This window comes from Dromiciops gliroides, chromosome 5 (genome assembly GCF_019393635.1).
Source record: "Dromiciops gliroides isolate mDroGli1 chromosome 5, mDroGli1.pri, whole genome shotgun sequence".
Lineage (NCBI taxonomy): Eukaryota > Metazoa > Chordata > Mammalia > Microbiotheria > Microbiotheriidae > Dromiciops > Dromiciops gliroides.
The window spans coordinates 233,643,246-233,787,424 of record NC_057865.1 but is presented as its reverse complement, the minus strand read 5'-3'; the positions used below and the strand labels follow the sequence as shown (position 1 = coordinate 233,787,424).

General features: G+C 37.8%; 1 protein-coding gene and 1 pseudogene across 1 annotated transcript; one reads left to right on the top strand and one right to left on the bottom strand.

Annotated features, from left to right (window-relative positions):
• Positions 1 to 81,821: 81,821 nt before the first annotated feature.
• LOC122729493 lies at positions 81,822 to 82,202 on the bottom strand (annotated as a pseudogene).
• Positions 82,203 to 97,791: 15,589 nt separating this feature from the next.
• On the top strand, positions 97,792 to 111,195 carry AVPR1A (arginine vasopressin receptor 1A). The gene is made up of 2 exons (XM_043965155.1): positions 97,792 to 98,954; positions 104,429 to 111,195. Exons 1-2 carry the CDS (start codon positions 97,979 to 97,981, stop codon positions 104,716 to 104,718), a joined length of 1,266 nt encoding a protein of 421 aa, XP_043821090.1. The 5' UTR covers positions 97,792 to 97,978; the 3' UTR covers positions 104,719 to 111,195.
• Positions 111,196 to 144,179: the final 32,984 nt, after the last annotated feature.

The following is a 144,179-nucleotide window of genomic DNA, read 5'->3' as shown; positions in this document are numbered from 1 at the left end:
CAGCTAGTAAATAGCTGAGGCCAGTTTTGATCTTAGGTATTCCTGACTGCAAGCCTGGAACTTTATTCACTGCACTGCCTAGCTGCCCTAAAATAAATATTAGCACTTAATAGAACAGGGATGATTAACTCAGAGTACCTTGTCTCAGGGTTCCCTTCTCAGCAAAGGTACATCAACCAAACATGAAATAGACTTGCTACAGTGTAAAGCATTGCTTGACAAACTACTCCAGTAACTACAGGTCTAAATACATGTATGATATAGTGCATATACATGTAATTGCGGTTCATACTTATCCACAGAACACTGCCAAATATGATTAAAAATCAAAGGAAATAACATCAGTAGGCATACATAATAACAAAGCATGCATAAACATCAGTGTATATTCAAATTATATAAACAACAAAACTATATATAGATAATAAGCATCTATATTACATGTATGATATTACAACAGAAGCAAAGAAACATATAATTCAAATAAATAATTTAATGTTTTTGTTATTATTTGTCCTTTGCTCTCAAAAAGAACCATGATATGGAGGTGATGTCATGACTTGCACTGAATTGGATTTAAGTGAAGGAGGGCTGTGCAAAGTCACCAGCCTCACTCTCTCCTCCAGAGCCATCTGAGTCCAGTGATAAGATATACATCAGGATCACTAGAGGTGGTCCTGGATGTTTGAGGCAATTGGGGTTAAGTGACTTTCCCAGGGTGACACTACTAGTAAGTGTCAAGTGTCTGAGGTCACATTTGAATCCATGTCCTTCTGACTCCAGGGGCAGTGCTCTATCCACTGTGCCACCCAGCTGCCCCCCAATAATTTAATAATTTAAAAAAAAAAACTTTCACTCCCATTGCTATCAACTTAATTCAGGCCATCACCCCATCTTGTGTAGATTATTGCAATAGTTTCTTAATTGATCTCCCAATTGGAAATTGAAGGGATGTCCATCAATTGGGGAATGGCTGAACAAGTTGTGGTATATGAATGTAATGGAATTCTATTGTGCTGTAAGAAACGATGAGCAGGTGGAGTTCAGAGAAACCTGGGAGGACTTGCATGAACTGATGATGAGTGAGATGAGCGGAACCAGAAGAACATTATACACAGTATCATCAACATTATGTGTTGATCAACTGTGATAGATTAGATTCTTCTCACCAATACAACAGTACAAGAAAGTTCCAAAGGACTCATGATGGAAAAGGCTCTCCAAATCCTGGGGGGGAAAAAGGAACTATGGGATATGGATGCTGATCGGACCATACTATTTCTTTTGTTTTTGATGCTGTTGGTTTTCTAATTTCAGGTTTTTCCTTTGTGCTCTGATCCTTCTCATATAACATGACTAATGCAGAAATATGTTTAATGTTATTATGTATATTTAACCTATATCAGATTGCCTTCTGTCTAGGGAAGGGTGAGAGGGAGGGGAGGGAGGGAGAAAAATTTGAAATTTGAAATCTTATATAAACAAATCTTGAAAATTATTTCTACATTTACTGGAAAATAATAAAATACTTTTATTTAAATTAAAAAAAAAGAATTGATCTCCCAACTTCAAGTCCCTTACCATGCCAGTTCATCTTTCACACTGCTGCCAAAGTAATAATAACAAAATCTATCAGTTTAATATTTGAAAAGCTTTTATAGATGTGGAAACTGAGGGAGACAAAGGTTGAGTGACTTGCCCAAGGTCAGACTGCTAATAAGTGTCTTAGGCTAGATTTGAACTCAGCTCTTCCTGACTCATGTTCTGTCCATGTGACGAAAGAGAGTGGCTTCATATGGCTTTTAGGTTCAAATATCTATTCCTCTATTTAGCTTTTAAAACCCTATACAGTGTGGCTACAAACAATCTTTCCACCCTCTTTGGATATTACTTCCCCTCCCACATTCTGTAATCTAGTCAAACTTGCCTTGTTCTTCACGTACAACACTCTTTCCCTCCTTGCTTAAGCCTCAGAGAATTCCTCACTTCCTTTAAGCTTGCAGTTCAGGTATCATCTTCTGCATTGCTCCTTTCCCTCAAATAGTAGTACTCTCTCTTCCAAACTACTTTATATTTAACTACTTTGTATACATCTATATTTATTCACTTTATATTTATGGAGCATATCTTTTATACGTATTTGTTGTCTCGCCCACTATATTGATAGTGAGAAAGGATTGTTTCATGCCTTATACTTGCATTCCCAGTGCCTACACAGTGTCATAGTAGGCACTTGTTGATTGATTGAAACATTAACATGAAAATAATAAAACTAATATAATTGTAATAAGCAGCTATAATCACAAACATTGATGAGCATGTGCAATTAAATGCAAGGGAAACATTACATAAGTAAATACCAGTCAATAACCACTTTTCTAGTTTCCTCTGTAATAACAACCCTAAGTCTGGTCATTGGTTGTATGGATTTAGCTCTGAGCTAATTGATGGATCCACCTTGCCACATGCATCTCTGAAAAATTTCACTCTCTTCCTTGCTATCTTCCAACAGGAAACCAGAGACAATGGAATGATCATAGTACTCTAAACCTGAACTTAAGGAAAGCCCATCCATGCTAGAGAGCACTGTTACTTCATTATGTGTGTATGCTGTGGGAGGTGCGGGGGGGAGGAGGGGGGTACTCTTCTCTAGGTAGGTAGGAAAGGTATTTCTCATGGATTTAGTCCTCTCTGTCTGACTTACATGATGGGTAGAATATACCCCCCCCCATCTCTCTCTGTGTCTCTGTGTCTCCCTGTCTCTGTCTCCATCTCTGTCTGTCTCTCTCTCTGTCTTTCTGTCTCTGTCTCTCTGTCTGTCTCTTTCTATCTCGCTGTCTCTCTGTCTCCCCCTCCCTCCCTTTCTCTCTTTCTCTGTCTCCTTTTTCCTTCCTCCCTTTCTCTGTATCTCTCTTTGTTTCTGCCTCTTTCTCTTTGGTTTTGACACATTAGTCACATCCTAACAAAAAACTACAACCTTCCCCAACACACATGCTACTTTCCCATTAAAAAAAAAAAAAGTTAGGCCAGACTACCTAATAGAGTGATTGGCGCTAATGGAACCTGCCTCTTTCCAATTTTTATGGTTTACCTTTTGCTAAGAGAAAGGCAGGATGTGTGCTTTTGCTGTAATAATTTAGAACAAAGTTTTCTGCTGGGTTGGAACTGAGTTTTGTTCCACTAAAAATGTTTTTATTATGCCAGGACAGAGAAAGTTTCTTCTGTATTGTTACTTATCTTTTTTTCTTTCCTACATTATAGATGATGAAGAAAGAGTATTATTGTCAAGTCAAGTCAACAAGCATTTATTAAGTGCCTACTATGTGTCAGACACTGCTAAGCACTGGGGATACAAAGAAAGGCAAAAAACAGTCCCTGTTCTGATAAGATTCAGTCTAGAGAAGTAGACAACTATGTGCAAATAAGATGTAGGCAGGATACATTGGAGTTAAACAGAATTAAAGCACTGGCATTAAGGGATATCAATTTTCCATTGTCTTTCTTTCCTTTCTAGTTTTTCTATTCTGTATGTCTTATTATATTTTCTCTAGGTGGTTCTGCAGTTCCTGTGGCTGGGATACCTTTTTTTTTTCCTCTGGGGCTTTACCTGGACTTTTACAGTCACTATTTTCTTTGATATTTATCCCCTCTTGAACCAAAGTAATTTCCTCATGGTGGTCAGTTTTCCTTGGTTTGTTCACATAGGCTGGGAAGGAGGTGGGACATGATATGCTTAGCTCAAGTTTCACAAATGAATGGTGAGAGCCAAGTCTATCAAGTATAGTGGGCCAGTCTGTGTCTCTTATTTTTTTAAATTCATTTTATTTTTTAATTTATGGCATAAAACAAGCATTTCCATAACATAGTATAATAAAAAAGACATTTGCCCATAAAAGTGCCAATATATTATGTACAACTTGCTATTCCTTTAAAAAAAAATTATATCTATCATGTAAATTTTTTCCTATTTCTTTCTTCTCTCCCCTCCCCCAATTCTAGAGATGGCTACCATTAAACACAAATATATATACACACATATGTGTGTGTGTGTGTGTGTGTGTGTGTGTGTGTATGTGAGGCTCCAGTACTTCTCCCTTTGATAGGCGATGCCCAAAGTCCTTCCCTTCTGGTGCTAGGCTAAGGAATTGTTGTTGATTGTCTTTTGTTTTTGAAGAGGAGCAATGACGTCAGGGGTGATATCTCTTCCAGGCTCAGAAGTTACTCCTGTGTGGGGCTCCAACCACAGGTTTCAGAGATGGGCTTAGAGTGCATTTTTCCTAGGGTAATTTTTCAGAGCAGCCCAGGTATCTTACACTGAAGGACTGAAGACAACATGGAGAACCTGGCACAATCCAGAGTTAAAGTGTAGGAAGGTGTGATTGATTCCTTATTTCTGCTCCCCATACCATAATTGTTCAATATATTTCCACAACAATCCTGGTATTCCTTCCTTTCCTTCCACTCACACAATTTGCATCTTAGTTCAAGCCCTCCTTATCTCTTCCTTAGACTTTATATTCATAGCTTCCAAATAACCTTTCCCCATTTCTCTACTCTCTAAGCCATAGATCTGACCATATCAATCCTGTGCTCAAAAATCTTTATTAACTCCTTGTTATCTCTAGGATAAGCTACAGACTCCATAGAATGGCACACAATATGGATCCAACCAACCTTTCTAGCCTTATTTTGCATTACTTCCCTTCACATGTGCTATGTTTCAGTGAGCCCTGAACCTGACATTCTCATTCTCCTGTCTTTGGCTTGCTGCCCACCTCAATCTTTTAAAATCTCTAGCTTCCTTAAGGACTTAGTTTAGGTTTCTTCTCCTATTCAAAGTCTTTCCTCATTTTCCTGTTATTGGTCTTCTGTCCTTACTAAAATTGCCCTATACTTATTGCACTCACACATATGTCCCCAAAGTCTTAGTGCACATTTAGGCTTTATTGCTAGATTTTGTTTGTTTGTTTGTTTTTGTTTTTGTTTTTTTGGGGAGGCAATTACGGTTAAGTGACTTGCCCAGGGTCACACAGCTAGTAAGTGTTAAGTGTCTGAGGCCTAATTTGAACTCAGGTCCTCCTGAATCCAGGGCCAGTGCTCTATCCACTACGCCACCTAGCTGCCCCTAATGCTAGATTTTAAGAAGCTTAATATCACAAGCTTAAGCTGACAGTAAGTATGCATATTCTTTTGTAAGTAAGAATCACAATGGTTCTAAAAGTCATGGGGTGCAGAGCACCCCAGAAGTTCTCTGGGGCACATCAAGGAACCTTCTCCTTGAGACACTAAACCAGAGGACAGATAACGCCTAGAGAGATAAGCTGAACCAAATCGGACTGAGCTAGCTTGGGATTCCTACCCTTCATTCTGGTCTCCCTTACCCTGGGGAGATAAATTTGGGTGTGGCTGTGGCCTTTGTGTTCTGAAGAGGGACCTACCCTCTCACCCAATTCCTCTAGTCACTACCAGTGGGGGATGGTCCTCTACTCCTCACCCAATTCCCCCAGCTACCACCAGTGGGGGATGGTCCTCTCTCACTAAAGAAACTTTCCACAGTCAAATGGTCACCCCTCCCCCATCAGTCTTCTATAAAAGTACCTGCCAGTCTCCCGTTGGAGGAGATTTCGTACCTCTTGAGCCATGTTCTTTATGCCAATCTCCCCATGAAAGTCCAAGGATTTCTTTCATGGTTTCCCTCCCCCCACCCTTCCCTCCCTTGCTCCTAAATAAACTACCACCTTCTTCTAACTAAGTTTTGTGTGCAAGAGGTTGTAATTCTTTAAAGAGGAATTCCCAAGAACCCCAACTCCCACCAACCCGTATCCCCATTTCCCTCCATTACATAACTAAGAGTTAGTTTTATGAACAAGCCAATAAAATAGATAAATCCTTGGTTAATATGGTTTTTTTTTAAAGAGAAAAGAAAACCAAGTCACTAGGATCAAAAATGAAATGCTGAATATACCACTAATGAAGATGAAAGCATAGCAATTATGAGGAGTAATTTTGCCCAATTATATGCCAATAAATTTAACAAATTAAGTGAAATGAAAGACTACCAGCAAAAATATAAATTGCCCAGATTAAAAGAAGAGAAAATAGCATATCTAAATAAACCTTTAGAAAAAGAAATCGAACAGGCCATAAAAGGGATTACTAAGATCCTAAAGATACTTTTATAAGTGGAATTACAAGTGAATTCTATCAAACATTTAAGGATCAACTAATTCCAATATTACATAAATGATTTGGAATAATAGGCAAAGAAAGATTCCTACCAAACTCCTTTTATGAAAAAAATATGGTGCTGAAGAGCACCATAAACCTAAAACGGGAAAAGCAAAAACAGACAAAGAAAAATATAGAGCAACTTGACAATGAAGATTGATGCAAAAACCCTAAACAAAATACTAGCTAAAAGACTACAAAAATATAACACAAAGATTATACATTGTGACCAAATGGGATTTATTCCAGGAATGCAGGGATGGTTTAACATAAGGAAAACTATTAACATAATTGATCATATCAATAAAAGAAGTAATAAAAAACAATGTGATTATATCAATAGATGCAGAAGAAACTTTTGACAAAATGCAATACTCATTCCTATTTAAAACACTTGAAAGAATAGGTATAAATGGATCTTTACTTAAAATGATAAGAAGCACCTACCTAAAACCATTAGCAATCACTATCTGTAATAGGATAAGCTAGAATCTTCCTAGGACTGAAACAAGGATGCCTATTATCACCAATACTATTCAATATTGTACTAGAAATGATACTAATAACAGTAAGAAATGAAAAAAAATTGAAGGTATCAGAATGGGCAATGAGCCAATAAAACTATCTCTTTTTGTAAATAATATGATGGTATCCTTGGAAAATCCAGAGATTCAACGAGAGAGTTAATTGAAACAATTAATACTTTTAGCAAAGCAGCAGGATATAAAATAAACCCACATAAATCATGAGCATTTCTATATATCATCAGCAAAATCCTGCAAGAAGAGATAGTAAGAGATAATTTATTTAAAATAACTGTAGACAATATGAAATACCTTGGACTTGCCAAAACAAACCCAGGAACTACATGAACATAATTGTAAAATACTTTTTGTACAGATAGATTTGCATAATTGTTCATGGGTAGGCAGAGCCAATACGGTAGAGGTGATAGTTCTCCCTGGACTAATCTACTTGTTCAATGCAATGCCAATTAAATGGCCAATGATACGTTTTATTGAGCTAGGAAAAATAATGACAGAATTCATTTTAAAGGACAATAGGTCAAAAATAATTAAGGAATTAATGAAGGAAAATGTGCAGGAAGGAGGTTTGGTAGTGCCAAATCTTAATCTATCTTGTATGGCAGTGGTTATCAAAATAGTCTGATACTAGCTAAGAGGTAAAGAGGAGAATTAGTGGAACAGAATGGCCATACAAAACATAGTAATAAATGATTATAGCAACTGAGTGTTTGCCAATGTAAAGTTTTAAGCTTTGGGAATAAGAATTCACTATTTGGTAGGGATTGTTGTGAAAACTAGAGGGCAGTCTGGCAGAAACTAGGTATAGACCAATATCTTATACCACTTATCAAGATGAAGTCAAAATAAATATGACCTATACATAAAGGGAGATACTATAAGTAAATTAGAAGAACATGGAACATATTACTTATCAGATTTATGGATAGGAGAAGAATTTAGGAATAAATAAGAAGTGGACAGCATTATGAGATATAAAATGGATAATTTTGATTACACTACATTAAACAGGGTTGTCCCAATAAAACCAATGTAGCCAAGATTAAAAAGAAAGGAGAAAATTAGGGAAAATATTTTATAGACAGTTACTCATATCTCAAATATATAGACAACTTTGTCAAATTTATAAGAATTTGGGTCATTTGCCAATTAACAAATGGTCAAAGGACATGAACAGGCAATTTTTGGAGGAAGAAATTAAAGCTATATATAATAATATTTAAAATCCTCTAAATCATTATTGATTAAAGAAATGCAAATTAAAAGAACTTTGAGATACTATCTCATACCTATCAAATTGACCAAAATGATAGAAGGGGAAAATAACAAATGTTTGAAAGGATGTAGAAAAATTGGGACACTAATACACTGTTGGTGGAACTGTGAACTCATCCAACCATTTTGTAGAGCAATCAGGGATTAAGTTCAAATAGTTATGAAACTGTGTATACCCGTTGATACAGCAATACTACTTTTAGGTCTGTTTCCCAAGGTGATCAGGGAAAAAGGAAAAGAACCTATATTTCTAAAATATTTATGGAAACCTTCTTTGTGATGGGAAAGAACTGGAAATTGAGGGGATGACCATTAATTGGGGAATGGCTGAATAAGTTGTGGTACATGACTGTGATGGAATACTACTGTGGCATAGGAAATGATGAGCATGTTGATTTTAGGGAAACATGAAAAGAGTTTAATGAAGTAATGAAGAATGAAATGAGCAGAACCAAGAGAACATTTTACACACGGCAACATTGTTCAAAGAATAAATGTGAATGACTAAGCTATTCTGAATTATATGAATCTTCTAATCAACTTCAAAAGACTTATGAAGGAAGATGCTATCCACGTCCAGAGAAAGAACTGACATATAGAAAATGTATTGCATAGTTTCAGATATATAAATGTATGTGTAAGAGAGAAATATTGGCTTTCGCTAGCTCAGAGTTCAAAGGGAAGGAGGGATATAGTTTGGAACCCAAATGTAACCAAAAAAATCATTATTATTATTAACACTTTTTTTGGGGGGGGGTGAGGCAATTGGGGTTAAGTGACTTGTCCAGGGTCACACAACTAGTACATGTCAAGTGTCTGAGGCTGGATTTGAACTCAGGTCCTCCTGAATCCAGGGCCAGTGCTTTATCCACTGCGCCACCTAGCTGCCCCTAGTAAAACATTTTTTTTAAAGAATCAGAATAGTAGTCACATTGTAAACTGTACCTACATAGGGCATCAGCCTCATGAAGATAGCAAGCTTTAAGGTAGATGGTGAGCGATGATGATGAGCATTGCTTGAGAACAATGTTGACATGTCCCACCGCAGCATCTGCAAAATTATGAAAGCTTCTGAGGACAAAGCAATGTCTATTTGAAGACCTCCCAGTTATATGAAACTTACTATAGAGATTTCAGGGGGGGGAAATCCCCTTGGCTTAAATGAGTGTTTTCTTGTCTTGAACTTACTCTCTTATTCTCAGCAAAAGAACTCATTGTGTTGACTATTTTTTCATTTATTCTAAACTGTAGAATTCTAATCTCTGTTTCCTGTTTGTGTATATTGATGAGTTTGCCTGCTATTGATATATTTGTGTTGGTATTTCTGTGGAACCTGCATTTGGTAGAAAGGCAATATGATGGTGGGTATAAGTTTGGATCGATCATCCCCTCTTATGAGCAACTAGGGAAGTTTTTGTATAGACCCTAGGCTGGCAATACTTGGGGGTGGGGGGGACGATATTCTAGTCATGTACCCCTCCCAGAGTTTGGAGAAAATAGCACCCTTCTCCTTTTATACTCAAAGAAGGAATTATAGTCTCCTTTATAGAGGTATAGGCCAAATACTTGAGATATCTGTTCATAACCCTTTAAAGTTCTATTTTAGATAACCAATATGTACATGCTTACCTTATATGGGTACATACAATCTTATGTTTACATTCAGTCATCATCTCTCTATCTACAAATTCTACCCATTGCACCTAGTTCTACCATCAGGTCTTGCCACCCCCACAAAAAAGAGCCTAACACCACTTTTTTCTTGTTTTTGTTTTTGCAGGCAATGGGAGTTAAGTGACTTGCCCAGGGTCCCACAGCTAGTAAGGGTCAAGTGTCTGAGGCAGGATTTGAACTCAGGTCCTTCTGAATCCAGGGCCGGTGCTTTAACCACTGCGCCATCTAGCTGCCCCCTAACACCACTTTTTACAAGACAACTCTTCAAATACTTGAAAATAGATGTCATATTCCTTGATCCTCTTCCTATCTCCACATCTTGTCTTTTCTAGGCTAAATATCCCTAGTTCCTTCAACCACTTTTAATACAGCATGATTTTGAGTCCTATCAGTCTCTTTTGAACATCCTCCTTCTCAATGTCTTTCCTAAAATATGATATGCAAAAGAGGACACAATAATATGGAAGTGGTCTGACCAGGGCACAGTGATGATGGTGGTGGTGGTGATGATGATGACCAAGATGAAGAAGAAGATAATAGGAGTTTAGTTATTTGATGGAGAGATATCATAAATGGGCTTAGAGTCATATTCAAATTCTGGATTCAAACCCCACATTTAAAACATATTGGCAAGGGGCAACTAGGTGGCACAGTGGATAGAGCACCGGCCCTGGAGTCAGGATTACCTGAGTTCAAATCTGACCCCAGACACTTAACATTTACTAGCTGTGTGACCCTGGGCAAGTCACTTAACCCCAGTTGCCTCACTAAAAACAAACAAACAAAACATATTGGCAGGGGCAGCTGGTGGCATAGTGAATAAAGCACCGGCCCTGGATTCAGGAAGACCTGAGTTCAAATCCAGCCTCAGACACTTGACACTTACTAGCTGTGTGACCCTGGGCAAGTCACTTAACCCCCCATTGCCCCGCAAAAAACAAAAACAAAAGCAAAAACCAACCATATTGTTTTTGTGACCCTGAGCAAATGACTTAACCTCTCAGTAACTTGAGCGACTCTCTAAGACTATAAATTGTCCCCAGAGTTTCCAGTTTATTTTGGAGGGGAAGTTTCCTTATACTAATGATATTAATGATGTGAACCACAAGAAAAAGAGCAACAACTGACATTTACGGTATGTAAAGGTTTCAAGGTGACATATACATCATCTCTTTTGATCTCAAAACCATGTGAGATAAGAACAATAGATATTATTTTAAACCCATTTTTACAGATGAGGAGACCAAGGCTGAAAGAGTTCAATTTATTTGCCCAGGACTGCGGAGATAGAGTTCTACAGTACTACGGTTCTATTAATATAGCCTTAAAATCACATCAAATTTTTTTTTTAGCTGCCATGATGTTATTTCTTGGACCTACTTTGTCAAACTCTGATTTGTTGGAGTCTGACATGAAGGGCTATGACAAATCCCTAATGTATTTTTCTGTTTATTGTATTTTAAAATCAAGTTCAGTACAACCGGTGGTTGCTTTGACATTCTATGATAAGTCGGTAGTGTCTCTATTGCTATTACTTACATATTTTGACTCATGCTAATATTTGGTTATTATGACTATGGACTGACTTTCTTTAGATTGATGAATTCTTGCTATGCTCAGTGCTCTTTATTCATATTGTGATACTGTGAGCCTGAAATTCTGTTAAACATGTTCATTCTCAGTCAGTGCTATCAGTGCTTGAACTCCAAATCTCCCTCCAGTCATTTGATATAAAAAGACTTTTTCACCTTGTGTAGTTATTTTTTAAGGAAAAATTCTGAAAGGTCCTTAAGCCTCAGTAGTTTGATTCAAGGATCACTGAATTGTCATTTTAATGTTAATGTGAAAAATTAATATTAATATGAATTTAATGTTATATACTATTTTAATGCATCTATGTTATTGGGTCTGACATGTCAAGAATTTGACAACTATATAGGCCCCTTTAAAAACAACAATAATCCATTGCAGAATGTGGGTGTATTGGTTATGGAGAAATGATTTGCCTAGTTTACTACTCTTGGCTTTAGGCCCATCATCCTTAGACCTTGTTGGGTTGTCTAGTCATATTTTCCCAGCAACTGAACTGATGGGATTTTTTTTCCAGTATCATTTGAAATGACATCTCTATCCTTACTAGCCCTCAACTCCAGCCAAATGAAGGGCAAAGGGCCAATTATTTTCTTGGTTGAAATCGAGTAAAAAAAAACCAAAACAAAGAAATTGAGCAGAAACAGCTTTTTTGTATTTCTAGTTTCAGTTCCACAAGGAGGATATATCTAGATAGATAGATAGATAGATAGATAGATACATACATACATACATACATACATACATACATACACACACACACACATATATATACATATGTACACATAAATATTAATATATATATTTCACATTTTTTTCACAAAACATTGTTAGACTCAGATGCTGACTCACTGGTTCTTTCAATTCAACAAACATTTATTGAGCACTTAATTAATATGAATAAAGTGTTGTAATAGGTGTTGGAAATACAAAGACAAAAACTAAATAATCCTGGCTCTCAATAAATTAACATTCTTAGGTGTGGGGTCAGTAGAAAAGCATGAATATAAATTAAGTTAAACATGGAAAATTGAGGACTGAGAGCTCTAACCACTGTGGGGAACAGGAAGGACTTCGAAGAGGAAGGGGCATCTGAGATGTCTTAAAGAAAGACAAGAATCCTAAGGGATAGAGATGAGGAAGGGTGCATTCCAAGCATGGGGAGTGGCTTATGAGAATGCAAAGAGGCTGAATAACAAACTTGGAGAACAGGTAGTAGCCAAGTTTTAGAAAGAAATAGAACTCCTGAAGATGTATAATATAAAAGGTAACAATTAATAATGAGAACTACAAAATTTACTGAGAACTAATTCCCCACCCAGTCTTCTTTTTCCAGACAAATGAATTGCCTGGGGCTAACCAATCTTTGTCAATTCCAGGTCTCAGTTTACCTGAGGCAATGCCCATTCAGTGATTAAGTCTAAGTAAGAAAGGAGGAAAAGAAAGGCCAGTTTTACCTAGTCAAAAGGAAATACATAGATAAAAGGGAGTAGGGGGAAGCCCTCTGGGTTTCTGGCCAAAAGAGATTCATTCAGTTGCTATTTAGGTGCACTCGGCCACCAAGAGGCCAAACAATATCAAAATGACTCCTGGGCTGGGACCTATTTTTGGCCAATAAATGAGGTCCAGAGTTATTTAGGTTTAAAGAGTGGTCCTTAGAAGACGTCTTGCAGGTAAAGGTATCTAGCAGATAGTTGATGCTGCCAGACTTACATAGAGGAGAGGGATTAAGGCTGAATATATATTCAAATCTTTGGAAGATGATAAAGGGCTAGCATGTATACAGAACTTTATAAATATTATCCTCGCAATAACCCTGGGAGATAGATTCTATTATTTTCTCAGTTTTACAGAGGAGTAAACTGAGGCAAGCAGGGTTAAGTGACTTGCCTAGGGCCACACAGCTAGTAAACAACTGAGGCTAGATTTGAACTCAGGTCTTCTTGCCTTAGAATATAGAGAAAGAAAAGAAAGGCCAAGTCAGAACCCTAAGGAACATCCTTCCTGCTTTTCAAGAAAAAGCATTCATGGGGGTAGGATGCTTTATGAACTGTGTCACTGAAACTAAGGAGGAAAATGTGTCCAAGAGTGGTGTGGATGGTCAACAGTACAAGAAGGTGTGAAGAGGTCGAGGAAGATGACTGAAAAATGATTTAACAGTTTTGACAATGGATTTAGAATTTAAGAGATTGAAGGCAGCTTTGCAGAGAAGAGTCTGGGTAAGGGGTTGAGTCAAGTTAGATTGCAAGTGTTTAATAAGTGAGTAAATAATCAGAGGCAAAATTTCATTTTAGGGTTAGGAGGTGGAATATAGCATGCATGATAGCTTAAGGAGAGGTCAGTTTCCAGTGAAGATTTCTTTTTTTTTTTTAAGTGAGGCAATTTGGGTTAAGTGACTTGCCCAGGGTCACACAGCTAGTAAGTGTTAAGTGTCTGAGGCTGGACCTAAACTCAGGTACTCCTGACTCCAGGGCCGGTGCTCCATCTACTGCGCCACCCAGCTGCCCCGTGAAGATTTCTTTAAGGCCAAATGTCCTAACTATGTTTGTATACATCAGGAAAGAGCAAAGATAAGGAAAAGATTGGAGGCAGGAACAGAGTCCTAGACAGGCAAGAGTGGAGACAAAGAAAGAGACAGATAGAAATAAAGACATAGACATGAAGAGAAAGAGAAGGAATGATCTATGGGACAAATTCTTGGGGAGAAATAAAAGGAATTTGGGCTCAAGAGGACAAGTACAGGGCTTAGTTTAGCAAGTCAAAGGACCATCCCTTCCTCAGAGACAAAGGTCAAAGGGAAAAAGGATAGATCAAGATGGAATGGAGTTCTGAGATGTGAATTAGGGAAGAAGAGAGAGGTCATAATAGATGGCCTGAATTTTCTCAATAAAGAAAGGGTTGAAGAAATCTTCTGAAAGAGAGCAAGTGGTGGGAGGCATAGGGGGAATTGAAGATAGAAATTCATGGAATAGCTCTTGGAGAGAGAAAGAAAGTGAAAAAGAGGGGGAAAGAGAAGGATAAAGAGGGAGGGGAAGAGAAGGGAGAGAGAATGACAGGGAGAGAGACAGAGACAGTGATAGAGAGACAGAAAGACAGACAGAGAAAGAGAGACAGAGAGAGACAGAGAGAGAGAGGGAAGGAGAAGGAGAGGAAAAGGGAGAGGGAGAGAGAACCACAGAAGAATCAAAATGTTGCTGCGAGGCAATGCAGGCCCAGTTGTGATCAAATAATATTAATTTATTTGTGACTTCCAGTGTTTTTGAGCTATATTAAGTGGAGAAGATGAATGGTAGGGATGATTCAGGGTTAAGGGTTATTGGCTTATTATTTGCAGGAGAACAAGGGGGCAAGAGAGTCAAGGAGTTAAGGACAGTATGTAATTTAACTAGCTCTAACTATAAAGTCAAGACTGAAGAGAGGAAAATGAGGTCAGAGCAGGGGAGGTGGACTTAAAGAAAAAGGAGGAGTGGAGGGACTGAAAGATTTTTTCAGGATAAAGAATAGACTTGGGAAGAGAGACAGACAGAAAGACAATTAAAGGGAGAAACACAAAAAGACACAAACACACACACACACACACACAGAGACAGAGATGGAGAGAGAGAGACAAGACAGAGACACAGAGACAGAGAGGGAGAGAGATATGGAATGACAGAATACTGTGATCAGAGAAGAGAACCTTAGAGTTCAGAATCATCATGGGGCCTATAGGTTATGGTTAGATCTAAGGCATGGCTGCCTTCTCCAGGCAAGTCAGATAGAATGAAGCTATAGGTCACAGAATCATATATTTAGAGTTGGAATAGAACCTTAGGGACCATTTAGCCCAGGACCCTTATCCCCATGGGAGACATAGAGATGGGGAAATTGAGGCCCAGATAGCTTAGCTTATTTGCCCTTGTAGGTCATACAAAGAGAGATGGGATTTGAACTCAGGTCATCTCAACTCCAAATCCACAATTCTTTCCACTGTCCTTTGTTGCTCAGGAGTTCAGGAGCCTGATGAACAAGGTCAAGGTGTACATGGGAACAGTAACATGAAGTTGAAATCCACAATTATGAAGGCATGGATTAGGTTAGAGATAAAGAATAGGCCAAATAATGAACTTCTTGAAAAGAGTAGAAAGACCAAACATAATGTAAAGCAATAATTATCTAAACCATTTATTACTGGTCAAAAAAGAAATACTGGTCAATGAAAACTAGGAAAGATTAGGAAAGCAAAAATATGAAAGATCATTATAAAATATAGAGGGGAATTGAAGCAAATACCTTGCACAGTTATAGCTAGAGGAGAATTCTTAACAAAACTGCATAATTTTGAATTAAATAAAATTCAAGCTTACAGCCTCTATCAAGTCATGGGTCTCAATTTCCTCATTGAGCCCTGAGCCTGCACCAGAGGGCAACAGATGGGGAGGGGATTTCCTCCTGGCAACTCAACAGGACACACACTTGAAATTCATCCAGCAAGGTTTGGAGATACAGAGAAGAGCATCACCACTGTAGGAAACAATTTCAAGGTGTGTAATCTCTAGGAGCAGAGGAGAGTGACTATGGATTCAAGTGAGATCCTTATCTGGCAATCAAGAATTGAGCCAGGGAGAGGACCAGATGGTTGGTGAGGAGTGGGAGGGAAGCCCATCTGAGTGACTCTCAGAAGAGATGCTGCATCTAATTAGAAACAGTATGAGAATGTCACAAGAAGAAACAGATACCAAACTCCATAAACCTTGCCCACACTTACATTTGTACTTCTAAATTTATACCCACTCTCCTGGTACATAGTAGACATAATAAATATTGGTCATTCAATTGAATTAAATCTGTTCAACCTTCCCAATAGTCCAGTATGGTAAATGAATAGAAACTATAACCAAGAGGTAATAATGTTACCTATTTTTAGAACTAACCAGTGTAGATACACTCACACTCCATGGCAGATCTACTTCACAGAATAGTCCTTCATTTTAGGCCTAAGCAATCAACTAGCATTGCCTGTGGGGAGAGCACCCGGCCTGGAATAAAGACAAGAGTTCAAATCTAGCCTTTGACACTTATTAGGGGGCAGCTAGGTAGCACAGTGGATAAAGCACCGGCCCTGGATTCAGGAGAACCTGAGTTCAAATCCGGCCTCAGACACTTACTAGCTGTGTGACCTTGGGCAAGTCACTTAACCCCCATTGCCCCGCCAAAAAAAACCAAAAACAAACAAACAAAAAAGGACACTTATTAGCTGTGAAACTTGGGCAAGCCATTTAACTTCTGTCTACCTCAGTTTCCTCATCTGTAAAATGTGGGTAATAAATAATGACACCTACTTTTTCAAAATTGTTGTAAAGGTCAAATGAGATCATTGTAAAGCGCTTAGCACAGGGTCTAATACAAAGTAGCCTGTATATAAATGTTTATTATTATTATTATTATTCCCACCAATGGTGGAAACATCTGGAATTACCAGTCACTCCAATCTTGGAATTCAATCAATTGAAAGAGATTGATCATTTTAACAAATAGTTTAAAAAACAAAATCAAACACAAAATCCCTCTGTAATGCTTTTGCATCTAAGCACGTATACATAAAATGAGACACACCCTGGATCCAGATAAATCCAGATTTATCCCTTAGGTCTTGCCAACAGTCTTTTTGTTTTTTTGGTGAGGCAGTTGGGGTTAAGTGACTTGCCCAGGGTCACACAGCTAGTAAGTGTTAAGTGTCTGAGGCTGGATTTGAACTCAGGTACTCCTGAATCCAGGGCCGGTGCTTTATCCACTGCACCATCTAGCTGCCCCAAGTCTTTTTTTTTTTAAGTCATCAAAGTTCTCTGTTTCACGTAAAGATTATCTTCCTTCTCAGTTCTCTTCTCTGTAAGGATAATCATTAGTATACCACTTCAAACAAGAACTTTGAGAATCTAGTTCAAAGTTCCACAAAACATTGACTAACAATTTTGAGAGGCAATCATAGAAGAGCAGATAGAGTGTCATATTTAGAATCAGGAAGATTTGGATTCAGATCTCACCTCTAAAACTCGAGTGACCATGGGCAAGCCTCAGTTTTCTGTAGTACCTGCTTCCTGGGGTTGTTGTGAGTATCAGATGAGATAATGAAGGTAAAACACATCACAAACTTAAAGGACTATGTGAATATTAGCTATTATTATAATTCATGGATTTATTTATTTGTACATTATATTTATCATGCTACGTTTTCAATAAAGATGTACTCATTTTGTTTACTTTGAGCATGTCCCTTAATGTTAATCCTCTATTTCAGATATGTTTAAGAAATTAACAAACAGGAAAAGAAAACAAGCTTCCTGCTAACAATGAATATACATTACATATAACACAGAAAGAAAACAGGTTTTCTAGTACAGTCTCTCACTATCGGTAGGGAGTCCCCTAGACACTTTCTCCAATAGGCCTTAAGTACATCATTAGGGATCACTTTTTAGTCACCTGAGACTATTTTCCAATTTCTCTTCCGTGTTTCACACTCCAAACAAATTACTGGATCTGATTGTAAATAAAAACCCTAAATAGTATAAATCCTTATATTAATTGTTATCTCTTGTTTCTTTTCTCTTATCAGAAACTTAAACCCTCCTTTGATAGGAATAATCCTTGGTAAACATTATGATTTAAGATCTGTTATTGCTTGCAGTCATGTAAACTTGTGACACTGCCCACTTCAAACTTTTAATTTTGTTTTCATGAGAGGCAGAATAGTGTCATGGAAATAACCCTGGATTAAGAAACCTGGAATTAAATCTTGGTGCTGATACTTTCTGACTGTGCAACTGAAGCCATCATTTAACTTCTCTGAGACTCAGATTCCTCATGTGCAAGATTCTTTGGAGGGGGAAGCAATCTGTAAACCTTAAGGAGAGATAAATGTGAGATTTTCTAATGTATCATTTTATCTTCTACCTTTGATAATGATCCTTACACAGCAATGAACCTTTAAATACTCTAAAACAAAGGTTTCAAACTCAAATGGAAATAAGAGGCACTAAACCATAAATAAGGATCCCTGATGGGCACAAACTGACTTAGAAAACCACATGTTAACATTATCTATGTTCTATTTTATTTTTATTTAGTAAGTATTTCCCAATTATAGTTTAAAATGCTTCAGGCTTTTGTTATTCTGGTACATTAAAATCCTCTAATTACAAAATACTTTCAGTGACATGCAATCTGCAAAAATAACATTCTTTCCCCTGCACAGAAGTTATTTTCTGTGGTCTCATTCCTTAGTGTCAAAGCCTCTCCTAAAAGTCCCTAGATCTCCATTTTACTACCAAGTAGATCTAGTTAGGACCCTCCCAGCAAAGAAAAAGAAAGAAGTACATTTCATTTAATTTTTTTTTAAATTTGGTGATAAAATCGAGTGATTAACAAACTTGTGACATACTATGTACATATAAAATGCATACAACTATATTCATATTTAAATGTTATTGTTAAATCATTTGTTAAATGGATAGTCTGATTCATAGAACTTTGAGTGAATTTCCCAAGGTTGTACATAGAATTTGAGGATACTGATTTCTTCCCTGGGTGTTTATAGTTAAAAGATAGAAAGATCAAGGTTTCTTCCTAGCCATAAACCTAGACAAGAGAAAATTTTATCTGTTGGGGGATAGGGTAGGAACAGGACTTACCAGTGACTCTGTTGCCACTAATCTTCCCCCCACCCCCAGCCCCCCATCTTACTATCTTAGGTCAGTTCCTTAGTTTCTTCTTACTACCCACAGATAGAGAACAATAGCTCCCTCTAAACCAGGGTTCCCCACTCTCACAGGATACACATATAAGACACTGCTTCTTAGAGAGTGTGACTAATCCATTATGGACCTGTTCAATTCATTTTCTTAATATTAAATTACATTTATTTGAGTTAAGGAAATCTATTTTTTCCTCATTTCTACTTTTCTCCCTTCTTCCCATGCAACTGGAAAACAGAAAAAGAAAGAAAAAGAAAACCCTTGTAATAAATATGTATAATCAAGCAAAACAAATTCCTGCTTTGGCCATGTTTAAAAACATATGGAGTATTCTATACCCTAAATATATCACCTCTCTGTGAGGAGGTGGGTAATATGCTTCAATAGCAATCCTTTGCAACTGTGATTGTATTGTCCATTTTCAAGACCGGGAACAGGAATGGATTGATTGAGCACATCCTGGCACACTCTTATGGCCCTTGGGCTTCTTAATCCAAGGCCTAGAATATAAATCAAGGATCCAGGGATCTCCAACTGATGTTATTAAGCTATAGAGTCTTTCCTGTATGACCACCAAGGTCATCTAGAGCCTGAACTTTGGTCCTGAAAGCAGGATAGATTAAGAAACCATAAAAATTCTAAAATCACTAAACCACTACTCATAAAACATGCCACCAACCTTGAAAGAGCTCCAAATTTCAATTTATACTCCAGACAAATCAGATAAAGTCTAACTACCCAGAGAAAAAAGAAAAACAAAGAGAACTCACAGGGGCAGCTGTATACTCAAATCTAGTTACTTGGATATACCTCATTTTAACAATCCAAGGTTAGAACATTTCTATGAATGTGGAAGAGAAACAACCTAGGCCTTCATCATAGAAAAATGCTATTAATATCCATTAAGCCAACATAAGATTTGTAATGTGGCAAGCCATTAGGAAACCCTAATTAACATTCAAAGAATTAGCAGGAAATCTATTTATGCTCTGGGGAAAGGTAATGCATACTTGTGACAAATGTCTTTTTTCGGATTACAGAACAAAATAATGGCTTTTTCATAGATGTTCATTTTTGAAATCATCCTATTGGCTCTAGTGGATCTTCTCTGCTTTTATTTTCCTTTTATAAACCAGATTCAGCTGAGTTGTGATGTCATTTTTTTTTTTTTAGTGAGGCAATTGGGGTTAAGTGACTTGCCCAGGGTCACACAGCTAGTAAGTGTCTGAGGCCGGATTTGAACTCAGGTACTCCTGACTCCAGGGCCAGTGCTCTATCCACTGGGCCACCTAGCTGCCCTGATGTCATTTTTGCTATGCAAATAAATCACTGCTTGGTGATGGAATGCCAAATATGCTTCAGAGAGGAGAGGGTACCAAGACAGTACTATGTTGTTCCACAAATATTGATGTTAGGCTAAGAAAAAGATAAGTAGGCAATCTCCAGTCCCAGTCATTTATTCAATTCATCAAAAAGATGCTGTGGAGAAAAAGAAAAAATATAAGTCTCTGACCTCAAGGAGTTTGCGTCCTAAGGAGACATCTAACATGGACACGTAACATGTACACACATAAGATGGAGACCTTGTCTTGCTAGCCTATGAACTTTGCAATAAGGAACAAGCACACACCACCCCCAGTGATTTGCTATTGGGACCTCACATATTTTCTCTTACCAGGTTCAAAGGCAGTTTAGTGTTTTTACTCTGAAATAGTCTCAGAAACTGTCAAAATTACAAAAACTCTCTTTTATTGGTTCAGTCCTAATCCCATCATAAATTAACAAAAATCTCTCCTCTCCCCTCCTCTCCCCTCCTCTTCTCTCCTCTCCTAGGCTAGGTATAGATTGCAATCTGAAACCCTGGATATAGAAGCATAGACAAAATCACTATTTAATGGCCATGTGATTTGTTAGCAGTATCAAGAAACAAATAGAAGTAAATCACTTTTTTTCACAAAGTATAGAAGAAATACTATACTGGAATTTACAGCCAATTGCCTGTGTGCTCTGGGAAATAAGAGTCACTGATTAGAATTGTGACTGTTGTCATTATTGTTTAGTCATTTTCAGTCATGTCCTACTCTTCGTGACTCCATTTGCAGTTTTCTTGGCAAGGATACTGGAGTGGTTTGCCATTTCCTTCTCCAGCTCATTTTATTTTGCTTTTTTGAGTTGTTTTTTTTGTGGGGCAGTGGGGGTTAAATGACTTGCCCAGGGTCACATAGCTAGTAAGTGTCTGAGACCAGATTTGAGGTCAGGTCCTCCTGTATCCAGGGCTAGTGTTTTATCTACTATGCCCCCTAGCTGCCCCCAACTGCTAGCATAGCTTTTGTTTTGGGCTGATCTCACTCTTCTGCTACACATCTATCAGCTCTCCTCTGACTCCAGTCTGCATGCTCATCTATTTGCTTCTTACTTTCACCTCTGGAATCCTCTAGCTCTCTTTCACAAACAACTCTCTGAATAACATTTACTGACAGTTCGACCTAGAGATTCTCTATCCTTCAGGGAAATATAACACAGTAAAAGAAACAAAACAAAATAACAAGAACAACAAGAACAAAAACAGTAGCTCTGGTCTTCGAATCTCATTTTCGATACTACCTATGTGACCTTATGTAAATCATCTTAATTTCCTGGTTCTCAGTTGCTTTATCTGCAAAATAAAGGGGTTGGATAAGATGACCTCAGAGAAGTCTTCCAGTTCCAGACCTATGATTTAAAAAAAAAAAGTCTGCTCCCATTAAAGGCGTAGCATCAGTATCTAAAATCTTGGAGATCTTAGGTCTCTACAAAAATAAACACAAAATAATTTCTTTTGGTGGGGCAATTGGGGTTAAGTGACTTGCCCAAGGTCATACAGCTAGTAACTGTCAAGTGTCTGAGACCTGATTTGAAGTCAGGTCCTTCTGAATCCAGGGCTGGTGCTTTATCCACTGTGCCACCCAGCTGCTGCCAAAATAATTTAAAGATGGAGAGGTTGCCCCAAACTGAAATGATCAACAGAGGTCTCTTGTAGGAAGTGGCACCTAAGTTTTGCTTTCAAAGAGAAAAGGCATTCACCAGGGTGACACTGGGCAGTCCAAACAATCTCCTTGTATCTAGCCTCTCTCATCTCTGATCCATTTTCCAAAGAACTACCAAACTGATTTTCCTAAAGTAAAGATCTGAACTTATCCCTCACCTGTTCAAGAAGTTTTAGTGGCTTCCTATTTCTCAGGGATAATACAGAAATGCCTCTGTCTGCCTTCATAATCAGGCTCAGACCTATATTTCTGGGCTGATTCCATATTCCTCCCTTTCTGACCCTGAGTGTTTTAGACAAACTAACTCACTTGCTTTTCCCTTACATGATATTCCACTTCCTATTTCTGGGTCTTTACATAGATTGTACCACAGGCTGGAAATTTTCTCTCTACTCATTCTCTCTACTTAGAACCTCTTACTTCTTGCTGGGTTGACATCAAATGCCACCACCTACAAGAGGCTCTTCCTGATTCTCTCAGTTATAACTATTCCCCAACCCTTGAAATGACTTCCTCTTTATGTTGCATGTTTTATATTTCCTTATACATGTATGTTATTCCCATCTATCCTCCTAGTAGAATGGCGGCTCCTTCAGAGTAGAATCTGCTTTAGTTTTGTATCCCTTGTCAACCTGAAAATTAAAGAAACAATCAATAAGAAATAAGCTCTTTAATTGGGGCAGAGGAGCTATAATTCAGAGTTCAGCAAAGCGAGAATGCTAGGAATACCCAAAGATGGGGACTAAGGACAGGGTTTATATGGGGTACCAGAACAAAGGGAACTATGAGACTACCCTTGAGTTAAGTATAGAGGCTACTTAACTCTAAATAGAAACTACTTAACGTAAATGGACCCTTTTATATAATAACCTAAAGTCCAGGGAGTAAGGTGGGGAATCTTTGGGAGGGGATAGTTTATTTGGGGGAGATCCATAAGACAATCAAAAGTCTGGTAAGGAACAGTCAGTTCTCAGTAAATTTTGGTTATCACCCTAATAACCCTATCATAGTGCTGATAGCATAGCAAAGACTTTAACATTTTTTATTGAATGAAAATTCACTTATTCATATTTAATATGCCAATCAGATAACAAATATTCACTGTGTCCTTATGTACTTTCCATTTGCACAAACTAAAACTGTGGTAAGCTAAAGAACTCCATGAAGTCTCCTCAACAGAGTCCAGATTGGTCTAACAAATCCCATAGGAAAAAGAAAGTCAATGAAAAAATGGCTATTGCTCAGACTAGATCAGTTTTCCATTGCATTAGCCCATTCATAAATGCATCTTATTGTATCTATCAATGGCCTATATCAAGAGGTCCTATAGATGTACCAGAAGCTGGATTAAAGAGAAACAGGAGATTAGACTTCTTTCATTTGTGAAACCGCATGGTATTTTCAATGATTCCAAATTATTTACTGCTACAAAAGTCAGCATCTTTAACACCAAGAGTCCCTCTGTAATGCCATATTTGAATCCTGGGACATGATGATCTTAGGAAAATCACAATTATAAGTAAGCCTCAAAGGTAATAGGTGCAAGAAGGTCAAGGCCTATAAGGAATGATTTTCATTTGAGAATTGGCATTAAGAACATCAAGGACATCTGTGACTATGTAGTGGGACCCCAAGAAACCTAAAGATTCCAACCTCCAAGGAATCCTTAAACTTTTCCAAAGGAAAACCAGCTTTGCCTCCCACCTTAGGAAAAAGGTGCTGCCTGGAGCAGATAAGCAATACTAAGGTCTACAAGATGATAGGCAAGCTATGGATGGGTGCTGCATTTCTTACTGATGCTCCATTATTCAAAAATTCCCTCCCACTTGTTTGGCTCTTCCCAGTTTTGCATTTCCCTCCCAGTGGCTTTGTAATTCCCTCCCCTTTCCTTGTTTTATAAACATACAAAAAGACCAGGTTTTCTTTTAGCCAGGGAGAAAGTTTTCCATAGGGATTCTGTCTCCCAGCCATATATTCCTCTCTCTTAATAAATCTCTTTTTATTTTACAAGATTCGCTATAAGCCTCCAATTCTTTGGGTGTTCTAGCCCCCCAGGCCCATCCAGGTCACAAGTCCCCCCAGCAACTGGAAAAGACTAGTGAAGAATGAGGCACAACAGATAGACACCCCTAATATATCAAAAGAACCTAAGAAGGGTCTCTGGCATGTTCAGAAAATCCTCTGTGGAAGAGTTAAAGAAAAACATGGACAAGTTGTGCAGGAGAAGACATAAAATGACTGAGCTCTGCGTTGATGGAAACAAGATCTACACCAATGAGATAACCAATCTAACTAATTAGCTAAATATTATGAGCAAGATATCATATTAGGAAATATAGATGACATAAAGAAATCTGTCACTATCCTGGAACTGATCTCCAGGAAATAATCATCTAGTTGCAGAGATTAAATGGACACAGTAAAAAGTAATAATACAAGGGTATATATGAAACGCAGCATGGCATAGGAGGATACGGGGCTGGCCATAGTTTAAGTCTAGTCCCTAATGCATACTGGCTGAGTAAGCCATGGAAAGATCACTTAACTTAACCTCTCTGTTCCACAGGCAATTCCTTAGAACTATTCATGGCAGAAGAAAGGCCAATTTGTGTTGGAAGAGTAAGTTCCTCCTAGCAAAGTCAAAGCTTACAAAATGTGATGGAAATAGAGTTAATAATATAGGAAAATAAGTGTTTAAAGAGTTCAAAGTAAAACTAGACATAGACCAACATCTTACACTGTACACCAAAGTCAAAATGGGTACAAGAACTAGACATAAAGGGTGATATCATAGGCAAATTAGAAAAGGAAGGCATAGTTTATTTGTCAGATCTATGGAGAGGGGAAAAAATTATGACCAAAGATGAGATAGAGAACATTATGAAATGCAGAGTGCATCATTTTGACTACATTAAATTAAAAAGGTTTTGCACAAACAAAACCAATGCAAACAAAATTATAAGGAAAGCAGAAAGCTGGGAAGCAATTTTGACAGACAGTGTTTCAGATAAAGGCCTCATATCTAAAATACATAGAGAACTGAATCAAACATATAAGAATACAAGTCATTCCCCAATTGAGAAATGGTCAAAGGATATGAACAGGCAGTTTTCAGATGAAGAAATTAAAGTTATCTATAACCATATGAAAAAATGTCCTTAATCACTACTGATTAGAGAAATGTAAATTAAAACTACTCTGGGGTAGCACTTCATACCTATCCAATTATCTAATATGACAAAAAAGGAAAATGATAAATGTTGGAAAAGATGTGGAAAAAGTGGAACACTAATGCACTGTTGGTGGAGCTGTGAATTGATCCAACCATTCTGGAGAGTAATTTGGAACCATGCCCAAAAGGCTTTAAAGCTATAAATACCCTTGTCAACCTGGAAATTAATGAAACAATCAATATAGGAGACTTAAGGTCTGTAATCTGGGCAGAGAAGCTATAACTCAGAGTAGGGCAAAGCAGATTGCTAGGAATACCCAAAGATGGGGACTGAGGACAGGGTTTATATGGGGTAACAGAACAGAGGGAACTATGAAACTGCTCTTGGGAAAAATAAGTTTCTCACAGATAGAAAATACGTAATGTAAATGAACCATTTTACATAATAACCTAACATCCAGGAAGTAAGCTTGGGAATCTTTGGGAGGGGATAGTTTGTTTGGGAGATCTATAAAACAATCAAGAGTCTGGAATTGACAAACAGTGGTCAGCCCCAGGAGATTCATTGGCCTGGGAATGGGGAATAGGTGAGCTCTCAGTAAATTGTGGTTATCACCTCTGACCTAGCAATACCACTACTAGGTCTGTATCCCAAAGAGATCATAAAAAAGGGGAAAGGACCCACAAGTACAAAAATATTTATAGCTACTCTTTTGTGGTAACAAAGAATTGGAAATTGAGGGGTGCCCATCAATTGGAGAATGGCTAAACAAGTTGTGGTATATGAATGCAATGTAATACTATTGTGCTGTAAGAAACTATAAGCAGATGGATTTCAGAAAAACCTGGAAAGATGTATATGAATTGATGCTGAGTGAAATGACCAGAACCAAGAGAACATTGTAAACAGTATCAACAACATTTCATGATGATTAACTGTAACAGACTTAACTCTTCTCAGCAATACAATGAACAATGCCAAAAGACTAATGGAATATGTTCTCCACATTCAGAAAAAGAACTATGGAGTCCGAATGCAGATTGAAGCATACTATTTTCACTTTTGTTGTTGCCTTTTTTGTTATTTTTCTTGTTTATTCTTTCTTGTGTTTTTTTTCTTTTGTTCTGATTCTTCTCTTACAACATGACAAATGTGGAAATATGTTTATCATGATTGTAATGTATAACCTATATCAGACTACTTGCTGACCTTGGGAGGGGGGAGGGAATGGGAAGGTGAGAGAAAAATTTGGAACTCAAAAAAATATATTTACATGTAATTGGAAAAAAATTTTAAATAAAATAAAATTCAAAACAAAAAAAGAGTTCAGAATGTCTCTCCATGAACAGGGAAGTTTTGAAAGAGTGTGAGTCAAAGAAAGGTAGGGGAAGGAATGGGGGAAAGCATTCCAAATGGAAGTAGAAGCATGAGTTAATGAAAGGCATTGTGGACAGTGAATAGATCTTCCTGGTCAATATCACAGAACTATAGAATTTCAGAGTGGCAAGGTATATCTCAGTAGCCACTGAGCTGAACCCACAATGCTGTTGTTTGTCCTTCATTCTGGAAGAGGACCATGACATCATGAATTGTACTGAATTGAATTTCAGTGAGGGAGGGCTGTGCAAGGTCACTGGCCTTCAGAGCCACCCAGGTCCAGTGGCAAGAGATATATCAGGATGACTGGAGATGGCCTCAGAAGTTTTAAGGCAATTGGGGATAAGTGACTTGCCCAGGGTCACCAGCTGGTGTCTGAGGTGAGATTTGAACTAAAGTCCTCCCAACTTCAGAGTTAGTGCTCTATCCACTGTGCTACCTAGCTGACCCTCACTTATCCAACCAGTGGTCATCTACTTTCTGCTTGAAAACTTCCAATGTTGGGAAACTTACTAACCCTTAAGGCAATGCATTCTACTTTTGGAGAGCTCTAATTTTTAGGAAATTTTTTCCTGACACCAGGTGATGTGGGGATAGATTTAATTGATCAAATTGATCATAAAGCATCCCAAAGAATTACAAGACTCAGTGACTCAGTTCCTAAGTTTTATTAAAAGACTGCATGGGGGCAGCTAGATGGCTCAGTGGATAAAGCACTGGCCTTGGATTCAGGAGTACCTGAGTTCAAATCCAGCCTCAGACACTAAACACTTACTAACTGTGTGACCCTGGGCAAGTCACTTAACCCCAATTGCCTCACCAAAAAAAAAAAAAAAAAAAAAAAAGACTGCATGGCCACAAAGAGAACACCCAAAGGAGAAAGGTGTCTTGAATAAGGAGATGAAAATGGTTATATTTATAGTGAGAAAATATAGGTTATTTTCTCATTATCCTAATCTCTGCCTTCTGGGAGGTTCATACCCTATTTTGGAATTCTTGGGGTGCTAAGACATCTCCAAATGTAGGTATCTTTCTCACTAGGGGTGTGTTTTGGGGGTTTTAATGTCATAAAGTGAACTTAAGTGTTATGGGCCCAGAGCACCCCAGAAATTATCTGGGGTACATCAAAGAACCTTCTCTTTGAGAAACTAAAGGACAGACACACCTAAAGAGATAAGTAGAACCAGATCAGACTGAGCTAGCTCTGGGACCCCCACCCTTCATTCCAGTCTCCTCCACCCCTGGGGAAATAAGATTAAGTGTGGCTGCTGCCTTTGTGGAGGAGAGAGATGGCTTGAGAGATCTACAGCCACCCCTCACCCAACTCCCCCAGCCACCACCAGTGGGGGTTGGTCCTCCCTCATTAAGGGAACTTTCCATAGTCAGGTATCACCCCCATCAGTCCTCTATAAAAGTATCTGCCTGTCTCCTGCTTGAGGAGATTGGTATCTCAGAGCCACGCTGTGTGCCATGCCTTTCTCCCCATGAGAAGTCCAAGGAGTTCTCTCTTGGTTTCCCTTCCCCTGCCCCTAAACAAACTATTATCTTATTCTATTGCTTTTGTGTGCAAGAGGGTGTAATTCTTTAGAGAGGAATTTCTAAGGACTCCAAACCCCTAACTCCTATCCTGAACCCCATAGCCTATTTTCCCCGTGTCATTAAAGACACATTTGGTCTTTCTATGCACGTTCATAAAACATGTTTAAACTTGTCAGACCCCAAAGGTCTCTCTGTTTTGGATATTTCTTTATTTTAAGATCTAGTTTCTATGTACAATTTCTCTTTCCTGTCATCTAGGAATATTAATGGCTATTAATGGTTTATGGTCCCTGGATATGGTTCCTTAGGCTTCTCTTGATAGTGTTTGTCGATAAGGACTAGAACCCTCTGGTTGATAAGAACTCAGGTCTTAGTTTTTCTTTTTACCCTTCTGGCCACCTCCATCACAGACCAACAAACACAGTTGACTAAGAACTGACTGAAGCTGACTTGGTCTCTGTTCCCAGGCCAATGAATTGCCTTGGGGCTGACCAGACAATGTCACTTCCAGCCTCTGATTATTTTGTAAATCTCACAAACTCTCTGCTCCTGAGATTCCCAAGCTTTCTTTAAGGACTTTTGCTTGTTATACAAAACAACTTACCTGGTGAAACTGAGGTGTCTAATCCCTCCCACCTGCAGCTTAGTCATTTTAGCTGCTTTAGTACCTTATATAAACCCAGTTCCCAGCCCCTTCCTTGGGTACTCCAGTCCTTGCTGTTGTGTTACCCTAAGCTGCAATTGACTTACCCTGAATAAAAACTTCAATTTGGCTATATCAGCTGTTTTCATTTAAATTCAAGTCGACAAGGCTTAAATTCCCTTATTTCAACTCCCACTCATTGCTCCTATTTCTTCCGTCTACAATCCTGGGTTCAACTAGAAGAGGCAGGTCCCTGGTGTAGAATATTCCCTTCCTTCCCAAAATGTGCCCCTTCATACCACTGTCACAGACAGGTAATGGACTGGCTTGATTATTAGTCCTTGTGCAATTCACATATTTTTATGTTCTCATGGAAGTATAAATTAAAAAATAATCACTGAACCATGACAGAGTTTTGGAAAGTTTAAACAGAAGCAGAGTCAGAGTAGTTTACATGAAAACAAAACAATTCTGATCTTACCCATGACTTCTAAGAAAGAGTCTGTGTTTATGAAGGCTCCAAGCACCTAAGAAAAACCAGCTGCTTGACTTAAACTCACATCTATGAATGCAGAAGTCTGCATTCCCTTATAACTTTTCCAGCCTAATTCTCCTCTCTGACATATCCTCCAGGATTTCTATACTTGTATAATGAGGGCAGCTAGGTGATGCAGTGGATAGAGCACTCACACTGGAATGAGGAGAACCTGAGTTCAAATCTCACCTCAGAGACTTATTAGCTGTGTGATCTTGGGCAAGTCACTTAACACCAAATTGCCTTAAACATCTAGAGTCATCTCCAGTCATACTGATATATATCTTGCCACTGGACCCATATGGCTTCTTCAGGAGAGAGTGAGGTTGGTGACCTCTTGCACGGCCCTCCCTCCCTTAAATCCAATTCACTGCAAGTTATGATATCATCCTGATGTCATTGTCCTCTTTGAGAATGAAGGACAAACAACAATTATATAATGTCATCTATGCTTGAATAATAGCATTGAATAAAAACGTTTTACCCCAAACTCCTAGATTACTATTATAAACTCCTTGAAGCCAGGGATTATGTCTTTTTAATCATCATATTTTTTTCCCAAGGCCTAGAATAAAGCTTTATACATAGTTAGTATTTGATGTTTGTTAAAAGAATAAACGACAAAATGAATGAATGAACCAAAATCAGTACCATCCGGTTAAAGGTGAAGGAATCATTTGATGAGCTAGGAGATTAAAAAGTTTGCTTTTTTCATAAAATGTTACTACTGAAATGAATACACTCCTATTCTGTGCCTCTCTGAAAGTTAACCTATTTTGAGATCCCACAGCATTATACTTGAATTCTATTGCCTAATTCTGTAGTTTTCCGTTGCACCTAAGACCATACTAAGCAGTCTAGAAATGCATAGGAAGAACTTTTCATTTATTTCATGGGATGGAGTGGAATTGGAGGAAGATCTGATATCAAAATTCCTTGTCAAAATCTAGACTTCAAAAATTCATCAAATTCCAAGAAACTTGGTATGAACATAAGGAACCTTTAAGTGTTTATCTAAACTAAATATGTAATAATAAATCCTAGGATTTGTCCCTCATTACAGGATAAGAAAAATGTAATGATTATGTGAAAATGGGTACTTTGATTTCTTGAGACCTTCAATTATCCAGGTAACCAGAACAACTGTGTGTGGACTGGCTTCATTGGCCAACCCAACCAACAATCCTTTGCATGACTGAGAGAAAACTTAGCAGGGCATGAAGGGAATCCGTAACTTTGAAGCCAATCAAAGACTTCTCTGACTGCAGGATATACAACTATGGATATGGACCTTATCTTCAGAGATTCCCTAACTTTGCAACAATCCTTTTATTTATTTTTTTTAAAGATCTTCTTATCAAGACATATCTTAATAAGGTCTTGAATGAACTGCTTACCATCGAGGATGCCTTCTGATGTGTGTATAAAAGGCCATATCCTTGACTCCTGGAATTCCCCCCTTTTCCTCCCCTTGGGAAGGGGACCCATTGATATTCCTTTCTAAGCCCACCTTTCCCTCCAAATTCCTTACTTGCCTTTGTTTAAACTATATATAACCCCCTGTAATCTATTACCTAGCATTCTATTAGGCAATAGGCTGAATAGTACCCATAATCACGTTAGATTTTCTTTCCTGCTTAATAAAACCTTTCTTTTCATTTTTATAGGCATTCTCTTTCTTTGCTTTATTTCCCTTTTAGAAAGAAGAGGTTTGGGGCAGCTAGGTAGCACAGTGGATAGAGCACCGGCCCTGGAGTCAGGAGGACCTCAGTTCAAATCTGGCCTCAGAAGCTTGACACTTACTAGCTGTGTGACCCTGGGCAAGTCACTTAACCCCAATTGCCTCACCAAAAAAAAAAAAAAAAAAAATTTAAAAAAAAAAAAAAAGGAAGAGGTTTAAAATCTCAAGAACTGACCTTTGTGTTCTTTGGAGAACTGGCCTTTGCATTCTCCAGTCTTCCCCTTGTGATGAAATAATGAGATTTAGCAGATACTCAAAGACCCACCTGGAGATTAATCTAGACTGATTGAATCAAGTGAGAGTGATTAACTGCTGAATAGCCTACTTCAAGTTAATTGGATTGTAATCACACTTTGAGAACACCTTCAGAACCAATGGATTTGGATGATGCCAACCATTCAGCTTGAAGCAGTGTGTAAGGACCACCTCTGTTCCAGACCTATAAAAAGCTTCCACAATCAGTTTGCTGGAGAGAGTTCATGATTGAAGCAGGCTTGTGGCAGAGGACTTGAGGAAGAACCAGACCAGGCTGGAACTCTAGGCTAAATAGGCTTTTTTCTTAACTTGCTGAACTCCATGGGAATATCTCTATGCTTTAATAAATGTTTAATGCCCAAGGACTGGTGCTAAAGCTTCTAATTTAAGGCGACCACAATTTAGATTTTAAACATCACACCCTTTGGAGAAGAGAGATGTAAATTCCATTAAGAGAGTGTTTGCCTTGGTTTACAGTTAAACTCATTATTGACTAAGAATGATTAAAATCCAAAATGCTGGGGGAAAGGGACCCACATGTACAAAAATATTTATAGCTGCTCTTTACGTGGTGGCAAAGAATTGGAAGTTGAGGGGGTGCCCATCAATTGGGGAATGGCTGGACAAGTTGTGGTATATGAATACAATGGAATACTATTGTGCTATAAGAAACGATGAGCAGGAGGAGTTCAGAGAAACCTGGAGGGTCTTGTGTGGGCTGATGATGAGTGAGATGAGCAGAACTAGAAGAACATTGTACACAGTAACATCAACATTGAGTGTTGATCTACTGTGATGGACTATATTCTTCTCACGAATGCAATGGCACAGAAGAGTTCCAGGGAACTCATGATGGAAGAGGATCTCCAAATCCAGGAAAAAAAAAAAAGAACTGCGGAGTATAGATACTAAATGAACCATACTATTTCTTTTGGTTTTGATGCTGTTGTGTTTTTTCTATTTTGAGGTTTTCCATCATTGCTCTGATTTTTTTTCTCTTATAACATGACTAATGCAGAAATAGGATTAATGTTATTATGTGTGTGTGTGTGTATATATATATATATATATATATATAACCTATATCAGATTACCTGCTGTCTAGGGGAGGGGGGAGGGAGGGGAGGGAGGGGAGGGAGGGAGAAATATCTGAAATTGTAAAGCTTGTATAAACAAAGGTTGAGAACTATCTTTACATGTAATGGAAAAAAAATAAAATAATTAAAAAAAATCCAAAATGCTAGGCATCACCGTTGGTAGAGTTGTCATTCATTCTTTCTTTCTTTCTTTTTGTAAGAAAATTGTCTTTTCCTGTATATTTGAAGGTTTATAATATTTTTTTTAAAAGATTTTGTCAAATTCAAAAGATAGTTTCTCAGTGTTGATGGGACAATGATGATGACAGAGAAAAGATGCAGAAGTTTAACTTTTCTTTTGCTTCTCTTTTCTCTGCCTAATTAAATGTCCTTTGGACTGAAAGGGACTAAAGTCAACAGCCAGCTTTTAAAGGGTTTGTATGGATGATTTAATCCTTTTTTATTTCCAGTTGATTTCAAAAATGTCTTCTAAACATTAACCTCAACTGAATGTTATAGAATGTTATTGTGCTCAATACCCATGATGTAAAACTCAAATAGGAAAGAGAGCTGCTAAACCCTACATATAGATTTCTGCTTGGCTGCATATTGACTTAGAAAACCACCTGTTAATATTGTTTCTGTTTTATTGTATTTTTATTTATTTTGTAGAATACTTCCCAATTACATTTTAATCTGGGTACTGGAATATGTTAGGAACCACATGTAATCCAAAGGCTGCATGTTTGACATTTCTCCTCTATACCGTGATGTATGAGACAAAGTCAGCAAAACATGGGGAGATGTACATTAACTGATGCAGAGTGAAGTGAACAGAACCAAGAGAGAAATTTTGCAGTGAGTAATATGGCAGGATAAAACCGCATCACAAATCAGTGTAGACACCCCTTAGCCTTCTTTATTCTTTTATATATTTAATCTTATCATCTTGAACTTTAAGGCAATTCAGTGCCAGGTTTATTTCCTCATTAACTAATAGAATTTCAGCATGTCTTTCCACTAATCAACAAAGCTCAGAGCTTTATTAATAAAATATTGGGGATCAGAGTCCTTATCTTATTACTTATTTAAGAAACTAGAGAATTCTCCTTTCCTAATAGTATGTGTGTGTGTGTATATATATATAGTGTGTATATATATATATATATATATATATATATATATATATATATATATATATATATATAGTAATCTAGGCCTTTCCTTCTCTCTTTACCAAATTCTTATTCTCCTTAATAAATGCCTAAAAGTCTAACTCTTGCTAAAGCTTATAATTTATTAGCCACCACTCATTAGATTTTAGACAGTCTAGCTAGAATTTTAGCCCTTAACAATATAACATTATTATATATTACATCCCCTAATCTCCTAGAAATAAAAAATTAAAGTTACTGAAATGTATAATTTATTTAAAATGAAATAAATAATAAAAAGATATAGGTGATTATTTGTAATATTTTCACTGTGAGAATGATCACAATCAGAGTCACCTCAAACTTTCATTGTAACTGCAAATTATTTTTCTTCACTTCTGAGGACACAGTCACACTCCATTGAGTACATTTAGGATAATAAATGAAGTAACTTCTCAAGAATATTCTTTGTTCTCTTTACAAAATAATAGTTTCATAAAGAAAGAAAGCCTCTTCATCTTATTTCTCTGCTTCTCAATCAGTATCTCTCAAGCCATGAGTAGTGTCATAGGACCAATATCTGTCAAGGTCATTCCTCCTACACCCTTCACCCCCTCCAAAAACCAAATAAACAAAAAATCAGACATTTCCCTAAAAGATGACAAACCTATCCCCAAGACCTGGTTGGTCCCTGCCTCCCTTGACATAGCTTCTTAGTCACCTAAAGGCAACAAAAGTCCCACTCTGATGGAATTAGGGGGCCCTTCCAATTTGGTTGATCTCTGAAAGTTGCCAGAGTCACCATACTCTATCCTCTTGATAAAACACATTTCCATATGGAGACAAGGGGGCCCTGTCTGTAGAAGGGTACCACTGTATTGTTGCATAACCTCACTGCTGGGATTAAGTCAACCTCCTTTTGTTAATAGTCAATAACTTATGAGTGCCTCACCGGATATCAAACCTGACCTAACCAAATACCAGCATCAGAATCACCCTGAAAACCTGGAAGAATAAGCTTTTCAGAGATGACTGTTCATAGTACATAAATTGTTTCTTCAAGAATCTATATGTAGTCTCTATGAGAGAGGTTATTGAATCTAGTCTTTTATTTCTCCCCATGGCCAAAAAAACTTCAGTACTTGAAAATTAATTTTGGGCTATATCACACCCACATTAATATTACATTTAATATACAAACTACATACTTTAAGGAGAGGAAATTAAAATATCACCAGTAGTATTAATAATTATTAAATATAATAAAATATAAAACAGTAACAATGCTAGCTAAGTGGCATAATCACAATAATAATAGCTAACATTTATATAGTGTTCTTAAGGTTTGCAAAGCTCCTTAAAAATATTCCATTTTATCCTCACAACATCATGAGAGGTAGGTGCTATTCATTATCTCCATCTTATTGATGAGGAAACTAAGTCAGATGAGGGGTTGAGTGACTTGCCCAGGGTCATAGAACTAGGAAGTATCAGAGGCTAGATTTGAATTCAGGTCTTCCTAACTATATCCAGCACTCTTACCATTGTGCCCCCTTGCTTCTTCTAAGTGGGGACAGAGTGTTTATTGGACTTGGAGTTAGGAAGATGTCAGTTCAAAACCCATCTCAGATACTTATTAAACATGTGATCCTGAGCAAGTCAATTAATCTTTCTGTATCTCAATCTCCCATCAAACAGGATTGTAATTGATGGCTTATAAAGTCCCTTCTAGCTCTAAATCTAAGATGTAATAATAATAATAATAAATGTTTATATGTGTGTGTGTAAACACTACATTTATAATTTAATTTTTTTTTGTGGGGCAATGAGGGTTAAGTGACTTGCCCAGGGTCACACAGCCAGTAAGTGTAAAGTGTCTGAGGCTGGATTTGAACTCAGGTCCTCCTGAATCCAGGGCCAGTGCTCTATCCACTGTGCCACCTAGCTGCCCCCTTCAACACTACATTTATATATCAAAAAATACAATAGCAGTGACTATAATTCATTAATAGCAAATATGGACGGCCACATGAGTAACAACTTCTGTTTCTACTGTGGCACCATCTTCATCTAGTCAGAGGTTGAATAGTTCTGATTGTTTTGTAACCTTTCAGCTTTTATATATACTCAAATGTAAGGTTTAAAAATTGTCTTCTTGGGGGCAGCTAGATGGCACAGTGGATAGAGCACCAGCCCTGGATTCAGGAGTACCTGAGTTCAAATCCAGTCTCAGACACTTGACACTTATTAGCTGTGTGACCCTGGGCAAGTCACTTAACCCTCATTGCCCTGCAAAAAACAAAAAAAAACAAAAAACAAAAAAAATTGTCTTTTTTTTTTTTAAACTAGAAGTCTATAAATGAAGGTTGTGAAAGTAAAGGTACTGCCCCTTTGTTGAATCCTTCATCATTTTCTTCAACTGGACTCCTCCTCAGTCTTAGCCAAGTTTGGTGGGTTTCTTCGGCACATAGCATCTTCCTCACTAGAATCATCCTTTTCTGACTATTTCTTAACTCAGTCCAGTTATAGTGAAGACAGATAGATAGATGATAGAGATAGAAAAGATATGCATAATCTCCTTTCCTTAATATCTTCTTTAATAATTGTTCACCATTTGTTTTCTCTTATACACACACATATATGCATATATATGTATACATATATGCCTTATGTATAGACATATTTGATCTTTACAATTCTATGAGATAAATGCTATTATTATCCCCATTGTACAGATGAGAATACTGATGCTAGTAAAGGTTAAGTGACTTACCCAGGGTCACATAGCTAGTAAATATTCAAGGTGGGATTTTAATTCAGGCCTTCCTGATTCTAAGTCCTAGACTCTATACCTTGAGCTACCTAGCTGTCTTTGAATGTGAGTAGCTATATCCTTTTAGACTCCAAAGTCAAAGTCAATAGGTTGATATGGTTCATGCACAAACATCAGTAAATGAGGTATAAAACCTATGGCATTATTTCAGATGGAGTTGCATGTGTGAATTAAAAATGCCACATGTTAACTCTTAGAATTTCTACTCAAACTTCAGTGTTCCCAACATGTCACTGATGTTGGATTGAAAGACTCACATTATGGGTCACCTTTAGAGTAGCAATGTCTGGTTCTGGATTTCTTAATACTTGCCAAAGTTAACATTTCTTTCTATAATCTATTTGTTTTCAAAAGTCTCTCCTGGGGGGCAGCTAGGTGGCACAGTGAATAAAACACTGGCCCTGGATTCAGGAGGACCTGAGTTCAAATCTAGCCTCAGATACTTGACACTTACTAGCTGTGTGACCCTGGGCAAGTCATTTAATCCTCATTGCCCCACCAAAAAAACCAAAAACAAACAAACAAACAAGTCTCTCCCTTGGTCAGAATGAATCTTGGCAGGGTAATGATATATTGAAAAGTAATTTTCCCACAATCATTAAGCAACTGTGGGAAGTTTTTGCTTACCTATGCATACCTTGTGAAATGATCAGTCACTACTAAGATATGACTCCTGTCTTTGTCATCTCCTTCCAAGTCAGAGCACAGAAGTTTCAAAGGTTTGCTAGTGATTAAATCCTCCCTGTATTCTGTATGAGTTGGCAGTACTTTTCTTTGCAGACAACCAGAACAAGTCTCACATTTTTTCATGACATCTATAATCATTTCAGGACAGTAAAACCAGTTCCTTAGTAGTGCCAGAATCTTTTCTTGATCCATTTTTCCAAAGTTATCATGTAGAGATTTTAAAGCCATAATACTGCATGCTGTGGGTAGCACCAACTGCTTTTTTTTGTGTGTGTGGGGGGGGGCAATGGGGATTAAGTGACTTGCCCAAGGTCACACAGCTAGTAAGTGTCAAGTGTCTGAGGACAGATTTGAACTCAGGTACTCCTGAATCCAGGGCTGGTGCTCTATCCACTTCACCACCTAGCTACCCCCACCAACTGCTTTCTAATACCATATGTGACAATCCTGTCCATTATTATTATTTTTATTTTTAGAGAGTTTAAGTGACTTGACCAAAGTCACACAGCTACTAAGTGTCTGAGGTCATATTTGAACTCAGCTTCTCCTGACTCCAGAGCTGGTGCTCTATCCACTGCACCACCTAGCTGCCCCAATCCTGTCCAATATTGCCATCAACTCTTTCCTCCCATCATCCACATAGCATGGGGGTAAGAAGAAATGGTTTAATGAGACAAGGATCACATAAGCCACTGGCATGCTCTCAAGTGAATCTACTATCCCAAACAGCAGTCTAAGGCACATTTTCAATTTTCATAACCACTTGTGTACAGAGGAAAAGGAATCCAGATGGGACAGGACCATAAGCCACTGATGATAAGGCTTTGACAATGGTTTGGGGGATCTGGAATGACCTCCATCCTTGACCTCTTTTTATTGTTTTGGTCCTATATAGACCTCAACTTTGGTGGCAACAAAGCTGTATTCTTTTTATGACTGCAACCAAGGTGTATAGGATGGTCTATTCAAGAATTAAAAATGGAAAGTCATTTTGCTGTTGGTTTACAGGTAAATTTTTTGTGTGTATCCTTTTTTATGATCCCTATTCCCTTGTGTCATTATCATTCCAGGTAGAATCGTTTTGTTCATATTTCCCTCTTTCAAGAGGGTCGTCTCCAGAGAATATTTTAAAATCAGCAGATATTTTAGTTGGGACTTGGAGAAAGCCAGGGAGGGCAGAAGATGGAAATGAGGTGGCAAAGCATTTAAGACACAGAGGACAGCCAGTGAAAATGCCTGGATCAGGAAATGGAGCATATTGTTTGAGGGACAGAAAAGAGACCAGGGTCACCGGATTGGGGGCAGAGATGGAGATAAGGTTAGTCATTCATCCCTTGTTCTCGAAGAAGACCAAGGACATCTGGAGGTTGATGTCTAGAATTTCAAGTGACTTGGATCTAAGTGAAACAGAGCTGTGCAAAGCCATCAGCCTCACTTTCTCCTCCACAGTCATCAGAGTCCAGTCATAAGACATATATCACGATGACAGGTGATGGCCCCAGATGCAGTGGGAGATAAAGTGTAATAAGACTTGAAAGGCAAGTGGGAGTCAAGTTGTGAAAGATTTTGGATATCAAGCTTAGGATTCTGTATTGATCCTGGTTGTGATAGAGGCCCACTGGGGTTTACTAAATAGAAAGGTAATGTCAGAATGGTTTTTTAGGAAGATTAATTTGACAGATGAATGAAGGATGAGTCTATCTAACTTTGGTCTTGCTCCTAAAATGATATTTTACCATCTGGTGCAGGGGACCAAGCTTAGACCTTGCTCAGCTGAGGGCTATAGCTTGATGCACTCTCCTTGTTTATTGGTCCTCTATTTCATTAAGGCTACTTTATTCTTGACCAACTCCTTGGAAGGGTATGTGTAAGTCATTTCTCAGATATTTTTCCTATTACTGAGGCATTTGATATATTTGAAAGCTGCAACAAATAGAGAGATTCACAGAATGCTTAGTGGTTTTCCTAATCCTAACCTAAATAGGAATTACCTTGCAATTCTCAAATTCTTTGACCTTTCTTTGGAATAATCAAACGATGTTTTTACTTTTAATCTCTAGATTCACTCCTAAAATTAGTAGTCCCCTATGAATCACAATACTCATTAAGCATATCAATATATATTTTTTAAAGTGTGATATTATTAAAATTATTCTCAGAAAATCAATAGATTTAGGTAAAATATGCAATCTATACAGTAACAAATAATGAATAGTTACATGCCATAAAACAGAAATTGAACTGTTACTTTAGGATTCTATAGCCTACCACAAAGGTACAGTATCACTGTAGTTTCTATGAAAACAGTTATTGGAGCTGATGTTATGATACAATATGGTAAAGAGAAAAAAAAAATTTAAAAGACTTAGGCGCTCCGATTAGTACAATCACCCATCAGGATATCAGAAGACTGATAATCAAGTACAGTTCCCAATTCACTGCAGAAAGAAAATGGAATAGAAGTACTAAATAAAACACACATTTTTGGATAAAGCAAAGGGCGAATTTCTTTAATTTGACTATGCTTATTGGTAACAAAGGAAAGTTTTTATTTGGGGATGAAAGTGAGAGAGTTGAGCAGGCAGTGGGCAAGAAAGAGATGTAAAAAGAAGAGAAAAAAGTGAATATTGATTTTTTGAAAATTGCACAAAATAGAGGAGAAGGAAATTCAGAAGGGACACAAGCAAGCAGAGTAGTTTTGTTACTATTGTGTTCAATTTAATATACGGGCAGTTAGATGGCACAGTGAATAGAGCACTGGGTCTGGAGTCAAGAAGAACTGAGTTTGAATCCAACCAGTGTGACCCTAGGAATACTAGCTGTGTGACCTTGGGCAAGACACTTAACTTCTATTTACCTCAGTTTCCTTATCTGTAAAATGAGCTGCAAAAGGAAATGGCAAACCACTCTGGTATCTTTGCCAAGAAAATACCAAATGGGGTCACAACTGAAAAATGACTGAAATATGAAAATTCCTTTCTAAGACAACCACCCTTAATCCATTTTCTCTTACCTTAGAGACATTCTTACCCTTTTATCAAGGTTCCTAAAAGAAAGCTTTTGAGAAGGGGAAGAACATTTAGTGAATAGTACTCATCCCTAGAAGTACTGATAAGCCCTGCCCTCTTACATTCAGATTTATCAAGAGAGGGTTTTAGACTGGAGAAGTATTTATTTAGTGATATTTACTTTAAGAAAAGGAGGTCTCAGGCAGCTAGGTGGTACAGTGGATAAAGCACTGGCCCTGGATTCAGGAGGACCTGAATTCAAATCTGGCCTCAGACACTTGACAAGTACTAGCTGTGTGACCCTGGGTAAGTCACTTAACCCTCATTGCCCTACAAAAAAAAAAAAAGAAAAGGAGGTCTTGAGACCTTTTTTTTTTAAATTTATAATTTACTTCTATATTTGTACAGGGTGTTCCAAAAAGTCTTAATCACTAAATCTTCAACTAATTGACTTTTGGGATACCCTGTATATTGAAATGCCTATGTTTGATGATATTTTAAAGTTCATAATAAAAAATTGTAAGAATAAAAAGAATTTATGCCCAGTTAAATCATAACATATTTAAAGCACCTGCAAATATCAATAAACTTGGACAGAACAGATATTTTCGTGATCCACATGAGTGAGATACCTCTAATCTTGTCCTAGTCATTTGAGTCTTCCATAAGCAGAATTTTAAAATAGTTTTTCCTGCCACATTCTTCCCCTCCCTTCTCCACTTAATAGTCATTCTACTACGGGTGGAGCCAAAATGGCAGAGAGGAAACAGCAAGCTGCCTGAGCTCTCCTTCTGTTCCCTCAAAAAGAACATTAAATCAAGCCTCTGGACAGATTCTAAAACTACAGAACCTGCAAAGAGACAGAGAGGCACAGTCTTCCAACCAGAGATAATTTAGAAGACTTCAGGAAAAGGTCGGTCTGACTCGGGCAAAAGGGAGGCAAAAGGGAGGCCCAGCGCAGGGCAGCAGCCCAGCACCGAGGGGGTTGGGCAAGTCAGCAGGCACTGTGGGCCACAGCTGAACAACTGAGGCCCCTGGAACCTGGCTCAAAAATTGGGTGGCCAAGAAGGACAGTGGAAAAACCTACCTGCATCAGCCGAGAGGGCAAGTTGCCAGCTGTAGGGCCACGAACTGGATAGGCGCTACCAGGCACACTGACGTAGTGTGCTTAGACAGGAAGTACAGGGGGGCGAACTGCACACACTATAAAGGCCTCAGAGCAAAAAGCCGGTCACACAGCACCTATACCCCTGCACAAGAAGCCCAAAACAGGGACCCTGGTGCCCCCAGAGCAGATGTCAACTTAAAAAATAAATAAATAAGCTGCAATAATGAGTAAGAAGCAAAAAAGAGCCCTCTCCATTGAGAGCTTCTGTATCAATAGGGAAGAAGCCAACGCAAACTCAGATGAGGACAATACCCTCAAATTGCCTACATGTGAAGCCTCACGAGGGAAGGTGAATTGGTCTCAAGAACAAAAAGCCTTCCTGGGAGAGCTCAAAAAGGATTTTAAAAATCAATTGAGAGAGGTAGAAGAAAAAATGGGGAGAGAAATGAAAGCAAAACAAGAAAACTATGAAAAAAGAATCAGCAGCTTGGAAAAGGAAGCACAAAGATTGCCTGCAGAAAACAATTCCTTAAAAAATTCATCTGGCCAAATGGAAAAAAAAAGTGTATAATTTCACTGAAGAAAACAATGCCTTAAAAAATTCATTTGGCCAAATGGAAAAAAAGGTGTATAATCTCATCGAAGAAAACAATGCCTTAAAAAATTCATCTGGCCAAATGGAAAAAAAGGTGCATAATCTCACTGAAGAAAACAATGCCTTAAAAATTAAAATTGGACAGTTGGAAGATAAGGAATCCATGAGATACCAGGAATCAGTCAAGCAGAATCAAAAGAATGAAAAAATAGAAGAAAATGTGAAATACCTCATTGGAAAGACAACTGATCTGGAAAACAGATCCAGGAGAGACAATTTGAGAATCATTGGACTGCCTGAAAGCCATGACCAGAAAAAGAATCTAGACACCATATTCCAGGAAATTATTAAGGAGAACTGTCCTGATATCATGGAATCAGAGGATAAAATCATCATTGAAAGAATCCACCGATCACCTTCTGAAAGAGACCCCAAAAGGAAAACTCCAAGGAATATTGTAGCCAAATTCCAGAATTATCAGGTGAAGGAGAAAATACTCCAAGCAGCCAGAAAGAAGCAATTTAAATATCATGGAACCACAGTCAGGATTGCTCAGGACCTGGCAGCTTCAACATTAAAGGACCGCAAGGCTTGGAATATGATATTCCAGAAGGCAAAGGAGCTTGGACTGCAGCCAAGAATCTATTACCCAGCAAAAATGTGCATTTTCTTTCAGGGGAAAAGATGGACATTTAATGACATTGGGGACTTTCAATCTTTCCTGGTGAAAAGACCAGAACTGAATAGAAAATTTGATCTCAACATACAAGACTCAAGAGAAATTTTAAAAAGTAAACAGAGGGGGAAAAAAAGGTTACTCAATTAGGTTAAACTGTTTATATCCCTACACAGGAAGATAATACTCATAACTCTTAAGACCTGTAAATGTATTTGAGCAGAGAGCAGGACTTTACACAGAGGGTATAAATATAAATTGTCTTTGATGTGATGATACAAAGAAAATTAACGGGTTAAAAAGGGAGTCTATGGGGAGGAGAGGAAAGGGGAGGTAAAATGGGATGAATTATATCATATGAAGAGGTGAAAAAAAAACCTATTACAATAGAGGGAAAGAGAGGAGGGGTGAACATTGTTTCAACCCTACTCTCATTAGATTTGATTCAAAGAGGGAATAACATATATGTTCATTGGGATAAAGAAATTTAGCTCATTCTTTAGGGAAGCAAAAGGGGAAGGGAAAGGGGGGGACTGATAGAAGGGAGGACAAAAGCAAGGGAGAAAAGGGTAAAGAAAAGAGGGGGTGATAAAAAGGGAGGGCAGATTGGGGGAGGCAGGGGTAAGAAGTAAAACATCGGTGAGGAGGAATAGGGTAAAAGATGGGGGGAAAAGTACAAAGGAGGTAAATAGAATGGAGGGGAATAGACAGTCAGTAATAACAACTGTGAATGTGAATGGGATGAACTCTGCTATGAAATGGAAGCAAATTGCAGAGTGGATTAAAAACCAGAATCCTACAATATGCTGTTTACAAGAAACACATTTGAAGCAGAGAGATACACACAGAGTAAAGGTAAAAGGCTGGAGCAGAATATATTATGCTTCAGCTAAAGTCAAAAAAGCAGGGGTAGCAATCCTTATCTCAGACAAAGCACAGGCAAAAATAGATCTCATTAAAAGAGATAAGGAAGGAAATTATATCTTGCTCAAAGGTACTATAGATAATGAAGTAATATCAATATTAAATATGTATGTGCCAAGTGGTATAGCATCCAAATTCTTAGAGGAGAAGTTAAATGAGTTATAAGAGGAATTAGACAATAATACTATACTAGTGGGGGATCTGAATCTCCCCCTCTTAGAATTAGATAAATCTAGCCAAAAAATAAATAAGGAAGAAGTGAAAGAGGTGAATAGATTACTAGAAAAGTTAGACATGATAGATGTCTGGAGAAAATTGAATGGGAATAGAAGGGAATATACCTTTTTCTCAGCAGTACATGGCACATTTTCAAAAATTGACCATGTGCTAGGGCACAAAAACATCATAGTCAAATGTAGAAAAGCAGAAATAGTAAATGCATCCTTCTCAGATCATGATGCAATAAAAATTACATGTAAGAAAGAGCCAGGAAAAAGTAGAATGAAAATCAATTGGAAACTAAATAATTTCATTCTAAAGAATGAATGGGCCAAACAACAAATCATAGAAACAATCAATAACTTTATCCAAGAGAATGACAATAATGAGACGACATACCAACATCTATGGGATGCAGCCAAAGCACTGCTTAGGGGGAAATTTATAGCTCTAAATGCTTACATGAATAAAAAAGAGAAAGAGATTAATGAATTGGGCATGCAACTTAAAAAGCTAGAAAAAGAACAAATTAGAAATCCCCAATTAGATACTAAACTAGAGATCCTGAAAATTAAAGGAGAAATTAATAAGATTGAAAGCAAAAAAACTATAGAATTAATCAATAAAATCAAGAGCTGGTTTTATGAAAAAACCAATAAAATAGATAAAATATTCATTAATTTGATTAAAAAAAAAGAAAGAAGAAAACCAAATTACCAGTATCAAAAATGAAAAGGGTGATGTTCCCACCAACGAAGTGGAAATTAAATCAATAATTAGGAATTATTTTGCCCAACTGTATGCCAATAAATTTGACAATCTAAATGAAATGGATGAATATTTACAAAAATACAAACTGCCCAGGTTAACTGAGGAGGAAATAAAATCCTTAAATAAACCCATATTAGAAAAAGAAATTGAACAAGTCATTAATGAACTCCCTAAGAAAAAATCCCCAGGGCCAAATGGGTTTACGGGTGAATTTTACCAAACATTTAAAGAACAGTTAATTCCAATATTATGCAAATTATCTGGAAAAATAGGTTAAGAAGGAGTTCTGCCAAATTCCTTTTATGACACAAATATGGTGGTGATACCAAAACCAGGCAAAGCAAAAACAGAGAAAGAAAATTATAGACCAATTTCCCTAATGAATATTGATGCTAAAATCTTAAATAAGATATTAGCAAGGAGATTACAGCAAGTGATTGTCAGGATAATACACTATGACCAGGTGGGATTTATACCAGGAATGCAAGGCTGGTTCAACATTAGGAAAACTATTAACATAATTAACCACATCAATAAGAAAACCAATCAAAATCATATGATTATCTCAAAAGATGCAGAGAAAGCTTTTGACAAAATACAGCACTCATTCCTAATAAAAACACTAGAGAGTTTAGGAATAGGTGGAGCTTTCCTTAAAATAATAAACAATATCTACCTAATACCATCAGCAAGTATTATATGCATTGGAGATAAATTAGAGGCCTTCCCAATAAGATCAGGGGTGAAACAGGGATGTCCATTATCACCCCTATTATTTAATATTGTACTAGAAATGTTAGCTTTAGCAATCAGAGAAGAGAAAGGAATTAAAGGAATTAGAATAGGCAAGGAGGAAACAAAACTATCACTCTTTGCAGATGATATGATGGTATACTTAAAGAATCCTAGAGAATCAACTCAAAAATTACTTGAAACAATTAACAGAAAAGAAAAGTGGTTATGAAATTTACTTTTCCTTCCAGGGAGGAAGTTGCATAGATAAATGGACTTTTCTGGAAAAGAGTACAAACAAATTCATGGTCCTGGCCCGACAGTATATATGAAGCAAAAGCCAAAGCAACTTTTCATCCATTAAAAAGGAAAATTCCAACCCTCACTGTACACCCCCAAATAATCATGTAGCAACTAGGCCACACAAATAAAGTCAGAGTGACATTTACATATTGCAGAGGGGAACTTTGATCTAACAAGACTGTTACATCTGACAGTGTGTTCAAAATTCCACACTCTCTTGTCCTCCATCTCTCTAACAAGAAGAGGGGATGTTTGCTTGATCTATTCTCCACAACTAAAACAGTTCATTGTAATTCACCTAAGTCTAGTTACTTTTGAGGATTTACATTTGCATTATTGAAATCATTATGTATATTGTTTTCTTGGATCAGCTTTCTCTAATCTGTGTGCAAGTCTTCCCATGTTTCTCTGAATTCCTCATAGTTATCATTTCTTCTGAAAGAATAATATTCCATTATATTCATATAGTATAATTGGTTTGGTTATTCCTCATTCAATGACCACTAGCTTTGTTTTTCTCTCTATTTATCATTAATTTCCTTGGGGTAACGCCCAGGAATAAGGTTACTAGATCAGAGGATATTATTGTTTATTTTGCAAAATTCATAATTGTTTTCCAGAACAATATGACTGATTTTCAGGTCTACCAAAAATATATTAGTGTTCCTACTTGAAACAGCCTTCCAGTTTTGACTGCTTTGATGTTGTTAATCATCTTTGTCAGCTAGGGAAAATAATTGCAACTCTTGAGGGACATTCACTTTTTGACTTTTCCATTACATCTCAATTAAAGAATAGCAGAGGGAAAAGGATTTCTCTCTCTTCCCTGAACTCCCTATGTCCTACCCCTCATTGGCAGTGGATTCTTACAGCAGAGCACTTCACCCCATTGAAAGCACAGTGACCAGCAGAGTACAGGTGTAGCACTAAATAGTAGAGAGGAGTAAGCCCGGGACACAGAGAATGATAACATGCCTAGAAGAGCTGTTGTGTCCAGGGGAAGCAATTGGTGAGGAAACCATGAAAAAAAGCCATGGAAGCCCTACACTGCTGGAGATGTAAGTTGTCTTTGTCACATGTGGTCCCTGTGGATATGCTTCTTGGCTGGGTATGTATGTATGTGTAATGGGAGGAATGGGGTACGGGTTTGGGTTAGGGGTTGGGGTTCTTAGGAATTCCTCTTTAAAGAATTACACCCTCTTGCACACAAAAGTAGTTAGAATAAGATGGTAGTTTATTTAGGAGTAAGGGAAGGGAAGGTGGGGGGGAGGGAAACCATGACTGATAGGGGTGGACCATCTGCCTGTGAAAAGTTCCTTTCCTGAGGGAGGACCATCCCCCACTGGTAGTGACTAGAGGAATTCCATGAGGGGTGGTTCTCTCTTCAGGACACAAAGGCCGCAGCCACACCCAAGGGAGACCAGAATGAAGGGTGGGAATCCCAAGCTAGCTCAGTCCGATTTGGTTCAGTTTATCTCTCTAGGTGTTATCTGTCTTCTGGTTTAGTTTCTCAAGGAGAAGTTTCCTTGATGTGGCCCAGAGAACTTCTGGAGTACTCTGCACCCCATGACACTATCCTCTGCCAAATCGCTTTTCCCTTGGAGATATGCTTTTATAAATTAAACATTAGCAATGCTTCTCCCATGGTAAAATGCAAGCTGTTCAATTTACTGTGGTTATCTTGTTATCTGTTATTATTTGGATTCTGAATGAGATAAGTAGGAACTAACTGATAAATACTATTTGATGTTGAAATTCTCTGGGACTACACTATTCAGTGAAGAAATGAAGCCATTAGGGAGAATAAAGTTATCAAGGACTATTGGTTTATCAGATGAAAAATCCTACCATTGGAGATATATAATTTAGCTAAACCCTGGTAATTTGTAAGATCAAATTAAAAACCTAAATGAACATAAGCATGGGTTCAAATCTGGGTCATTAATATAAGACTCTGCACATCAGTGGAGAAAATGATGACTCCACACTGGTCCTACATGATGGGTGCAATGGGTATAAGAGTTTGGGAGAGGAGAAATTTTATTTTGTCAAGAGAGGTACATGGTTCCACACCCTTCTAGGGACAAATCTGGAAGGAAAGAGGAAAGTCTTTAGGAAGTAGTAAACATTTAGAGGACCTGGTACCTCAACATATGCCTGATTTCCAGCTTCTTTCCATGGAGACTTTTTTTTTTTTTTGCGGGGCAATGAAGGTTAAGTGACTTGCCCAGGGTCACACAGGTAGGAAGTGTCAAGTATCTGAGGCTGGATTTGAACTCAGGTCCTCCTGAATCCAAGGCCAGTGCTTTATCCACTGTGCCACCTAGCCGCCCCTCATGGGGACTTCTTCAAGGAAATTTTCCCTTGAGTGAGATCAGGAATTCTTTCTTGGTTGAGCTGAGATATCTTTTTTTTTTTTTTTGAGCTGAGATATCTTGATCCCAAAGGGGAGAATTCGTTCACTCTGTATCTTGTCTTATATATTCTAATCTATACAACTTTTCTAATTTTTGTTTTGATCAATAGGCTTGCTTGTTTCTTCCTATTTGTAATATTCTTTTGCATAACTAACATTTGGTGGGAAAAAGTCACTCCTTTGGATGGATATCAGCTGCCCCCCTCTTCTTGAGAGCATATCAACCAGGAAGGTAGATCAAGAAAAAAAAATCAATATTTAAGGAGTCAGGTAGAATTCTAGTCTAGCAGCCACTCTTTGAGATGAACAAAGCAACCAGCTTCATGACCTCTTCTCTAATTCCTCTCTAGGCAGGAATCAGTGTCCTTTGGAGAGGAGTGGACAAGATTCCAGAGATATCTCCCCAAAGTATCTCTGAAAGCTACATGTAGTCAGATGTGGACTTAAATATAACCCACATGGTCAACACTTTTACTCTACATAAAAAAGGTTTAAATGATAGCAACTAGGAAGGGAGTTTCCTAGAGAATGAAAGTGTGGTTTACAATGATGTTTTCATGCTTAATGACTGGTTTTAAATAAAATCAGAGAAATAATCTGATTTGTCTGAGAACAAATGCTGTCTGCAACATTAGTCATACTAAATAAATGCTTATTTAACATGGGAACAAGACTATTCCTGATATTCAGCTACCCACTGAGGGACTCCAAACCATCACATTATCCACTTTAACATTGAGGGACAAATATTAGGTGAAAAATTAATGAAGTTAGTCTTCTAGAAATAAATTATACTTGTACCTCTTTCTCTCTCTGTTTCTCTGTCTCTCTCTTTTCTCTTTCTCTCTCTCTCATGCATAAACACACGTAAATACATACACAAATGCACACATAAAAGAGGTTAGCTCTTGGGGAAATATATTTCAGAGACAAAGCTATAACTAGATATTCTTTATATGTGTGGGCAGATTCACTAGAGGGCACAGTTATGTCAGGAAATAAGGTGACTCAATCTCCAGAAAATCTGGCCCAAACTCCAATAGTTTGATAGTCTCCCCAGTCCCCATGTATATATATGTGTGTGTCTGTGTCTGTATATGTATATATATGTGTGTGTGTATGTATGTATGTACACATATGTATATGTATGTATATATGTGTGTGTGTATATATATGTTAAAGAGGAAGAGACTGTAGAACTGTAGGAAGAGGCAGCATAGTGGTGAGGGGCACCATGATGACAGGATCCTGGGAATGGAAGTCTGAGGTTGATTGTGGGGATGGGAGCAATACAAGGCCAGGAGAACAGAGGAAGTATGCTTCCCCAAATGTTGGCACCCTGAAACAAAACCTCCACAACCCTTCCTTAGTGAGAGAATTAAATGTGTCCTTCTCAGTAAGCAGGATACATTATTCAAGCCCTGGGAGCTCCGTGGCCCTCATTCCTTCCTTTTCCTGCTGAGTTAACAGTTAACCAGTAGAGGATGCTCCTCTTAGATAAGAACAGACTACATTATTCAAGCCCCAGGGCTTATCTCCTTTCCCAAATTTCCTTTCCTAAGTTAAAGTTAGATAGCAAAGAATCATAAAATCTCAGGGTCAGGTTAGGGGGGGGGCTACAGCAGTGCAACATCAGGGGAGGGAATCCTTGTGTTAAGGATGGACATAGACAGATAGATAGATAGATAGATAGATATGTGTGTGTGCACACACACATGCTGAAACAACCTTGCTTTGCACACTTTCTTTGGAAGTTTGTGTCCTTTTTTGCAAGATCTTAATGAAATGGCCTTCCTTCTTTTCACCAGACCGGGAATCGTGCCTCAGTTTACTTGTTTCTTACACCTAGTTATAGTTCTGTTGAGAGACATCTTTGAATGATATTATTTTAAATGCTGTGGAAAAATAAACAGAAAACTATTTAGAAGTATCTTGATGTATTCAAATGAAATATTGTTTATTCATATCTGTAATTCTATTATCTTAAATGAACAAGAAGGGCCTGGATGACTATTTGTCAAGAATGTTATAAAGATTTATGTCAAAGTACAGATAAGATTAATTGGCTTCTAAGGTCCATTACAACTCTTAAGTTGTCTGATTCTATGACTCATGTTCTTAGTGTGAGTTTTCATGGTCAACCATTCAGTCTACCTGGTTTCATCAGTGATGTACATGACTGACCATTCATTATACGTGAGTACATGAATATTGGTGGGGTCCTCTATGAGATAAATCAAAGAGTATAAGTACATCCACTTGGAAGTAATTAAAGATAAAGAAGTGATATTCGATCTATGATTTCATTGATACAAGGAACCTTGGCTAAGGGATCTCTATCCACCAAATCAGATTGACATCTTTTGTGTTCTTATAGAGTTGTTTATGGCACTGAGGCATTAAGTCACCCACCCAGGGTAACACAGCCATTCTGTGTCAGAGGAGGATCTTAAGTCTAGTCTTCCTAGCTTTGAGACCACCTTTCTATCCATTGTGTCACATTACTTCTCCATTAAATCTGGAGAGGGGGAAGGAGGGGGAAAATTTACTCAGTAAAAGCTCTTAAAAAACATAGCTAAGGGGGCAGCTAGGTGGCACAGTGGATAGAGCACCGGCCCTGGAGTCAGGAGTACCTGAGTTCAAATCCAGCCTCAGACACTTAACACTTACTAGCTGTGTGACCCTGGGCAAGTCACTTAACCCCAATTGCCTCACTTAAAAAAAAAAAAAACAACATAGCTAATGTTATTGTGTTTCTTTTAAAGTTTGTTGTGGCTGATTTAATGTACTTCCTAAAGATAATACTGCTGTCCTTAACCTTCCTTTTTCATTTTCACATTATCTCTCAATTATTACCTTGCTCCATTGTGTTCTCTTCTGTGTTTAGATGAGTAGCAAAATGAAGTTCATTAGAACCTTGGTTTCCAAACCTTCAGTAGACATCTTCTATTATTTCTTTAAGCATACTTGCTCTCTAGCAGCACTTTAAGGCATGACCTAATAAAACATGGAATAGTTACTAGTACAATTGAGAGAAAGCAGCATCTTTCACAAAGTAAATTTTGGACTGTGGTTTTTATAATGGCCTCCTATCTCCTTTAAACTTGCCTTAATGGTATTCCATAATGGGGTAACTTTCATGTATATACTTTAGGACTAAATAGGTAGAAACTGTCGAGCCCAAAAGTGGGGAATGGAGGGAAGCTAGGATACAGCCTTCTATTAAGGTATACATTATCACTCAGTCCTAAAACAAAGTTTGACTATCCAACAATAGATCCCAGCCCAAGCCTCATTTGAACATAGTTTGGCCTCTGGATGACTCACAGTAGATGTAAATAGCAACTATTTTTATTTTGGCCAGAAACCTGGAGGGTCTTGGGGGTGGGGGTGGGGGGAGGAGGTGGGAGCTATTTATTTATTTATTTTTATTTTTGACTAGGTAAAAGAGGCCATTCTTTGTTTCATTTCTTACTTAGCTTTTTTTTTTTTTTTAGTGAGGCAATTGGGGTTAAGTGACTTGCCCAGGGTCACACAGCTAGTAAGTGTTAAGTGTCTGAGGCCAGATTTGAACTCAGGTACTCCTGACTCCAGGGCCGGTGCTCTATCCACTGAGCCACCTAGCTGCCCCTCTTACTTAGCTTTAATCACTAAATGGGCATTGCCTCAGGCAAACTGAGACCTGAGGTTTCCCACTGCATCCTGGGCCATCTTCAGTCATCCTGATGTTTGTCTTGCCACTGGATTCAGATGGCTGCTAAGGAGAGAGTGAGGCTGGTGACTTTCCCTCACTTAAATCCAATTCACTGAGTCACCTTGCATCACCTCCCCGGTGTCATGATCCTCTTTGAGAATGAAGAGAAAACAACAACCACATTCTTACTCAGTTCCAAAACAAAGGTAGAAAGTCTTTGGGTTACACAGAATGTGAATAAGAATGTAGAGAAGTCTTCATCCCAGAAAGAGGTACCAATAGACCTGACTTTGATCCTAACTCTGTCACTAATTCACAATGAGACCTTCTTCCACTTTCCTCAGAGGCAACAAAGCTTTCAGAAGTAACCACAAAGGTCAATAATACATAAATTAATAGACTTGCATTGTGGTGATTTTTAAAATCTCATCAGCTCCCATGGATTAAATTATAAGCTCTTTGCTGATGATTCCCAAATCTACCTGTCCTGCCCTAACCTCTTTGCTGAATTCTATAGAAAATTGAAAAAAATCAGTAAGTGTTGGAGAAGCTGTGGAAAAATTGGAACACTAATGGATTGTTGGTGGAGCTGTGAACTGATCCAACCATTCTGGAGAGCAATTTGGAATTATGCCCAAAGGGCTATAAAGCTGTACATACCCTTTGACCCAGCAATACCACTTTTCGGTCTTTTCCCCAAGGAAATCATAGAAAAGGGAAAAAGACCCACGTGTTCAAAAATATTTATAGCTGCTCTTTTTGTGGTGGCAAGGAATTGGAAATTGAGGGGTTGCCCATCAGTTGGGGAATGGCTGAACAAGTTGTGGTATATGAATGTAATGGAATTCTATTGTGCTGTAAGAAACAATTAGCAGGAGGAGTTCAGAGAAACCTGGAAGGACTTGCATGAACTGATGATGAGTGAGATGAGCAGAACCAGAAGAACATTATACACAGTATCATCAACATTATGTGTTGATAAACTGTGATAGACTGGATTCTTCTCACCAATACAATGGTACAAGAAAGTTCCAGGGGACTCATGCTGGAAAATGCTCTCCAAATCCAGAAAAAAAAAAAGAACTGTGGAATATGGATGCTGATTGAACCATACTATTTCTTTTATTTTTGGTGCTGTTGTTTTTCTATTTTGAGGTTTTTCCTTATTGCTCTGATTCTTCTCTTATAGCATGACTGATGCACAAATATGTTTAATGTTGTTATGTATGAGTATGTGTATATGTATATATGTGTGTGTGTATATATATATATATATATATATATATATAAAACCTATATTGGATTGCCTGCTGTATATGGCGGGGGAGGGAGGGAGAAAAATTGGAAATTGGAAATCTTATATAAACAAATGCTGAAAACTATCTCTACATGTAACTGGAAAATAATAAAACACTTTTATTTTTAAAAAAAGGAAAAAGTCCTTTGTAGTGACCTAGAGTGGACCTGGCAGGATGTGTAAGTAGCAAGAATCCTGAAGCCAATTAAGCACATACCAATTTATCTGCAGAGATTTCTCCCTCTGAGCCATTTTGGAATTTATGGTCCTTCCAGGGACATCTTTATCTGCTAGAGTGCTAAAGACTCTCTCACCTCCCTAACATTCCTGAGCCATTTGGAGGTTCATGCACCTTCCAAGAGATATCTTTATCTGCAAAGACCCCCTGTTTCACATCCCCTTATCGCATTATTTGCTTTCAAGGCTTGAACTGTCAGGCTGATTTGTTCTGTGCAAAATGGAATAAAGAACATCCTGTTGCAGATCAAAAAGCAGAAACCAGACCTGTGACACAGCAATAAACCTTTAAGATGCCTTAGTGTCTCTGCAGGAGTAGCAAATCCCACCTGCACAAATATCTCATGCCTGAAGCTGTAAATCTTAACTGTCCAAGGAACTGTTTATGCTGCCCTCCCCCCACCAAAAAAAAATACTGTGACTCTATTGTTTAAATATTCTATTTCTCCAAGTGAGATTGAACTGCTCTCCTAAGAAGTTCCCATACATGCATGCTTTGTTTTTCTGGGCAGAATAAAATGGGTGCTTGTCTTACTGAGCTGTCCCTTGCTCTGGTTTGTGGGGAACTAGTTTTCTCATTCTGGCCAATTCTCTTTTTTACACTTCCAGTCTTACATCTTCAACTGCTTTTCAGATATCTCAAACTGGATGACCAAAAAAACTCAATTTGTCCAAAACTGGACTCATTATCTTTCTCCATAAACCCCTCCCCTACCTCCTTAAGTTCCCTGTTACTGGCAAGGGCAACATCATCCTCCCAAACCCTTAGGGATCACAGCTTAAGAATTATTCTCAACTCCATTAGTCTCTTCCCCCCTCTCCCCCATATCGAGGTGGTTCCCAAGGACTGTCAATTTCACTTTTTCAACATTTCTCCAATAAGCCCTCTTTTTCTTCTCTGACACTGCCACTACTTTAGTACAGGCTCCCATCACCTCCCACCTGGATTATTGCTACAGCCTACTGGTGGGTTTATTTGCCTCAAGTTTCTCCCTCTCCAACATATTCCCCATTCAGACATCAAAGTAATTTTCCTCAAGCACAGATCTAATCATGTCACTCCCCCTACTCAAGACTCCACTGGCTCCTTATCACCTTCAGGTTCAAATTCAAAATCCTTTGTTTAGCATTCAAAGCCCTTAATAAGCTACCATCCTCCTACCTTTCCAGCCTTCTCACATCTTATTCCCCATTATGTACTCTTTGATTCAGTGACATCGACCTCCTTGCTGTTTCATGAACCGAATACACTATCTCTGGGCTCTTTTCTCTGTCTGTCCCTTATGCCTAGAGTGCTCCATTTCTGCCTTCTGACTGCCCCGGCTTCCTTTAAATACTAACTAAAATCTCATCTTCTATAGGAAGCCTTTCCCAACCTCTCTTAATTCCACTGCCTTCTCTCTCTTATTTCCTATTTATCCTGAATATACCTTATTTGTATATATTTGTTTGTTTCTTGTCTCCCCTATTAAATTGTACACTCCTTGGGAGCAGGGACTATCTTTCACATCCTTTTTTATATCCTCAATGCTCAGCCCAGTGCCTGGAACATAATGGTGCTTAATAAATGTTTATTGAATGACTCATATCTTAAACTATAAGCCCTATAGACATCTGAAACTCAACATATCCAAATTGAAATCACTATGTTTTTTCCCAAACCTCCTCTCTTCCAAACTTTCCTTTTAGGGTCAAGGTACCACGATCAGTTACTCAGGTTCACATCCTTGGTGTTATCTTATTCTCTCCAAGGCCTACTGATTTTACCTTTCTAATATCTCTTGTATAAGTTCCTTTGAAGGAAGCCTCCGGTGCCCATTTTCTCTAGCCTTTCCCAATTCCACTTGCCTTCCCTATGTTGTATATCTCAAATTTATCTTTTATATAGTTTGCATATAGTTGTTTGTATTTTGTCTTGACAATCAGATTGCAAGCTCCTTGAAACCAGGGGATGATTTTTGCCTTCTTTTGTATCTCTAGCACTTAGCAATGTCTGGCACATAGTGGATGCTTAAGAAATGCTTATTGAGTGACTATCAATAAGGGTCCCGGAAAAGAAATTTAGGACTTGGACTTACAGTCAAGAAGACCAGAATTCAAATTCTGCCTCAGATACTTATTGCAAAGTACTTTGTAAATTTTAAAGTGCTATTTAAATGCTATTAGAGGGAGCTAGGTAGCAAAGTGGATAAAGTGCTGGGCCAGGAGTCAAAAAGACCTGATTCCAAAACCAGCTTCAGACATTTACTAGCTGTGTGACCCTAGGCAAGTCACTTAACCATCATTTCTCTTAGTTTCTTTATATGAGACTCATCTTCATAAGTTCAAATCTGACCCCAGATAATTACTAGCTGTGTGACCTTAGGCAAATCACTTAACCACCATTTCTCTTAGTTTGTTCATATGAGACTCAACTTCATGAGTTCAAATCTGACCCCAGACAATTACTAGCTATGTGACCCTGGTCAAGTCACTTAACCTTATTTGCCTTGATCAGATCACTCCAGTATCTTTGCCAAGAAAACCCAAATGGGGTCATAAAGAGTTGGACATTACTGAAATACCTGAACAACAGCAACAAATGGGGATGATGATAATAGCATCCACCTCCCAGTGTGGTTGTGAGAATCAATTGAGATGATATTTGTAAAGTGCTTAACACAGTTCCTGATACATAGTAGGTGCTATATAAATGTTAGTTGTTATTATTACCAAGAATTTTTACCAGGCTTCTGTGTTGGCGGGGTGGGGGTGGGGTGGGGGTGGGGGTGGGGGGGTTTGGGTTTTTGTGTCTGTATGTGAGAAATAAGAGAGGGAAATTACATTTAGTCACCAGAGAGTCAATGAATTAACAGGAATTGATTCAGTATGATTCAATATCATGTTAGGCACTTGCAATACAAAAACAAAAGTCAAGCAGAATTTGCCAAGTATTTAGATTGTTCACACACTAATACTGAAAAGGAGTTAGTTGTGTTTAGATCCTGAAATTTGGGGGGGCCAGAGATGAGCTCCCTGAGATGCCTAGAGAGGTAGGGGCAAATCTCAGAACAAATTCTTCTTTCTCAATTTAAGTCAAGGTCACCCTAGAATGGGTTCAACCTAAGAAAGAGGTGTTGGTAAGCATGGCATTCCAGAAAGTGAACTTAGTGACCTTTATACATCTGTAGGAAGATAGGGAGCCCCCTTCAGATTTGAGCAGAACATTCTTTGTTTTACAAAGGATGTAAAACTGAGTGGGTTCATTTGGACCCAAGGAGGCTGTGAAGTTTTTGAGTAGCATATTTGCATATGAAAAGATCATAGCTTTGCTGCCTGCAGAAACAAGGAATTTGTCTCTAAGACATTGATTATTTCTAGGGTTAAGCACCTTCCACGTTTAGGCAACTGTGCTACACAGTGGGAATACAAAATAAGGCTAAAATCCAGTCGACTCTCATGGAGTTCATAGTCTGATCAGGAGATGGGAGACAGCCTGCAAACAACTATATGCGTTTTATTTATGCAACCTCCTTCATACTTTGAGAAAGTTACTTTATCTTTTAGGGGGCCTCACCTTGCTTGTCTATAAAATGAAGAAGTTGGCCTGGATCTTTCCTAAGCTTGAAGACTCTATGACCCTATGAATGATTATGGATTTCCAAATCATGAGGCAAAGTATTTTCTGAGAAGCTGATAAAAGTCAAACACTGAATTTGGAGATCACATATATAAATACGTGAAATGTATGTGTGTGTGTGTGTGTGTGTGTGTGTTATTACTATTTCCGAGAGAAGTCAAACTAATATAAATCAATCATTACTACCAGGAAACAATAAAAGCCTATGAATTGTTTGAGGCAACAAACATTTGATCTCACAAAGTAGAGATTGTATTTTTTTTTGCTTTAATATTTTTAAAAAATCTTTTCTTTTAAAATATTATTTCATTGTCATAATACCTTGCAGCCAAATGTAGTTTCCTGATTTTCTCTTTTAATTAGGTCTGTTTTTTCTTTTGTTTTGTCTGAGATTGAGATTGCTACCTCTGCCTTTTTTAACCCCAGCTGAAGCATAATAGATTCTGCTCCCCTTTTATTTCAACACTGTGTGTCTTTCTGTTTCAACTGTGCCTCTTATAAATGTCATATTGTGGGATTCTGGTTTCTAATTCATTCTGCTATCCTCCTCTGTTTTATGGGTGAGTTCATCCCATTCCCATTGACAGTTATGATTACTAACTGTATATTTCCCTCCATCCTATTTTCTTCTATTTATCCTTCTTTTTCTCTTTTTATCCTGTCCTTCCTCAAAAGTCTGTTTTGCTTCTCACCACTGTCTCCCTTAATCCACTTTACCTTTTGTTAACCCTCTTTACTATATCTCTTATCCTCAACTCCTCCAATTTCCCTATGGGGTAAGAATGAATTATGAGTGTGTATATGTATTCTTCCCTCTTTGAACCAATTCTGATGAGAATGAAGTTCAAGCCACTGCTCATTTCCACCTCCACTATAAAAGTTCTTCCTTACGCACTTCTTTTTCATGAGATAATTTCTCCCATTCTACCTCTCCCCACTTATTCCAGTACATCCTTCTTTTTCACCTTCATTTTTTTAGACATCATTCCAACATAATCAACTCACATCCACACTCTCTATGTAGACTCCTTCTAACTGCCCTATTGTTAAAATTCTTAGGAATTATATGTTGATCTTTCCACATAGGAATTTAAATAGTTAAACTTTATTGAGTCCCTTATGATTACTCTTTCATGTCTATCTTTTTATGCTTCTCTTGAGTTGTGTTTGAAAGTCAAATTTTCTATTCATCTTGGCTCCTTTTGTTAAATGCTTGAAAGTCTTCTATTTTAATAAATATCAAAAATTTCCCTTGAAGGATTATGCTCAGTTTTGCTGGGTAGACTATTTTTGGTTGTAATCCAATCTCTTTTGTCTTCTGAGACATCATATTCCAGACGCTTCATTCTTTTAATGTGAAAGCCATTAAATCTTGTGTAATCCTGTCTGCGGCTCCATATTTGAATTGTTTCTGACTGCATTTAGTATTTTCTTTTTGACCTGGGAGCTCTGGAATTTGGCTATAATATTCCTAGGAGTTTTCATTTTATTATCTCATTCTTTAGGTCTTCAGTGGATTCTTTTCATTTCTATTTTATCCTTGACAGCTAATGTCAGGGCCGTTTTCCTTTATAATTTCTTAAATGTCATAACTAGCTTTCTTTTTGATCATGGCTTTCAGATAGTCCAATAATTTTTAATTTATCTATCCTCAATATATTTTCAAGGTCCATTTTTTTTTTACATTAAGATATTTTGCATTTACCTCAATTTTTTCATTATTTTGACCTTGTTTTGCTTGGCCAATGCCTCATGAGTCATTAGCTTCTATTTGAACAATTCTAATTTTTAAGGAATTATTTTCCTCAGTGAACTTTTGTATCTCTTTTTCCATTTGACCAATTCTGCTTTTTAAAGAGTCCTTTTCTTCAATGAATTTCTGTGCCTCTTTTACTATTAGGCTAATTCTGTGGGGGTTTTTTTAGGGAGTTATTTTCTTCAGTATTTTTTGTACCTCTTCATTATTATTATTATTTTTTTTGGTGGGGAAATGAGGGTTAAGTGACTTGCCCGGGGTCACACAGCTAGTAAGTGTCAAGTGTCTGAGGCTGGATTTGAACTCAGGTCCTCTTGAATCCAAGGCCAGTGCTTTATCCACTGTGCCACCTAGCTGCCCCTTCATTATTTTTTCATAATTTTCTTGCATTGGTCTAATTTCTTTCTCCAATTTTTCCTATAGCATTCATCTCTTTCTTTAACTCTTCTAAGAATTCTTCTTGTCCTTGGATACAATTAGTGATTTTCTTTGAGGCTTTGCTTGTAGCTGTTTTCCCATTATTATCTTCTGAGTTTATATCTTGCTCTTACCTACCACTTGCAGCAGCTTTTTTATTCTTTTTTTTTTCAGGGCAATTGGGGTTAAGTGACTTGCCCAGGGTCACATAGCTAGTAAGTGTTAAGTGTCTGAGGCTGGATTTGAACTCTGGTACTCCTGAATCCAGGGCTGGTGCTCTATCCACTGCGCCACCTAGCTACCCCAGCTTTTTTATTCAAAAGTTCCTATGTGGTTGTTATTGTTGTTTGATCAATTTCCAGTCTATTTCTTGACTTTGTTAAAATTGCACTCTGCTTACCTGGAAGTGGGGAGGCATTGTCCCAAGATTCAGGCTGTGTGTGTGTGTGTGTGTGTGTGTGTGTGTGTGTGTGTGTGTGCTACTGTTTTCAGAGTTAGTTCTGGGGATCTATAACTTTTTGACCCTTTTGAGGTGGTATGATTTGGGGAGAGGTATGGTTACTGCTCTCCAGGTCTGTACTCTGGTATTTACCCAGGAAGGGCCCCTGCTCCTCTGCAGCAGAAAATGCAAACATTCTTCTATGCTCTGGAACTGTGACCAGGTCCTTTCTTCTCCTGTGGCTGCAAAAACCAGTGCTTCTCACCATCCTGGAATTGTAACCAGGACCTCTATTTGCTTGCAACTGACCACAAGTGCTCCTCTTCACCCTAGAACTGTGACCCAGAATTGCTTATGAGTATGAGAGTTGCTAATCAGTGCTAGTTACATTCAGTGCCAACATAGTATTCCCTTTAATCTCTTAAGATCAGTTGCACAACCACCTTACTGGCTCTGTGCTTAGAGCTCTCAAAGTTGTTGTTGCTGCTACCACCACTGTCACAGCTGCCTCCAGGGTCCACTGCTGGTGCTGCCATGGTATGCACTCCAGGCTAGCTCCCACCATTGTATCATAGACCTCCCCTGCCAATCTCCTAAGTTTTCTTAGGTGGGAAAAATGTCTTACTCTGACTTACTGTTTGCTCTGCCACTCTAAAATTTTATTTGAGGAGTTATTTTAAGTTATTTGGAGAGGATAATTTGGAGAGTTTAGCTGAGTTGATGCCTATACTCTGCCATCTTGGTTCCCTTAATGTCCACATAAGTTCTTGAGGATCAGCTTGGATCTGATTTTCTAGGGATAGCTTTCTGCTACAGATTTATAATTTTCTGATTTTTACCAATTTGTACTGCTTTATTTTGCAAACCATTTAAAAAAATCTAATAACAAAATCATTCATCAAGTACAGTCAGCACTTCTTCCTAAGGGTTCTTTCTCTCTTTTACAAGGCATAAAAATCAAATAACCCACCATAGTATTATAGATCTCCCAATCCATCAGTACTGTATTACTGGAAGCAGCAGGCAGGGCCTTTGCCACCCCCAAGTGCAGAGGGAATACACATGGTCAACTGGAATCAGGAAGGACATTTCTGCGCATGTCCTCTTCAAGTTCTGTTTATATCAGTACCTAGAAACACGATGAGGAGAAGCATGCTCAATGAAGCAAGAAAGGCCTACTAATTGAAACTGTAAACCTTATAGTCCCTTGGCAAAATCTTAAGCAGATTTCGCTGTAGGCAGACATGGCATAAAGCAGCTTGGGAAGGCACACCAGGAACAGGGAGCATCAATGAATGGAAAATTTTACTTTCTTCCATCTGGAGGTTTTGTTTTTGTTGGTGTGTTTTCCTTGTTTTTTTTTTTTAAAGAAGGAATCACTGTTGGGGAGAATCTCAAGATTTGAGACAGTGTGATTACTGAATGGGTGGTCAGGAGCTATTTCAGGCAGCCAATGAAAGAATCCATGAGTGTGGTGGTTTTTTCAATGTCACAAGAGGCATAAGTCATGAACTCCAGAAGTGAGCATGTGAATGTCAGTGAATTCTTGTTTGGGATAATGGATGGTGATATAGACATTATTTCTCTTAGATAAAGCCTGCATCCTGTTAACTATCAATGGCAAAATGTGTTGAGTTATGTGCTATATGACCAACTAAAACAAAGGGAAGAAAAATCTCCTTTCTCCTTATTGTCATAGAGATCAATGCATGTGCTAAATCTTACATGAAATAGGTATGGGGGCCATAAAGTATCTTGAAAACAAAACAAAAATATCACCACTACAGCAATTGACTCTGATTAACCGATGCCACCTTCATTGATATATTGCTCAAACGAGACTATAGAAGAGATGGCAACGAAGATGTAAAAGGGAATGATATTGTACTCACTCCCCTCTCCCCACCCCCCCCCAAAACCTCTCAGTTGTTTTAGTCCCAGAAAGCCTAGAATGTAACCAAAAGGTATTTAACTATAGAGATAAGTCTAAATGCTGATCCCTTGATAAGAATACCACCCTGGATGAAACGAGAAGGAATCAATGCGATTAGCTGAAAAAACAAATGAGCTATTCCTCTGCAAGTTTGCTAATAACTAACCCCTGAAGATCTTGAGGAGGATGTGTACTTGTGGAGTTGATTCCTGGGGGAAAAGGGAGAAGAGTATTTCTTTCTCCTACCTTAGTCCCCTTACTGCATTGATTACATAGCTTTGAAAAGTAGCTACTATGCTAGTAGAAAACATTATATCCATCTGGGGAGTGGAGACAGACACCCCAGACAGACACTGATATGAAAAAACCATCATCCAGGGAAAGAAAGAACCTTGTTGCAAGCAGGTGTCATGTCTTACTTTTTTCTGTATCTCATGTAATACCTAGGACCTCAAAAATGTTAATTTTTCATTGAATTAAAAATTTTAAAATAGAATACACTTAGTCCATTTGGACATGGCTTTTCTTTTGTTGGTAGTTCATTTATGGCCTGCTTAATTTATTTTTCTGAGATTAAGTGATTGAAATTCTTAGTGTCTTATTTTCTTAATCTGCTATTATTGTTGTTCAGTCATGTTTTAGTTGTGTCCAACTCTTTGTGATCACATTTTGGATTTGCTTGGCAAATATATCAGAGTGGTTTGCCATTTCCTTTTCCAGATCATTCCAAAGATAAAGAACTGAGGCAAATGGTGTAGTGACTTGCCCAGGGTCATGCAGATAGTGTCTAAGACCACATTTTAACTCAGGAAGATGAGGCTTACTGATTCCAGGCCAGGCACTCTATTCATCATCTTAATCTCGGTGGTTTTTATTATTGTAAACGATGTTTTGTAAATAATTGTAAATAATTTACTTTACTTTACTTTCTATTAAATTAGCTGAAGTTTTGTTAAACAGAAAAGGAAAATTCTGGACCAATATTGTCAATGAATGTCAATGCAAAATTTTAAAATATAATATTGGAGTCTATAGTAACATATGAAAAAAAATTATACACTATGACTAGGGGGCAACTTATACCAGGAATATATAGTGGATTAAATATTAGGAAAACTAGAAATGCAGCACTATATCAAGACTTTTGACAAAATTCAAGACCCATTTCTGTTTTAAAAAAAACACACTAGAAAGAATAAAAATAAATGAGCTATTTCTTATTACTGTAAATAGTGTCTGTCTACAACTAAAAGCCAGCATTATATATAATAGAGACAAACTATAGGCCTTTCCAATTATACTATTGAATAAAGCAAGGATATTTATCAATTAGTCAGCAAGCATTTCTTAAGTACCTTTTACATGCCAGGCACTATGCTAAGCACTCAGGAAACAAAGAAAACCAAACACAGTTCCTATCCTCAAGGAACCCACAGAGTAATGGGGTAGACAACATGTGCATACCCTTTGACCCAGCACTACCACTACTAGGTCTGTATCCCAAAGGCATCAAAGACAAAGATATTTACAGTATTTCTTTTTTTGTCATGGCAAAGAATTAGAAATTAAGGGGATGGCCATCAATTGGGGAATGGCCAAACAAGTAATTTTTGTGTGTGTGTGTGCTTGCGATAGAATAGCATTGTGCTATAAAAGGTGATGAGCAGGTTTGTTTCAGAAAAACCTGGGATGACTTATATGAACTGATGCAAGGTAAAGTGAAAAGAAACAAGAGACATTGTACACATTAACACCAATATTGTATGATGATTCTTACAATGAACACCACAGTAAAGTCAAAATGGGTAAAGATCTAGACATAAAGGGTGACACCATAGGCAAATTAGAAAAGGAAGAGTTTACTTGTCAGATCTATGGAGAGAGGAAGAATTTATGACCAAAGACGAGATAGAGAACATTATGAAATGCAGAGTTCATCATTTTGACTATGTTAAATTAAAAGGGTTTTTGCACAAACAAACCCAATGCAAACAAGATTAGAAGGAAAGCAGAAAGCTGGGAAACAATTTTTACAGACGGTGTTTCTGATAAAGGCTTCATATCTAAAATATATAGAGAACTGAATTAAATATATAAGAATACAAGTCATTCCCCAATTAAGAAATGATCAAAACATATGAACAGGCAGTTTTCAGATGATGAAAATAAAGCTATCTATAGCCATATGAAAAAATGTTCTCAATCACTCCTGATTAGAAAAATGCAAATTAAAACTACTCTGAGGTACCACCTCACACCTATCCAATTGGCTAATATGACAAAAAAGGAAAATGATAAATGTTGGAGAAGATGTGGGGAAATTGAAACACTAATGCACTGTTAGTGGAGCTGTGAACTGATCCAACCAGTCTGGATCAGTTGGAACCATTTTCCAAAGGCTTTAAAACTGTGCATACACTTTGACCCAGCAATATCCCTACTAGGTCTATATCCCAAAGAGATCATAAAAAAGGGAAAAGGATCCATATGTAGAAAAATATTTATAGCTGCTCTTTTTGTGGTCACAAGGAATTGGAAAATGAGGGGATGCACATCAACTGGGGAATGGATAAACAAGTTGTGGCATATGATTTTAATGGAATACTATTGTGCTAAAAAAAAAAAGTGATAAGCAGATGGATTTCAGAAAAACCTGGAAAGACTTACAAGAATTGATGCTGAGTGAAATGAGCAGAACCAAGAGAACACTGTACATAGTATCAACAAGATTATGTGATGATCAACTGTTAAAGACTTAACTCTTCTTAGCAATACAATGATCCAAGACAAAGACAAAAGACTTATTGTAGAAAATGCTCTTCACGTTCAGAAAAAGATCTATGGAGTCTGAATGCAGAGTGAAGCATACTATTTTTGCTTTTGTTGTTGTTTTTTGTTATTGTTATTGTTTATTCTTTCTTGTGTTTTTTTCCTTTTATTCTGATTCTTCTCCTACAACATGATTAATTTGGAAATATGTTTAACATGATCATAATGTATAATCTCTATCAGATTGCTTGCTGACCTCAGAAGGGGGGTGGGAAGGGAGGGTGAGAAAAATTTGAAACTCAAAAATAATCTTTACATGTAATTGGAAAAAAATTTTTAATAAAATAAAATATTGTATGATGATCAACTGTGAAAGACTTAGTGACTCTGATCAACATGATTTAAAATAGTTCAGAAGGATTCATGATGAAAATTGCTATGTACCTCCAGAGAGAGAACTGATGAACTCTGGGTGCCGATTGAAGTATAGTTTTTCACTTTCTTTATTTTTCTTGTTTTCTTTTTGCAACATGGATGAGATGGGAATATGTTTTATATTATTTTACATGTATAATTGATTTCATATTGTTTGCCTTCTTAATGAATGAGGGAAGGACTAGAAAAGAGAGAATTCTAAACTCAAAAATTTTCTTAAAAGTAATGTTAAAAATAAATAAATAATTAAAAACAATTAAAACAAATCATTAGCTTTCCTGTCTATTATTAACAAAATTCAACAGAAAGAAAAAGAGCAATTCCATCCAAATAATTACAAAATATGTAAAATAGTTGAGAATTTTACTACCTAAGCATGTTTGGTATGTGTGTGTCAACATAAGTGTAAAGTACTCTATATAAATAAAAACACACTTAAATAAGTAAATAAATATTAATAGTTCATAGGCAGGCTGAGCCAATATAATGAAAAATGATAATACTTCCTAAATTAATTTACTTGTTTTGTGTTAAACTAAAAAAAACCCTGCAAAAGGATTTTTGTAGCATATAGCTACCAAAAATAATGAAATTCATCTGAAGGAACAAAATGCCAAAAATATCAAGAAAAATAAAGAGGAAAATATAGTAAAGAAGGAAGCCTAGTAGTACCAAATACTCCAAGGTAGTAATATTAAAAATGATTTGTTAATACAGATTAAAGTATAATTTTTTTGTTAGTTTCTTTATCTGAAGTTTTGTTTTTCTCTTCTCTTCTATAACGTGCCTAATGTGGAAATGTTTTGCTTGACTGCCCATATATAGCTTACATTTTTTTTAATTTAAAAAATTATAGACCTGCCTTTGAAAACAAAACAAAAAAAGATTTGTGTGTGATTTAAAAGAGATGTTGATCAGTGGAACAGATTAGGTACCCAACACACAGGAAGAAACCACACAGTAGCATAGAATTTGACAATCCCAGAGACTACTGTTCTATAAAAACAACAACAGACCTGCTAAGAAAACTCGAAAGCAGAATGGCAGAGATTTAGTATTGTGGCATGTAAAACTATATGTGGTCACCTTATTTCTGTCTCAAGTTTGGGGAAAATTAGCTGGGGTTTCTAATATAGTTGTTACTTATGAATTAGAAGCTTTAGCACCAGTTTTCTTGGAAGCTTTGAAAGCTTTAGATATAGGGGCCCTGATGTTGACATCTTCCTCTGAGGGTGCCCCTTGGTCTTACTTGTTACTGAAGAAACTTTCTATGGTCCTTACCTTTCTCTGTCAGCTCATCTTGCCTTTTTTTTACTAGACTTTTGGCTCCTTAAAGTGGGACACTGTTTCCAGGCTGCAGTATGCCAAGCTTAAGAAGTCCCAGGTGGTATGATTTAAGGAGAATCAGGTTCTTCCCTCGCCCGGCCTGTTTCCTGGTCCTAGATGACTCCCAGACCAACTTTTTTTTTTTTATTGTTTTTTGCTGGGCAATGAGAGTTAAATGACTTGCCCAGGGTCACACAACTAGTAAGTGTCAAGTGTCTAGGGTCGAATTTGAATTCAGGTCCTCCTGAATTCAGGGCCGTTGTTTTATCCCCTACACCACCTAGCTGCCCCCTTTAGCACCAGTTTTGGTGCATTAAGCATTTATTAAAGTATATTAAATATTAGTAAAGAGTGCACACATGTCTCTGAAAGTTAAGAAAAGGCCTATCTAGCCTAGAGGAGAGAATAAAGCTCAGCCTGGCCTTCTATCCTACAGGAAAAATAGAGCTCAGCCTGGCCTTCTTCTTCCTCCAAGTCCTCTGCCACCAAGACACCTCAGAGAGAGTCAAAACTGAGAGTCACTACATGTGGAAGCTTTTTCTGGGTCCAGAGGAGAGACAGTCCTTACACACTGCTTCAAGCTAATTGGCTAGCATCAACCAAATCCATTGGTTCCCTATACTTGAGGATGGTCCTATGTTGAGGTTAGAGTTCACACCCTCTTGAGTACCAGGCAGGTGTGGTTTTAATTGAATTAACTTTAAGTGAGTTAATCAAGAAAGTCAATCAATCCAATCAATCTTAACCCAATCAATCCCCTTGTGTGTGTGTGTGGGGGGGCATGTTTTGGGTATTCCCAAATCCCTATTATTTTCTCACAGTATAGACCAACATTTTATACCAAGATAAACTCCAAATTGGTATATGACTTGAACCTAAAGGATGACATCATAAACCAATTAGAGGAACAAGGAAGAAATTATCTGTCCATATCTATAGGGGAAAAGGAAATGTCTCTAGGGATAGAAGAATTCATAATCAAAAATGGAATAAAGCAGGTCATAGAATATAAAATGAATGATTTTGATTACACAAAATTAGGTTGCTTTTTTTTAAAGCCAAACAAAACCAATGAAGTTCAAATTAGAAGGAAAACATTTAACCCAGAAAAAAAAATATCTTTGCAGCAGGTTTCTCTGATAAAGATTGATCCCTTGTTCAATTTTGTATACTAGTCTTAGACAGGACCTTCCAGGGAATATCTCTTAGATCTGTTCATAGCAGAATATGTAGTTGTAAATTATACACTATAGTGTTGTCCCCTCCCCTCAGTGTAAAAAAAAATCATTGAAGTGGAATAGATTTTGTAACCCATACATATTGAAACAAAAATCACCTTTACAATATCCTTGGCAAAGAATAATGCAGCCTTCTCTTGTAGACATCCATCTAGAGGGATTCCACTACATCCTAAAATAGCTATTTCTGCTTTTAGACAGTTCTAATTATTAGGGATTTTTCCTTTTCATCAAGCCAACATCTGCTTCTCAGAAACTTCCACCCATTCATCTAGACACACAATTAAATGCAATCCAGCCAAACAAATTTTATCAATTTGGGTTTGTTCCATTAAGTCAGCTGACATGGGTAATGCCTGCCTGCATCCCATACAAGTTTGGTTTTTTTTTTAAACAAAAATTATGGTGAAGGACTGGATTGGTAGATTAACAGTTCATAATGGTATTACATGAGCAGCTAGTGAGGACTTTCATCTGAATCTTTATTTGGAGTCTTACAAAATCTTATGGGTAGATAGGTAATATAATGGATAGAGCCCTGGGCCTGAAGTCAGGAAAACTCATCTTTGTGAGTTCAAATCTGGCCTCAAAAACTTCTTAGCTGTGTGACCCTGGATAAGTCTCTTACCCTTATTTGTCTCAGTTCCTCTTTTGCAAAATGAGCTGGAGAAGGAAATAGCAAACCACTCCAGTGTCTTTGTCAAGAAAACCTCAAATAAGTTCATGAAGAGTCAGACACAACTGAACAATAACAACGCATTATGTGTTTAAACCACCAACTAAAGAAAATTTTCAGTCTGAAAAAAAAAGCAAAAGGGAAAATAAGAATATATATATATACACTCACATGTACCTTAAAGTATACATATCAAAGCATATATAAAAACATTTTTAAATGACTTTTAATATTGCTTTCAAATTTATCAATAATTTCACATATATTATTTCATTTGAGCTTGAACACAATCTTGGGAGATAATATGTCAATTTTTCAGAAGGGGAATCTGAGGCTCAGAGAAGTTAAATGACTTGTTCATGATCACATAGTCCGTAAGTGTGGAAGGCGGGATTCAAACTCAGGCTTTTATAATTTCACATCCAGTATTTTTTCCACTATACTGAAAAAGCTTTTTTTTTTTAAAAAAAATGTTAATATGACACAGATAATAGGCCCTCCATGCTTAATTCCCTCTATTCCAGATTACCTGCCCTCTCCCCTCTCCTTCCTTCCCCCCAACACACAGATAAGTCATACTAACAAGTTAGGTCTCTGGACAGATACCAATCTCAGGTTCAAGGTGTTATATAGGTTCAGATTTAAAAAATTATAGCTTATAAGCCCTACTGATATATTTACTTTCAATAATCAGTTAAATGAGGAGAGTGGTAACACAGAGTATATAAGCAAACAGGAATGCACATTGACAAAACACATGACTGAGACAACTCACTCTTAGCTCTGCAGAGCCATGATATCTTCTTTTACAGAGTCCTCATTTCAGTCTCTAATGGTTAAGGCTAGGTGGTTCAAAAGGGAATTGAGTCTTTATCGTTACTGCACAGTTCATTTTCTAACTGAAACTTGTTTTATCAAAAGTTTTATCAAAATAAAGATATTCTCCTATTCCTTTTACATATCAAAATGTTCATCTCTGACAGCAGACATGTCTTATATTATCTGGAATTGATACAAATATTTTCCTTTCCTCAAAATTAGGGTTTTTTTGACATTTTCATCGCTAAGGCACTCAATGTGAAAAGGACCTTAAATGTACACTATACCTTACACTATAATAATAATGTAATCCTCTCTTGGCTTTCTTCAAGTGTTGCCATGGAGACAGATGCAAAAGTGATTCTGGCAACCCAACAAACATTTGGTTGTTTTTTTTTACCCCGGGATAGTGAACTTAGGTACTTCTCCAAAAGAGAGTGACCACACAGAGTAGTGAGATGAGGCAGAGGCAAGCATCTATAGTCATTTTAGAAACTTTTTCTTCTTCCCAGAGAGGAGAGGAGTAAAAGGGAAAGAAGTCTTTCCAGTTGCCTGTCTCAGGGAGCCCTGGAAAGCTAGTATTCCAAACTAACTGTTCCCTAATTATTTTGCTTATAAATATATTCCAATCAATTTAAATTTTAAAAGCTGGTAGTCATTGATACAGGCTGGTGTAGTAAATGGCTATGGTGGTTGAGATGGGAAGAAGGAAAAGGTTTTTCTTTTCCTTCACTATAAAAGTGACAGGAGGAATCATTTCCCTTTTAGCAGAAGCTAGGGTTGCAATGTCTAATAATAATAGCTACCTTTTATATAGATAGGGACTAAGTGCTAGGGACTGTTCTAAACATTTTATAAATATCGTCTCATTTGAACCTCACAACTAAGTGCTAGGGACTGTTCTAAACACTTTATAAATATTGTCTCACTTGTTCCTCACAACTCTGGGAGGTAGGTGCTATTATCATTCCCATTTTACAGATGAGAAAACTGAAGCAAACAGAGGTTCAGACTTGCTCGGGGTTACAGAGCTAATAGGTGTCTGGTCCCAGATTTTAAGTCAGGTCTTCCTCTATCCACTGTACTACTTAGCTACCATCTACTCATTGTTCTTAGGTCAACCTTCTGGAGATAAGTAAAATAAATTTAATAACTATACTATATAGTGATTATAATATATAGTTATACTGTATATAGTTATTGACAATATACTATAACTAGGTAACTCTATAAATAAGAGAAGACAGCTTTCATGTCCTCTCCTAAGTCTTTTCTTTAGACAAAACATCATTTCCATCAACCAATCTTCAAAGCATTACGGCCAACCAAGTCCCTTATCATCCTGGTCATTCTCTTGTAGACCTCCTCCAGTTGGCCAATGTCCTTCCAAAGATGTCATGTCTAACAATGAACACAATACTCACAAATGTTGTCTAACTAGGGTGAAGAAATATCTTCCTTTGCTCTGGACTCTGTATCATGTAAGTTCTTCTCACATCAATCCCAACATGGCTAATAGTCATTATAATTACCCAATCTATTTAACATGAGTTACTGTTACCTTGCCACACCTCTCCAATTCTATAATTGATTTGTTTTTAACCCAAGGCTTTACACTCATTCCTGTTAAATCAGGTCATCACTCTGGCCTATCAAGAATATTTTTAGGTCCTGACTAGCGTTCAATATGTTAAATATCGCTCCCAACTTCAGGTCATCTGCCATTTTGAGGATCATGCAGTCTATGGCTTCATCCAAGTGAATGACAAAATTATTGAACATAATAGTAACAAGTATTTATTAAGCATTTGCTACAGGCTTTGAACTGTGCTATGTGCTGGGGGTACAAATAATGGGAGGGGAAAAACACTGTGCCCTGGAGGAGCTCATATTCTGTTGGGGGGAAGCAAGATGTAAAAAAATTGTACAGAAAAGAAACATACAATGTAATGTCAGAGGGAAGGCATTAGCAGTTGAGGGGAAGCCAGAGAAGCTTCCTGAAGAACCTGGGATTTGAGCTGAATCTTGAAGGAAGCCAGAGAAAGTGGGATTTGGAAACAAGGAAGGGAAGCATTCCAGACATGGGGGAACAAGACACTAGTGAAAAGATATAGAGTCCTCAGGAGATGGGGTAGCTTGTTCAAGGAGCACCACAAAGGCCATCGTCAATGGATTGTTGTATATGTCGAGGCCAATAAAGTATAATAAGACTAGAAAAGTAAAAATGGTTGGGCTGTTGAGGTCATTAGGGAGTCACTGATTTATTCAAATGGTCAGATACATTTTTGGACAGTCACTTTGACAACTGAGTGGAGGATGGACTCTGGAGTAGGGAGGGACTCGATGCAGAAAGATCAGTTGGAACTCTGCTGCAATAGTCCATGTTGAGATGATGGGAGACTACAGCACTAAGTGGGAATAAAGGACTAAGGTTAGAGCCCTAAGGCACTCACGGAAAGACCTCCCTCCCTACATCTTAACATTGATCCATTAATGATGAAACACTAGATCTGGCTATTCAGTGAGCTAAGAATGAGCTAACTGTACTGTTATCTAGCCCATAGTTCTCCATCTTTTCTGAAAAGATAGCATGAGAGATATTGCCAAGTGCTTTGTGAACTTCAAGTATACTATATCTATAGTATTCAGCCCATTAAAAAAGGATATGTGGGGGCAGCTAGGTGGAATAGTGAATAGAGCATCGGCTCTGGAGTCAGGAGTACCTGAGTTCAAATCCGGTCTCAGATACTTAACACTTACTAGCTGTGTGACCCTGGGCAAGTCACTTAACCCCAATTACCTCACTAAAAAAATGTTTTAAATTTAAAAAATTTTTAAAAAGGATATGTGGGCAGCTAGGTGGTGCAGTGGATAAAGCACTGTCCCTGGATTCAGGAGGACCTGAGTTCAAATCCAGCCTCAGACACTTGACACTTACTAGCTGTTGTAACGATTGGAATAACGCCACCTGCTGGATACTTACTGTAGAAGAGTTCTGCCCATGAAGCGAAGGTCTTTGAGGGCAAGACCAGGAGTCTTTTCTTTGGCATCAGGAAGTGACGCGGACTAGTGGGAGGAGGAAGGAAGAGACTGGCGCTCACTCTCGGGCTCTCTTGCCTTTGGACTCTGGTGGAGAGCGGAGCTAGAAATGTGCTCTCCCTTTAATAGATAGGAATCTAGGCCTTTCTCTCTCTCTTTACCAAATTCTTATTCTCCTTAATAAATGCTTAAAAGCCTAACTCTTGCTAAAGCTTATAATTTATTGGCGACCACTCATTAGATATTTTAGACAGTTTAGCTAGAATTTTAGCCCTTAACAGATGGCTGACCACGAAGAGGAAAGCTAAACCTCAGTCTTCTGATCTTCTGGTTGGGTAAGAAATTTCCCCTACCCTCTCCTTTTAACTGCTAAGTACTGGAGTACTGGCTGTGTTTTCCCTTAAATTTTTTTCAAATGGACCTTTTAAACTCCCTAATTACTCTATTTTTTATTTTAGTCTGTTTAACCAGACAAATGGGAGATAAGATCATGTTAATGCTTTGTTTTTGTGGATTTTCTATTTTTCTTTTTATTTTTGTTAAAAGAGCCAGCAATTTACTCACACAAGGAAATATCTCTCCCTCTCCCAACCATGCTTTTTCAGAGAAACCTGAAGAGATTCCTGCAGCTTTTCCCAGTTCTAACACTAATTGTTGCTCTAATTTTGCATGCCTGGAGGCAATGACCCACCCTCTAGAAGCTTTTAATCCCCTAGCACCTGGAGGCAAAGTGGGGGAAGAGGAATCCAGGCCTGAGTTCAAAATCAAGTCTGATTCAAATTGCGCTGGTCCCTCCCCTCCTCCCCAGACCCCACCCTCTACTCCTCCCATGGCCAAGCCCATTGCTTCCCCGGCCTGGGAAGTCCAGAGATCTAATGCTCATGCGCAACTTTCTCTAACTACATTTGCAGCTTCAGGCTCAGCCCTTCCCCAGCCTGGCTGTGCTTCTGAGACAACTTTAGAAAACCCTTTAAATTCCACATATGCCTGTTTTGTTCATAATTTTGCTAACCTGCTTTTGTCTTTAATTAGTAATCTTATAAAGCATTTGTATGGTGAAAAGACTGACAGACAATATAGAGGGGTTAAAGAAGAAAAACTTAAGCTGAATAAGAATGACAATCATCAACATAGTTCAAGACTCTGCTTCTTTTGCCATGGAAGGGTATATATTTTAGAGAAATGTAGAAGTAAGCAGCAAGGTATTGATATGAGTATTGGGGATTTTAGATATCGGAATCAAAAGTGTTCTAACTTTACTCAGAGTATTAATGTCAGTTCAGAGGTTACATAGGATTTCTATGCCATTACATATACATTTTGAAATTAATGGTATGGGTTTATTTTCATAGAGATTTTCATGCTTTTGAGATTGTGTCTTATACTTAGTTTCTAAAACAAGGAGAATATTTGTAAAAGTTTTTTATAGTCATGTGATCAAGTTTATATTTTATAATACTCATTCATATTAAGTTCATGCTCATTTAGATTTCCTTAGTTTGAATTTCACTGTCTTTTATTGTTCCATGTGTATTTTCTTCTATACATTTATCTAATTTTAAAAAATTGCAAGATGGTTTTGATTTCATAATACAATGTTAATTCTAGGAGTATTGTGCTCCCATGTTCTGAGTTGTTTGTTTTTGTTATTTTTTCTCAACTGATTATTTGATCAAATTCTTTAAAGCATTTCCCTGGCAAGTGTAAATTGATTCCAGAAGTATTATTTTTGATAAGCATATTCCAAAAAAAAAAAAAAAGAGGGGAACATTTGTAAACGTTGTCTTTGAGATTGTGTTGTGCTTTAACTTGTATTTAAATATGTTCAGATTTTTCAAAAAAGTAATTGTATACTAAGTTAAAAAAAAAGGGGTATTATTTGAAATTGTTGCATAATTATATATTATATTCTGAGTCAAGATGTATTCACATTTTTTTGCAATAATTTATTATCCTCAATTTTTAAATCCATATGAGACTTGGATTATGGGAACTTATCATTTAAGACATTAATTGACTTTATTCTGAGTTATCAGATGCCAGTTGGCCAAGATGCCATCCAATCACAAGAGGAATACATGCAAGAGCAGACACTGAACTGTCACATGAGGGGAGACATGCATGAAGTCAAGGTATGGCTGAGGGAACGGCTTTTGACAAATGTTGAGGTTGGATTCTCTTGGTTTAATATTTTATTTTATTTTTCGTGTGGGAATGCTCATATCCCATCATTTCTCTGTTCTTTTATGGTAACCCCCATAATTATCTCAGGTGTCATGATAAATACAGTGTTGAATTTGGCCTTGACACCTGTTACCAATTATATTAGATTTTCTAATTTCTCATAATGGCATGAGGATAATTAGGCAGATGATGCAAAAAAGTGATGAAACAAAGATAAAAATTATTTTTAATAATTAATATCCCAGCAATTGTCTTCTCAATTACCCTCCATAAAGGGGGACTGTAATAATATTATAATTTTAAAGAATGTTTCAATTTTTGTTTTATTATGTTTCATGTGTAACAACTAAGATTCTGAATTCCCTTAGACATGTTTTTGAGAACTTTCATTGTTTGATTTGATTATTGACAAAGCTATTTTAAAGTTGTGTTAAGCTCAATTTTGTAGGAAATTTTCCTGGCTGACTACCAGCATCCACACATCAACCCCTGAAAAGACTTCCATTCCATGACTACACCTAGAGGACATCTGAGAAAAGACTTTCAGAGACTTTAAATGAACAGTTTTGTTTTGTTTTTTTCTCTTTTCTTTTTCGGTTATAATATACACCATCTGTAATATGTACTCTCTGCAGAGGCCCTCCCTTTGCAAGACCAATGTCAAAGCATCGGTTCATGAGGACAAAAAATCGCCCCTCTGGACAAAACTTTCCTCTCTTCCTTTTCTATATTGTTGTTCACATATTATTAGTTAGCAATAGTTATTATATTCTTTTTACTGTTCCATCAAGGAAACATTTTGTTTCTTGAGGAACAACAGGGGGGACTGTAACGATTGGAATGATGCCACCTGCTGGATACTTACTGTAGAAGAGTTCTGCCCATGAAGCGAAGGTCTTTGAGGGCAAGACCAGGAGTCTTTTCTTTGGCATCAGGAAGTGACGCGGACTAGTGGGAGGAGGAAGGAAGAGACTGGCGCTCACTCTCGGGCTCTCTTGCCTTTGGACTCTGGTGGAGAGCGGAGCTAGAAATGTGCTCTCCCTTTAATAGATAGGAATCTAGGCCTTTTTCTCTCTCTTTACCAAATTCTTATTCTCCTTAATAAATGCTTAAAAGCCTAACTCTTGCTAAAGCTTATAATTTATTGGCGACCACTCATTAGATATTTTAGACAGTTTAGCTAGAATTAATTTATTGGCGACCACTCATTAGATATTTTAGACAGTTTAGCTAGAATTTTAGCCCTTAACACTGTGTGACACTGGGCAAGTCACTTAACCCTCATTGCCCTGAAGAAGAAAAAAAGAAAGAAAGAAAAAGAAAAGAAAAAGCAATACCTACCTGCTAATACATCCTAGAACCTTTCTGAGAACAAGCAAACAAAGATATGGTCTTTAACTATTTCTTCCTATTCCATTTGTACCTTTCTTCAATCCTGTAGCACCTTAACCCTGATTGCCTCCAAAAATTTATAATTTATATATAGATGTATAGTGTGTATATATGTATGTATATATGTGTGAATTTATATGTATATATGTGTGTGTGTGTATATATATATATATATATATATATATATATATATACACACACACACACACACACACACACACACACACACACACAAATCCTAGCTTGCATTGCCAATCTTAGTTTATTTTGTTCTTGAATACTCCCGGTGCCATTCTTACTGAATGACCCCCTTCTGTTTTTATTCTCCATTGCCCTCCCTGGTTTCCCTCTTTGATATGTCATTTGAAAAATCTGTTATTCAATGAGTTCTCAATATGCAACTATATCAGACTCTTTAGAGAGAGCTCATCATTTTATTTTTCATCAAAATTTCTTGTCTTTTTTCGAAATATCATTCTTGAACAATTCCCATTCCTCTGGAGATGATTTTTCCTGTCTTGAATTTTAAGCTATGGAATTCTACCTATTATTTCACATACTATTAAACATCTCTTCTCCCAGAATATAGGGTATGTTCAGCTTTCCTCTCCCCTATCACAAATCCTTACATAGGTTCAACAAGAATAAGTCATTCGGTGGGGCAGCTAGGTGGCACAGTAGATAGAGCACTGGCCCTGGATTCAGGAAGATCTGAGTTCAAATCCGGCCTCAGACACTTGACACTTCCTAGCTGTGTGACCTTGGGCAAGTCACTTAACCCTCATTGCTATACACACACACACACACACACACACACACACACACACACAATTTAAAAAAAAGAATAAGTCATGCTTAGATAACTTCATTTTCATTTTTGACAGGGTACTTATACAGAACTAAATTAAATTAATTAATCCACTTAACCAGTAAAGGAACCCTTCAGTGACTGGCCCATTAGAGCTGGAGTAAAGGGTATTATCCAATAAATGCATGGAAATAATAATTATTAATATAGTGCTTTAAGATTTGCAAAGTGCTTACTAGCTGTGTGACCTTGGCCAAGTCACGTAACCCTCATTTCCTCACAAAACAAAACACACACAAAAAATTTACAAAGTGCTTTACAAATTTTATCTCATTTCATCCTCACAGCAATGCTGGGAAAGAAATGCTAATATCTCCATTTCACAGATGAGGAAAGTGAGGCAGACAGCAGTTAAGGACCTGTCCAGGGTCATATAGCCCATATGTGTCAGAGAAGATCTTGAACCAAGGTTCCTGACCCCAAAGCCATATCTCCTTCATGCTGCCTTTCTTCATTTTACACTTAAATAAAAGGTCTGAACTTTCATTTCTTTCCAAGTTGCACTCCTAATTCTTCAGGATTTCTGTACATCACAAAAACCTCTTCACCTTAGAAACTCACTCACCCCTGAATATCGCATGTTGGAAGTACTCTGCCAGTGCAGCCTCTCCCTCTCATTGGCTGTCTCCTCCCAGACCTTCCATTCTAAGGGGGATGGCCAGACCAGTCATGTATTAGTTCCTTCCTAGGCTACACCCCTGACTCTCTGGGCTTCCTTACAATGGTCCCACACTGGATACCTTCATTGCCTCTCTCCCTAGCACTACTCCACACTTTTTAGCTTCCTTTTATGTGCTGTCTTCCCATATTAGAATGTAAGCTCCCTGAGGGCAGTCAGTGTCTTTCTGCTTATATTTATATTCATAGTGCTGAGAAGCACTGTACTGGACTCATGATAAGTACTTTATCAATGCTTGTCAACTTGACTTTCCAATCTCCCCCAGGGCTGAGTACAGTGTTGTATACCAGTAGGTGTTTAATAAATGAATAAATGTTCAAAATGATTACCTTTCTTGAAAAAAAAATGACATAGCGTAGTTCTTTAAAAATCTTCCCAGAACTTAACAAGTGGGCATTCTTTTTTTTTGGAGGGGCAATGAGGGTTAAGTGACTTGCCCAGGGTCACACAGCTAGTAACTGTCAAGTGTCTGAGGCCGGATTTGAACTCAGGTCCTCCTGAATCCAGGGGCAGTGCTTTATCCACTGCACCACCTAGCTGCCCCTACAAGTGGGCATTCTTAATGAGACAGGAAGAATTTGGAGACTGCCCAGTAAATATTTCATTCCTCTGTCATTTTCCTACTCATGCAAAGACCACTTGCAAGAGGATGCTAGTCAATTGTCTGAAATGTTATCCCTTGTTAAGTACCTTGAGTATCAGAGATTGCAATGATGAGTTTTCTCCTTTTACTGTTAGGAAAATGTATTACTATATGTATGACCCAGGAACTTTAGAGAGATACCAACTCCACATATAGTTTTCCATTAGACTGACCTGTTTTTGCCACTGAAAAGTCACAATATTATGTTCACCAGATGAAGAAAAGTTCACCCATAGGCAGGAAAGTCCCCTCCCTGTAATTATTCTCTACTATTTTTCTTCATGATTTTTTAAGGCAAACAATTAAAATTGTCCTCCTGCCAAAAGGCACAGAAATATTAAGCCATTCTACTGAAAACCAAAAACATTAACTTTAGGCAATGTTGGTTTGTGTGTGTGTGTGTGTGTGTGTGTGTGTGTGTGTTTTGTCCTGTCTGTATTTGTTTCTGCCGCACTAGGAGGGCAAAGTCACAAGTGAAAAGAATTTGAAAATGTTCTCAGTTGAAGTGGTTAACTCCTTTGACATTTACTTTTTTTTCCCTCAAATATTAATAGTTTCAGACATGAAAAAGAAACTGAATTTTCAAAGTCCGACAATTTAGTCCATGAGCAGAACTGCCAAGGATTAACTCATGTTTGACTTTAACATAATACCAAAAGATCCTATTCTTTTTTTTTTAGTGAGGTAACTGGGGTTAAGTGACTTGCCCAGGGTCACACAGCTAGTAAGTATTAAGTGTCTGAGGCTGGATTTGAACTCAGGTACTCCTGACTCCAGGGCCGGTGCTCTATCCACTGCACCACCTAGCTGCCCCCTCCTATTCTTTTTTAAAGAAAATACCTTTTTAGGGTTAGAGTTAGGGTTAGAAATGAATTGGACTCAGAATTGGGATAGGGTTACCTTGTGTAGGTTGACATAATCTGAGTCTTAGAACAATAATATGAACCACCCAATACCAGGAGTCATCGTGGACATCAGCCAACTTGCTTATTCCCACTCAGCTGCAATCTTTTGGGGTTATTCATTATGCCCCCAGGAACTCTGTCATCCTGAAAGATCACTTCCGTCTTAGTGAAGTGATCACTTCAGTGCAAGATCTTCGGAAATCACTTTGGTCTACTCATACCATCAGTATCCTCTGCTCCTGGGACAATCCATCTGAAGAGAGGGTAGAATGGAGAGTTCCTCTCAAAACCTCTATTTAAGGAGAGAAGGCAGAAAGGTAGAAACCCAGAGAGAATGAACTCTGCCACTTTTTGGCTACATAATGTTAGACAAATAAGAATTACCCTGCCAATATCATGGGATTATGGGGATGTACCTATAAATATAAAGTATTATTTTTATTCTATTACAGATGAGATGGATAGTACAGAGGTATCAAGAAAGATGAAAATGGATAAATATCCTTTGGGAAGTTATGCAAATTTTGTAAAAATATTTTATGTATAATGATTTTAATATTCTTCAATTAAAACATTATGTATACTCTAAGGAACTACTGCTAGACCCACGGGGGTTAGGGGTATTGAACCTGCTCCATTTCCCTAAGGGATCTTTCTACTCTGAACACAGGAGTACAGTGGAACTACTAGATTTAGTAGTGGGAAGTGTGTATTTCAGTGGGAGCCAGTATGCTTCCTTTTCTCACATTTTGGAGCTCATTAAACCCCATCTCTTTAATTTGCCCTAGGATCAAATTATTTAACACATAGGTTTAGACTCACATCTAGAGTTTCCTTAAAAGGAAGAACAGAAAAGCATTTTGTTCTTTATTTTTATTTATTATTATATTATACTGTTATCATAAATTATTATTTATTATTGTACATTTAATGTACAATATAAATCAGACAAGGGACAAGTATTTATTTCTTACACACAAAAGAAATTCCAAAACACAGAAGACTCTCACAAGTGTTCATTGGCAGTAATACTTAAATTAAACAAGCAGTAGAGCTAACTATTTTTAAACCCAGCTAGGAAATGGTCACTTAAAATTTTCTAAACATGAAGCAATTTGAAGGCCTGCTGATTGGACAGTTTCCATTTTACCTCGATTCTTCACTGTCTCTCTCACAATCCATGCTTTTTGGCAAGCCAGGGCAAGAGCTGGGGCTTCTTCTTCTTCTTCTTCTTTTTTCCAATGATTGATTTCTTTACTATAGAAGCTTCCTTTTCTGCCAATGAGCTCTGCTCATTGGACCCAAGACCTCCAGACCTCTAGAACTTACAAATTCACTTCCAACTCTGCACACATCCACCTAGCAAATGATGTTTAGTCACCTACTCTGGAAAGGAAGCACGAAGGAGAAAAGGCACCAAAGGGTCCAGGGGCTCCAAGTGTAAGTAGCAGTGAAGTAGAGGAAAAGAGGACGACCCATTCTCCCACCCTCCCTTACTGGGAGTCTAGAGATAGAGCACATTACTTGCCATACAGTATACGCCTCAGGGTGTGATACTTCCAAGAAACTACTCAGGGTTTGCTATTTCATACCAAAATGCCAAGTTCTTTCAGCACGGGGCTACCATATAACAAAAAACAGGACTCAAACCTCTCACTGAGTGAGCCAGAAGCCGAGAAGGCAACTCTAAGCATGCTTCATGGGGTGGCCCTAGTTACAATGTGATGAAGAGAACATATGTAACCTGGTGTCAGGAGATACAAGCCTGGACATTAAATTCATAGTGTCAGGGGCTCCACCCATCCTGGTACAGTTTTGCTATTCTCCTGAATTATCTCTTGTTCAATTTTGCTCCTGTCTCAGGGAACTCTTGACACTCTATAAACGCCCTCATATCCCTGTATATGTGCGGTCTAACAGTGAATCAAGTCAATTAACCAAATCAACTAAATTAAATTGTTATTTTATTTAAGACAAAAATATATAGAAAGGACTCACACACTAAAGATCATTGTAGTCAAGAATCTCTCCTTATGATTTGCATTCAACCTTCTCCTACCCCCACTTCTGATAGGGACCGTCATGTGTAGGAGCTCTCCCCATCCCTATAGAGGGAAAGGACCCAGGTACAATGTAGAGTCAGGAGGTCCACCCCCACCTTGGTGGTTTCCCATCATCCTATGCACTCATATGATCCTTCTTCCTTCTATTTCTATTCTATTCTGCCTGAGCACCACAACCCAAATACATCTTGTCATTAAAGACTGTAGCTTGTTTTTCTTTTTCCACTTTGTGCATCTTGCTGAAAAAATTGCTCTGAGCTATTTGTTTTCCTTCGATAGCTTCTGCATCTTAGCATAGCAAACAATCATTCCATTGTATTGGGATAAATCTTGGTAGGATTAAATTTCTTTAGACTGCTTTCCTTCACAGATTCTGTGCAAAGTCTTATCTCAGGGAGCAATTTAATAGATTGAGATAATGAAGTATAGCATAAAACTGCAGCTCTGGGAGGTATGAGATGTTAGTCTTCAACAAGCTTAATGAAAAATAAATTATCTTTTACTGTTTATTTCATATAGGATGGGAATCATGGATTTATTGAAAGTATTGAAAAATCAAAATGATGAGTATCAATCAAAACATTTTATCATTACATAGGTATTCTATAGTAGAATTGATTTTTAAGTCCTGTATATTTCATGTCTATTCTATTTCCTCAAATTGAGTTGTTGTTCAGTCATGTCTGACTCTTCATGACCCCATTTGGGGTTTTCTTGGCAAAGATGCCAGAGTGGTTTGCCATTTCCTTTTCCAGCTCATTTTACAGATGAGGAAACTGAGGCAATTAGGATTAAGGGACTTGCTCAAGATCATACAGATAGTAAATATCTGAGGCCAGATTTGATCTCAAGAAGATGAGTCTTCCTGAATTCAGGCCTGGCACTATATCCACTGCACTACCTGGCTCCCTCATGATTAAGAGGGGAAAGTCAATTCTTTTTAGTGATCATCATATACACACATGTCTCAGAGTTATACCCTAAAAGGAAATGGCCTTTCAGATGTTTGTTCTCTTCTCAAAGATAAATTAGTTGAGATTATACAAATATTTCCTATGAAAACATATTATATGAAAATATTCTAAAATATTTCTTATAAAAATAAGGGTATGAAACAGATTTGTTATTTAATAGGATCATAGGATTTGGAATTAGAAAGGACCTTAGAGATCATCCCTCTCATTTTACAGAGGAAGGAAACCAAGACCCAGAGAGGCTAAGTTATTTAGAGAAGGTAATGCTTCTAGGAAACATCAAAGCAAGGATTTGAATCCAGATCTTTTGGCTCCAAATCTATCACTCTTTTTGCCAACATCCTCTACCCATTCTACTCTTCTAATCCTTCCCTGATGCCCCCCCCCCAAATCACATTGCTCCTTTCTCATGGGTATGAGGCTTTTTGAAAACTATGTGTAACCAAGCTTTCAGCAAAAGCCTGGGGTGTTTTGCATACTGCTTTGCATGCAGAAGGAGCTATGATTTCTTTTCTTTTCTTTTTTTTTTTGGTTAAGGTTTTATTCAATATCATATACAAACCATTTCCAGACCCAAGAGGGTTTAATCTGCCTCTTCCTCCTTTTCATCCTGGTTGACCTGGAAGTACCGCAATTCATAACTCTCCTTGCTATTGGCTGCCACTTGGAGCCAATCCCGAAGACTGTTCTTCTTTAACTATTTGTCAGGTACTTCAAATACCTTTTAGAAAATGGCACCTCTGAAGTCACGGTGATCTTACTCTTGCTTCTCTCAATGGTTACGACTTCACCAAGGTTGCCGGCCTTTCCATTCACTTTGATTCGTTCTTGTAAAAACTGCTCAAAATTAGCAGCATCCATAATCCCATCTTCCACAGGATGGGTACAATCCAGGGTAAATTTGAGGACTTACTTCTTTTTTTTTGTTGTTGCCTTTCATCACAGATTTCTTCACAGGAGCCATGATAATCGAGGAGGCAGAAAGGGCAGGAGCTATGATTTCTATTTTTTCTTTTCAAAGAATCCTGAAGCATTGCTGAGAACATGTGTAAGGGACAGAGAGAAGAGGGAGGAGAGAAAGAAAGGTTCTGGAAGCTGTGGATGTGTAGGGGAAGTCAGCTGTTCAACATCTTCCTGATTTCTACTTGCCTAATTAGAAACTTTGGAGAGTTGTTTCCTTCAGTGAGATTGTGTCTTCTTTCTCAGTTTGAGCTGAGATATCACCTTGCTGCCTGTTGAAGAACTCATTCACATTTTTGTATATGTTGGCATATTCTAATTTGTATAACTCCCCTGATCTCTGTTTGCTGTTTTGCTTGGATAAATGAGTTTACTTGCTACTCACTATTTATCATGGTCTTTTGTATAACCAGCGTTTGGTGGGAAGGAGCTAAACTGACAATGGTGAAGTAAGGGCTTTCCTGCCCATTAAGAGCAACTAGGGAAGTGACTTTTCTTTTGAACTTCTAAACCCCATGCCCCTAAACAAGAGATACTTGAGAAAGGAAGATAGATGCCATTCTAGTTTGATATCACTCTCAGAGACTGAAAAAAAGGAGCACACAGCCTTGGAGTGTTCCTGAGACCTGTCTGCCCCTCCCTCAGCCAGCTTGTTAGGGAATAAGCACACCACTGGGCCTGGAATCAGGAAGACCCTGTGAGTTCAAATCCAGGCTTAGACACTTACTAACTGTGTGACTGGGCAAGTCGCTTAACACTGCCTCAGTTCCTCATCTGTAAAATGAGCAGGAGAAGGAAATGGCAAACCACTCCAGTACCTCTGCCAAGAAAATCCCGAAATGGCGTCATGAAGAGTTGGACATGACTGAAAATGACTGAACAACAACAAAAAACACCATTCTTGGATCTCCTCTCTACAGAAGTGGAACCGATTCCAGAGGCATTTCTGGGCAGCATTTATTTATGTAGCCAACCTGTGTGAATTTACAAATTCTACATAGCCATCCATATCCCACATATCTAAGGGTCCTATGTTAAAATCCATTCCACAGATACATTCTCAGAGTGACATGAAATCCTTGATTGTGGAGACATCAGAGAAGGAAAGAGTGGAAAGGCAGTATGGCATAATTAATTAAATTAGAAGAAGACATGGGTTCAAATTCTGCCTAAGATATTTGCTGTATAACTCTGGGCAAGTCATTTAATTTCTTTGTGTCTCAGTTTCCTCACTTATATAATTGAGCAAATAATAGATTCTACTTCACTAGACTGTTGTGAAGTATGCAATCACATATATAACACACTTTACAAACCTTACATTGCTATATAAATCTTAGATATCTTTAAAAAAAAAAACAAAATAGAGAAGTTTGTTTTTTCCTCAGACAGTCAAGGGAAACATTATGGGAGAATGAACAAACATTGTTCTAGGAACAACCTAGCCACTTTGGAGAATATACAGAAGGAAATTCTTTTTTTTTTTCCCAAACCAAAAAGTCAGTCAGTCAATAAGCATAGATTAAGCACCTACTATGTACAAGGCACTATTCTAAGCACTGAAGATACAAATAAAATTTAAAAAACAGTCCTGTCTGATGGGGAAGACAACAAACAACCATATAAAACAGATTTTATGTATATGTATACGTGCATGTGTGGATATGCCTGAATATGTATATGTGTATGTATGTGTATGTGTGGATATGTGTGAATATGTATATATATATATATGTATTGTTAATATTAATATATGGGTCACCTGGATTTGATGGAGGTACCTCATTATCCAAATGGATTTTATGAGACCCTGGAAAATGCCCTTTGGCTAGAACTTCAGGCTGAACCCAGATAGCTGGCAGATAAGTCCCTATTTACTAACTTCTCTCCCTAAGAGAGTAAACAAATCAAAATGCCCCTTTTTTGACTGAACTTCAACTAATGAGTCCCCATTCACTGTCTTCTTTCCCCCAAAGAGTAAATAGAGCAAATATCTAGACATCATTGTCCTTGGCAAACCCTTCCTGTGTCTTTAAGATGCCTGCTATAGTATTTGCTTTAGGTTCATTTGTATTGCTCTAATAAAATTGACATCACCCTGTAACCTGTGAGCCAAGAAACCTTAAAAACACTTAGAAAGAAGGGAGCTTTGAGCTTCTCTCTTAGGAGAGAAAACACCACATCATCTTGTGTTACATCTTTCTTCTTGGGACAAAATATTAAATTGATATTTTGTTTTTCTGTCTGTCTCTGATCTAGTTCCTCTTGTAGGAGATATCATGTTCTCTGATCTGGTTTTGGTAGGAGATATTATAAGATATTATAATTTCTCTGATCTGTTTATTAATTTTGTAGGAGAGATTATTTCTCTGATCTGTTGTAGGAGACAGGCAGATGTAAAAACTATATTTTAATATTCAACAGTATGCATATATATGTATATATGTACATACATATATTTCTAACATATATTGATGTATTTATATCATATGGGCAACTTGGTGGCATAGTGGATAGAGCTCTGGACTTGGAGTTAGGAAGTCTCATCTTCCTGAGTTCAAATCTGGCCTCAGACACATAGTAGCTATGTGACCCTGGGCAAGTCACTTTACCCTGTTTGCCTCATCTGTAAAATTAGCTGGAGAAGGAAATGGCAAACAATTCCAGTATCTTTGCCAAGAAGGGTCACAAAGAGTTGGACAGGACTGAAAATGACTGAACAACAATTGTATCATATGGTGTTATATTAAGCTATATTCTATTACATCATATTATATTAATCATACCATGCCTGTGCTATGCTATGTATGCTATGCTATGTTCTATTCTATTCTATATTGTCATGTCCTATCCTGTCCTATATCATAATATATAATAAATATAATTTTTACCCATATGTAAAAATAATATATATGGCTAAATTGGAGGCACTAAGAAGAATAAGGAGGATTGGGAAAGGATTCTTATAGAAGGTGGAACTTGAAGGCAGTTAGGGAAGTCAAGAGGAGGGGATGAGAAGGGGCAGCACCAACTGTGGAGGATGACCAGTGAAAACACTGAGTCAGAGGATGACTGAGAACAGAAAGGAGACCAGTGTCACTCACTCTGAGACAAAATGCATGGAAGAGGGATTGATCTCAATGATAGGAGAACCCCCAAATCTGTGTGTCTGTCTGAAGCTTCTGGATCAAGTGGACTTTGGTCAGGTAACTGTTTAGGCTGTTTATGTGGCTGTGCGCTCAAAGGCTATGCCGGTCAGGCAGAAGTTCTGGTGGGTTCTCCAATGCGGGAAAGGCTTCACAGCTACAGATCACATCTGCTCAAATTTATGGATGACCCAAACCTGAGACGGTTAGCTAACATACTGACTGAGAGTCAGGAGCAAAGATGGTCTTGAAAGGCTAGAATATTGACCTTTAGTGGGGACATATTAGAAATGTTCATACTTGTTTTGTTTGGTTTTTTAAAATCAGCTTTACAAGTACAAGATTGAAGAGGTGTATGTAGGCAGTGGTTTTAGTAGACTGCAAACTCAATAGAAGTAACTATAAGTTTGGCATACTTTTTTAAAATTAATAAAGTATTTTATTTTTTCCCCGTTATATGTAAAGATAGTTCTCAACTTTTGTTTATACAAGCTTTCCAATTTCAGATTTTTCTCCCTCCCTCCCTTCCCTCCCCTAGACAGCAAGCAATATTATATAGGTTATATATATATATATATATATATATATATATATATATATATATATATATATATATATATATACACACACACACACACACACATATATGTATATATACATATATATGTATATATACACATAATAACATTAAACACATTTCTGCATTACTCGTGTTATAAGAGAAAAATCAGAGCAATAATGAAAAACCTCAAAATAGAAAAACATCAGCACCAAAAACAAAAGAAATAGTATGGTTCATTCAGCATCTATACTCCGAAGTTCTTTTTTTCCCCCTGGATTTGGAGATCCTCTTCTATCATGAGTTCCCTGGAACTCTTCTGTACCATTGCATTGGTGAGAAGAATATAGTCCATCACAGTAGATCAACACTCAATGTTGATGATACTGTGTACAATGTTCTTCTGGTTCTGCTCATCTCACTCATCATCAGCCCATGCAAGACCCTCCAGGTTTCTCTGAACTCCTCCTACTCATCATTTCTTACCGCACAATAGTATTCCATTGTATTCATGTGCCACAACTTGTACAGCCATTCCCCAATTGATGGGCATCCCCTCAACTTCCAATTCCTTGCCACCACATAAAGAGCAGCTATAAATATTTTTGTACATGTGGGTCCCTTTCCCCTTTCCATGATTTCTTTGGGCAAAAAACCCCAAAGTGGTATTGCTGGGTCAAAGGGTATGCACAGCTTTATTGCCCTTTGGGCATAATTCCAAATTGCTCTCCAGAATGGTTGGATCAGTTCACAGCTCCACCAACAATGGATTAGTGTTCCAATTTTTCCACAGCTTCTCCAACATTTATTATTTTCCTTTTTTGTAATTTTAGCCAATCTGATAGCTGTCAGGTGGTACCTCAGAGTTGTTGTAATTTGCATCTCTCTAATCATTAGAGATTTAGAGCATTTGTTCATATGGGAATAGATAGCTTTGGTTTCTTCATCAGAAAACTGCCTGTTCATATCCTTTGACCATTTCTCAATAGGGGAATGATTTGGATTCTTATAAATTTCATTTAGTTCCCTATATATTTTAGAAATGAGGCCTTTATCAGAAGTACTGGCCATAAAAATTGTTTACCAGTTTTCTGCCTCCCTTCTAATTTTGGATGCATTGCTTCTGTTTGTACAAACATTTTTTAATTTAATGTAATCAAAATCATCCATTTTTCATTTTATAATATACTCTATCTCTTGTTTGGTCATAAACTGTTTTCCTTTCCAAAGATCTGATAGGTATACTATTCCTTTCTCTCCTAATTTACCTATGGTATCACCTCTTATGTCTAAATCATGTATCCATTTTGACCTTATTTGGCATACTTTTTAAAGTCTAAAAAATTAATGTAATCTCAGACTGTACTACAAGAGTCCGAGAGAGATTCCCCTGTGCTCTGCCCTGGCTAGACCACATATGAAATTCTCTGTTCAATTCTGGACAACACATTTTAGGAAGGACATTGACAAACTGAAAAACATTCCTAGAAGAGGAACAAGAATAGTAAAGGTCTTCATGGTAATGGCATATATGGAAAAAGTGAAGAAAATGGGGATATTTGGCCTTTAGGAGAGATTTAGAGGCAAATTTTGGCTTTACATAAGGAAAAAATTCTTATAATTGGAGCTTTTACCAAGTGGCTGCCTCAAAAAGTCCCTTACTTGAAAGTCTTCAATTAAGCAACATCTCTCATCTGGGGCATGATGCAAAGAGAATTCTTCTTTAAGTATGGCTTGGATGAGAAAGTTTATGAGATTCCTGAAATCTAAAATTCTGTGGTTCCAGGACAACTAACTTCAAGCATCCATAATTTCCTTTATAACTCAGCTCCAATCCCACCTTTTACAGGAGGCCTTTCCAGGTCTGTCTACCCCATTTATATATCATGTATATACCCATTTATCTAACATTTAGAGCTCCCCTAAAATGGAAACAGTTGCCTTGACATGTGATGGGTATTCCCCTTATCAAAAGTCATCAGGCAAAGTCTGGATAGCCATCTGTTGGGAATGTTGTAGTGGGGATCTTCAATCAGATTTGGATCAAATCAGATAGCCTCTGAGGTCACTCCCAGCTTTAAATTTCTATAATTCTGCATTTTTGCTGTCCAGAGCCTAGCTAAGTCAGCAGGAAACATGTTACTGGGTAAGAAATTAGCTGACTATGTGTGTCATTAAAGATCTTTTCATCATTTAGAGGGTTTTTTCTTTTAATTCTTTTTCATTTGGAACCAGATTTAGGCAAAAGAATTCTAAAACTATTATCTTATTGCTTAAAAAAATGAAACAAAGAAAAATATAAAACAGGTCTTAGTCGCTTTGCTTTTGCATTCATGGTGGCAGAGTAGCAAAAAAGATGGGGGGCAAGGTCTGCTAAGGATCATAGTTTTAACTAGATATCATGGTTCGTGCCTCTAGTATCTTGCTGGGAAAATTGAGGATGGTGGATCACTTGAGCTAAGGAATTCTGAGCTTCAGTAGGACTAAAGCCTAAATCAGATGCGCACCCTAATGCTGACTTCAAAATGGTGAATCCCAGGCTGTCTAAGGAGTGATGAACCAGCCCTCATCAGAAACAGGGCAAGTTAAAGCTTATGTGCCATTCACCAATGGGATTAGATCTATGATAGAGACCCCTAATAAAAGTCTCAACAAAGCAGAGAAGGGGAGGTAGGATCAGTCTTTACACAGTCTAAACACATTGATTTAACAGGTGTTACTTTAAAAGTGAAAACAACTGAACAGAATCAAATATACACAAAGGGAATCCCTGATGGAATACACACATGTTTTTAGGGCAAATAAGGAGTTTATTCTCAAGATATCAAAAAGATATTTAAATAGTATTTATATTGCAATTTTTAATCTGCATAGTTTTTCATATGTTGGCTTATTGGTTCTTCACAATAATACTGTAAGGTAAGTAATGTTATCCCCATTTTACAGATAGGAAACTTAGGTAGACAAAGGTGAAATGAATTGTCCAGAGTCACACAGCTAGTAAGTATCTTAGGTTGAATTTGAACTCAGGTTTTTCTGACTCCAGGTTCATTGTCTTATCCACTGAGCCACTTAACTCCCTAGATATAGAAAGATTAGAATAACAACAGCAAAAACTTGGATGGCTTTTCTTTTTGCAGAGAAAGGCTATGAATAAGGTATCAGTAACTCCCAAACTGCATACCTACTTTCTCATTTCTATAAAAAATCTATGCAAAAATGATCTATGCACATAAAGAAAAGTATCTTTTTTTTTTCTTTTTGGTGAGGCAGTTGGGGTTAAGTGACTTGCCCAGGGTCACACAGCTAGTAAGTGTCAAGTGTCTGAGGCTGGATTTGAACTCAGGTCCTCCTGAATCCAGGGCCAGTGCTTTATCCACTGTGCCACCTAGCTGCACCTAAGAAAAGTATCCTTAATGAAAATATGAGGGAGACAGGAATCCAAATTGGGCATTCATAACAATCTATATGCTCAAAATATAATAAATGATGATGTCTTCTAGATTGTAGGAAATTATAGTTATTTTTTTCTTTCAAAGCTTACCTGTGGTTACAAACAGCAGTAATCTCTTAACACTTCTTCAGTAGTTAATGTTCAGGGTCTTGAACATTTTTTTAAACAGGGCTTATTAACCTCTTTCGTGTGATAGACCCTCTTGGGCAATGTAGTGAAGCCTGTGGACCCCTTCTCAGAATAATACTTTTAAATATATAAAGTAATATACAGAGAATTACAAAGGGAACCAATTTTATTAAAATACAATTATCAATATATTTTTAAAATTCATGGACCCTAGGTTAAAAGGTCCCATTCCCTGTTATAATTTGAATTCCTGTGGTATTTTCCTTTCCCCTTATTTAATTTGTTTTTCATCCTCCATTTATTTAATTTATTGAGTACTCAAGAAGAATGACAATTAATGAAGAAACAACATGGTTTTTTAAATAGAAAATCTTTATTTAGAAAAAGGAGAACAAGTGGGTACTAGAGAGAGATTAAATCGCAGAAATAAGAGCTAGAAAGGACCTTCGAGATTACTTCATCTGGCCATCTTATTTTATTTATTCATTTTAAAGATTAGATAAGTATTTTCATTATGAACTCAACAGTCATCAACAAGCATTAATATTTCCACATGTGTGTATATATACCTATACCTATGTCCATACCCATACCCATACATATACACAGACAGAGACAGAGACAGAGAAAGAGAGACAGGAGAGAGGAGAGTGGAAAGAGAATAGAGGCAGAGAGACAGAGAGGATCATCAATGAAGAGGTGACTGTCATGATTGCTTATGTTTTTAAGTATGCATTATATTTAACAAGGTAGTACCAACACAGCTCTGCTTTTTAACTTCCTTCTATGTGGTTTTTGTTTGTTTGTGGGTTTATTTTTGTTTTTGTTTTTTGGCGGGGCAATGAGGGTTAAGTGACTTGCCCAGGGTCACACAGCTAGTAAGTGTCAAGTGTCTGAGGTCAAATTTGAACTTGGGTCCTCCTGAATCCAGGGCTGGTGCTCTCTCCATTGCACCACCTAGCTGCTTCCCTTCTATGTGTTTTAAAATGTCTCATAGAATCTCATTTCTTCCTTTTGTTTTCCTTTTTTAACATCACTATCAGCATTCCAACACTTCCCCTCCTCAAACACCTCCCAATTCTCTCCCCCCCCCCTTACTCAAATAAAAGTTTTTCTTTCAAGCAAAACAAATTGCAGAGTATTGGTCAGGCCAGAAAATACAAGTCTCATTCTCAACCCACTTTCTATCACCACCTCCAAGAGGTAGGGAGAATGTTTCATCATCCTTTCTCTGGAGTTGTGACTCCTTTATCAGAATTCTTAAATCTTTCAGAGCTGTGGTCTTTTACAATGCTGTAGTCAATGCACAAATTGTTCTCCTGCTTCTGTTCCCTTACTTTATATTGGTTCATACAAATCTCCCCAGGTTTCGCTGAAAATGTCCCTTTCTTACTGTACAATCACATTTCATTCCCTTCAAATACCATGATTTGTTCAGCTACTCTGCAACCCTAACCCACTTTGCCTACATTTTTTATTATTAAAAAAAAAAAAAGTGTTGGGGCTGCTAAGTGGCACAATGGATAGAGCACTGGCCCTGGATTCAGGAGGACCTGAGTTCAAATGTGGCCTCAGACACTTGGCACTTACTAGCTGTGTGATCCTGGGCAAGTCATTTAACCCTCATTGCCCCACCCTCCTCCAAATGTTGCTCTAAGTGCTTTTTGTGCATATGGATCCTTTCTCTATGTTACTGCTCTCTTTGGGGTATTAGTCTAATAGTGGAATTTCTGGGTCAAAGGGTATGTGAAGTTTGATGACTTCTAAGGGTTAGAGTTCTAAACTGCTTTCCAGAATAGTTGTACCAACATTGCCTGTCTTCCCATATCCCCTCCAATAATTGTTATTTTCCTTGCTCATTTTTGCTAATCTTAATAGAACCTCAGAGTTGTTGTCATTTAAATTTCATTTATTTTTTAGTGATTTGAAACATCCCCCCCCAAATTGTTGATAGCTGTCATTTCTCCTTTTGAGAATCACCTCTTCCTGTCCCTTGACTATTTGTTTATCAACAAATGACTCTTGTTCTTATATATTTTACAGGGTCACTGATATTTTGGATATCAGGCCTTCATTGGAAAAATGTACTGTGAAGATTTTTCTCCCTAATTGAGTGTATTGATCTTGTTTGTGCAAAAGATTTAAAACATCATGTCATCAAAATTATACAAGTTATCTTCTGTGATCCTCTCAACCCCCTATTCAGTTCAAGAACTCTTGCCTTACCCATAGTTCTAAAATTTATTTATGAGATAACTGTTTTTATCTGGGTCATGCATCCATTTGGAGTTTATTATGGCAAAGTTGTTGCCTTATTTATCCAACTCCTTTCCAATTTTCCCAGCAGTTCTTGTCAAATAGTGAGACCTCACCCTAGTAGTTGGTGTCTTTGGGTTTATTAAACATGGTGCTATTATGTTCAGTTGCTTCTAGATCTTTTGTACCTAATCTGTTCCAGTGGCCAATTTTTCTATTTTTTCTGCTAGTACCAAATTATTTTAACAATTTCTGCTTTGTTGCATAGTTTGAAATCTGGTATTGCCTTTTTACTTTTTTTTCATTATTTCCTTTGAGATTTTTGACCTGTTGCCAAGTCTTGTAGTTTCTACCTTCACAACATCTGAGATAGATATGTATGTATACATATATACATACGTGTGTGTGTGTGTGTGTGTGTGTGTGTGTATCCCTTTCTCTTCACTCAAACAGTCGTCACCCTTTTGCCATGCCTTGACTATGGCAATAATCTTCTGGTTGATTGGTTGATTCCCCTGCCTCCAATCTCTTCCCATTCCAATGTATCCTCTACCCAGTTGCCAAAGTGATCTTCCTAAAGTACAAATCTAATCATATCACCCCTCCCACTTCCAATAAACCCCAGTGACTGGCTATGACCTCCAGGATCAAACAAACTCCTTGGTTTGTCTTTTAAAGCCCTTCATAACCTGTTCTCTTCTTGTCTTCCCAGTTTTCCTCTTCTTGACTCTATACCCCATTCTTTATAAACCAGCATTACTTAACCTACTTGTTGTTCTTCACACATGGCACTCTCTTGACAACCTCATGCCTTCTCACTGGTTATCCATCATGTCTGGAATGCTCTTCCTCCTCCTCTACTTCTTGGCTTCTCTGACTTTCTTCAGGACTCAGCACAGATTCTATTTTCTTTAAGAGATCTTTTTCCCTCTCTCCTCCCCCCACAGCAAGTGCATTCCCTTTGAAATTACACCTCTCTCTCTCTCTGTATATATATCTATATCTATACATACACATTCAATTTAGATATAGACATGTATATATATATATATATATATATATATAAAGAGAGAGATACACACATATATGTGTGTGAGTATTGCATATACAGTTGCATACTGTCTCCCACATTAAAATGTGAGCTCCTTAAAGGCAGAGACACCTTGTTAAGCATTTACTCTCTAATGGATGCTACATTAAGCACAATAATCCTTGGCCTAAAAAACCCCCAACAAACCTCATTATCTTATAGAGGCATGCAACATATATACATCGGAATGTATAGACAATAATTATTTATAAAATATGTATAAGATAAATTGGAGGGGTGTACTAGCAGCTGGAGTATAGAGGGATCCCTCATGTAAGCATGACATTTTAGCTAAACATTGAAAGAACTAAGGCTTTTAAGAACTGGAGGTGAGGAAGCAGTGTATTCCAGGTATGAGAGATGCAGAAACAGAGCTAGGTGATAGAACGTCATGTGTGGCAGCAAGATCAGTTTAGCTGGACTCTAAAGAATGCTACAAATATATATATGTGTGTGTGTGTGTGTGTGTGTGTGTGTGTGTGTGTGTGTGTGTGTGTGTGTGTGTGTGTGTAACCTATATCGGATTACCTGCTGTCTAGGGGAGGGGGAGAGGGAGGGGAGGGAGGGAGAAAAATTTGAAATTGGAAATCTTATATAAACAAATGCTGAAAACTATCTCTACATATAACTAGAAAATAATAAAATACTTTTATTTTTTAAAAAAATGAATGCTACAAGCCTGGAAAGGTAGACTGAAGCCATGTTATGAAGGGCTTTAAGTGTCAGATGGAGATGTTTGCATTTGATCCTAGAGAAAACTGAAGTTTATTGAGCAGGAAGAGACATGGTCAGATCTGGGCTTTAGGAATATCCATCTGGCATCTTTGTGTATGTTATGGAAAAGGGAGAGATGAGGCAAAAAAGACCAATTAGGAAGCTATTGCATAAATCGAATTGATTGGTGATGAGAGTCTTAGCTAGGGAGGTAGTCCTGTGAATGGAGAGAAGTAGAGAGATGCAAGTTGTAGAGACAACTCTCAAAATTTAGTGACTAATTAAATAAATGGGGTAAAGGTTGACCCTGAGGTTGGGAAAAGGGGTCACTGGAAGAATGGGGGCACCATCGAATTAGTTTAGAAGGATGTTGGGTTTGGGGAAAAGATAATGAATTCTGTTTTGGACTTGCTGAGTTTACAAATTATTAAACGTCTAATAGGTACTTGGTAACATGAAAATGAACCTCAGGAGAGATACTAGGTCTGGATATATAGATCTCAAAGTCATCTTCACAGAGATGGAAATTGAACTCATGGGATTCACCTCCTACAAGAATGAAATCAAGTTCTAGAAATGACATGGAAAACCTTCTCAAAATAACCACTTGTGATAGTTTCTTTGGATACCATATGAGGTGTTTTCAATTCAATATTCAATAAAAAAGATAACCATGATATAAATTATAACATACTAGCTTCTGAAGCATCAATGCACTGTTAAACACCCTGGACCTTTTCTATTCTTGTAGGAAAGAAGCTAGTGGACAAATCATTCAGTTAATCAATAATGTTAGTTTGATGGATAAGTGAATGCATCTTCTTGATCATCACATTCCACAAAGAGTATAAACATGCTTTCCTCATAATAGCACTGTGAGGTAACTATCAAAAGTTTTATCCCAATTTTTACATATTAAGAAATTGAGACTCACAGAATTTACATCATTTTGCCCAGGGTCACAGAGCTAATAAGTGACAAAGCCAGCATTGGAATTCCAGTCCAGCATTCTTTCCATTGCAACAAATTCATTACCTTTAGAGGTGCTTCTTACTAGAGAAAATCATTAGAAGATGATTTTTCTAGACAAATTATAAAACTCTAGTATTTCAACCACATACAATTCGATAAAGAGATTCAAGATCTATAAAGTGAGAGACTTGGACTAGATAACTTTTAAGGACCCTTTTAGTTATAAAGCTATCATCCTCAGATTTCTCTGAACACTGAAGAATTTGTAAATGTTGTCATAGGGGAAATCATCTTGTGATTTTTGATTTATGAGGTCCCTCGAGTGCTTTAGTAATTAAAACTTCTTAGGTGGTTCTGCCTCATAACATGAGAATAGTTTCCCATAAAACACATCAATTGTGTGATCATTGCCCTCTGAGGAAATGAACCCATGCAATGTGTCCAAGGCAATAATTACTGTCTTCCAAGGAACACATTTGCTACTTTAAGACAGTGTTTTGAACACCAAATATTGGAGAGGAAACAGATCACACGTGTACAAAAAGGGGGTGGCACATGCTCCATAAAAAAGAAAAAATGCTGGTAGAGGAGACCAGTAATTTTCAGGAGAAAATATTTTTAAAAGAGTACTAAAACATCACATGGCCTCAGGCAACTATATACAAATGAGTAGCATATGGTTAATAAGCATCATCAACCAGAGCTATTATTATTATATTAAGGAGGTAATTATCATATATTAGGGAGGATATGTGTATATATATATGTGTATGTGTGTGTGTGTGTAGAAAGTAATACTTTACAGGTATCACTGTGAAATGGTGTGAGATATCAGAGTTAGCCCTGTATGTATGGAGGAATTCAGCTCTATCAATGTTAAACAGTGATAACATTTCCACTAGCTAAGCTGGGGTATGAACCTAATACCTACTTCAAATACCTAGTTCAAATTTTGTAACCTTCTTTGAGACTTGTGCAATGGAAGGGATGTGAGGTCTGGAGTCAAAGGAGTTAGGTATTACCTGTATAACCTTGACTAAATCCCTTAAACCCTCTGCTTCAGTTTCCTTATCTGTAAATTTCTGGGGTTGGACTAAATTATCTCTAGGGTCCCTTACAGTTCTAAATCTCTATCTTAGTTATTTTATGGATGAAGACTTTACGATCTAGGAATAAAATCCAGATCACTAGTCTGAACTTTCAATGTGCTTTCCACTACATCAAGGTAATACATTTTCCTTTGAATGAGAACAACAGTCCTGTGAAGGGTGTAGTCAAGGTAGGTATTATCTTGCCCATTGTATAGATAAAAAAGCTAAAGATTTAAGAAATCAGGTCATTTGTTCAAGATCCCCAAACTGGGAAAGGCAGAATCATGATTCAGTTTTCAGACTCTTGGACTTAAATTCTTTTCACTACAGGATGAAAAAGTTTCTGGAAACATGTCAATTTTCACTCTTACCCCTACAAACGAGTATCTGTTTATCATCATGGTTCTACAGTGGAGAGGAACGTTAAAGGTCATTTGGTCCTCCAACTGCCATTTTACAGATGAAGAAGCTGAGGGTCAGAAAGATTAAAGTGACTCACTCAAAGTCACACAAATGGCAAAGGGTGGAGATGGATCTGGATTCAGGGACTCTGATTCCGAATCCACAGGAGGTAGAATTTTCTGGGGAAACGTGCACCCGTACATATAGGACACATATCCTACATCAGGGCAGTCACCAAATACGGAGAAATACGGATGTGCGTGAATACATACATATACATGCATATACACACAGACATGCACATACATATGTGTATGTGTGTGAATATATACACACATATATATGCAGAATTTTCATGAAATGCATTTGGAAAAAGTTCCCCCTTGCAGTCCCTGGGAGAGATTTCTCGGCAGACGTTACGAATATTGAGCAAAGTTTAAGAGAAGAGTCCCACACATCTGTTCTCTAGGACTGGACTGTATGTAGTCAGACTCACTCCCTTCCTAAGGAGAGGTGTATAATCTTTTCCTTTCTCACTTCGCCAACTTCCCTCTGCCTCTTCTTCCCTTTCACCCCGAGCTTTCCCAAGTTCTAGATTTTGCCTGTTTTTTACAAGGAGGTACTGGCTTGTGTGAGTCCTGAAGCCAGTCATGCCTTCTTCCTGCGCCCGCCCCTGGCCTTGAAAGTCACTGATTTAACAGCTTATTTTTACTGTTCAGCTAAATGGAAAGTTGTGTTTGGGACCCGAGGAGCTAAGGCTTCAGCCCCTACAGGATCCTATTTAAGCGTCCGTGCCTGAGCTATCCTCAGCTGCCCTTCTAGTTCAGGTGGGGCTCCCGACTTCCCTCTCAGAAAGGAAGGAGATTAGAATAAAGTTTGGACCCTACACTGGAAAAAACGACGCTCTCCTTTAGGGTACAGAGCAGTTTTGTATTGGGCGAGTGGAAGTAAGAAAATTCTTTCTTCCTTCTCTGCGGGATCAGCACTGGGGCAGGGGAGAAGGAAGTGTTCAATTCGTATCCGTACCAAGGGTACGCTGATAATGTATTAAGAAGTTGTGCTGGGAAGGAAATTGGGCAGTTGGAAACAGACTCCGAAGATGAGATCAATATTTGCCCCGTTGTTGGAGGAGGGATATTTTAGGAATTGTTGCAGCGATGTGGTAAACGAAGGAGTAGGGTGAAGAAGAGATAAAGGAGCGTTCAGCTAAAGTGCTCTGATGTGGAGTGTGTGCGCGCCCATCCAAGGATAGAAGAGACTTGCGCAATTCCGCTGGTGCAACTGGAAGTTGACGTTTTTATTCCCAAAGTCTAGCCAGCTAAAATAAGGAGGTGGTGGGTGAGTAGTGACCAGGGTAAGCACAGAGGTATGAAGGAGAATTGAGACGCCTTGCCCTTTGAAAAGAAGAACCGGAACGTCTAACAGTCTCAAGCTGTCTCCAGATGTTCTGCTGAGGGACTAGCCGGAGCCCCGGCTCCACCCTTGCAGCAATGATGCAAAAAGAACAAATCACCGACGTGGAAAAAAAAAGGGGGTTTGGCACCAGGCGATCAGCAGCCACTGAGATGGGAGCGCCTTTCCGGGGAAAACAAATCGAGCATAAATAATTGTGACTCGCTCACGGTCCTTACAGACTCCTCACCTCGTAGCCTTTGCAGGCATTAGGAAAAAGGAAAAGGCTGTGTGAAGCAGCCGAGAGAGAGAGAGAGAGAGAGAGAGAGAGAGAGAGAGAGAGAGAGAGAGAGAGAGAGAGAGAGAGAGAGAGAGAGAGAGAGAGAGAGAGAGAGAGAGAGAGAGAGAGAGAGAGCCAGCCGAGAACAGAAGGAAGGTACTGTCAAAAGGACAGACGAAAGGAGGGGGCACCTGAAGGGGAGAAAAGGGGGACAAAGTGTAGTGAGGCAGCAAGAGATCCGAGAGGGAAGGGAAGGTAGACGTAAGTGAAGGCGGGAGGGTGAAGCAGGGGCCCAATGGGCAGCACGCGTTTCCCCGGTGGGGCTTTGCCCACCTGGACAGCTGCCACCAGTAACTCCAGCCCTTGGTGGCCTCCGACCAGCAGCCCCACGGCGGTCCCCAACGCGAGCCTGGACAACTCGGAGAGCGACAGTCGGAACGAGGAGCTGGCCAAGTTGGAGATCACCGTGCTGGCTGCGACTTTCGTGGTGGCCGTGCTGGGCAACTGCAGCGTGCTTCTGGCCCTGCACCGCACCCCGCGCAAGACGTCTCGGATGCATCTCTTCATCCGCCACCTCAGCCTCGCAGACCTGGCGGTCGCCTTCTTCCAGGTGTTGCCCCAGCTGTGCTGGGACATCACCTACCGCTTCCGCGGCCCCGACGGCTTGTGCCGCGTGGTCAAGCACCTGCAGGTCTTCGCCATGTTCGCCTCGGCGTACATGCTGGTGGTGATGACCGCCGACCGCTACATCGCGGTGTGCCACCCGCTGAAGACGCTGCAGCAGCCTGCCCGGCGCTCCCGGGTCATGATCGCCGCCGCCTGGGCGCTGAGCTTCGTGCTCAGCACGCCCCAGTACTTCATCTTCTCGGTGATCGAGGTCAACAACGTCACCAAGGCCCGCGACTGCTGGGCCAACTTCATCCAGCCCTGGGGGCTCCGCGCCTACGTGACCTGGATGACCGGCGGCATCTTTGTGGCCCCGGTCATCATCCTGGGCACCTGCTACGGCTTCATCTGCTATCATATCTGGCGGAACATCCGCGGCAAGACGTCCACAGTGAGGAGCAAGGAGGAGGAGGAAGCGGCAGCAGGCGCCCTGCGCAAGGGGCTCTTGCTGGCCCCCTGTGTCAGCAGTATCAAGTCCATTTCTCGGGCCAAGATCCGCACCGTGAAGATGACTTTCGTGATCGTGACAGCCTACATCGTGTGCTGGGCTCCCTTCTTCGTGGTCCAGATGTGGTCCGTCTGGGACCAGGAGTCCTCCTGGATCGGTAAGTACCTGGGCTTGGGGAGGGGTGGGAGGTGAGGAGAGAGAGAGAGAGACAGAGACAGACAGACAGACGGACAGACGGCAACAAAGAGAGACAGAACCCAGAGAGAAAGAGACACGGAGAAACAGAGACGTAGACAGAGACAAACAGAAAGCGACATAGAGAGACAGAGAGAACTCAGATAGAAGGAAACAGACACAGAGAAACAGAGACGAAGACGGAGACGCAGAGACACACAGAGAGAAGCCGACAGAAACAGATACCAAGATAGAGATAGAGAAATACAAACAGAGAAAGAGACAGACAATAGAGAATGATAGTTGGAACAACCAGGGAAGGATATAGAGGGTGTGCCAAGGGACTAGGGACTCAAGGTTTTTCTCTTGACTGGAAGTTTCTCCCCCCCACCCCCAACCCCCTCCCCATCTTTCTTTCCCAGCAAGTACAAATGTGTGTTGAAATATTTTAAATTTCCAGAAGGAAACATTTATAGAATTTTCTTGAACAGAAGGTTTAGGCTCCTGGGAAGGAGTCTTTTTTTTTCCTTTTTACTGCTTTGCTTTTGGAAGGAAAACTTCAGTTAAAAGTTAAAGTATCAACTAACCAGAGTTTCTCCTATTATTAAACATGTATTAATTTATACAGGTTTAAACAGAAAATCCAATAGCCTTAGGAATTTTGCAAAATTCATTCATATTTCTCCCTGCACTGAATGGTAAAAATCCTCAGATATTCTGGTAAATAAAATTATCCCTTAATTTTGGCTGCTACAGGTTGTTGGCCTGGATCCCCATCACTGCTTGACACTGCCATGGAGGCTTAAAAGTTTCACAGAAATCATCTAACAGCCAGGCTTATATTCTTTAAAATGACTGCATTGCATAATTCAGCGTAAGATCACCCCCAAAGCAGTTATCTCCCCTATTTCTGAATTCTTTTATGAAGCTTGAGTTTTGATTTTAGGTTTAAGTTGGCTTCCCTCTGTTCTACAAGTGCATTTTAAAATGCTAATAGGTGTAATTGTCCAGTCTTCAAAAATAGATTTTGAACATTTTACACCAAGGTACTGTATTGTTGTGCTGAATTTCCCTGATTAGTGTGCCCCGTGGTATCCACAGAATTTTAAAGCTGGGAAAGACTTTAGAGATCATCTGGAATCATTCTAACGTAACCCTCAAGATTCTAGTTGAGGAAATAGAGACCTGAGGGTGGGGGGATGACTTATCCAAAGTCACATTAGTAATGTGTGGAAAAATTAGGATTTGAACCCAGGTCTTCTGTGTGCTCCAGATTCTGTGTTTCTTTCAAGAACACTAATTTGTATGTATATCTTCTAATCTCTTTCCAAACTGGTAACACTAATTTCATTTAACTGCTTCTTCTAGAGATTCATATCTCTTTAGCTATTCATAAACCTTCAAAAAAAATAATTCTACTCATTATTAAGGAAAAAGCTTTCCAATTCAAATATTTTACACTAGATTTTGTGGGCAACAAACATAACTACAAGGAAATAGATGTCTTTTTTTTAATGGGACATGTTAAAATATATATTCTACATACTGTGGATTTTCATTTTTTCCAGTAAATTATTCAAAGATAAATGCTATTTAAGCTGATAGTAAACCTTTATACTTCTAAAAATGTGTTCTAAATAAATGAGAAATGAGAAAAGACATTTAAAAAAATTTTCTGTTTACAATTAATAGGCCATGACTACTGTGGTCTCTTAATATTGCCAATATGGCCAATGTTTAGGCCAAACATTGTATTATGAATTGGCCAATATGGCCAATGTTTAGGCCTAAACATTGTATTATGAAAATCAAACCACAATTATGAAAAAAAACATTTTTCCATACTACTAAGACACTAAACCTTAAGTCTGCATTCATTCTTTTTGCCACAACTTCAGGCCATGATAATAATCCCTGATGAGAATGGGTAGTATTTTTATATTCAAAGAATGATACTACAAAATTGTGTTGGCATGCTGATAGTGAGTCTATATTTGAATAATCAAGAAAAAGTTAATGTTAATCTATATTGTTTTCATTTTTAAAAAAGAATGGCATTTGTAGAAGAATCCTTTTGCAAAAGATGAAATATGCATGGCATATAGATAATAAAGGACACTTAGAGACCCTCTAAGCCAACCCATCCATCTTACAGATGAGAAAACCAAGATCCAGGAAAGTTGACTCATACAAGGTCATGCAAGTCACCTGTTCTAGTTAAGAGATTTATTTAGGTTAACAAGTGCCAGGTAGGATCATAGAATTGTGATTAAAAAAATAAATCTATTTTGAAAATTTTCTGGACTCAGACACTTGACACTAGCTGTGTGACCCTGGGCAAGTCACTTAACCCTCATTGCCCTGGGGGGAAAAAAGTTTCCTACTATTTTCTAACAAGTGCTCTGAACATAATTTAATTTTTTAAAACCTTATTACTCAAGATTATCTCAAAGTAATTTATAGTGTGCTGATGAAGAAAAAGAATTGTAATTATACTATTTAAATCCTGCAAAGTTCTATTCTAGGTCATAGTATTTAATATTAGATTATTTTTTTTGTGGGGCAATGGGAGTTAAGTGACTTGCCCAGGATCACACAGCTAGTAAGTATCAAGTGTCTGAGGCCGGATTTGAACTCAGGTACTCCTGAATCCAGGGCCAGTGCTTTATCTACTGTGCCACCTAGCTGCCCCAATATTAGATTATTTTTAAGCACTAAATACTGGACTTACATTTCCACAGTCATTGGGGAATCGTAGGGATAAATGCAAATGCATAGACTTGGATATTTTACTGTGGTGGTGGTTGTGGTTGAGTCATTTTCAGTCCTGTCCAACTCTTCATGACCCCATTTTCGGGTTTTCTTGGCAAAGACACTGAAGTGGTTTTGCCATTTTCTACTTCAGCTCATTTTACAGACTAGGAACTGAGACAATCAAGGTTAAGTGACTTGCCCAAGTTCACACAGCTAATAAATGTCTGAAACCAGATTTGAAATCAGGAAGGTGAGTCTTTTTGACTCCAGGCCCAGCACTCCATCCACTGTGGTGCCACCCAGATGCCCAAGAATTGCTTACTAAGTCCTCAAATTTATTTGAAAGGGAATCCGTTTCATTAATTCATTGATTTAACGAATATATTATACAAGGCATTCTGCTAGTTACTGTTGGTAATAAAAAGGTGTGGAAGGAATGCTCATCGTTGCTTTTGATACTCATTCTAAGCATTCATGGAATCAATCATGGTGTATGGGTTGCAAGGGACTTGAGACGACGTCTACTTGAACCCATTCCTGAATAATAATCCTTTTTGATGACATCTAGTGTTAGGGAGCTCACTGTCTCTCAAAGTATTCCATTCCACTTTTTGATAGCTATAATTGTTTTGATTTTTTTTCTCACCTTAAGCTGAAATCTGCCTCTCAGTAACTTTTAGCCATTATTCATAATTCTGTTCTCTTACTTCAAGCAAAACAATTCTATTTTACTTCCCTAGAGCAACCTTACAAATTCTTGAAGACAGCTATACTGCTTCCCTACCACTGCCCTTAGTCTTCTTTTTTCCAGGCTTTACAGACCAAATTCCTTCAAATGATTCTCAAACAGTATGGAGTTCTATCTCCTCACTACCCTGCCTAAATAATTTCAGACATTTAAAAAGATATTCTATTTCCTGATGATTAAGAGACATAGTTTCTGGGCACTTTCATCATCTTATTTTATTTTTTGGTGGGGCAGTGAGGGTTAAGTGACTTGCCCAGTGTCACATGGGTCACACAGCTAGTAAGTGTCTTTCATCATTTTATTAATAAGGTCAGCAGGTTATTAATAAAAGGATGGTCATTTGGCCATCTCTCTTAGACCAAAGACAATCATGGCATTAGGGTTCACAGTTTATATAGTAGATGTTCAATGAGGGGCTAAGAGTGACATTTGGGGCAGCTAGGTGGCAAAGTTGAGAGAGCACTGGCCCTGAAGTTCGGAGGACCTGAGTTCAAATGTCACCTCAGACACACACTGGCTCTGTGATCCTGGGCAAGGCACTTAACCCCAATTGCCTTAAACATCCAGGACTATTTTCAGTTGTCCTGACATATATCTTGACACTGGACCCAGATGACTCTGGAGTAGAGAATGAGGCTGGTGGCTTTGCACAGCCCTGCCTCACTTAAGTCAATTCACTGCAAGTCATGACATCACTCATGTCATGGTTCTCTTTGAGAATGAAGGACAAACAACAACAAAGTCACCCTTGGACAGAGAAATTATCTCTAGGCTCAGACCACCCACGCCTTGGATTATCTATACAAAAGGATATATCTCTAGCCAAGCTTGAGTAGAACACAATGGGCTTCCTTACCTTAGATTAAATTCCTTGTAGTGTTGGGTGGGGTCTGACCAAAATTGAGGAGAGTTAATTCAATCTCATTATCAGTAAGTAATGTCCTTCAAAAAATTGAACTTTTTAACATCAGGAATTTGGGAGGGAGGAAAGGGGAGATCTCTAAATCTCCCTAAGATATTGGTTATTAATAACCATTTCTCACAATTTGCTTCCAGGTATCTCAATTAGATAACCATTTTATAAATGAGTCAAGATACATGTGACACCCTCTCCCTACTAATCATTAGACAACACTTTTAGTAGTCCATTTTAATAGATTGCTATACTTCCCCAGAAATTATTTAATAGAAAATAAGATTGTTGTCAAGTAATTAAGATGTAATTTTATCAGGGGCAGCTAGGTGGTGCAGTGGATAAAGCACCAGCCCTGGATTCAGGAGGACCTGAGTTCAAATCTGGTCTCAAACACTCGACACTTACTAGCTGTGTGACCCTGAGCAAGTCACTTAACCCTCACTGCCCCCCCCAAAAAAAAGGTATAATTTTATCATTTAGATACTCAAAGTAGGGGGTTTTACATGGGGTATATAAACTTTTAAAAATATCTTCTCAATGGTATTGCAGTACAATCTGTTTCCATTGTAGATCTATATATTTTATTTATTTTTTTCATTTTAAACTTTATCCTGGGAAGTGGTCCATAGACTTCAATAGATGAACAAAGAAGGTTAAGAACTCTTATTCTTCTGGATCATAAATCAATTGAATTCCATCCAGCAAATACTTACAAAATGCCTAATATGTTTAAGGCTCTGTGCTTGGGCTCTAGGGATACAAATTTCATGGTCTCATTGATGTAGGTACACCCTTCATGAGTACAGATTGCAGCCTATCCAAATCCTGCAGTCTTGTGCAATTCTTCATGTCTTTCTGGCTTTCTTCTAACATCTGGTTCCTTCATTAGTGTATCTATGTGTTGGTCCCTAGACAAAAGTTTTACATTTCTAAGACCAGCTTTGAAATGAACATTTTCATAGAGTCTAGAAACTGCACAATTCTTGGCACCCTCCCCTCTCAGTACAAGTAAAATAATTCAGCCTTACTTTTTGCACAGATTCTGAAAACCCCGCCATCACCATCACTGCTTTACTGGGCTCCCTGAACAGCTGCTGCAACCCCTGGATCTACATGTTCTTCAGTGGCCATCTCCTACAAGACTGTGTACAGAGTTTCCCCTGTTGTCGAAAAATGAAACAACCATTGAGCAAAGAAGATTCTGACAGCATGAGCAGAAGGCAGACTTCCTTCACTAACAACCGAAGCCCTACAAATAGCACAGACACCTGCAGAGACTCCCCTAAATCATCATCCAAGTCCATGAGGTTCATTCCCATTTCCACTTGACTCCTCTGTTTGTGCAGTGAGACTTCTTTGAGTGATAGCTGACACTTAGGTGGGCAAAGCCAGCCATCATTGGAGCAAAAGAACCTTATGATATGCAAGTTAAGTGTACAGTATTGTATTTCTGGAGAGTACTCTTACTGCTGTGAACAAAAGTTGTAAATAATTTTGTGGGAACTGTTATTGAAATCTCACTTTGCTAAAATCTGGGAAAGTGATTCCTCTAGGCAGAATTGAAGTTTTGGGTTGTTTGTTTTTTTTCCTAAAGGGGAAAAAAAATCACTCATAGTCAAATCCCTCCCTCCATCTGTCCCTCCCTCCCTCCTTCCCACCCCTCTTGGATTTATTTTTTTTATTTGTTCCCAAAGTAATCAATGCATGGTTAGTTTAAAATAATATTCATTTAAGTTAGAGGCACCACTTTTGACTAATAACAAGCCATGCTCCCCATGAAAGGAATTAAAAAGGCTTCAAAGGCATCAGTATTTCAGGCATAGGGGTAAGTTGAAGATAGGTATCAGACTTAGGCAAAAATGGAGATGGTTTCTTCTTACTGTCTTTGAGCAAGGGACCACCACTATGCAACTACGGATGAACAGCTGAAACCCTACATGAGGAAATAAAGCTGACTACGTTAACATATTTCAGCCACTTCTCACAGTAGAAATGGAAAATGATGGCTATCTTGAGGTGTTTTAATATATGAAGAAATTCCTAAAATCAGGGTTTTTTCCAATAAAGCTACAGGAATAGGGATTTAGAGTGGGAAAGGATTTCAGAAGTCATTGAGTCCAACACCTTGCTTCTTCTTCTTCTTCTTTTTTTTAAACAGATAAGCAAAATTAGACCAAGTAAAGTTGAGACTTGCCCCAAATCACATAGATAGTAAGTGGCAAAGTCAAGAAGACTTGAACCTCAGACCACACATTAAGCCTTCTTTATTCTGCACCAAACAGAAACAAAGAGGTTTTTTCTACTATATGGGAAGTTGGCATTTTTGCTTTTTGCTTCTTTTGAACAGTAGGGTTCAAAGCTTTGGAAAAAATAACGCAGAATATGGATTTATTCCCCTGATACTTAAATCACCCTGACCTTTGCTTTTGACCTTGAACTCCTTTTGCCACTTGGCATTTTCATAGCCCTGCTGCACTCAGAGTCATACTGTTTATTTTTATCCACTAATATGGATGGTTTAGTGTCTGGGCTATCAAAATTCTAAAATGCAAATATAGCTCTGCTGATTCATCGGGAAAATGTTTCCAATGGGCAGAAAAATGATTCACTTTAAAGCAAAGTCTTCTAGCTTAAGGTAAGAAATGCTTACCTTTGGAGACAGGTGAATTAAAGGCCTAAACCATCCATTTGGTTGATTTCTGAACAAAGGCAAATTATAATTCTGCTTTTTCTGTTTACTTAGCATCTATCATTAGGGGAACTTAGTGTGCTTTTCAGGTCATTATGTTTGCCTCCTACCTTCCTCATGGAAATGATGCCAGGATTTTATGAAACACTGTAAATACTTTGGGTTCCTTAGAGAAAATGATATTTGCTTTTGACATTATTGTTGCATGTGGACATGTGTGTTTGTTATGAGGAAAGCTATTTTTTCCCTCTGTAAATAAGGCACTAAGACATAGCAGCAGGAAGCATGCCTGGGGGCGGCAGGGAGGATATCATCTTGTCACCTCTTCATTCCCCTGCCATTCCAAATCTTTAATTGTTTTACTCCCAGAGATGATGTGTATTATTAAAAGAGAAAAGGAGAAAGGGATGTTGGGGAGAAGGGGTAGTTCAAAATTTATGAATTCCAGCCCTTAAGTTATCGCCGTTCTGTTTTCTCAAAGTTATTGCTATGTTTCTTGGTAGGGTTTTTTTGTTGTTTTTTTTTGAGGGTGGGGGAGGGACGAGGATTAAGTTACTTTCCCAGAGTCACACAGCTAGTAAGTGTCAAATGTCTGAGGTCGGGTTTGAACTCAGGTCCTCCTGAATCCAGGGCCAGTGCTTTATCCACTGTGTCACCTAGCTGCCCCCACTATATTTCTTTAAAAAGTTGTGTTCAAGAAGGTGGGCGCATACTTTGAGATGATCCCACAGGTGAGAACACCCTGTGACAAGAGCCTATTCATACTTCAGTAAATATAAAACCATCATTTAAAACTGTTATTGGAATTTAATAAGTTAGAGAGAGAGAGAGAGAGAAAGAGAGAGAGAGAGAACAAAAGAGAACCAGAGAGAACATTTCCCTAAGCAAAATAAAGTAGAGGATTAATATATAGCACTTATGATGGTGGGGGGAGGGCAAGATGACCCTTCTTAGAACCAATTTCCACCACCCCATAAAAATAACAAAGTGATCCAGGGATCTTCCAGTGTAGACTCCATTTTAAGAGATTTACATGTGTAAATGTGATATACTCCCTTCCCCTAAACAAGTCAACCTAATTTTGGTCCTGTCTTCTGGGAATATTCAAGAAATAAAAGACACGGGTCAATTACCCAGTATATTTCTGCCTTTCTCATGAAGCAGTATGATCTAGCTGAAGAGTGCTAGACTAAGAATCTGGAGGTCCCAGTTTTAATTCTGAACAAGTCAATTAATCCCTCTGGTTCTAAGTTTCCTTGAGTAAAATGAGAGGTAGGTAGGTAGGTAGACTCAACCATCTTTAAAGTACCCCCTTGATGCTCCACAATTATATGCCATGATAATAATGACTTAAAGCTATATAGTGCTGAGAGGTTTAAAAACACTTTCCTTACAGCTGTCCTTCTGAGGTCAATAATACAAGGATGTTCATCCCCAGCACGTGTCCCTATTCAAAGGAAACAGGCAGAATACACAAGAATAATGTTATCGCTTTGAGGATTATTGGTGTCCTAAAAGTGTTAGATCAGGTTTAAACTATTAAGGCTTGAAGCCATTAAACTATTTAAACTATTAAAGTTTATAACAGGCTTAAAACTGCACTAAAATTTTAGGGACACCACATTAGCTATTTTAAAAAAAGACTCAAAAATATACATTTTTTGGCCTGAGTGATTTGGTTGTGTTGGAGACTTGAGGGAAAAGAACAAATTCATTGTTTTGGGGTTTTTTTTTTGGATGGGGCAATGAGGCTTAAGTGACTTGCCCAGGGTCACACAGCTACTAAGTGTCAAGTGTCTAAGGCCAGATTTGAACTCTGGTCCTCCTGAATCCAGGGCCGGTGCTCTATCCACTGCGCCACCTGGCTGCTCCCATTGTTTTGGTTTTGAGGGAAGAACAGGCATATTTGTGATGTCCATTTGGACATGGAAGATATGATATTTTATTCATAGGTTTGGGGACATTTATTTAAGGAAACTCTGAAAATGTTAAATAAAAAACAAATAAAGAGTGAGGAGGTGTGGCCTCAGAATCAGAAAGACCTGGGCTCAAGGGCCATACTTAGCCATGAGACCCCTAAGAAAGTCATCAAACTTCTGTGTCCCTGATGACTGTCCAAGACTTTTGAGTTATAGAGAAGGTATAGAATTGCATTAGTACAGGAAAGTTCTTCTCCAGGTGAGCCCTGGAAGCTAGGTGGTACAGTAAATAGGACAGTGGGCCTTGAGTCAGGAAGATCTGAGTTCAAATCTAGCCTCAGAGATGTATAAGACCTGGGTGACCCAAGTCAGTTTCTTCAACTTAGGACAGTGATTATTAGCATATAGTATGTTTAAGAAAGGTTTGTTCCCTTCCCTACACAGATGAAGAAATCGAGTCAGACAAATGTATCTGTATATGTACATATGCACGTCAAATTTTAAAAATTCTCTTTCCTCAATTAATATTTAGGAATTACATTAATAGGCATATATAATTCAATAAAACACTTGAGAGATGTATGGTATAAATGTTATAATATTGTCATGATAAATACATATTGTACATATTATATATTTATACATATATTAGAATGAAGACTTGTGGGCAAGAACAAATTCATTGTTTTGGGGAAGGGGATATGTGTGTGTATGTGTGTGGTTATTTAGTGATTTATCAAAATCTTGAGCATTTGTTAAGTTTTATAACTGTCAAAAATCCTATTTGGGTCCTACCTGTAATAGATTTTTTTTTTTGGTGGGGCAATGGGGGTTAAGTGACTTGCCCAGGGTCCCACAGCTAATAAGTGTCAAGTGTTTGATGCCGGATTTGAACTCAGGGCCTCCTGAATCTAGGGCCGGTTCTTTATCCACTGTGCTACCTAGCTGCCCCTGTAATAGATTTAAATGAAACTGCAAGGTCTATTAATATGTTTGTCCTATACAGGGAATTTCTGTTAACATCAAAGAAGTCTTACAGCATTATTGAGGAGAGGTTATCTTTTTTTTTAAAGTAAAAAAAGAAAGAAAGAACTATGTTTAGTAGCCCTATGTAAATCTTCCCCACCCCATGCATGAATATCCACTCACCATTATTCCTAGAATGTCTTTTAATCTTGTATTACCTAACTAAAAATTATCTAATGAATACTTCGTGCTTTTCAAATGGAAGGATATCATTTTCTATAACCTAAATGAGTTCTTAGAAGCATGAACAGGACTTTCTTCTCACTGTGAAGCATTATTTTAAAAGCACTTAAAAAGAATTAAGTCTGACTTTTCAGCTTGAAGGTCATAAACTAGGCTATGTGAAGCAGTTCTAAATGGGTGTACAGGGGGAGAGATCTCCAATTATTATAGTTTTTTGGGGGAGGTGGATATATACCAGGCTACAGCCAATTATAGATTCACTAGTCATGGAGGTATGGCCGGTATTTGTTTTTGTATCCTCACTCTCATTGTTTTCGGTGTTGCTTTTGGAGTACCATTTTAAAGCCAACATAGAATGCAGATTTAACCATGGACCATGTTTGCCAGGTCCTGGACAGAAACCTCATTGAATTCATGATCAAGGGAAGAAAAGGTGCTAGGTACAAGATTGCAGAGTGGCTAGAGTGCTAGACTTGGGGTCCTAAAGACCTGAGTTAAAAATACCACCTCTATGCTGACCTATTACCTATTTGGTTAGGTCTGACTCTTTGTGACCCCATTTGGGGTTTTCTTGGCAAAGTACTGGAGTGATTTGCCATTTCCTTCTTCAGATCATTTTACAGATGAAGAAACTGAAGTAAACAGGATTTAGCCACTTGCCCAAGGTCACATAGCCAGTAAAAGTCTGAAGCTGGATTTGAACTCATTAAGAAGAGTCTTCCTGATTCCAAACCCATATAACCTGCATTCCAAATCCAGACACTTACCAACTGCATGACTTACCTACTCTCAGCCTCAGTTGCTTCATCTATAAAATGGGAATACTAACACCTACCTCCCAGAGTTGTTGCAAGGATCAAAAGAAATAATAATGTAAATCATTCTACAAATCTTAAAGCACTATGTCAATATTAGTTATTCTAGGCATGTCAGCACTTAGCATCATCTACATGCATCTATCAAACACGAAGTCTGAGTTCATACTCCTAGCATGAGTTTTAGGCATATGGAACTCTTGCTGATTTCTGAGAAAATTCTATGCATGTAAGAAATTCTGATATAGCCTGCAGTAATACACCAGCAGATACATATTTCATTATTGCTAAAAATCAATTGCTATCTTAGTTCTTAGATTTTGCCAGCAACACGCTAACATCTTGCTACAGTGACATGTAGTCTAAATAAGAAACTAGCCTCACACTTATGCTTTTGAAGTATTATGAGTGAATCAATATATTTTTCTGTTAAAGGTTCAAGAAAATGAATGTAAAGTAAACCTGTTGGTAAAACTGATATCAAGAAAGAAAATAAGTCTCAGTTGTTATGAAAATCCAAATATATTACTGTAAAGAGAAAACAGTGAGCATGTTTATCCTTATATCAAAGTGATTTTGATGTTGATATGCCTTTATTATTATTATTATTATTATTATTATTATTATTATTATTATTATTATGACTAATACAAGTAAATTTCTAGTATTTTATCATTTCCTTTTTGTAAACTATTCTTTCAAACTTTTTTCTTCAGCTCGTGTACTCAGCTTTCCAGGAAAAGTTTAGATTTTAGGGACTTTGATGGTGGGAAGGGGGCTGGAGGGAACTGTAGTAAATTTTAAGTTACAAAAGTTTTGGAGAAGTTGCAAGGCATTGTAGGTATCACATCAATCTTGAAGGAAGACCTGGATTTAAATCCCATCTTGGACATTTCATGTTATGTGACTCAGGACAAGTTATTTAAGCTCCCTGAGCCTCAGTTTCCTTATCTGTAAAATGGGGATAATAATAGCATGTATCTCACAAAGTTGTTGTGAAGCCCAAATGAGATAATGTATGTGAGGCATTTTGCAAACCTTAGAGTGATATGTAAATGTCAGCTATTATTATCATTATCAAATGAGCGTCATAAGGTTACAACAGTATACCGAATGTTAGGTATTCTACAAATGGAAATCTTGTTTTGGTTCTGAACTAACTTTTTTTGACTCGATAAATGTGTTTCTTCAGATAAGAGTAAAATTTGGATCTGTTGAAAATGGTCTTTCATATTTCAATTTTTTTTTCAGTCTACAAACTGATGGGGAGTGGCTTCAGATTCAGCTGTTTCTCTTTGCTAACTCATATTCTCATTCCTTCACTGTCACTGACCCTGAAATACTGAGAAGATTGACAGAATCCTACCTGGGGACTTGAACTCTCCAAATCCCCAGGCACTCAACCCTGCTAAACAATGTCCCACTGACTTGGAATAATTTCTTAATGTACAGGGACTAGAGAATAGAGTGCTCATTTATTTGAAATATTATTGGAAGTATAAAGACCTAATGTGAGTGTATATAAAATCCAAAAGTCTGGAAAAATGGAAGTTGTTCCCCCTGTAATTTCCTTCCCATTCCCCAGCAATGAGGAGTAGGATCCTTTGAGGCAATGATAAATTTTCCTTGCTTTAAGTTACAGTTTTCTCTCTATAAATTACATTCTTTCCACAGCTAAAATTTTTGTAAGATTCTCTCAGTCCCATATTGTGCACATCACAGAAACAGAAAAGAAAGTTGTCTTAGTCAAATTTAATCTCTTAGAGAATCAAGCATGGCTGGCCTCTGGCAAAATTATGAGGCTGTCAAAGTTTGTTTTTGTCACCAGAACAATTGTTTCTCTCTCTCTCTCTCTCTCTCTCTCTCTCTCTCTCTCTCTCTCTCTCTCTCTCTCTCTCTCCTTTATCAAAAATAAGGTTCTTTTATCTAATTGTGAGTTAACTCAATGTGACCCCTCCCAGGAATATTTCTTTTCTAATCCCTATTTCTAATTATGGAACAAAGGACTTCATTCCCCATTAATGGATCTTCAAGCCTCAGCAAGTTAGGGGGTGGTACATGGGGAGGGGAAGGGTGGAGTGTTTCTTTTGGGCACCTCTGAAATCAGTCTTGCCTATGCTGCCTGGTACTGTAAAGAGGCACATAGTTGAAACTCAAAATAGAAACGAATCCAGGGCTGAACAAAAGTCCACCTCATTTTCAGGGTCAGACTAAATTCACTCAGGAAGCCAGCCAGATTCTCATGCTGCTAAGCCATTGGGGTAGTTTCCAAAACAGCTAGACTACAGGGCCCAATAACAACTCGATCCAATAAATCAGAAATATTGATTAAGTACCTGCTCACCTCCAAGCACTGTTCAAATTGCTGGAATGCCAAGAGATAGGAAATGCTCCCTACCCATAAAGACTTTATATTCTATCAGAGTGACAATTTAATCATATATAAACATGTACAAAACATAAATGAAATAAATGCTGTGAAGGTTCTATTAGGGGTTTCTAGGTGGCACAGTGGATAGAGCACCCGGCCTGGAGTCTGGAAGACTCATTTTCATGAGTTCAAATCTGTCCTCAGGCACTTTCTAGTGAGAAATAATCTAATCCAACTTTATCATTTTGTAAATGAAAAAAACTATAGCCCAGATAGATAAGGCGATTTGCCCCAATTCACACAGGTAGGGCAGCTAGGTGGCACAATGGATAGAGTGCCAGGTCTGGAGTCAGAAAAACTCATCTTCCTAAGTTCAAATCTGGCTTCAGAAGCTTACTAGCTGTGCGACACTAAACAAAATCACTTAACCCTGTTTGCCTCAGTTTTCTCATTTGTAAAATGATCTGGGGGGCAGCTGAGTGGTGCAGTGGATAAAGCACCGGTCCTGGATTCAGAAAGACCTGAATTCAAATCTGGCCTCAGACACTTGGCACTTACTAGCTGTGTGACCCTGGGCGAGTCACTTAACCCTCATTGCCCTGCAAAACAAAACAAAACAAAATGATCTGGAGAAGAAAATGGTAAATCACTCCAGTACTTGCCAAGAAAACCCAGAATGGGGTCACAAAGAGTTGGAAATAACTGAAAATAATAAGACCCTAATAGACGCCACTCTTATATCAGTGAAAGGTATTTGGTTAAAGGGAGTGTATAAGAAGTGGGAGATCAGAGAAGACTTCAAGCTGATCTTTTTATGTCTTATGATGTAATAAATTGGCAAGGTCATTGGTTCTTGAGTCAGAGGACCTAGGTTCAAATCCTATCTCAGATGCTTACTGTTTCTGTGACCTTGGGCAAGTCACTTAGCTTCTTGGGGCTCATCTAAAATGAAGGGGTTGTAATAGATGAACTTTGAGGTCTCTTTCGGCTCTAAATCTATGTTCTTAGAGTGTTGCTGGGGACACCTAGGAAAGCCACAAGTGAAGAATGAAAGTAGAGAAGGTTGTTTGGAAGTGGTGTGTTGGACAAGATAAAGCAGAGAAGGGTGGTTCACTTTCTGATGAAGTTTGTGATGCATCATTGCTGTCCCAATGGCAACTACTTCCTATTAAGTATTTCCTGCTTCCCTGCCCATATACCCCAAATTACCTCTCTTTTATATAGGGAGGGCTTGGGATGAGGTATACATAGAATCTGTCAGCCCAGCCACATGCTACTGCCCTTTAATAGCTCTTCAAAAGTGAAGACTAGGGACTGGATAAAGGGGAGATAGGTGGCTCAGTGGATAGAATGCTGGGCCTGAAGTCAGGGAGACTCATCTTCCTGAGTTCAAATCTGGCCTCAGATACTTACTCGCTGTGTGACCCTGGATAAGTCATTTAACCCTGTTTGCCTCAGTTCCCTTATCTGTTGAAAAAAAAAATGAGCTAGAGAAGGAAATGGCAAACCAGTCCGGTATCTTTGCCAGCAAAACCCCAAATGGGGTCATGAAGAGATAGTACTAGAAAATGACTGACTAACAACAGTCTGGTGTAGAGGAAAGAACTCTGAATTTGACTCTCCTTCTCCAACTCTGTATGTATGTCTATCTATATGTTTGTCCAAAACATACATACTGATGACTAAGCTCTATATGTTGTCTATCCAAATGCAAGTCATAATCTGGGCAATAGACATTTCCCTTCTACTTAGTCTTTTCCCTTAAGAACTGAGAAGCAAATGATGAGGAAATTCTACAGGAAAAAAAGCCAAATGGAAGTAAGTAGGACTGTCAAATTATTTATGAAAAGGAACAATAGGGAACACCCTTGGAGAAGATCAGTCTGCTCCACAAACTAAGGACACTCCCCATCTTATTTAGTCAATGATAAACAAAGGATACTCCTTCTTTTGATCTAGTCCCGGTTTGAGAAGATTCCCTGTCTTGATTAGGTCCTCGCTTCCATGGAAACCAGGAAGAAAAAGGATACCATACCAAAGAGATTAATTCTCAATTTTTATAAGGAGCAAGGGAGGAAAGGGCACAACAGCTTAATCCTTCACTTCCCAACTCTGTGACCTCTGTGATTCTAGTGTTGTAAATGCAAATCTATCAGAAAGTTAAAGATTAACATAATAAATATTTTTCTAGGTTTCATTCAAACCCTGAGGACATATGAGGCATATATGAATTAAGCCAAAACTTAAAAACAAAAACCTTCTTACCTTACAATTGTAGTCAGTAAGTTAGCATGTCAATATCCCTCAATAAAATCCTTTGACTGGGTATAATTGGACATGTTCCATTCCCTTTTCTTGTGATTTCTCTGGAAAAAGATAGCTATGTTCTGCAAACCCCTCTATGTAGTGTATTTATGACAGACAGGAGCTACTTTTTGAATACCATAAACATTTTGTTGACAATGTTCATAATATTCCATGAGTACGTGGGGTTTTTCTGTCTACCAAGTACCAAAATATAAGTTGCAATTTTTTCCATGGTTAATATATGTATCTAAAATTATAAATAGTTTTCCTACCTTATTCTGACATCATCCTCCCAGTTAGGGTATCAAACTGAACTTTAATTTAAATGACACCTGCACTTTAAAAGCTATTTAAATATCACCAGTTAATCCAATGGCCCATTAATCTCACTTCATTTAAAACTAATATTAGAACATTCATTTCTCCCCACTTCATTTATTTAGAGTAGCTGTATTGGCCAATATGATGGGCACTGAGCCGCTATTGTCTTTTTATCAACCACAATGTTAGTTGTTTCCTTTTGTAGAGAGACAAGAGGAGAATTCTGAGAGCAGGTTTACTTTTTTGCTAATAGAATAAAGTAGACTGTTCTTTTTATGAATGTTTTCTCTGCTTTTGATAATTTTGTTGGAATCCAACAGATTTTTTTTTTCTTTTTTAAACTTTTATTGATACCTTTATGGGTTTCTTCCACCCATAGAACTTTTATCTAAAAACAACAACAACAACTCACTAAGCAAACTGGCACAGCGATTCAATAAGGCAAAAAAAAAAAAAATTCAACATTTAGCACCTATAGTTCCTCCATCTCTATAAGGGCAGGATCATGTGTTTCTGTCATCTGGAACCAAGTTGAGTAATTAGATCTGATATGAGTTGAGCTGCCTTTTTTTTTTTTTTTTAAGGATTATTCATCTATCTTTGAAGAACTCCTGGTGGGACCACAGGAGCTAGATTATTATATCACTCCCTGTTCTGTATGTGAGCATTCACTGATGGTGAGTCTTACTTTTAATTCTATGGTCCTTGTGCTCACACTCTTCAACTCCATGAGCCCCCCCACACCTTGATGCACTAGGGACAACAATTTTACTTATAGTATCAGATATGTCTAGTGTTTCTCCTCAAAGGGCAGTAAAACAGTTATTCAATGTATAAGATAAACTATGTCTAAGTTGGGTAAATGTAAACATTAGAATATAAAGCACTTTGTAGGCCCACTAACTGGTAATAGTCCATTTTAGCTCAGCTCTCCACCCTCCAAACATCTGGGTTTGGTGTCAGTAACCTGAGTCCAAATCCGGTCTCAGACACTTCTTAGCTGTGTGACCTGGGCAAACCATTTAAAATCTGCCTGTCTCAGTTTCTTTATCTGTAAAATGGAGATAATAGTAGCATTTACCTCCCAGGGTAGTTGTGAGGATAAAATGAGATAATATTTGTAAAGCTCTCTGCAAACCTTAAAACATTATATATACACTAGACTGTAGTACTAAAATTACTACTAAGTATATTTAGTGGTAGTAATATAGTGATATGATAGTATACTACTAAATATAGTATATAAAGGGGGCAGCTAGGTGGCTCAGTAGATAAAGCACCAGCCCTGGATTCAGGAGGACCTGAGTTTAAATCTGGCTTCAGACACTTGACACTTACTAGCTGTGTGACCCTGGGCAAGTTACTTAACCCCAATTGCCACACACACACACACAAATATATATATATATACACACACACACATATACATATATATAGTATATTTACTATATATATATGTGTGTGTGTGTATGTGTGTGATATATATGGTATACTACTAAAAGTAGTAGTAGTAGTAATAGTAATAGTAATAGAAAGTATCTGCCAATAAAATGGCTAGGCTTAAGCAATTCCTTTTCTTGGTGCTTGTTTTCTACAAGGCTGCTGGAGCAAGGGCCCAGGAATCCTCACCAAGCCACTCCAACTTGATGAAACCCAGGACTTCTGAACCTCTCAAATCCACCAGGTTACCTCCATGCCTGGACACTTCTATCTTGAGAACTGCATTTGATCACTTACTCAAAAGGCAACCAATAGCCCCAGGGGAAAAAAAACTCATCTAGTTGAGTTCATGTTCTACATGGAGGTAGAAACAAAGATAGAAGAAAGAACACCATTCATCCCCTAGACCTTTTCACAGGAATATTAGAGACAGAGTGTATGACTTGCCACATGGAAGAATTACAGCCAAGACACAGAACTGGAAGTTGTAACTTCTTTTATCTGTTGCAGCGTATGCATATATACCTGTGCCATGGTGGGTGGGGATCTTACAAGGGAAGGGGGCAAAAGGGTCATACAAGGAACCACTGGAGTTTGCTGCTGAACACAAAGTCATTCAGTGTTGGTTCACCATATGGCCAAAAGTAGTTCCCAAAGTTCCCTCAGAGTTGACCAAAACCAGGAAGGGTAATTCTGAACATATTGAATCTATGGGATGCCCTTGTTATATTTATACTTTTGCACTCATGTATATTGTTTTCTTAGTTCTATTTTCTTTACATTAATATTCATTAGGTCTTACCATGTTTCTCTCACCCCTCATATTTGTCATATCTAATGGTAAACTAATAGTTCATTAAATTCATATATGACAATTTGTTCAGCCATTCCACAATTGATGGCCACATACTTTGTTTCCAATCTTTTGCTATGACAAAAAGGGCTTCTATGAATAGTGGGATAGATAGATAGATAGATGGATAGATGATAGATGGATAGATAGATGATAGATGGATAGATAGATGATAGATGGATAGGTAGGTATACATGATAGATAGATAGATAGATAATAGGTAGATGAATAGATATATGATAGATAGATAGATAGATAGATAGATAGATGATAGATGGATAGATAGATGATAGATAGATAGATAATATATGACTTTTTCTGTCTTTGGTCTCCTTTTCTGTCTTTGACATGCTTGAAGTAGATACCCAGCAGTATCTGTTGATATAGCAAAAACTGTTGGGGCAAAGGGCATGAAGAGTTTAGTAATTCTCATATAATTCCGAATTGTTTTTCTAGAACATTTGGATCAATACACAACTCAATCAACAGGGTATTAGTGTTCTTGTCTTCTTTTAGTGCCTCCAAAACTGGTTTATTTCATTTTTAAACTTATTTGTCAATTGGGTAGGTGGGATGTAAAACTGCAGAATTGCTTTTGTTTTCATTTCCTTAGTTATATTATTTTTCATTTGGTTTTTAATTCTTCTTTTGAAAACTGCTCATATCGTTTGAACATTTATCTATTGTTCATCAAATTTTTTTTTCTGAAAAAAGTATGGTTAAATATATTTCCCAAGAGTTCCATCAATATTTAGGCCTAAAGGTCATTGTTTAGTGAACAAACTATCATATTAGAAATATTTGTTTTCTTATTTAACTATATTAGGACAAGAGAAATTACTCAACTTTCTTTCCATTAACTCTTTCTCCCTCCCTCTGCCTCTGTCTCTGTCTCTCTTTATCACACACACACACACAGATATATATTTATATATATATAAAACATTTGTATATAGATAAAAATGCATCTATGTATATATACACACATAACATATATTCATGTATATAACATGTATTCATGTGTATGTGTATAATCCATCTATGATATATCTATATTTTTCATGTTCATCCCTATGAGAAAACAAATATATAGCATTTTCACGCATATATAAAAGGTACATTTTTGTATGTCTTATGAATTTATTACATTTATTTTTGCACGTACTTTTTCTCCCCTACTAGACTATAAATACCTTTGAAGGCATAAACTGTGTATTACTTATCTGTTTTGCTCTCAGCATCTAACACCATCCTTTGCACATAGTAGACAATGAGTAGGATAAAAACCACAGGATTAGAAATCGAGAGGTCTATGTTTAAGACCTGGTTCTGTCACTAATGTGCTACATGACTTTGAGCAAACCTCTATGAATTAAGAAGAAATAGGACAAGGACAAATTTATTATCCTTAGGAGAGGAATGGAATTTTGTGATGAGACTTTCAATTGCAAAATAGCAGGAAGCAATTGCTCTTCTAAGCGTTCGTTGTCCAGTAGAAATGACCTTCCATAAAGAAGTGTGATCTTTGTATTGAAGCCAATGAAAAGTTAAGAAGAAGATATGGTTACTCTTCTCATTTGTTCTCATGATGTGGAAGCAGCAGGGTGCAGTGGGAAAATCTCTGGACTTGGAATTAGGAGACTGGTTTGGAATCTAGCCTGGCTCCTTGATCCTGGGAAAGTCACCCTGAGCCTCAGTTTCCTTCTCTGATAATAATCTTTGTGTCACCCACCTAACTGAGTTGTTGGTGAGGAAAGAACTTTGTAAAAAAAAACTGCAAGAGAAACTTAAGGTATTCATATATTTTTAAAAGTCTAAGATATAATTGCACATGTATAACCTATATCTGATTGCTTACTGCCCCAGGAGAGGGGGGAAGGAGGGATAGAATTTATAACTCAAAACTTTAAATAAAAATGTTTATTATCAACAACAACAACAACAACAACAAAAAACCTTACCAGTGCAGCAGAACTAGATTGCAATGTAATTGGAAATTTTTTAAAAGAAAAATACAACATAAATTATGTTAATTTGTGGATTTCAATAATGTTAATGGAAAATTATTAACGATAAAAATAAAGTGGCTATAAAGAAAATTAAAAGTAAAAAAACTCTGATAATCAAATGTGACATGACGAAAAGATCAGGAGACATAGGGTCTGTCCTCACTCAGCTATTAACTTGTGGTGTGACTGACAGCAACTAACTTAAGCTCCACAAGCTGTAGTGTCTTCATCTGTAAAATGCATGTGTATTGGGGAAGGGAGAGGTAATTTCTATTGTCAATCCCAACTCTAAATTCCTATACTTTTCATGGCTCTCTGCAGATCATGTGGTTCTGTAACTTAAGGAGCCAGCAAAAGCTTCATTTGGAATTCATTCTCAATCCAAAGACAATAAATTAAGATGAACTGGAGTAAAGATGATCACATTGTCATCTCTCCACATTGTCATGTCTCCATCTCTTTGCATGGCCAAAAAGAGTGGAAATTAACTGGAGCTAGGGTAATGGGAATAAGCAAGTCCCATCAACCACACTGGTTCCAACACAAGGGAACAACATTTAAGCCACCTCAGCAATGGAAGAGCACATTTTTCTTTTTAAAACTTCTAGAGAAGCTGATGCCACAACTGATGATGTTAGGATCACTGATTCCGAAGTAGAAGAAAACTCAGAGATAATCTAATACAGCTTTATTATTTTATGAGTGAAAAAAACTAAAGCCCAGGTAGATGAGGTGATTTGACCAAACTCACACATGTAGGGCAGCTAGGTGGCACAATGGATAGAGTGTCAGGTCTGGAGTCAGGAAAACTTATCTTCCTGAGTTCGAATCTGGTTTCAGAAGCTTACTAGCTGTGCGACACTGGACAAATCACTTACCCATGTTTGCTTCACTTTCCTCATTTGTAAAATGAGCTGGAGAAGGAAATGGAAAACAATTCAAGTATATTTGCCAAGAAAACCCCAGAGGGGGTGACAAAAAGTTGAACATGACTGAAAAACAACTGAACAACAACAACAAACAGGTAGTAAATGAAAAAGCCAAGATTCAAATCCAAGTCACCAATTCCCTCACTCTTTTCATTATATCACACTAAGTTTCCCTGTACATAGACAAGAGCCAAGAGTATTTGAAAATTAGGTTCAGGTGAAATCTTTCAGCCAATTTCATTTGACTCAACAAATATTTATTAATCATCTTCTATGTGTTGAGTACATAGTGTAGTCCCAGCAACAGACTCAGTCTGCTTCCTGAGGACCAACCTAGCTAAGCATGAAGTAGCCTATCACCAATAGGTTGGAAACTTGATAATGAATTCTTTGGCCATAACTACCCATAAAACAAAATTACAAAACAGACCTCAGCCCTGTGCTGTCCCTCTCCCCTCTAAGCCTTGTCCTTCTGCAGCAAAGGGGCAGAGTAGCAGTAAAACATGAAAAGGATGCAAAGAATCGAACATAAACTTTAGCTTAACTGTTGACTAAGTGTGAATGTTTTGTCTGGTGACCAATGAGTGGAGACGCTACTGGAGGAACCAAATCTTTCAAACTTAATATGCTTGCCTTAAATGCAACCAGCAGACATAAAGAATTAGCAGTTAAAGGAAAGGGTGAAATCATGATGCTGACAGTTAATTTTATTGTGCATACAAAGATAACAAAAACCACCCTTATGTGGAATATTTAGCCTTCTTGTATTGCAGTTCTCATGATAAGTATTTTGGGGGGAGTATGGGGAGGACATGAAAATAATTGAAGATGATACACAAATATCTGGTATAGAAGATGAAGAGAAATAAATGTTCTAAGAATAACTGGATAAGACTTTCAAAAGTTAGTACATACTAAGGGCAGCTAGGTGGCGCAGTGGATAGAGCACCGGCCCTGGATTCAGGAGGTCCTGAGTTCAGATCCAGCTTCAGACAGACACTTGACACCAGTTGTGTAAACTTGGGCAAATCACTTAGCCCCAATTGTCCCAAAGAGAGAGAGAGAGAGAGAGAGAGAGAGAGAGAGAGAGAGAGAGAGAGAGAGAGAGAGAAATGATGCAGGAGAAGCTCATCCCTGAATCTTTTTTTTCTTTTTTTTTCAGGGCAATGAATTTGAAAATAAAATTTTGGGGGGCAGCTAGGTGGTGCAGTAGATAAAGCACTGGTCCTGGATTCAGGAGGACCTGAGTTCAAATCCAGCCTCAGATACTTAACACTTACTAGCTGTGTGACCCTGGGCAAGTCACTTAACCCCAATTGCCCCGCGCAAAAAAAAAAAAAAAGTTAGCACAAACTTTGATACTTGATGACTTCTAAGAAAGATATGGGCAAGTATTGGTGAAAATAAACAGGCTTGGGTGGATAGAAATGTCCTTCATTTGAGAACATCTTCTCATCTATGAGATAATAGATCTCTGTTTGGATATTTTACTATGTGGTAGGTACTGAGTTAAGTACTAGGGAAGTAAAAATAAAAGCAATCCATGCTCTTCTATCAAGGACTTCATATTCTAATAGAAAGAACAAAGGGTCAGCTATGTGCTACAGTGGCTAGAGCATTGGCCCTGAAGTCAGGAGAACCTTAGTACAAATCTCACTTCAGACACTTAGTAGCTATGTGACCCTGAGCAAGTCACTTAACCCCAATTGCCTTAAATGTTCAGGGCCATCTTCAGTCATCCTGATATCTATCTTGCCACTGGACCCAGATGGCTCTGGAGGAGATAGTGAGGTTGGTGACCTTGCACAGCCCTCCTTCACTTAAATCTGATTCAGTATAAGTCATGACATCCCCCTGATGTCATGTTCCTCTTCAAAAATGAAGAAAACAAACAACAAAAACAGAAAGAACAAAAGATACTTGCAAATATGATATGATGTTGAATGTGAGCAAGACAAAAGAAAGATGCAACAAAGCTTCATAAGAAACTTTGAGAAGGGAGTGAACACTTTCAGCTGATAAGATCAGAGAAAGCTTATTAGAGGAAGTGACCTCAGATGGATGGACCTTGAGGGGAAAAAAGAAGTCCATCAAGCAGAGAGGACGAGGAAATGTGTTCCAGGCATGGAGTAAGGGGAAGGATTTGGTGGTGGGAGATGGAATGAATTCAAGGAATAGCTAGTACAGGGTAAGCCAAAAATTCCTGAATATTTAATAACTCTTTTATGTTTTGTTTCTAATTTGTAATACCACAGCATCACATACAGTGTATACATGAAATGAATTTACATTACATGGGAAAAATCAAATCTCATAAATGGCAAAAAATAAAGAAAAAAATAATTTTCAAGAAGTTATTAAAACATCAGACCCCTTTGTGACTTTTGGCCCACCTGTTGTACAACATGGCCAGAATATACCATGCATGAGGGAGAATAAAGTGAAATAAGCCAAGTCAACAAGCACTTATTAAGTGCTGACTATGCGCCAAGCACTGGACTAAGTGCTGGGGATATGAAGAAATAAAGACAAGAAGATAGGTTGGAAAAGATTTGAGAGAGCCTTAAATGGCAAGCTTTTATCACTCTGCAATGGAAAAGAATTCTGATTCACAGACTTTTAGAGTTGGAAGGGTCCCTGGGGGCCATATAGTCCAAGCCATACATGAAAGGAATCCCCGCTGTAACATATCTGAAATGTTCTCATCTGGCTTCAGCTTGATGACCTCCATCCATGAAAGAGAACTCACCAGTTCCCAAGGGAGCCCATTGCACTTTTGGATAGCTCCTATGGTTAGGATTTCCCTCCCCCACCATCAAGTCTGAATTTACCTCTTTGCATCTTCCATGTATTGCTTCTTGTTCTGCCTTCTAGGCCAAACAGAAGAAACTTAATCCCTCTTCCATCTGACAGCCCTTCAAATCTACTTTTCATGAATTTCTATGTGGAGATGGACAGCAATGCTGCTGGATCAGAATTCTCTATAGGCTATCTCTTTGTATTCTGTACAACCTCATATGGCTGAGTCAAGGAGAATATCAGCTTTATGGACTGGGTTACAGTGAGAATAATGGTGCCTTACACAACTAGAGCTATTCTTAACATTCATGTTTTCCTTTGGGTTTAGTGTAGAGGCCACCCCTTTATGAAACCCTTTCCTATTCTCCTATTAGTGTTCTCTCCTTCCCACAATTACCTTGTGTTTATATTTTTCCTTCACTGGACTAGAACTTTTTTTTTCTTATGGGCAGGAGCTCTTTCTTTCTTTCTTTCTCTCTCCTCTTTCTTTCTCTCTCCTTCTGTTTCTTTCTTTCTTTCTTTCTTTCTTTCTTTCTTTCTTTCTTTCTTTCTTTCTTTCTTTCTTTCTTTCTTTCTTTTTTGTCTTTGTATCCCTGCAGCTTTTCACCATGACTTGTATAAGTTCCTCTTGTGATCTTTTTTTTTTAATTTTTTTTGGGGGGGCAGGGCAATGAGGGTTAAATGACTTGCCCAGGGTCACACAGCTATTAAGTGTCAAGTGTCTGAGGCCAGATTTGAACTCAGGTCCTCCTGAATCCAGGGCTGGTACTTTATCCACCATGCCACCTAGCTGCCCCCAATAAGTTCCTCTTGAACAGAGAACCACTCATTTGGAACAGGAAAGTCCCTAAATTATGTGATCTCATGTGTATGTAAACTCATGTTTACACACAAAGAAAGTGAAGCCCAGATTTGCCGAACAACATCACACAACTACTATGTAGCAGAGATAGGATTGGAAGCCAGATCCTTTGACTTCAAATTCAGAGCTTTTCCCCACATAGCCATAGAGAAAATTCATACCTTAGTTGGGTGTTGGACTAAATGACTTATGAGATCCCTTGAAGCTCTGAGAATCTATGATTGTTTTTGTTTTCTTTTTGGAAAATAACATCTCAGCTCTGCTTCATTCCCTAGGGATTTCTCTGCAAACTTCTCACTGATGTTGTCCAGCTTTATCCCAGTCTTTTTGAAAGCCCCTTCCAGAAAACAGCTTCAACTTGCTCTCATTCTAATTTTCTCTATTAGACTTCTCTCCTTTAAATGAATACGGACTTTGCTGTTACTGTGTTACTTCCCTACTTCTCACACTAGTGTTGGTCACACTGGTAGCTTTATTTAAGAGATCAAAGCCATAGGAAGCGAATGTTAAGTGTAAGTTTGCTAATGTACCAGGTCTCCTAGAAGGCTAGATTTCAATGGATTAAATAGTATTTAGTGATCACTAAAAAGCATAACAGTTGGAGGTAGTTATGGGATATGAAGCTCCCACAAGTTCAACAAACCATAAACACGAGAAACAGGGTCCTGTAATTCACAAAATGCCTCCGTTTAAATGAAGTTGCAAATAGTACGTAATGCTACTACCTCCATCACTCTCTGGTCTGATTTATTTAGCCTTAGAAGAGGAGATTTAGACAAGGGAATAAATAACAGAGCATAAGGATTTTCAATGATAGACCCAGAAAACTCATCCTAACCATTGCATGCCCCAGAGATGGTCTTTTAGTTTCTTTTTCTAAAATAAATAAAAATTTTCAATCAGACCCAGAAATAAATTGGTCTCTATGGAACTGTAGTGCTAAAGTTTAAGCCTAATTCAGGACTGAGCCTGATTCCCAAGAAAAAGATGAATTGGAAAGTAAAGCCTACATCTACTATTCTAGTATAGATTATAACCAAACTCTACCTAGGACATAAAAGGAAAAGTGACATGTAGCTCTAGTATTTACCAGCTATGTGATCATGAGTACCTCACCTACCTTAGTTTCCTCATTTAAAAAAAATGGGGATAGGGGCAGCTGGCTGGAGCAGTGGATAGAGCACTGGCCCCGGATCCAAGAGGAACTGAGTTCAAATCCAGTCTCAGACACTTGACACTTACTATAGCTGAGTGACCCTGAGCAAGTCACTTAACCCCCATTGTCCCACAAAAAAAAAAAAATGAGGATAATAAATAATCGTACATATGTCACATTCAAGTACCTGGAAGGACCATCCAAATTCACAGGTTGGGTCCCCTATGAATAACAGTTATCTCAGATTCATGGTATTCTGTTGGCCTGCATTCCCACAAAACTGTAACTCATTAGTCCTTATCAGTATTACTTTTACTATCCAGCCAGTGGGCAGCTAGGTGACCCAGTGGACAGAGCACTGGGCTGAAAATCAGGAAGATTCATTTCCCTGAGTTCAAATTGAGCCTCAGACACTTATTAGCTGTATGATCCTGGGCAAGTCACTTAACCCTATTTGCCTCAGTTTCTCATTTTTAAAATGAGCTAGAGAAGAAAATGGCAAAACATTCCAGTATCTATGTCAAGAAAACCCCCCAAAAAGGAGTCATGAAGAGTCAGATACAACTGAAATGACTGAACAACAAAAATCAGTCAATGGATGTAAGTAGGTGTGTGTTGTTGTTTTTTTTTAATTTTAAGGCATTAATGAAATGGCAAAGTAAGTTCCCCAATGAGTCTGGGACACACTTTTCTACAAATACACAGCGGGAAGAGGGAATACATATAGAAAATACATATGAAGGGGTACACACATGGGGAATATGTATAGCCAGGACACATTTGTAAAGAGTCATGCATAGGAAACCTATATGGCAATGGTACACATGTGGAGGGATAATTTGTGCCTCCAATGCTGTAGGGGCAAGAATGTCTTCTAGTGATGTCATTACACTGTTCCAGCTGAGCCTGCTTCACATTGGTTCCTGATGAACACAGTGTCTCTGTCAGATGCTGGTCCTCCAAACATCATTCTACCACTCACATAGTCTTGGACAGATGCTTGCAGGTATGTCCCCACTGAATGTATATATGTGGTTTCCAGCTTCTTGCTTCACCTGAAGTCTTTGGCTATAATACTATTTTTTCTAGTGAGAAGAAGCCTCTGCCTTACTCTTTTTCATTCAAAAACTAGAAATTTATCAATAACTCTTCAGAGAAGCTGCTGCCCTTGCCTTAGCTATAGGACCAACAATAGCCCTAGAAAAAAAGAAATCTTTCTCGGTTTTGTCCCCCACAGTCTTGGACGGGAGACATTTCATCTTCAGTAGGAGATTCTTTCTCCATGTACCAACCCATCTGGCTCATTGCTAGGTTTGGTGTTTCCATGGGCTCATAGTTCATGGTGAGCATTCTGTTTTTTATCACTGAAGGCTAACAAACAAACAATTAACTGAGGGACACCAAACCCTAGAACTGTTTGGTGGTTAGCATGAGAGCATTAATTATGTAAGGGCTATTCTCATGCTAACCACCAAACAGTTCTAGGGTTTGGTGTCCCTCAGTTAGTTGTTTGTTTGTAACTCCAGGTTTCTTGTACTCTCCCATTTGGATAGACAGAAATGTTTATTAAACACATACTCTGCTCCAGGCATCCTGCTAAGTGTTGAGGCTACAAAAGCAAAAGACAGCACCCATTTTCAAGGAGCTCACCATCTAAAGAAGGAGACAACATGAAAACAACTAGGCATAAACAAGATAGACACAAGATAAATTGGAGATAATCAACAGAGGGAAGGCACTAGAATTAAGGGGAATTGGAAAAGGCCACCCAAAGAAGATGGGATTTTAGCTAGGATTTGAAGGAAGCTAGAAAAGCCTGAAGACTGAGATGAAGAGGGAGAGTGTGAAGTTAAGCCAAGAGGGTAACAAATGGTCTCTCCTAGACAGATCCCTGGCCTTTCATGTGTGGATAGCACCAGCAAAAGCCTAAAGAACATTGAAATCACCATTACAGAAAAGTTTTTTCTAAGCCTTAGAGTACTGTTGAATTGTGCTATTATTATTTTTATTCACATGTTTATATTCCAAAGACATCTGTCCAGAAAATATTAACCAATCCGTCAATTAGAAACAGTTATATAAGTTTCTGGCTGGGGGCAGGGGGAGGAGAGATAGTGTGTTGTTTTTCATCTTTATATCCACAGAACAGGCATCTAGGGTGGCACAGTACATAGAAGACCAGTCCTGGAGGCAGGAAAGACCTGAGTTCAAATGTGCCCTCAGATATTTACTCGCTATGCGACCCTGGGCATGTCACTTAACCCTGTTTGCCTCAGTTTCCTCATCTGTAAAATGAACTGGAGAAAGATGGCAAACCACCCCAGTATCTTTGCCAAGAAAACCCCAAATGAGGTCAGGGTCATGAAGAGTCAGACAGGACTGAAACAACAGAACAACAATACCCAGTACATGGTGCAATACCTTGCACGTAGTAGCTGCTTAATAAATATTTGTTGAATAGAACTGGGTTGTAAATACTAATCTTGTCTTTGACACTGAAAACCTGAAAGATCCAAGGTACCTTGACGACAAGATTTTCTGAGGAATCACAAGGCTTTCCTACCCTCAAAAGACCAATAATAATAACAAAGACAATGACAAGTCTTATTTATGTAGTGCTTTAAGGTTTGCATATATTATTTCTTATATGCTTTATTTGTATTATTTCACTGGGCATATCACTTAAGTCCTAGAAAGGTGGAACAGAATCAACAGAAGAATGACTCTCCTGGTGGTTGAGCTGAATATTGGAACCAGAGAGTTATGAGAAATCAAAGAATAAACTTTTGAATGAATAAAACAAAGAAGGAAATACAACAGTCAGATTCTGATAGCTAAAAAGCCCAACCAGGGGCAACTAGATGGCACAGTGGATAGAACACTGGCCCTGGAGTCAGGAGGACCTGAGTTTGAATCTGACCTCAGACACTTAACGCTTACTAAGTGTGTGACCCTGGGCAAGTCACTTAACCCCAATTGCCTCACCAAAAAGAAAAAATAAATAAATAAAAATAAATAGCCCAACCAGCCATTTGTCTATAGGATGCCTTTTTCCTACAGAAAATGTGCTGGATTACCAGTCTAGATTCTCTCAGACTGGAAAGGGATTAGAGATTCCTAGGAGATGCCCAAAAGATGTTTGTTGAATTTGCTAAATTTAATGAGGAGATAACCATGTGAAATCGTCCACCACCTCTAAGTGAACTCACTCTGTAATCTTTTCATCAAGCAAAGAATTCCAACAAAAAGCTTCAGTGATTCAATTACAAATCCACAGGAGAATAACATCTGATCCAAAGTCCAACTTGCTCTGCTTAAGCCTGAGCTGCATTTGAACCACTGGGGATCATTTTTCATGTTTACTAGAGACCACCCTGAACTGTAACAGCAGGTATCAAAGTATACAACTGATACTGGATATAACTGGGAAGAGTTGGAACAGTTCCCAAAAAATATTCAGGAAAATAATTCATCAACTCTATTCAGTCCTTGCATTTAACTGACCAAGCCAACTGAACTTCCTATTTATCTTTGATTCACAAAAGGATACCCACAATAAAGGCTCCAGGACACCTAGAACACGTGAAAAACAGACATGGTTCTTTAAAAGGTCTTTATTCCATGAAGGTTTAACAGGGAGCATGGAAAGACAAGAAATTATTGCTTTTCTGGTAATAAATTGGACATTGCCATGCTGCATTAGGGTTACTGCAGCTGCAACACTCTCAAAGGGGATGACAGCAAGCTTTCTTAGGTCCCCTTTAGTTCTGTTCTTCACCTTCTTAAATAAGGCAATTAAGGTCAGAGGCTTATAGAATTCCCATCATAGGATCACCATTCTTTCCCATGCTCTTTGGCTTCCCCTGTGAGCCTGACAGAAGGCTTTCAACTCCATACCTAAGAAAGCTAAGTTGGTAGGGCCCTCCTAAACATGAAGGGAAGAATCAAGATATCACAAGGATGAGAAATAATGAAGGCTTCCCATTTCAGTTTTCTGAAACGATTAAGGATTCTAACATAACCAAGTTCTTGTCCATAGATATTTTATCTCTGAGGTAATGTGCTGTTATCATCACCATTTTACAAATGAAGAAACTGAGTCTCAGAGACTTGCTTATCATACTTGATAAATATCTAAATTGTGTAATTTAAAATTCTAAATGTGGGTTCTAATCTGTCCCCTCAGTTTTGGGGGTAAACTGACTAAAATCACTGATAAACGAATTTAGGTTTTTTAAGGGTTTATTAAAAGATAGTAAAAGAAAGAGAAAGATTGAGAGCACATTTCTTATAACCTGGCAATCCTAGCCTTCCTAAACCTCCCACTTCTGAAGTCCTCTGCCACCACACCAATCCTTCACACCAAAAAAGAAAAAACTCTCTCGCCAGCATCTGCTTCCTCCTTCATGTTCCCCTCCCAGAAATGGGAGGTTCTTCAAGCTAATTGGCTAGTGTCATTCAAATCCATTGGTTCACTGGACCTGAAGGTGGTCTCAATGTAAAGTTCAAAGTTTTTTTGCTTCTGAGAACAATACCTTCTTAAGTACCCTCTTAAGTACCAGCCAGATGTGCTTACAATCTAGTTAACTGGAAGTAAGCCAGTCTCAGTCAGTCACTCTCACCCAATTCAATCAGTTTTGATCAATCTCCAGGTAGGCCCCTGAGTATCTGCTAAATCTCCTCATCTACCACATTCTATTATCTTGACACAAAATGATGATATATGTCTAAGGCAGGATTTGAACTCAATTCTTCTGGACATGTGGCAACTAGGTGGTGCATGTACAGATTGCCAGGCCTAGAGTCAGGAAGACTTCCTGAGTTCAAATCTGACCACAGACATTTACTAAGATGCATGACCCTGGGCAAGTCATTTAGCCCTGTTTGCCTCAGTTTCTTCATCTGTAAAATGAGCTCTAGAAGGAAATGACAAATCACTCCAGTACCTTTGCCAAGAAAACCCCAGGGTCACACAGCTAGTAAGTATCTGAGGCCAAATTTGAACTTAGGAAGATGAAGCTCCCTGACTCTAGGGCCAGCACCCTATCCACTGCACCACTTGGTTTGGAGTGTTCCTTAATCCTGAACCACATTTTCTTATGTCCAAATTTTTATTTTCCTATGACCACCTTTGTAGAGTATGACAAATCTCTTCAAGTTCTTCAAAGAATTCCACTAGCTTTTCATCTTCTATATCAAATCAAAGCATCTAAGTTACAATTATCTTCATGAATCTTGCTTCATTAGAATAAGCCTTTTGGGGAGCAGCTAGGTGACACAGTAGATAAAGCACTGGCCCTGGATTCAGGAGGACCTGAGTTCAAATCCATCCTCAGACACTTGACACTTACTAGCTGAGTGACCCTGGGCAAGTCACTTAACCCCCATTGCCCTGCAAAAAAAAAAAAAAGAATAAGCCTTTTTGGAAGTTTTGAGACTCAAAGCAAAAAGTATCTATGGACTACTATACTTGCAAATCAAGGATGTTTAACCTGATGTTTATAAACTCTTTAAAAATTAATAAAGGCATTTCAATATAATTGGCTTCCTTTTTAATCCTATATGTTTTGTTTTATGCATTTAGAACACGATTCTGAGAAAGGATCCATAAACTTCATCAAGCTACCAAAGGGGACAATGACATTGAAAATGGCCTTCAAATTTGTGTGGTAACATTTCTATGCTTGTAATTGATGTGGGAACTCAAACTGAGGAGTATCTATCAGGCACTTAATATTATTGACAAATGCAAAAGGAAATCACATGTGATTGCAACCTTAGCAAATAATGCTAACATTTGTACACGTGCCCCAAACACTGCACAATGGAATTAATAATACTTAGTCCTTCTTGAACTCTACTGGAATTTCCCCATGAGAGATAAAGAACTATTTGTTATTCTTTTGAGAGTGTCATGCAATGTGAATCCCAAAAGATATCTTTGTAGGAATTTGTTTACATTTGGATGAACTTTCCAATAAGATTTCTCACATGCATCCTTTCATACAATTTTAAATAGTCTTCATACTATCTCAGTAGAAGGAAATATGTGTTGACTTCTTTAGAGGAATAAAGAAGAAAATTCAAGAAGAAAAATACATATTGGTTTGGGCATGGGCTTGCATTTCAGCAATTTCTCAAGGATTATCAGAAATGATGATAATTTTACCTCTCAGGAAGGAGAAGCAACAGTGAGTCGAAATGTTATTCTCGACCTGATTCTGATCAATAAGAAGGATCTGGTTGTCTCCTCAGTTAAAAATGCAGGAATAATGGGAAGAAGTGACCATCCCTCCTTAGAGTTTATGATACATACAGAGAGGAGAGATGGGCAGTCTGATTTGTATTCTACCTAGAAGATGTGGGATCCCACGTCCTGATTTTCTCCAAAGGACATCAGCTTGAGAGGGTTAAGATGCTCTCAAGAGTTAGATTCTGATGAAAGAAACACATTCTGGTAAAAAAGTAGATCCATGTAAAGAGATTAGGGTGGGTGCGTGAGGAAGGAGTAGAACAACTAATCAACCAATGTTGTGGTTTTTTTAAAGACATGAACAAGAGATAAAAGCAAGAGCAGGTAACTAAGAATGAATGAAGATAATATCAAGAAAGCTAAAGCCCAGAATAATCTGGAGCTTGCGATAAATGCCTAGGACAACATAATGATGTTTATTAGCTATGCTGAGATTAAGAGGAAGATCAAAGGAAGTCTAGGACAATTGGTTGTGTTAGCAGGACTAACAGAGAGAATGTAGAACTACTCAACTACTATGTTCTGCTTCTACTTCCTGTTGTAGTTCGTCCTTCATTTTTGAAGAGGATCAGTGACATTACAGGGTGGTGTCTTGACTTGTGGATGAATTGGAGTTAAGCGAGGCAGAGTTGCACAAAGTCATCAGCCTCACTCTCTCTTCCAGTCAAGAAAATCCAGTGAGAACAAAAGTCAGAATGAGTAGAGATGGCCCAGGATACCATGCATGATCTTGACATCTTCAATGTCTGACCAAGTTCCAATCACTCCAAAGCACCTGCTTTAGTCTCCTTCATGGCCGTTGGAACGATTTTTTCTCTGTTCTACTAGGAGAGGTCTTCATATGCTTGTGGTAGATAGCCCCTAATTAACTGAAGGATTTGTGATCCATTGGTTACCTTCAACCTGGTATAGCCCATCTGATGAGATGGTTTACTGTGGTATGGCCACTATACATGCTATATCTTCTTGGAGCCACAGGTGAGAGTTGAGTGCCAAGTGGACACTAAAGATAGATGAGCAGCTCTGAAAGAGGTTAGACCAGCCCTCACACCAGAGGTGCTAGTCCTTTTTGAACACCCATACACTTAACAGACAATTGAAAATCAAGATAAGTGAGAAGATGGTGACAATCTATCTACCTACATTGAGTTCAAATTATGTGGCCTGGGTAATCCAGATCTCAGAGCAATAAAATAATTTATTAATATGCTCATGATACTTGGAAAATTATAGAGAATGAAAGAGATGCCACAGGAATAGGGAACAACAAAAGTTTTAATAACTTACAAAATGGGGGAAATGGCATTGAATAATGAGCTTGACCTTGCTGACAAAATTATATTAAATGTATGATTTATCAACACTGAAAAAGAAGTGTTGGCCACTGAAGTCACCGATAAGACTAAAAGTCCACAGTAATTGATAAGGAAAAACTCGATCACATTTCCTATTTTGACAGGTTTTCTTGACAGATCTGACAAGTTCATGTCTGTTGTTGCTGTTGTCATTGTTGTTCATGTTAATCCTACATAATAGTGACAAAGGAGACACATTTGTGGCCCTGATCATTAACAGGCATAAAATAGAGAGACATATGCTCATCAAAGGTGTTTGCCACTTTCATGGAGAAGATCTAGCATATGACAGAGGCCATGAAGGGATTCCTTGTAGATGACAAGGTTCTCAAGGATGTTCCAGTTTGCAGATGACATTTCATTGATTGTATTAAGTTCCAAAACATTGCAGAATGCCTTAAACGAGATCCTAAACCACTAGAGAGTTTGGCTTAACTATCCACATGGGAAAAATCAAGTGGATGCAAAATGTTTGTTGTCTAGACTGTAATATGCAGTGGGATGGACAACCTACAGAGTTAATCTATCAACATACAGAAAACCATCACCCCCTGTCCTCACCTCCACTCCCCTCAAACATACATGCATATCCATACACCTCTTTGTACAAACACGGAAGGAGGACAATGAATTAGGTCCATAATTGAACAAGGAAAGATGAGGCCTTGTGAGAAACAGTATTGGAAACCCCTACCTCTCAGGGTTATCCCTAGAACCTTAAGGGGAGCAGTACTCAGCTGCCTTCTAGAGATCTGACCCCTCGTGAGAATATGGAATAGGAGAGTGTGTTCTTTGGGTATACTGCAATTAAATGCCTTCTCTGATTCTCAGTCATATGTCTTCTTCAGCCCACCTCATAAATGTAAGAGATATCGCAATATATAAAGTATTGAACAAAAGGTCAAAACTTCTCTGCTTAGCTAGATCTGTTCTTCTAGAATCTGAACAGGTAGGGCCTTATTCAAACTCCCACTCATACTATCAGCCAAATCCTCAGAATGTGGCTACATGGCCCCACTTAGGATTCAAGGAGTAACTAACTACAAGAGCTCGTGGATGATTCTTCTAATAATATCTGCTCTAGCCATCATTCTTATATGGGAATTCTAGTAATATCATTGCCAGTGATTACTGCCTTAGTATCATCTAACTGATTAACATCAATTAGCTTTTTTTTTTTTAAGTGAGGCAATTGGGGTTAAGTGACTTGCCCAGGGTCACACAGCTAGTAAGTGTTAAGTGTCTGAGGCCGGATTTGAACTCAGGTACTCCTGACTCCAGGGCTGGTGCTCTATCCACTGCGCCATCTAGCTGCCCCAAGATCAATTAGCTTTTACAAAGGAATATTTACTGTGAAGAGATAACAAGAACAGAAGTACAAACCTGTTCCATCTGCATTAGGGAGGAATACTCTCTCCCCTCTCCTAATTCAGCCCCTGGGGAGAATATACTTAAAATTAAAGTGGTGGATACCCCATCAAGTTCACTTCCAAATGTGGAATTGCTGATGAATATTATCATTTCCTTACTAGTGAGATATAATTTCTTGGCATCTAAGGCAATTTGCTTTTGACAGGTTGGTCAATGGAGCTACATTGGCAGCTCTTATAACCTTTTAAACTCATAAGACCCTGGAAATACAAAAAGGAGGCAGCCTAATCCTATACACAGGTTCACCCAGAAGATCATATACTCAGGGTCCAGCCCAGTGTGGGGAAGAGACCTTCCACCAGCCTTCCAGAGCTTACAAAGTCATCCTTATACCTCATGGTCAGCAAGAAGAAAAAAGAATTTTTCCATTAGGAAATTTTATATGTATTCTTGTTTCTGTCTCAACAGCCAAACAAAAGTCCTTTTCTTCATATGGCCTTTGTAGTTAATTTGGATATTTAGTTGCTCAAAGTTTCTCTTAAAACAATATTGCTGTTACTGTATATAGTGTTCTCTTGGTTCTGCTCATTTCACTCTTCATTATTTTATACAAGTTTATCCATGTTTTTCTCAAATCAACAAGTCATTTCTTCCAGCACAGTGGTATTCCATCACAATCATATACCACAACTTGTTTAGCCATTCCCTAACTGATTTTCCATCCCCACAATTTCCAGTTCTTTGCTACCACAAAGAGCTGCTATACATATTTTAGAACATATAAATTCTTTTCCTTTTCTCCTAATCATCTTTGGAAATAGACCTAGTAGTGGCATTGCTGGGTCAAAGGCAGTTTGATAATTCTTTGGGTGCAATTCCACATTGCTCTCCAAAACTGTTGAAATAGTTCACAATTGTATCAATAATGAATTAAAGTCCTAATTTTTCCATGTCTCCTCCAACATATTTGTTGCTTTCCCCTTCAATCATTTTAGCCAATTTAATAGGGGTAAAATTACATCTCAAGGTTGTTTTAATTCTCATTTCTCTAATCATAGGTCAAATCCTTTGGCCATTTATCAATTGGGGAATGACTCATATTCTAATAGATTTGATAAAGTTCTTTATCTATTTGAGAAACTGTCTATAAAATTTTCCCCAATTTTCTGCTTTCCTTCTGATCATGGTTATACTTGTTTTATTTGTATGAAACCTTTTAAATTTAATGTATTCAAAATTATCCATTTTATACTTCATTCCGCTCTCTCTTATTTATTAATAAAGTATTCACCTATCCATAAATCTGAAAAGTAATATATTCCATGTTCTTCAGATTTTCTTGTAATCTCTCTCTTTATGTCTAGGTCATGTATCCATTTTGACCTTGCATGCTTTTTATAAAGTACAACATATATTTCTATTTAAAACACTTGAAAGTATAAATGGATTTTTCTTAAATTGAGAATAAGCATTCATCTAAAATCATCAGCAAACATTATTTGTAAGCAGATAAGCTGGAAGCCTTCCCAGTAAGATCAGATATGAAATAAGGATGCCCACTGGCACCAATATTATACAATATTTTATTTTAAAATCCTAACAATAGCGGTAAGAGAAGAAAAAGAAACAGAAGGAATCAGAATAGGGAATGAGATAATAAAACTCTCTTTTTACAGATGATATGATGATATATTTAGAAAATCCCAAAGAATCAACCAAAAAGGTAGTAGAAACAATTAATAATTTTAGCAAGGTAAATAGGCTATAAAGTAAATCCACATAAATCATAAGTCTTCCTATATATCACAAACAAAACCCTGTAAGAAGAAATAGTAAAAGATACCCCATTTAAAATAATTCTAAATAGTCTAAAATACCTGAGAGTAGACTTGCAAAAACAAACCTAGGAACTGGGATGTTTAAAATCTAAAGGTGAGGTCGCTTTAAATTAGAAGCTTTAGCACCAGTATTTGGGCATTAAGCATTTATTAAAGCATACTAGGTATTGGGGAAAAAAAGAACACGTGGAGTTAAGAAAAGGCCTATCTAGCCTAGAGTTCCAGCCTGATCTGGTTCTTCTTCAAGTCCTCTACCATGAGCCTGCTTCAACCACTAACTCTCTTCAAACTGAGTGTGTGGAAGCTTATTATAGGTCCAGATCACAGGCAGTCCTTACACACTGCTTCAAGCTGATTGGTAGGTGTCATCCAAATCCACTGGTTAGCTGGACTTGAAGGTGGTCTCAAGTTAAGTTCAAAGTCTTTAGCTTCTGAGAACAATACCTTCTTTAGGGCTAGTCAGGTGTGCTTACAATCTAGTTAACCTGAAGTAGGCTAATCAGTAGTCAATCACTCTGGCTTAGTTCAATCAGTTTAGAATAATCTCCAGGTGGGCCTTTGAGTATCTGCTAAATCCCATTATTTTATCACAGAACTATGTAAGCAAAATTATTTTTAAAAAGCCAAACAGCTTTTTATACAAATAAAATCAAATTTAAATAATTGGAGAAATATTCATTATTAATGGGTAGGCAGAGCCAATATAATAAAAATGAGTTTTATCTAAACTTATTTACATATTCAATGCCATCCCAATTAAATTACCAAAAAAAATTATTTTACTGAATTAGAAAAAAATAACAAAATTCATTTGGAAGAACAAAAAGTCAAGAATGTCAAAGGAACTAATGGGAAAAAATGTAAAGGAAGGAGGGTTAGTAGTACAAGATATTAAGCTATATTATAAGGCAATAATTATCAAAACTATCTGATACTGGCTAAGAAACAGAAAGGTAGATCAGTGGAACAGAGCAGACATAAAATTTATAGCAGAAAATAAATACAGTAACCTTGTATTCGACAAGCATGAAGACTTAAGATTTGGGGATAAAAATTCATTATTTGCTAAAAATTATTGGGAAAACTAGAAGGCAGTATGGCAGAAATTGGGCATCTTATTTATTATTTTTATAGTACCAGAACATTCTACTACATTAATAGAGGGGGATAGGAACTGGACTTATGATTTATTTGATTGAATGAATGTTGATACTTTTTTTTTAACAACTTATATACTTAGAGAGTTCCCTGGATTATTGAGTGGTTAAGTAACTTACCCTAGGGTCACATAGCCAGTAAGGTATCAGAGGCAAAACTTGAACCTAGGTCATTCTGTCTCCAAGGACTGCTCTCTATTCATTGCACCACACTGTCTCTGTACATGAATGTACAATCATTTATTCAGTCATCTTCCTACTGTTACACATATATAACATTCTCATTTTTCCCCCACAACAAATAAAACACAGCTATGAATATTTTTGTACCAATACGTGCATTTTTCCTTTTTGTTATGATGTTTTGGGAATAGATTCCCAGCTGGATATGCTTTGTAACTCATTGTGCCTTGCCTCAGGGCTCTTCAATATGTTTGTACAAGGGTGCAATAAATATGAGCTATTTTAATGTAACTCTTACTTAGAAGTAACTACAAAAAGGGGCTATAATAATTATACTCCTGCACAAAACTCTAATGTAATTTAACCTCTATTCACCATACTTGGATAGTCTGCTTATTCTGATTTTGCTAATAATAACTCAGATTATATGGCACTTTGAGTTTTACAAAGAGCTGTCCTCACAACAAACCTGTGAGGACAGGTAATATGTCCATTATAATCCCAATTTCACAAAAGGAATAAGCCACTAAAATGTAGGTATATTGAAAGGTCAGAATCACAAGAAAGTCAGATGTTTCAAGTGCACCTGCAGGTTCCATTATTTAAAAGTCCTGGTGGGAGTCAAGAGTATTTCCATTTTGACTCTTGTCCAAATTCGAAATCTTGTAAGTGGAGTCTATGTGGTGGCTGGCCTATATATATTCACTATATATATTGTGAAGACCAAATGAAATGACATATATAAAGCCCTTTGAAGATCTTAAAGTCCTAAAGAAAGCCCTACAGTAGGAGAGAAGCTCTTTGTGCACACTGAGTTCACAAATAAGGTACCCAGGTTTGCATAAGGGAAAAGAGAAAAAAGAAAGAAAGCCAACTTAAAGGTTGCAAGAGTGAACTAGTTTTTTAGGAAACATTCAACATTTCAACAGTCTTATCCATGCAGTATCCCCTGCTTAATAAACTTCCCTCATTACTGAAAAAAAGTTTAGGAATTTCCTCCCTTGAAAATCTCCCAAAATTAGATACCTTAGCATTTATTTCTAATGATTAAAATACAATTCAAATAGGAATCAATGGGATAGACAAATTTCCCTTCCATTCCACCTGTTGGAGGCTGATGTAGTCAATTCCATTAAAAACTAGGAGAAAAAGGGTCACCAAGACAGACAAGAACAGAGGCTCTTGGTTTTTTGTGTATGTCACAGACTCTTTTTGTGTAGTTGGTCAAAGTCTATGGACAAAAATTGTTTTAAATTCATAATTGAAGGAAATGCCAAATTTCAGCTAGAGGTTAGTGAAAATAAAGATGTCATTATTTTTCTATCCAAGTTCACTGACCCCCTGAAATCTATCTATAGACCTGCTGGACATTTATAGATCCCAAGTTAAGAACTCTGGGCTTAGGGACTTCAAAACATCTGCTTCTAAAGATAGATTGACTGAGCTCACCCACTGTCTCTTCCTTCAGTATTCCAACCCTTCACTCTAGCTTGCTAATGACCTGCTTAGTTGGACTTGCTCAGAACAATATCTTGGTTTGGACCCCTCCCTTCTCTTTTCTCATTGAGCTGTACTCTAAGAATAGATTTACTAAATGGATTTCCCAGTACCATCAACATTAATCATTTCCCCTTTCCCATTGCCAAGTACTACTCAGCTGAAAGACAATGAATGCATTTGAACTTGACCTGCGATCTAATCCTGATTCTGCTACTTACTATCCCTGTATCTTCTCTCATTATTTTGTTGACTATAAAACCATGGATTTGGATTTCTAAGGTCCCTTTTAGCTCTGAATACTATAATCCCCCCCAAAAAAAATTTTATAGTCTCAGGGAGGCCTGACAATAAATTAATTTGACCATTTCTGCCTGGGCCCTATCCACTATTGTCTCTTACGATCCAGTTTTCTCCTGGTTCAGTTAACTATTTGAATCTTGGGCTCTTTGGGAATATGGTACCATCTGATAAGTGATCTACTAGATCTGTGATCTCCAAAATGTTATAATCCTGTTCTTGTTCAATAAAAATAAAGTTTTAAAAAATCTATTACCCACCTCCACATGTGTATGTATGTGTGTGTGTGTGTGTGTATGGATTGTATGCATAGGCATGTTTCTAACTGTTACAGAATATTGCTGATATTGCTGTCATAAGAGATTATGAACAAAAACACAAATAAATAAATAAACAGATGGGCAGATAATAAACTTAAAAATAAAGGATTTTTTTTAGATAAATATGATGGGCAGGTAGGTGGCTCAGCGGGTAAAGCACTGGCCTTGGATTCAGGAGGACCCGAGTTCAAATTCAGCATCAGACACTTGACACTAGCTGTGTGACCCTGGGCAAGTCATTTAACCCTCATTGCCCTGCCCCCCCCCAAAGATAAATATGTGAGTAGATAAGTAGATAAAGCAACCTTTAAAATAAAGGATATTCCTTTAGATAAATAAGTATGGATAGGTAAGTAAATAAGGAAAACTTTAAAAAAAGGAAACTTAAATGGACTGATACTAAGATAAAAAACAGAACCAAGAAAACACATGAACAATGACTACAACAATGAAAATGGAAAAAACAGTGACAAGAACAAAATCAAAACTGAACTCTGATTCATTATAATGACCAAACATGGCCCAAAGAAGAAATATAAGAATGTATTCTCTTGACTGATTTATTAATTAGTTTTGCTAAATGATTTTTCTTTACTGTTATAAAGGAATGGTTCTTTGGGTGGGGAAGAGGGAGGGCTGTATTCAGAAATGAAAATTACATTTTAAAACATTATTGATAATTTTTATCATGTTCCTTCAAGGAACAAAATATTTGTGCACTTTAATATTTTCTATGTAGTATACTACTGATAACCACTTATCTTCACAGCAAAGTTAGCAAATTTGCGATATTTATGATCTCATAAAAGAAAAATTTGCAGCATCTTTAAGTTTGATGGTTCCTATAAGCATTTTGCCAGTAGATAACCAATGAATCTATGTAGGTAAAATGTTGGCATATATAATCTTTGAGGACAAAGTTTTTTGAAGCTTTTTTTTTTGTTTTATAGCACTTGCAAAATAAATAATTCATGGTGAAATGTTTGCGTTTTTCTGATCCTTGAGCCTAGAACTGCAGGGTTTGTTTGGTTTGTTTGTTTTTTTTTTTTTTGCACATTACATATCTCCTCTCATATCATTTTTTCAAATACATATTTTGTTCTTCCTGTTTATTGTCCCATGAATTCAGAAATTCAGTTGTTTCTAGATATTGAATCCAGGCCATTGAGCCTATCAAACAGTCAAATGGATCTGTGATCTTACTGACTTGGAAGTTCCCTTCCATGATCAATGACTTAAGAAGCATTTACTAAATACTAATGCCATGCCAGGCACCATGCTAGAGGCTGGAAATTTTTAAAAAATGAAAGTCCCTGCTTTTGAGATGCTTAAGTTGTATTAGAAGAGTCAGCCCTTATGAAAATAAGTTAATTATTATCAGCCCCCACTGGGAATTTTGATCCACACACTTAGTCTTTGAACTTTTCAGTAAGGTCCACTTCAAAGCCCAGACTCCAGTTTATGGTAAGGTATATAATCTCACTGTCAGTCAAAACTCTGCTGCAAATGTGGCTGGTTTCTGGTGACCATAACTCTCTTGAGACAAGACAACTGTGTGTTTATATGATGTAATGGATAGAACAATGAACTTGGAGTCAGAAAGACCTAGCTAGCTTCAAATCTTGCCTAGACACTATATGGTCCTGGGCAAGTCACCTAACCTCTCTATGTCAACAGACAGAAATCATTTATTAAAAGCCTACAATGTGCCAGGCACTATGCTAAGATGTGGGGTTACAAATATATATTTTTTAAAAAGACAGTCCTTGCCTTTGAGGAGTTTACATTGTAATGGAGGCACTTACAATAGAGCTTACAATCTATGCCTGTTTCCTCCTTTGTAAAATGAAAGGATTTGACTGCCTCAGAGTTCCCTTCCAGCACTAAATTTATAGTCCTGTGGTAATACAGAGTCTAAGAGTCATATAAATAATAGTAGGGGGGCAGCTAGTTGGCCCAGTGGATAAAGCACAGGCCCTGGATTCAGGAAGACCTGAGTTCAAATTCAGCCTCAGACACTTGACACTTACTAGCTGTGTGCCCCTGTGCAAGTCACTTAACCCCAATTGCCTCACCCCAAAACAAACAAATAAATAAATAAATAATAGTAGGTTATATTTGTATACTTCTCATACATAATTTTTTCTGTCTTGCAATAAGCCTATGAGGTAGTAAAAGAAGTATTATTATCTTATTTTATGGGCAACTAGGTGGCACAGTGGGTAGAATGTTGGCCCTGTCATCAGGAGGACCTGAATTCAAATCTGGCCCCAGACACTCTGTGCCACTGGGCAAGTCACTTAACTCTGTTTGCTTCAGGTTCCTCATCTGTAAAATGAGCTGGAGAAGGAAAGGGCAAACAGTATCTTTGCCTAGAAAATCCCAAATGGGGTCACAGAGAGTTCGGTATGACTGAAAATGACTCAACAATAATAAATATCTTATTTTATGGGTGGGGAGGGGCATGACATTCCCATAATCACCAACCAATAGGTGGCAGGGCTGGGTTTGGGATTCAAACCCTCTACTCCAAGTCCAGTTTTCTTTCTACTACTCCTTAGCATCTTCAGTGTACCTCCTGTTTATAGATTTTTGGATACCAATGGCCATGCCGACATTTGCCATCTCCCAGATGTTCAGCTCTTAATCACTCAGGGTCTGCCATCCCTGAAGCACTCTTCCCTCTGAAGAAAGCAGAGAGTGAGAATCCTGGGATTATGCTTCTTAGCTCTTTAGACATTTAGAAAATGATAAATAGGAAATGGGATGTTTTGATAAAAAAAACTGACAAAATCTTCAATAGCGCTTCCAAACCCACATTCCTGGGTCACCACCTAAGCAGTGGAAGGCATTTTTTTTCCATAAAACTTCTATCATTTGAAGTTTATATAATCACTTCCTTCTCCTTTGAATCTAGAAGGAGATAATATGGTTTATTTGTATGAATGTTATCAGAAATCAGTGCAGGAAAAATACATAAACTTTCCAATTGATGAAAACTATTTGTTCTGGTCTTACAGCCTCAATTAGGACAAAATTAAACGTGGTTTCTTTTTATAAATTAGTGTCACAATGAAGCAAAATAATTCAGATTATATATAAACTAAGGTATCAATACATAATTTGAAACTTGGTACTATGGTAAAGTCACAATTTCATTGGAATGGGTACTCCTTTTACAAATGCAGATCACAACCTGATCCATACCTACTTCTGTGCTATTCTTGTCCATATTTTTCCCACAAATCTTCCATAGGCAATCTATCTAAAATTCTGAAGTCTTTTCTCTCTTTTTTTCAATATCTTGGGGAATAGTAATACATTACTTGGATAGGCAACCAGCTGCCTTTCATTCTCACTCAATGATCAACTCATTTCCTTTCCAGTTATACATGCCCTTGGTATCATCCTATGATGTCATTGGTCCTCTTTGAAAATGAGGGACAAATGACAAAGTCTTTGAATAATAGAACAGGAAGAGATCTTAGAGATAATCTAACGATTGGTTCTCATTTCATTATGCATATTATAAACAATTATTTTTATTAAGACTACCATATTGATATATCCTATATCAGATTATTTGCTGTCTTGGGGAGGGGGGAAGAGAGGGGAGGGAGGGAGGGAAAAAATGTGAAACTAGAAATCTTATAAAAACAAATGTTGAAAACTATTTCTACATGTAACTGGAAAATAATAAAATACTTTTATAATTAAAAAGAGACTACCATATTGAGAATATGATTAATATGGAGAATCAGGAGAAGACTTAAGTGAACAGATGTAAAGTGAAATAAACAGAACCAGGAAACCAGTATATACATAAAAAAAATGGAAAGAACAACAACAAAGCAACTGAAACTAAATGCTATAAAATTATAATGACCAAGCCTGGTCCCTAAGAAAAGATATGAAAATAAATTACCTTCTCTTTGAAGTACAAGCAGCCAACTGTGGGTATAGAATAGTACATATAGCATCATACTTGGTTGATGTGGTGGTTAGTTTTACTGAGCTTTTTTCCCCTTCTTTTTAATTTCTTATTATAAGGGATGGCTCTGTGAAAGGACAAGACAGAAGGATATATTAGGAAATGTATGGGAATCAAAACAAAAGGGGAAGGGAATAGCATTTATATAGCACCTGCTATGTGCCTGGCATTGTGCTAAGTGCTTTACAAATATTATCTCATTTGATTCTCACAACAATCCTGTGAGATAAATGCTTTTATTATCCCCATTCTGCAGTTGAGGTAACTGAGGCAAGTAGAGGTTAAAGTGACTTGCCCAGGGTCACACAGTTAGTGTATGAGACAGGATTTAAATTCAGGTTTTCCAGACTCCAGGGCCATCATTCTATCTACTGTACCACCTAGCTGCCTAGAAATATATTAAATACATATTAAAGTCTATCAATACATATACCAATAATATAAAAATATTTCAATATATCAATCATATCATATCAATATATGTCAAGTAATCAATACATAAAATTTTAAAGACTATTAGGGGCTAGTCAGAAAAAAGAGGCCCTCAATATCACTAGAGCAGGATGGACAGTGAAGTTCCTAATGAAAGTAATGTTAAGTGCTATTAGCTAAATTCCTGGCTGAAGCAAGGAAGCTGCAGTTCACTCCCAAGCTCCATTCCCAAAAAACTGAAGACAGGGTGACATGATGATATATAGTAGAAAAAGAATGAAAAAGAGACTCAGAGGACCTGGTTATGTGACCTTCAGCAAGTCACAATTTCTCTGGGTTTTGGTGTCCTCATTATAAAATGGCCTGGACTTGATTTCCAAGGTCCTTCTTAACTTTTAATTCCACAAATGCATG

Coding starts and splice junctions, on each gene's coding strand:
- AVPR1A (XM_043965155.1), top strand. CDS start 97,979: ATGGGCAGCACGCGTTTCCCCGGTGGGGCTTTGCCCACCTGGACAGCT. Junction 98,955..104,428: donor CCAGGAGTCCTCCTGGATCG/GTAAGTACCTGG, acceptor CTTTTTGCACAG/ATTCTGAAAACCCCGCCATC.